Raw genomic sequence first — 117,905 nt, forward strand, 5'->3', positions numbered from 1 at the left:
TCATCAAAGCCTTAAAGAAAAAAGCCCTGCAAAATGTTTTTCTGTTCTAAACTGCTGCTAATCAGCATCTTTGTTTACATAGGCTATCAAAACTCCTAAAGATGCACGGAGATAAGGAGAAAGCAGATCTGCAGATTTTTCTATAGTGTCTTTCAACTGAGCGAAATTTCAAAGTAATATTTATTGTATCAATTTATAATTATTGTATTAGAGAAAACAAGATTGATTTCTAAGACTGTCTGGCGGGGGGGGGGCCTGTTTTTCTGGGCTTGTAAAATCAAGTGACTCATTAAAGTTCTGAGATAAAAAATCAACATTTAAAGAAAGTCTTATTTTACAAGTTGAAAATTAACTGTAATAGAAAAATATACCCAGAATTTCTAGTGGTAGAAAAAAAAAGACAACTGCTTAAGGGCTTGTTAACAAATTCAATCAATAGGCACTCAAAAACATGCAGACCTTCAACTTTCAAGTGTGTTATATTTCAAACATTTATTGATATATTCATTTTTTGGTGCCTGGAATACATTTTCTTGAGGAATCAAAGTTATGACGGTCACAGTCCCAAATCAATTCACAAGAGTAAAGTTAAAATACTGTAGTTTTGCAACAAAATTGTCAGAAGTAGTCTTAGTAATAAGATCATAAAAATGTTGGAATGATTTCATTGGTAAATTATTTTTCAATTTCCTTATTGTGGTACATGAGAGAATACTTATAGCAAGATAAGAAAGCCAGACTTTTTTTTAGCACTTTAGATGTTAACATTTAAGTTTCCTTTAAAACTTGCAACATTTAAAATTTTTTATTTTATGCTATTGGCCATACTTAAAGTTTTACTTTAGTTAACAAATAGACACAAGAGGGAAATTAAGGAGAAAAATTTGGAAGGGAATTTTGATATGGAAACAAAAGAGGGGAGAGGGAACTAAAGAAAACATAGAGGTTGCCTCCACTTTATTCATTCATTTATTCATTCATTCATTTGACTATTAAGTGGCAGGCCCAACTGGTAAATATAAGGACCCAGTAGTTCATTCATTAATTCACCCTCCTCCCCAAATGACCCAGATAGTCAAGTAGACTACATATTTCTTTAAAAAGCATACTTGCATCTCTCAGCTGGTAAAGAATCCGCCTGCAATGTGGGAGACCTGGGTTTGATCCCTGGGTTGGGAAGATCCCCTGGAGAAGGGAAAGGCTACCCACTCCAGTGTCCTGGCCTGGAGAATTCCATGGACTGTATAGGCCATGGGGTCACAAAGATTCCCGACTGAGTGACTTTCACTTTCACTTTACTGTATATGAAGTTGAGTATCTTTTCATATATTTAAGGGTCATTTGTTTATTTTCTTCTATGAACTGTGTCTTCATATTTTTGCCCATTTTCCTCTTGTGTTTTTTAGCCTTTCCATCCCTATGGAATTTAGGACTTCTTTATATATATTTTTGGGATATTAGCCCTTTAGATAAGTATTTCTCCCAGTTTGGTTGTGTTTCTTTTGACCATGTTTTTTTCCCCTATGCAACAGGTTTCTATTTTTTGTAGTTGAAATTATCCATCTTTTTCATTGTATCTGGATTTGGAGTCATACTTAGAAAGACTTTCTCCACATCCAGGCGAAATTCATAAAGGAATTCATCCATGTTTTCTTACAGTACTTACATGGTTTCGTCTCTTACATTTAGATCCATTTAGAGTTTATTCCAGTGTATAATGTAAGGCTTTACTATATGTTAAAATTTCATATATACTTGGGTCTATTTTTGGACTTTTTGCTTCGTTCCAATGATCTGTCTGTATAATAAAATAAAGGTAATGGGTTATAATACATTGATATGCAAAAAAGGGGGAAGGTTGCTTTACAGAAGAATGCTAATAAATATGGAAGGACTGTCAGAACTAGTAAAATATTTTGCAGCCACCATCTTAAAAACTGACCCATGTAGGTATCACTAATGAATGCTGAAACTATTGGGTGAAAGCTGTTGGGGAACAGGACGTGTACATGGTCACATCTACTTTTTAAATACTGATTTAGCATTAATTACAAAGGGGGAAATGTACTTTCACAGTGGACACATCTGGAGAACACTACCTTGACTGAGTGATCAAATTTGGCATCACCAGTGGGACAACTGACATCATGTGCCTCCCGATGTGATGCAGTGAGAATCACCTATGTGGTATTCCTGCCAAAAAGGTTTAACTAATCTAATGTTTAACTGAATCTAATCATGAGGAGACCATCTGACAAATCCAAATTAGAGGACCTTATGCAAGACAACTGGCCCAGACTCTCTGAAATGAATATTTCATAAAAGATGGAAAAAAGTAGGGGAGCTGTTCTATTCTAAAGAAAACTAAAGAAACATGACAACTAAATGAATTTGCATGAACTCTGACCCTGATTTTTGAACCCTTGATTGAAAAAAATTGATTAAATAATATTATTTAATTCACAGTCCATATTCAAACTTCTCAAGTTGTCTCAATAATTTCTTTTTGACCTGCTGAGCCTGGTCCTGAACAGCAGAACCACGCAGCTTACCCATAGACTCATGAGAATAAATGAACTATTTTAAGTCACTAAGGTTTCAGGGGGAAGGAGGGGGAGATTACACAGTAATAGCTCATACAAATACGCTATTATATATGTAAATTTTTGGAAAAAGGAATATATTGATTAATTTGTTTGCATATATGCAAACTTTCCCTATAAGGATGGATACACAAGAAAATAAAAACACAGTTGCTATGGGGAAGAGGAGCTCTGGTGGCTGGGGGATGAAGACAGGAGAGAGACTTCATTGTCTACCCTTTTGTACCTGTAGAATTTTTAAACATATAAATGTATTATCTTTTCAAAAGGAACATAATAAACAAAATGCACATACCCTTTGACTCAATAATTTATCACTTCTAAGACTCTCTCCTGCAGAAATACTTTTAGAAACAAAAATAATATTTTTTGTGTATACTAATAAATTATAAACAACTTAAATGACCATCAATTAAAGGTTAATTAAATAAATTATGGAATGTTCTTACATGGGAATACTACACAATTGCTAAAAATGAACCCATAAATCATCATCCTGGTCAACATAAAAAATTCAAGACATTCTGAAGCACTCTCTAATGTCTGTATCTAGCCGTTCACCCCCTTATAAGTTACTACAAACTGAATAAACCCATATAGCCATCACCTAGATCACACAGAACATTCCAGAACACTTGAAGTGCCCTGAATGCCCACTTCTAGACACTTGCCCTCTATGAATAATCACAAATAAAACCATGTAACCATCACCCAGGTCACACAGAACATGCCAGAACATTCCACAGACCATCCAGTTGTAATAATTCATCAAGCTGAACACTTTTTTCTATGTATGTTATACTCCAATAAAAAGTTATAAAATATGCACATGTATGTTATAAGCATGTTCACATATATATAGAAAGAGGTAATTAGGCATACAAATCAAACTATAAGTGAAAAGGCTGGGGGGAGGCATTTATTTACTTCGCATACTTCTATAAGGTTTAAACTGTTTATAATGGGCTTTTCCTCTCATAATTTATAATTTTTAAATGAATGAAGAAAAACACTTCTTAAAAAAAGAAAATAATGTAAGACACTACTATGAAATGTTAATTTTGTCTTAGAGGAGGAAATATACAACATTAGGATTATAAATCGTAGAATTCTTGACCCACTACTTACAACAGCCACAGTTCCCCCCTCCTCTCAATCCAACCCCATAGGTTCCAGAGGGAGAGAAATGCCTGAAGAATAGATTCAGACAAATGAACACTTTACTAGCTCCGTCTTTCACCTCAAACTTCAGTGTAGTCACCAAAAGGATTACACCAAAACTTCTTTTTGCCCAAAGCAAGTAGACCTCAGTGACCCAGTCTAGAAGCTTCTTTCTCTGAGGGCAACTTTCTGATTTTAGCTTTGGAGCACTCACTCCTACTTCAGTCAGAAGAGATCATTAAGGAAACAAACTGAAGGAAAACCACATCTAGGCCAGGCAAGAAACCATTTAGGGTGACCAATTGGTCCCAGTTTGCCCAGGACTTTCCTTGCCTTAGCACTCAAAGTCCCCAGAAAACCCCTCAGTTCCAAGCAAACCAGGACCTAGGAAATCAGGCCTCAAGCACTCTTTAGGTTTCTTCTCCCAGAACCCCAACTAAGTTCCCCTTAGGGTGCAGAGAGAAATGAGACGGAAATAGGCAAGAAGAGACCAAGGTGAGAGGGAGGTATCTTCTCAGAAGCTACAGAAGTGCCCGACTTCTCTTACCACACTTCATAGAAGAGTGAGCAGAATCAGAATCCCAGAAGAGGCTCCAAAGAGGCACCCCAAAGAGCATCTCCCACAGATTCAATAGAGTTTAACCTCTTCATACCAACAATTCCACACATCACTGTGATCCAATCCATTCCTGGATCTAAGTTCTGATTTATGATTTTACTTTGATGTTTAAGTGAACTCACTTTTTCTTTGTTATATTTATCTTTAAAATACATGTCTTTAAAAATGTTATTTGTTAAGTTTATGTTAACTAAAATCTTCACATTGCTTTCATAAATGGAAAGTTGGTATCACATGCCACAAACAGAAGGTCTATATTAGGTATATATGAATAATTATTACCTAAGCTGAGTACTCCTTGATGAAGATTCCTCATACAAGTTTTCCTCGGGAATGCCTGGAAGACAAGAAACTTGATGCTCCTCCTAGAGGTGAGAGTGTGTGGTTAATTGCCTTAGGAGTTTCTTCTGGCTCTTTCTATAGGTTAACCCTTCCCCTTACCCCCACTCCTATGACTTTCTTTCATCTCCCTCTACAGGTTGAAGTGATTTTCTTACAGCTCCCTCTGTGGGTTAGAGGTGGGGGGGGGGGGTGGTGGTTATCATGCAACAAAATTTTATTGAGTGACTATTATGTTTTAGATACAGCACTGAGTATACAAGGGAGCAAATGGGAACAATTTTATATTGCAATTGAGCACGGATGGGGAAAGAAAGAAGTTAGAAAATTTGGGCACAGACTATACTGTTCATCTCTGTTTTCTAAACCCCCATATACTCAAGTCACTGCAATCCGAGTTTTGTCCCGTTCACCTCATGAAAAGTACACTCATGAAAGTCTCTAGGGGACCTCCTAATTATCAGATCCGATGGGAAGTTTTCCATCCTCATCTTCAGTGACCCTGGAGACGACTCCCTCCTTAGCTTTGCTGAGAGCATTAGCTAGTTTCTCCAGTGTTTCCTCCTACCCCTCTTGCCACCCCAGCTTACCTTCAACCTGCCCCTTAAATGTTGATGCTTGTCAGGATTTTGTCCTTAACCAACCCTCTTCTCCATAAATCTCCCTTCTTATGTCTACACTAGGGCTTTCCTGATGGCTCAGATGGTAAAGAATCTGCCTGCAATGCTGGAGACCCAGATTTGATCCTTGGGTCAGGAAGATCCCCTGGAGAAATGAATGGCTACCCAGTCCAGTACTCTTGCCTGGAGAATTCCATGGACAGAGGAGCTTTGTGGGCTACAGTCCATGGGTTCGCAAAGAGTCAGACACGACTGTGTGACTAACACTTTCGCTTTCGTAGCTTCCCCCTACATAAGCTGAAGACTCCCAAATCCTAAAAGACAAGAGGTGCCCGTGTTTTTCTCTCCACCCGCATTTCTCATGTTAGCAAATGACCCATATGACTGTGAGTGTGCCTTGGTCTCCTCTTGCCTATTTCCCTCTCACTTTTCCCTCCACCTTAAGTTTGTTCTTCGATTCAGCTTCAGTGTTACCTCTCCTGGGAAGCAACCGAAAAGCCCAGACCAGGTTAGGCTCCCAACACACTTTGTACTCCCTTTGTACTCCCCAACACACTTGAATCAGTGTTTTTAGTGGTCACTGTACTTTTTTTGTTGCTGTTAGGTTTTCTTCTTTGTTTTCTTTAAACTTTAACAATGTTGTGATAGTTTCAGGTGAACAGCAAAGGGATTCAGATTCAGCCACACATATACACATATCTGTCCATTCTCCCCCAAACTCCCCTCCCATCCAGACTGTGTACATTAGTGTACTTCTGTTTAATTCCACTAGCCTGGTCATCTTAAATATTGACTTCACCTGCATTTACAGTTCCCACCACAGGGTTCAATAAATACTTATTAAATTGATGAATATAAAAAAAGTCCATGAGCCGTGAACAGGTAAACGCAGAGGAAGGGAAGCTAGGGAACAATGCTTGGCGTGGGTGTGAGAAGGGGATATTTAAAACTTGAGTATTTAGAATTCTCTTCCCTTTCTCCCATAGAGGCAGCCAGGGCTGGCAGGGCTGAGGGGGCATTAGGGTGGCAGGGTCAGAAATTGGTTACATACAAAGAAATGAGCAATTAAATTGAGGATAAGAGGAAACAGGCTTGTCACTATTTGAGAACAGTTACAAATATGGATAGGATGGACACTGGAATGCACCCGGTAGGGCTGAACTGGAATCCAAGATGCCAGTTTGAACTTGTGACCTTTAGTAGATGATCAAATATCCATATGTGTGTGTATATAAATACACATGCATTATTTTCTCTGTATTGCCATGTGTGAGTGCTCAGTGCTATCAGACCCCATGGACTTTAGCCCACTGGGCTCCTCTGTCCATGGGATTCTTGAGGGAAAAATACTGGAGTGGGTTGCTATTTCCTCCTCCAGGGGATCTTCCTGACCCAGGGACTGAACCTGTGTCTCCCGCATCTCCCGCATTGGCAGAAATATTCTTTACCACTAGCACCACCTGGGATTCCCTCTGTATTAAGAGGACCTTTATTTATTTATATTATTTTTTTGGCCATGTTGCACAGCTTGCAGATTTCAGTTCCCCCATTAAGAATTGAACCCAGGCCATGGCAGTGAAAGCATGGAATCCTAACCACTAAGCCACAGGGAACTCCAGAGAGGGTCTTTAAACCATAACATCCAAGAAGTAGTGATTATACCTAGTGCCTATACTTTGGTAATTGTACCAAATACCATCCTCTATTAAAAGGAATCAAGGCTCCTTAGAGAAATGGCTAATCTCAAGGCAGGGACAGGGAAAGTATAAATCTGGGACATCTTATCCTGGAAAGTGAAACACTGCCCCTCAAATGATAGGGATTTGCCAAAAGGACATAGTAGCCAGCTTGGAGGGACTCTCACTGTCCAAATCTGATATGTGAATATCAAAATAATCATGGTTATGAATAAAAACCCACGGACTAAAATGTAAGTCCACAAATCAAATAAATGGTGGAGAAGGTAAAGTTCTCCCTTACACTAGAAATGCCAACTAAGTGTAGAAGGAATAATGGAATTAGAGTCACCATTGGGTAGTGATTGTAACACTAGCACACAAGAAAGATCAATGGATACTGAAACTAGTGGGGGAAAGTGTGATGAGAAAATCGGGTATGTATAGTCTCAAAGTACCTCCACACAAAATATTTTACAAATTTCAAAAGGAAAATGCTAACTGTACAGTGGAGAAATACAGCAGATATCTCCTTCACCAAAGGATTGACAGTCACCAGTAACAGGACAAAGCGGCACCATGGGCCTCCTGCAATGATCTACTGAGAACACGCCACCATTTCTGTGGTTATTTCTGCCCAAAATGCATAAACCTGAATTTAATAATGAGGGAATATCAAATCTAAATTGAAGGACATTTTTCAAAATAACTGGCCAGTACTTCTCAAAACTATGAGGATCACAAAAGACAAGGAAAGCCTGGACGACTTACAGATTGAGGGAGACTAAAGACACATAATGACTAAGTGTAACACAGAACCTTGGTTGAGTCCTAGGCCAGAAGAAAACTTTTTTCCTCGCTAAAAGAGCCTTATTGGGCCCAAAGACAAAATATGAACAGGGTCTATACACTAAGTGGGATAGTTTTGTATCCCACTAAGGTTAATGTCATGATTTTGAAAGTGTAATGTGATTACATAGAATGTCCTCATCTTTAGGAAATTTACACTGAAGCACTTAAGAGTAATGGGGTATCATGTCTATAACATCCTCAAATGGTTCAGAAAAAAATGTGTGACACACATACATACATAAAATAAAGTGTGGGGAATAAAAACTAATGTGGTTAAATATCAACAACCAAGGAATCTGGATGAAAAATATATGGGAGTTCTTTGGGATACTCTTGCAGCTTTTCTCTAAGTGTGAAATAAAATACTTTATATATTAATATTTTTTAAATACTGAAAAGAAAATTGAGTGTTTAAAACCCGAGTCATGCATGAAAGGCTTTTATTTTTTTGCCTGTCTTCCCACCCCCCATCTTGTTCCAAAAACAATGCAGAGTCTTATGAATATGTAAAAAAAATAAGATAAAATAAATCCAAAACAAGTAAGAAATATGTGTGGCCTTGGCAAGAACCTTCTAAATTGTCAAATTCCACAAAATGCTCTTGAAAATTTGACAGATTATGTGGAGAGGTTTCTCTTTGTTTTGGGAAACAGCCCAAATTTCAAAACAGCTATTAGTTCTTTTGTATTCTTGATATCCTTTTATTAAAAATTTCTCTGCAATCACACACAGAGAGCGCAATACTGGGATATGGAGGCAGAGAACAGTAAGAATAAAAGAAATAGGCTAAAAATTTTACAGAATTTTATGCATGTGTACACAATTTATTAATTTTGCATTCTAAGATATACACAAGGTCAGCATTTCACAAAACTTATTACTATTCCAAAAGCAGTTATCATGAAACACAGTGATTATATAAGTCAATCAAGCAAAAAGAGCATCTATTAAATTTTCTTATCATGTCATCTTTTATACTTGTTTTCAAATAGAAGCTTGAAACATGATATAGTATTAGAATAGGAAGAGAGAATTTTACTTTATAACAATGATCACTTTCCAAATATTAGACCATATATAAAAATAAAGTACTGTCACCAAAGCTCATCTGAAGGCTAGCATCTCTATCTTTTATTTATTCCAAAACAACCCCTGCAGAAACTTAACTTTCTAGTCACTTTAAATGATAAAAATGAACCTTGGCTTAAATAGTAAAGTGAATCATCTTGCCTCCTAGTTCTCAAACTAGTGGAACAATTAATTTCATTTTCCTATCCCAATTCTACCCCACCACAGAATTTCAGAAACAAATTTAAATATCATTACATTCTAAAGGTTATGTCTCAAGAGTCCTAAATTAGAGCCCAAAAAATGATGGCTAAAAGTGTCCCTTAAGGCAAAGAAGACAGTAGAGAGAAGGCGGATAAATATCCTATAGGAGAAAACCATCTCTCAGTATTATATAGGCAGAAACTCTTAACATGGTTCTTTCATAAACAGAATAAACCTACTGCATACTATTGAAGTAATTTTTCTTTAAAATAGCATCCTAGAGAAGAATCTTCATAATATATACATTCATGTTAAGTTTGAAGGATTATGGATTTTGCACAGGTGAAAGCCAATATGAGAGATAAAGCCATTAATGGCCATGATGGTGGTTATCACAATTTAAAATAAACAACACAGCTGATGCTGTAACAGAATTACTTCTGCAAGCTAAGTGATGCTTTCTTATAATTCAGAGAGAACAGGCTTCCCTTCGAGCCCTACAGTATTACTAGTCTGTGAGCACCCTCAAAGTACATCATCTTGCTTTAAAATTCAAGGATCTTTGCCTTCAAAAGACTCAAATGCAGTAGTTTTCACTTCTTACATTCATTTAAAAATGGAATATTATGGTCCTAGCAGGCAAATTTGCATGTCAAATACAGACAACCCAACCACGATGTCTGAACACTGTAAGAAATCTACAGACATTTTGCACAGTTTTAAACAATAAATAACACAGCAATAGATTACACTCAGGTTTTTAAAACAGCTCTATCGCGATTTTCCTCTTTTAAATGTTAAATAACTTATGGTACTGCACATTTACTATCATGTACACTGTTGACAGCTCCAACAGCTTCTTAAAAGCAGAATGCACAATGACACTGACTTTGGTAGCTCCTAAAAGCTTCCTTGACCTTTTATTAAACTGGATTCTGATTCTGGTGGCAACACAACAATCAAAATACAGTCAGTAGGACCACTCACCACACAACAAAAACAAACGACACTAATGACAAAAAAGTAGTCAGAAAGAAGCAGCAATAGAAACAATATGTAGCAATCAGACACATAAAGCCCCCTTTCTACCCTACCTTATGATAAATAGCTTATAACAGCACAACAGTGAACCCCAAGGCCCTTCAGGCCTCCTTACACCACCAGAGACAAGCTGTCAAGCTCCATGTATGCTTTTCTACATAGTGGTTTGTGTGTAAATAACATTATTCATTCATTTGTAGGTGCTCCACACATCTGGTCAAGGCAGGAATTTCTTCTCCTTGAAAACACCACCTAGAAACATTAACAATATTTTATATATTCCTTAGGGCAACAGGTTTGAGGAGAACAATATCAACTGGGGTAGATAAGTCATAAGAAGCTGTGGTGACTAAATCCAGCATCCTGTAAGTCTGTTTACATTCTTAGCACTATAATCAATCCTCACATCCTATACTCCAATAGAAAAGAAGCGATATGGATAGTAATGAGAGCAACGACATGTTTTGTCCCCTCTGTGAGAAATGGCAAGGAAGCGGGTCAAACATGAAAGGGAAACAAAATAATGTACTTGAAGCTGATGCAGAAAAATAAAAATGTAATATCATCAAAAGCAATTAATCTAATATTGTGAGGTAAAGAGATTTGAGACTTATGAACAACAACAACAAAAATCTCTCAAGCAAGAGAATTTCTGATCAACTCCAGCTGTCATGTCACTGCTGGGGAAAAGAACCATTATTGAAAATACATATTAGTGCTTTCCTTAAACTATAGACTCTAAAATAGGTGCTCTTTGAAGCACTGAGAAATTTTATATATATATGTATATACTCTAAGCAATCAAAAATGAGTATTTGAGATTTCATTACTAGCTCAAAATGAGATCAGCGTAAAGAAACATAAGTAAGGTTACTACACTTATAAAATCAAACTTTAGAGAAAAGTGGTGCCAAAACATACTGGCATCAAAATGGTTTAGATCAGTAACACTTTAATCCTCATTATGGATCAAAGTTCTCTGCGTTCCTCCCTGAATGTATTATGCAGGAAACAGCAGTTAGAACACTGAATCAGAAATGGGTAAGTCACTTGGGTGAGAGATCTTCCATCAAGATGAACGGAGAACATGAATTGGAGCATGCTACTGGAGCATCTGCAGTTGTGCTGCCTTTAGCCAGCGATTCTGAGGACAAGCCACTGCCGCTATTACTGCCATCCAAAATATCTGAACTGAGGACAAAGCAAAAAGAATTATAAGCAGATGCATCTGTCAGGGTAAGGGCAAACATAACATGCAACGACATGGTTTCAGGAACTCGTGGATCAGTACAGCACTGGCAAATCATAAACAGCATAAAAGCAACAACAAACTACAGAATGTCCTGTGTTCAGACATCTGAGAGAGGACAATGTCACAGCCCAAGTCAGACACTCCAGGCTCTTTATTATTTGGGTGCTCTCGTGGAGGCACTGGAAGGTCCAATGTACCAGTAAGTGTTCTTCTGGATGTGTCATGGTTTTTGTGAGGGAGTTCCCCTACCTTCAGTTCAAGAGATTTCTACCCTTATATTTCTTTTTTAAATTATTTTTATCTTTATCTTAATATTCTTACCTTCCTGTCAGCCTTCAGGTAAGAGGAATGGTTACTCTTGGAGGTACTCTGGACTGTTGGAAGTATTCTAGCAAGTATACTGCTTCACTGTCCCTCCATTCCCAAACCATCTTTCAACTGCTCTGGATTTTGTTACTTCCCCACTCCCAAGAGGTCCTACATTAAAAGACACATTTTTTTTCCTACTCTCCTCCATCATTTGCCTTTTATGTTCTTCTGATTTTATGAATTTCTTAGACTATTTCCTTTCTTCTCGCTTTCAAAACGCAAACGTCTCCCTCCTATTCCTAAAAGGCTCCTTTCTTTAATTCCTTCAGTTACCATCCAGTCAAGCATTTACATGGAATGCTCTGGATCCATGGTCTCAATACCCTCACAGACTATTTGCCCCTTTAATCCTGATAACTGGCTTCTGCTCCTCTCTTTCCACTAAGACTCCTGATCTGGGCATCAAGAGCCTCTAGAACCCAGTCTGGGGATACCTGACCCATCCGGTCCAGGCGACCACGTCTCCCAACAATCAAGCTCACCTGCATCACGAATCCAGCTTCAGACTTTAGCAGTCACAATTCACAGGCCTCAAAATCTGACCCAGGCTGCCCTCCTAGCTGTGACTCCTGTCAATCCAACATGTAATCTCTATGCTCTAGATTTGGCCTGAATTCACTCATCCACTCATTTCACTTCTTCTGATATTTACTGAGTACCTGCCAAGTGCAGAATGTATGCTAGATATCAGAAATACAAAGGGATATAAGACATACACGATCCCTGCCTGCATCTAATTTACAGTATAGTACAGGAGACGCACACTTAAATAACCATACTAATAAATATATAATTCAAATTTGTGATCAAAGCAGGAAAAGATGCAAGGGGTTCTTAGAGTATATAACATGGGTGACCAGATCTAATTTGGAGGAATACGGAGAAATGAGGCTCCCTCAAAGTGATATTTGAGCAGTCATCTGAAAGATGAGTAGGCATTAACTGGGTAAAGTTGGGGAAGAAGCATGGGTATGCCTAGGAGCCAAAAGCAGGATACTGTTGCTACAGCACAAAGAGCAAGAACATGATGAGAGAAAGCTGGCGAGGGAGTCAGGCAGTTTTAGGATCGACACAGACATACTTTTTATTTTTTTTAACTTTTGCCCCTGCCATGAGGCTTGTGGGATCTTAGTTCCCTGACCAGGAATGGAACCCAGGCCCTTGGCAGTGAGAGCACAGTCCTAACTGCTTGACCACGAGGGAATTCCCATACTTTTTTATTTTTGAAAAGGAAACAAAGCAAAGGATTGGAGAAGGAATTGTGAATCAGCAAGTATGGGTTCTAGTTTAAGTTTGATCACTAGCTCCTTTGCAAAAGCCCATCCTGATCTAATTGCTCTGAGACTAAGCATTATGACTTTAATAGCAACGTTTCTATAAATTTCCAAATTAATATATTTCCATTGTTAAATAACCTATGGTTCATTTGGAAGTTTCTGAGCTCTGTACCACCCTTAATAAAATGTAACTTTCCCTAACCCAGTTTCTCTACTCTTCTAATTTCCTTCAAAATGTCCTTTTTTTCTATTGCTTGTGGATTGTTTTCAGGTGGAAACAGAATACAAATAGCCTTTGGAAAAGTAAAAATAAAAATGGAAACAGTATATTCCACAGTCCTCCTACTCTATGCTTACTGCTGTCAAATGCATCATTAATAATACCACTTTTAAGTAAGAAGTTTGGAAAATTTAGCTGGCTCTAGTATTTTTTTCACCCAAATGGCAAAACGGGTCTAAAATATGAAATTATTCAAAGTACTGAAAACAGTTGCACAGATAATCTAAGACATTGGAAAATCAAAAGACCTTTATATTTGCCTTTGGAACATATGTGATTTTTCCTCCTGCAGCATTTTGCCTAGACTAATATTAAAATGAATTTACTTTCCTAAAGCACATATTGGCTGGGAAGCTGAAGGACACGCTCTCTGCTAGTTGGCAGGAAGAAACAGGCTTGGATTAACATTTGGCCACCAAGCAGATAATCTGAATATAAATACTTTCTTATTCTAACCAGACTGATGGTGTGCCCTGGGTTAAAAGATTCCATTTGCAATAAAACCTGCTTGCTTGGTGAATCTGTATTCATTCAAAAACACAGAACATGACTCATGCTGTGAAATCTGGTCTTCTGACACTGTTGATTACCTTAAAGAAATAAGGTAACGGGGACGTTTACAAAAAAAAAAAATGAGTCTGAACATTTCACTTCATGTATTTTTTTAGGAATTTCTTCTCTGGTATTAAGTATAAACATATATAATTTTGTTTCATTGACAAAGAATAGCATACTTGCATTTTGTCTATAGTGCAACTTAGATTCAGAGCCTGGTAAACCTTTAACCAGATATTTTCTCTAAACTAAAATCCAGTTTCTCTTCTAATTAACCTGGCACTACTATACACGGTCCTAGAAGCAGTGACTACAGGTCACAGATTACACATTATTAATATATTCACAAGCAAGGCTTATGTGATTTTGCAATCCGTAGAGAGATCACTGTACACAAGTGATTTTCAGTGTCTGCTGTTAAACCTTCTACTAGGGCTTCAGAAGCAAAATGTATGGTCCAATTTAAGTTTCTCTTTTTATTCCCCAGTTTAAGCTCTGGTGGAGGTGCTAATGAGCCTTAGACTAATGGCCCAAAGCCAAACAACGGCAGGAAAGCAAAGGACCTAAATAATTCAAATTGGACATAAGAATACATGAAACAAAAGTAAACTTATTCATTCCAGCCACTGACTATACAAACTGAGGCACTATTTGAACCATACCACCAAAAATATTTATGACTCTTAAAGTAGTGCTCTCTGTCTAAAAAAGCTAAGGGAGAAAGGGAAAAAGCTAAGGGACTCATTAAAGCATTCAATGATAAAGTAATAACAAAACTGGGTTGTCCAGTGTGACTCATGCTACTATCCATCTGGCTGAACCACTCTGAACCTTGACCAGTCAATAATCTGGGTTCTATGAGACCAATGGCAGGTAGGTAAATGTGTTAGAAATCAGCCATAGCCCAGCAACCCCAGTAGAGATTTTAGCATAAGGTAAGACTACAGGGCATCCCCGGACCCCTTGGTGGGGGTTAACCTGGTCCATAGAGTATGTTCTCTGGTCTCTACTAGCTTACCTTATGAAGACCCAGCATTATCTTGCTATATAACCTCTATATTTTTAAGATCATTTAAATATGATCATTTCCACTGTCACTTTGGGGACAGGAGTTTAAAAGTATCAGCACATAAGGATGTAATGTACAACATGATAAAGATGATTAACACTGCTGTATGTTACAAAGAAAAGTTGTTGTGAGTCAAATCCTAAGAGCTCTCATCAAAAGGAAAAATTTCTTTTTCTATTTCTTTAATTTTGTATCTATAGGAGATGATGGATGTTCACTAAACCTACTGTGGTCATGATTTCATGATGTATTTAAGCCACATCATTATACTGTACACCTTAAACATATACAGTGCTGTATATGAATAATACTCAATAAAACGGGAAGAAAACATTTTTAATTAAAAATACTCTTTAAACACACCAAACAAAAAGTATCAGCACAGAAGTCTAAGCTACTCACATAAACAATCTTCAAGTATAATGTAAACATTTCTATCATCAAATCACAATTAAAACTTATTCTTTGCACGTGTCATATTTTCACGATAAAATTTTCTTGCCATGACACATAGAACATTAAAAATACTGTCAAAAATTACTAAGATAAATCTAATGGAAAATATTTTTTTAAAAAATCATAGAGGTAAGTCAGCAGTCATGTTAACACTAAAGCACTGGGCAAGAAATTTCATGGGAGACTTTTTCCTTTTTGGTAGGAGAAACAGAGTATCATATAATCTTAACTACATGGTTAGCAGCTCTGAAAATGCCTTTATTTTACACAGCATGCCACAGACAATTTTATTCTCAAAAGAATGAGGAGCAGAACAAGAGTCCCCAGCATGCAAAAAGCATCAAAGCACCATGCAAAGGTGTACTTCTGAGGTACGGTCAAACTCTTTGATGTTCATAAGGACTAAATGCAGAATGACATAATCCTTGCCTTGTGGTGGGCAAAGTTCCCCAGATTTGGTCGGCAAAGACTGCAGAATCTTTAGTAAAAAGTACATTTATAAAAAGGATGTATACCATTCCTTTGCACAGCAGTTGGAGCACTGGACACCAACTCCATATGGGTCCATACTCAAACTTCTCATTTAATTTATACTTCAAAAATGCAAAATTTTAAAGATCATTACTAGTATATAAACTTTCGAATTTTAAAACCTATCTTTTCTTTGTGGAATGGGGCAGGGAACAAACTGTAATGACTGAAATGTTGAGATAATACCTGTTAACAATCTGATACCATTTCTTCCCTAAAATGTATAAAAGTGGTTTCCTTTAGTTATCGAGTAGATTGTTATCCTTGGCAGCAGAAACAAGAACACAGTTAGTTCCTGTCTCTGTCCTCATTTCTAAGAATATGTCTGATCAATGAAACTGCTTTTAAGAGACAGGAATAAAAAATTTTCTGCAAAAGCAGAATCTGATTTTTACATTCATGAATAACTCATTTTTAAATTGTCTTAACTATAGACATAAATGTCAGCAATCTCAGTATACAAGGTGTTACAGAAGTCTTAGTGCAATTGTCAGCTTTAATATCCTCAGAAGTCCAGATGCTACAAACTTACTAAAAACACCATTTGAAAAGTTTAATCACCTAAATATCTTTGACACTGAGTGTTGTGAATTTTGAGTATTAAATTTCTTTTAAAAAATTATGTGAGCTGTATGTTGGCTTATCAGCACTCTATGAGTAGCCATGAATAAAGCAAACCTCTCCAATGTGAGGTGACACTTTTTTTTTTTTTTACTGGTTTAGATAATTTGATTACTCCAAATTTATGACAGTCTATTAACCAGAAATTTTCTACTACTATTCCCTGTAGCAAAATTGTATTGGGTCTGTTTTTTAATATTCTTATTAGTCCCAAATATGCCCATTTACTTTGCAGTTAAATTTTTTTACTATCATTATCACTTATTTATGTTTGTGTTATAAAGGTAGGCATTAATAAAATACAGCATTGTGCATTGTTCTTTAAAAATCTTAATTCTATAGGAGTTGGATATTCTAGGAATAGTCAATTCTTGGCTGTTCCACTCCTTGTTCTTTAGTTGTGAATGATCTGCTATGTTATCTCTTTTTTATCTTCTCCCTTCTGCCTATACATTATTCTTTGACATTCTAACAAAGTCAGTTAATAATGGAAAAGAGGCATCCAGAGGCAATACTTTTTGTGTTTACAGAGCAAGAGTGCTGATGTTCCCAAGACTCCCACAGCCAGTCACACGTCCACGGAGGACAGAGGTGTAGCAATAGAAACAAGCCTCACAGGAGTTCCATGGTAGCCTAGTGGTTAGAATTCTGGGCCTTCACTGCTGCAGCCTGGGTTCAATCCCGGGTCAGGGAACTAAGATCATACAAGCCATGTGGTACAGCCAAACAAACACAGAAGCCTCATAACAGTCACCATCATAGACACCTTAGATTGTGCTGCTCAGAGGAATAAACATCTGAACAAAAGGAGAGGACCCTTGGTAAATAACATACATTCTCTTTGCCTTCCTTACTTGTGTGAACCTGTTTCATGGCATCGAGCACAATCACCCTATAACAATATTGAAAAAACAAATCGCCTCACCCTGTATGTTTTTAATTTGGTGAATGCTTTCTTATCTTTTAACATGAACTTGGTTACTTGGTTAGTAACTGGGTAAGCAAATCTATTTATAATGTCATGTGCCTATATTAAAACCTACTTTACCATAAAAGTGATATGCAGTTTCCACTCAGTATAGAATTTCACCTGCTAGTCCTCTCAACAAGCTTTTGAAGTTTTCTCTTTGCAATCATCTACATACCTGGAAAGGCACTCTATACCAAAATTAGCACACTAAGCTACCAAGGACAGACAGGGATGAGAGAAGACAGAGTGTGGGGCTGAAAATAGCTAGAACAATCTAAAAGGCATGTGTTCCAAGGTTAGAACAGTACTGATCAATTAGTCGAATCAGCCAGAACAATCTGTGACTTCTTGGTGAACAAGAAGCAGGGGTTATCTTAGACAAAACAATGAATAAGTGATTGGAAAGCAATAATTGTCAGTCTGTATAACTTATAAGTGGCTTACATACATCTTCCATTTAGAGGACATCATTCTTTTTAAAGTGAATGCCCTCTGGGGCTCTTTTTAAAAAATCCTTGGCCGTAAAACTCAAATCAAAAAGTTCTGAAAGGCTCTACACAATTGCATCTACAACATAGGTACTCAGCAAGTTGATGGAAGGGAGCTTCTCTGGTGGCTCAGACAGTAAAGAATCTGCCTGCAATGCAGGAGACCTGGGTTCGATCCCTGGGTTCGCAAGATCCCCTGGAGGAGTGCACAGCAACCCACTCCAGTATTCTTGCCTGGAGAATTCCATGGACAGAGGAACCTGGCAGGCTACAGTAGTCCATGGGGTCACAAAGAATCAGACATGACTGAGCAACTAACACACATACACATGCGTGTGTGCACACACACAAACATATACACAAGTTGATGGATACTGAAAGATTTCCAAATATCACCTGGCCACTGCTATAATCCCTTCCCCTTCCTCTCAATACATGTTGGAATCCAAGTACTCAACTTTGGGTATAGGAAAAGAAGTTAACTTTGCACAAAAACACTAAAGAGCCTTAAGCTAAACTTCTAAACTCAGATGAGTCAAACTAAAAAAGAAATTATGTGAACAGACCACAGGAATCTGGAAATGTTACTATTTAAATGAAACCTTAGGATTGTGACAGAATACCCCAAAATATTCAAAAAAGATTTTATATCAACAGATAGTGCTATTTAGAAAATGACCTGCTTAAGAAATGCTGGTGTTCTCTGCTAAGGTAAAAGGATAGAATATTGGCTTGGCCAAAGACTTTGTTTCAATTTGTGGGAAAACCCAAATGAACTTTTTGGCCAATCCAATACAAAATGCAGGCAGAGCAGGACACTACCCAGGACAGCCCAGAAACTCCTTTTCATGCCATCCAGCTACCGACACACTCCCATACCAACAGCAACTATTGAGAGGCTGACCTAACAGGAGTTAGGCAGGAAAGTGAAGATGTCAAAAAGGTACACACACTTCCAAAGGTAGTACTGACTTTCAAACAATCTAGATTCTTACAATGCCTACACCTCCACGGAGATTTCACCTCTAGGGAGCATGGATAAAAAGTTGAATATATTTTACATCACTCCAATATACTTTTGCTGCGGTTCTTTTCAAATACATCATCCCTTCATATCTTTGGGGTTTTATTTCATTTTTTACCATGAACTGAGATCAGACAATTGTGCAGCCTCTGGAGACAGCATATTGGTGGTGCCTTGGAAGAGCCTCTTGGGCTGGCTTTCGGTCTCCATTTCACCTAAAACAGAAAGAGGTGATGCTACCATAATGTGATTTTACAGATACAGGCTTGCTGCTAAAATGGGGTGATCTTTGTGTGACCAAAGATCAGAATACTTCAGGCTGTTACTTGAAAGCTATTTTTCTATGTGCTTTAATGTAGAAGAAATACACTGCCACATAACCTCAACTAAAAAGTCAGCAGCCCTAAAAATACCTTCTCATTTATTGTACATAGCATGCTGTCCACACAGTCAATTTCTTTAATAGAAGACTGAAACACTGACTTCATTAGGCAAAATGAATCAAGACTAACCACAACAGAAAAAAAGTATCCCCTAATAGCTGAAGCTCCTAGTGAATAACAATTTATGCTAGATGATTAGTAAAGACTCTTGATTTTATATATTTTAATATCAAAACATTTCCTGAGATGAAGTCAAATGGACTCTAAAGTATGCAGGCTGATAAAGAACATATAAATCAAAGATTGCTTTAGGCTACTTAGTGAAAATGAAGATTAGAAAATATGCAAGTTTAAAAGCACATCTGTAATTAAAAGCAATTATTAATTAGTTCACAAAATTAATGCTGTACTGGCTACTTCAATCCTGTAGATTTTCTCAGAACTGCGGATAGAAACACTTTACATTGGAAGAAATAACACTTAATATTTTGCCGCAGGAGACCAAAGACTAACAACTCTAAATTAGACAGAAAAAGCTCCTTTCCAAATAAGCTATGATTTAAAACACATACACACCTTGGTTTCAAAGCTCTTTATCTGAGCTTTAAAATCAAACATTAAAGACAATTTAATTCATGGGCTTATCTATACTCCATTAGGAAATTAGCAACCATGAACTTAAACCTCTACAAGAGTCTTATGATGGAAAAAGATCAAGGAAGAACAAACACAACATTCATTCCCCCCCCCCCCCATATTATTAATTAATTCATATTATCTTTCCTCTGGAGCTATCCTGAAAATTACTGAAATTCAAGAAAGGTTATATTTTCATTTGCTTTTTTCCATGCTTTAATATGCAGCTTTTTAAAGCTGCTGCCAGGCTTTTAACACTTCATTAGCAAAAGACTTTAGCCCTTTTGAGCAAAGAATCCCTCCATCTGCTGGTATATTTTGGAATAGCTTTGAAATGGAACAACCATATTAAGCTCCACCAACTTCCTATAATATATTTAAAATTAATACTAATAACAATACTAGCTTTAATTTCTAAGCTTTACTTTCATATCACAGCTCCTGAGAAGGTTCTTAGGATTGTAAATAATTCCTTGCAGCATTAAGGAAAAAGACTATTCATAAATTAAAATCTATTCACTAAATACAAATCTTGTCACTGTATCCGCATCTGTTCCCCAGAGCACACCATCTTTAATTTTAAGTTGTCTGAAATATAGCACTTTCGAATCTGTGTATGATACTGATGGAAAGTTTTCACCAAAGCCGCAAGTATCAGTTTACCTAACATTAGAAGAGTTGATTTGTTTACTAGCCCTGGAGGTGATCTGCACACACACACAAAAACTTACTAAATTGCTTTTTCGGAATTATCATTAAAACTCTCATTTAAAATGACATCCAACACTTGCAATCATGTGGTTATATCCCCAGGAATAATGACTAAACCCGTGTTAAATTTCTTTGCCTTTCTTTAAATAGACTCCATTGGGTGCCCTCTATAAGCATCTAAAACTAGCACTGAGTGAGATCATTTTCATTTAGTGCTTTGTGGTTTAAAATAATGTAATTAAAAGAGCACCCCTTGGGAGCTTGGGGTTGGTAGATGCAGACCATTACATATAGAATGGATAAACAACAAGGTCCTACTGTATAGCACAGAGAACTACATTCAATATCCTGGAATAAACCATAATGGAAAAGAATATAAAAAAGAATATATAGATGTGTATAACTGAATCACTTTGCTGTACAGCAGAAATTAACACACTGTAAATCAACTAGACTTCAATTAAAGCATAAATTAAAAGAAGAAAAAAACAAAGTGTATTTCTTATAAACCACACACACACACAGAGCACTCTATTATATCAAAAACCCTACAGAGACTTGAATGGGAGGCTGTTCTGTTTGGCAAGCCATCATTTGGTGGTGGCTTATATTTGAGCATACAGCATGTGTATGGACTTATTTGCTATGACAGTAACACACACTTCTGCAACATATCAACATATCTCTTTTATATTCAGATTGCTGAGAAGCGAAATTTCTCAAACATATATTGATTATATGAATACATGAATAAGACTCAGTTATGAAGTGTAAAAAAAATACAGACGGTATCAAACAACTAATTCCCAGAAGTTAGAGTCAATAAAGCATACACTGGAAAAGAATATTGCACTATTTCTTTAGAAAAAAGGAGTTAAGCTTTGAACTAATTTCAGACAGAAACTGTTAATTTGTAATTCAAGCTGGACTATGTTTAACAGCAGAAGGGCGATGCATACCTTTTCTTTTAAGAGGAGCAAGAACACTGGGCCTAATGCACTTGATTGGACTCTGGCTTCTCCTGCTTTAAAGAATAAACAGGATAACAGTAAGTACTTTTGGCAAATCAATACAATTTATAGCCATATAGGGAGAAATGGACAATATCTGTGTTGTAGGTGGAGTAATTGAAATGCCAATACATGATCTGACCTGGCATATGACAATCTGGAATAACATGGCATTTTAAGCCATTTTTAAAAACTCATTTCCGAAGACAAAATATCCACAACAGTTTTTTTTTTTTTAAAGATAAATCTTATAAATGAGTTATTTGGGATTTTGATTGGGCTAACATTTTTTTCCTTACTTTTATAAAGAATACATTTCCATATGCGTGAAATGTAAACCAAACATAAACGGGCACTATGTCTCAAAAATTAAATATGGTAACATGTTAACAGTTGAATATATAGGTGGTAGTTATATAGATGTTCACTGTGAAATTCTTTCAGCTTTGCTGTTTGAAATTTCCATAATAAAATGCTGAAGGAAAAGTTCACCAGAGAGACAAATTTAATGAACAGCCTTTCATCCACATTGAAAAAGCAGGTTTACTTACGTGGAAAAGCGTCTTGGGCTAGGAACGGGACTTGGTGGTAGCCCGCTGCTGCTCACAAACATCTGCAAGGATGGTGAAAAACATTGCTAGGAAAAAACATATATTAAAATAGTTCTAGTATTCCAGTTTTCAAAAGATTCTTCTCAAAATGACAAGAACATTTTAGAACTACTGACCTGTCTCTCATATATGTTTATTAGAGAACAGATGGATGGATAGATAGAGTGATAGATTTTTCCTCAAATTACTACCATAGACTTCAATTAATTTTCCTTCCAGTCATTGAATTCATCAAAAACTAGGTGATTTGTGTTTGTGTATTGTGCATTACAGAAATTAATCAGCTCAGTGTGTGAAAGAGAGTTAATATCTTATCAGTGAACCTACCTTTCCAAATCCTCTGGTGGGTGATGGTGCAGGAGAAACAGGAGTGAAGTCAATCCTTTTAGGAGAATATAATTTCTCCTGCTTGTCAAAATCACTATCACTCTGTAAAAAGAAAGTGTTATTTCCTCATAATTCACAAGTCAACACATCACTGTTCTTTACTACACAAACACACCTACGCTTTTACAGATATACACTCCTAAAAGTTGTAATTTCATATTCTGGTGAGAAAGCAGAGATCAAATGCTGAGTTCAAATTTGGAAACAGGAGGGCCAAAAGTGAATGAAGCCAATAAATAATACAGTGGGCTCTAGAAAATTAAAAAAACAAGCAGATATGTGAAAACTTTACCAGGCTCAAGCTCTCATCCCATGATTGGCTTATCTGCATTGCAGTTTGCACTTCTCTAAAATAGACAAAAATGAACAGCCATCAGAGCTTGTAAACAAGACATACCTTAGGCCACACCCTGTTCTTGTGAAGCACTAACCTTTCGTGCGCAGTTTCTCTGTTCATTATGTCCATGCCTTCCTCCTACAAAGACAAACATGTGCTGAAAACAGAATATTTATCCACACAGTTCTCTATTTCCAAGGAAACGAAAAGGACCTTTCTACTTCGTTTGACATCATCAGAGTACAGCAGGACTGACATTCTAAGATTGTGGCACATCTGTATTTTATCTGCCCACTCAGAAGAATTTTAACCTGTCTATAACTAACCAGAGTGGCAGCCTGACTCATTTTTAATACCTAATTCTGCAAGATGAAGATAAAATCAAAATGCAAAACGCAGAAAATTACAGATCTGAGCCAGTAAGTAAAATTTACCCTTTTGATTTGATGCAGTCTGCTGCTAGGAATCCGATTAGGTGAGGTTGACAGCAACTGGAAAGAAAAAGTCAACATTTACTATTTTTTGAACCACAAAGCTGTGGTCTGCTGTCAGTGCCAGTGTACAACCTCTTCCTAGATAATTTCTCATATTCTTCTGAGAAATCGAGCTCTTTAAATCACTGAACATTAATGCACTAGAGAGGCAGTACATTCAGTCTTTAGAAAGTACACCAGGTGTCCAACCTCAAAGCACCATCTGTCGCTAGACAGGCACTGACTTTAACATTTTTCCCAAATGAATGCAGAGCTGTGTACATTTATGTAAAAAAAGACTCCAGGTCTTAGAAATAGCCATTACCCCACTTAACTAAAATAAGGAACTCTGTATGAGGGGAAAGCAAAAACCCTGATTCTATTCATTTTTATTATCAATGCACCAATGGAGGAAGACGAGCAAATAAGCCCAATAAAATATTTTGTCTAATTTGAACAAACTCTGAGAGATACTGGAGGACAGAGGAGCCTGCTGTCCATGGGGTTGCAAAGAGTTGGACACAACAACTGAACAACAATATTTTATTTATAGTTAATGTTTACTGAAACACTTTAAAAAACTGCAATAAGGAGATTTTACTTGCATGATCTAAGTCCATTCTAAAATTTGATCATTAATGCTATCACCACAAAGCTTACTAGTTTAGAAAAAAAATCAATGTAGAGGCAAGGTGCATTTTAAAGATAACTGTTGCTTTCCTTTAGATCATTTTCTAATAACACAAAGATGAAATGATTTGGGTACCAAAATATGTTCCTTCAAAAAGCATCATGATCTGATCATGAAATGTAAGGTAAAATTCATACTAACATCTTACAGCAGGGGGATAGTGAAAGGTGAATGAATCTGTAATACTATAAAGCCAAATACGACAATTATCCTGCTATAAGAGGCCCTATCCTATCCAAACTTTAAACAATACTCCTGTGGCAAGTAGTATAAAGCAGTGATAAACTAAAAAACTCAGTTCTAATGAGATGGATGAAACTGGAACCTATTATACAGAGTGAAGTAAGCCAGAAAGAAAAACACCAATACAGTATACTAACGCATATATGTGGAATTTAGAAAGATGATAACAATAACCCTGTGTACGAGACAGCAAAAGAGACACTGATGTATAGATCAGTCTTATGGACTCTGAGAGAGAGGGAGAGGGTGGGGAGATTTGGGAGAATGGCATTGAAACATGTATAATATCATGTATGAAACGAGTCGCCAGTCCAGGTTCGATGCACGATGCTGGATGCTTGGGGCTGGTGCACTGGGACGACCCAGAGGGAGGGTATAGGGAGGGAGGAGGGAGGAGGGTTCAGGATGGGGAACACAGGTATACCTGTGGCGGATTCATTTCGATATTTGGCAAAACTAATACAATATTGTAAAGTTTAAAAATAAAATACAATTAAAAAAAAAAACTAAGTGTTTTAGGCAGAAGCTAATTCAGGTAAAATTTTTTAGTTATCTACTGAAATAAGATTTTACCTCAAAAGAGATCCCTTCATTTCCCACCCCTTTCTTTTATTTCTTCCTCTCCAAGTCTTTGAATAGAGAAAAATTTTACCAGTAAAATTCTTTTCAAAAGTATTTCTTTTCCATTATGAAAGTAATACATGTTTGTTGGTGAACTCTTGATAAGGCCATTTGAAAAAAATGCTAAGCTACTGGGCCAGTAAATAAGGCAGGCAAGACTCTATGAGGACAGCAGGGCAGAGAGCATGAACAGGTCCGTCGGGGAACAAAAGAAACCCCAAAGGCAGCAAAATAATCAGGAAAGCCAAAGGACTGCCAGAAGCTGACTGCAGAGAAAGTCACCAGTTTAGATGGTAGGTCTACATCCTACACAACTCGTCAATTTGAGACAGGACTAGAAAGTCAACCCAGAAGAGGGACAGAGAACAGCAGAGCTGTGTCTGGTACCAGCAATGAGAGCAATGGATGGGCTGAGTTAATGGTGTGAAATAGAGCAAAGAGCTCAAGTGGGACCAGAAAAGAGGTCCCTGACACTGGTGGTCAAGTGGGTGCTGGTGAGTTTTACAGAATGGTTTTTGAATGGAGTTGTGATCGATGTCGTGAGATTATAAACTGGATGAATTGTTGGCAAGGAATTAGAGGCAGTTGAGTGTCTTACTCCTTGGAAGGAAAGTTAAGACCAACCTAGATAGCATATTAAAAAGCAGAGACATTACTTTGCCAACAAAGGTCCGTCTAGTCAAGGCTATGGTTTTTCCAGTGGTCATGTGTGGATGTGAGAGTTGGACTGTGAAGAAGGCTGAGCACAGAAGAATTGATGCTTTTGAACTGTGGTGTTGGAGATGACTCTTGAGAGTCCCTTGGACTGCAAGGAGATCCAACCAGTCCATTCTAAAGGAGATCAGTCCTGGGTATTCATTGGAAGGACTGATGCTAAAGCTGAAACTCCAATACTTTGGCCACCTCATGTGAAGAGTTGACTCATTGGAAAAGACCCTGATGCTGGGAGGGATTGGGGGCAGGAGGAGAAGGGGACGACAGAGGATGAGATGGCTGGATGGCATCACCGACTCGATGGACATGAGTTTAAGTGAACTCTGGGAGTTGGTGATGGACAGGGAGGCCTGGTGTGCTGCAATTCATGGGCCCCCAAAGAGTCGGACATGACTGAGTGACTGAACTGAACTGAGTGTGGATTAAGCTTTGAAAAAACTCGGAGAGCGGACGGGAAAAAGGCAAAGACAGACCTATGAAGGAAGAGGCTTGTTTTCCAGGTATGGGATGTATGAATTGGGAGAAGGCAGGAGGGCAAGAGCCAGCAAGGAAGGGACAGAGGACACAAGATAGAGCAGAGACAACAGATTGAGCAAAGGTCCAGGGGAGTCCAACAACTTCCCAACCATTAGTGGAAAGTTCCCCTTGTGAAGGGAAGGACTTCCAGGAGAAGAAAGTCACTGGTTATCTAAGAGAAGTGTCTGCCATCTCCACAAAGTGAAAAGGCTCAGGTCATCTGCTGAAAGTGCAAGGAGGTGAGACAGGAGGACTGCCATTTTTGAGAAGATTTTGAATACTGCTTTGGAGAGCAACATGGGGCCACTGGTTCCTTGAACCCAACACTCCAGGAAAGAATGTACTGCTTACCCTTCAAATGTCTAATTCCTCTCAAATCCTATCTGGAATAAAGGCAACACTTTTCTCCTGGTCACCAAGAAATAAAATATCAGTCAATCTGAGTACACCTTCCCTCTGCCTTTTTATCTAATCAGCAAATCAGATCCTGCTTCTGCATGTCTCTTTCATCAGCCCCCCAACCACACCTCTTTCCATTTCAGTCTGCAACACCTCATTTTGTACAGGTTAAGATAGGACATGAAAAGTGAAAGTGAAGTCACTCAGTCGTGTCCGACTCTTTGTGACCCCATAGACTGTAGCCTACCAGGCTCCTCTGTCCATGGGATTTTCCAGGCAATAGTACTGGAGTGGATTGCCATTTCCTTCTCCATGGGATCTTCCCAACCCAGGGCTCAAACCCGGGTCTCCCACACTGTAGACAGATGCTTTACCGTCTGAGCCAAGATGGGACATAGGTAAGTATATTAAGATCTGTAGAGCTTGTGGTGACATAATACATATGGTGTAATCAATATTATGAAACAAGTAGCCAAAGGGTGCTGGGGAAGGTGTCCTAAACCAGAAAACCAGAGAGGAGAAGGGGAAAGAGTGAAGAGAGCACAGGGATCAATAAAGAAGAGTGCACCCACACATCCCTTCAGCAAACTCATGCATTTTAGTGCAGCCAGAAGGAAGGCTATTAATGAGATGAGCCCCAAATCATCTAAGAATCTTAGATGCTAAGAATCTTAATATCTTAGAAAACAGCCAAGTGAAGTGCAGAGGGGCAAAATCATTTTCCCTTCTTTGCTATGCTATTGATATCAAGAACACAGCTGTAGAACATGTAGAAAGATTTTTCACATATACAGCAAAAACGAGTAGTTCTATTTTCTAGTATCCTCAGGGAAGAAGGTGCAGGAAACCAAACCTCGAGAGAGCTATCGTTTCCCCCTTGAAGTATCTGTAGCCACTTTGGCTGGAAATCTTAAAAGTGTTCTATCCCCGCCTCCCTTTCTTAAACAGATTTTACCAAACAGAATAGCACTGGAAGATGTCTAGTCTAACCCCAGCTCTGCCACTTACTAAACTGTGATTCAGAGCAAGTCACTTTGATCGGCTGAGTCTTAGCTGCCACATCTTTTAATTGGGAAAAACATCTTTTGCCCTGCCTACTTCATAGGGGTTGCTGAGAATTAAATGTGTGAAAGTACTCTGTAACATGTAAAATACCATATAAGTGTAAGTATTACTACAATTTAAGAAAAGGTTAATGACCCAGATATTGTAGGAACATCAATTATTTTACAGTTCGATGCCAGTGACACCCTCAGGGTCTATTAACAGGCTCTCAGCTCGAATACTAAGCCACAGACTAATTTTGTAAAAACCTCTATCTGCTTTTCAGTCTTCCCCTCTCCTCCCTTGCTAGCGGCAGCTAATATACCTTTAACCCAAATGTACTTCTTCTGATTTGCTGTTTCTCACACACTACTGAGTTCGAAGCTTATTATAACTGTGCATAAATTTTAGATGATTCAGAGGTCAGAGAGCCTCTCCTATAAATAAAATGATGAACCTTTGTGCACAGACTATGGAAATCTGGTTCAGCCATTTAGAGGCCTATTTGCTTACACCTCATACCTTCCGGGGCACTGCAGTTACTGGATAAGTGGACTCCACACGTGAAAGGCTACTATATAAAAACCTCTTCATAATTTATCCCACCATGACCAACTAAAAAGGTGATCCGTGATGGCTCTGGCTATATAGACCAGTCACCATCAGCACCTCTACTGGGAATGCAAATACAAGCATTTTCAAGTAGACTTTACTTTAAATAGATAGCTCTGTCCAACAAAAATAAATACTCTGCTACCATATACATGATTTTTGCATCCTAGGACAAATAAAGACCTGTTCTCAGATATAATTAGAAGTTAATCCTGACTTACCTCTGAGCTTCCCTGGTGGCTCAGATGGTAAAGAATTCACCTGCAATGCGGGGGACCAGGGTTTGATCCCTGGGTTGGGAAGATTGCCTAGAGAAAGAAATGGCAACCCACTCCAGTATTCTTGCCTGGAAAATTCCATGGACAGAGGAGCCTGGTGGGCTACAGTCCATGGGGTCACAAAGAGTCAGACACGACTGAGTGACTAACAGTTTCTTACCTCACAACCATGATGCAAGTAGTGACAAAAAACAATGAATAGTGTTTAAAAATACCAAGTCCCACAGTCAAGAAAAATTTTTAACCAGATTTCCTTTTTGCACCAAAAATTGAAAATGGCCACAGCATAAGCAGTAAACAAGACAGGTAAAATCATTTGTTTCTTTTATAAGCAGTGGTGCCTAGCTGCTGCTGCTGCTAAGTTGCTTCAGTTGTGTCCGACTCTGTGCGACCCCATAGATGGCAGCCCACCAGGCTCCCCCGTCCCTGGGATTCTCCAGGCAAGAACACTGGAGTGGGTTGCCATTTCCTTCTCCAATGCATGAAACTGAAAAGTGAAAGTGAAGTCGCTCAGTCGTGTCCGACCCTCAGCGAACCCATGGACTGCAGTCTTCCAGGCTCCTCCATCCATGGGATTTTCCAGGCAAGAGTACTGGAGTGGGGTGCCATCACCTTCTCCAGTGGTGCCTAGCACATCATCTCAAAAAAGAACAACATTTGAAAGTGTCTCCTCCAATCCCAACCACTAAGGATACTTACTCCTATACTTACCAAGTTGTGACGGCTCATGACAGTTGTACTATTCCTCCGAGCTCTAAACGTGTAAGGTTGAAAAACCTGTGAAAGGTCACTGGAAAGTAAAAAATAAAATGATTTATGTCTTCTCATATAAGATATCCTATGGCGGTATGAATGCCAGTTCTCTGGTTAACACTGAAGTCTTCGATGGCCCCTCAACTCCTCACTGTCCTCTGCAGAACGTGCCCAGTGGTGTGCTGTGGAAGAGGCTGGCTGAGATACTGGTCTCCTCTGGGCTGGGGGACAGCTAGAAGAGGTATGGGGCGGAGCTCCAGACTGGTTGCCTCTAGTTCCTTCTGGTCAGAATTCACGCCCCCAAACCAGTTACCACCAGACACCAGTAGCCTCATCTGTTTACCCCAGAGGACCTACCTGTAAACGTTACTGCCTACGTGTGCTGTCACGTGAATAGGGCTGGGGAGCCCTCATGCCCAGTAGGAACCCTATCAGCACATCTCCCCCTGTTGCCCTAAACACTTGTGCTACTCTGGAACCCTGCTGTTCAACTGTATCAACAGACCTGGAGATTTGCTCACGTTGCCCCTTCTGCCTCAAATGCCCTCCCTCCCACCACTCTCTGTCAAAACCCTTCCTATCCTTCAATAGCCATCTCAGATCCCAGACCCTCCACAAGCCTCTCTTCATTCCACAAACCTAATGCTATCATTCCCTTCTTTGCACCCAAAGAGTACAATGGGAAACCAGACGCTTCTTGAGACATCAACTTCACCTTTTATTAAAGGCAAGTTTTACACCCTTGGGAGAGGTGTTTTGGTCACCCTTGCAGTCCTGAGCAGAGTACCATGCCCAGGACAAGAGGTGAAGAAGGATTTTCAAGGCCAAACTGGATTGGGCTTCCAGGAATGGTGGAGACCACCTAATCCAGCTCTCTGAAATTTTAAATTAGAAAACAGAGACTCAGAAAGGCTAAGTGACTCATTCCTAATCATAGCCAGTTAGGGAGGAAATTGGGACTAGGCCTGGTCACCTCTCTTTCTCCTGTCACATCATGCTACTTTCAAATAATTACTTAAGTCATGAAGCAAAAAAGCAGCAACAGTCTAAATGCAGGTCAACAGGATCACCCCAGTCTCCAACAACTGCTGGTTTATGGTAACGATAACCTTGTATGCGAGACAGCAAAAGAGACACAGATGTATAGAACAGTCTTTTGGACTCTGTGGGAAAGGGGGTGGGGATGATTTGGGAGAATGGCATTGAAACATGTATAATATCATATATGAAATGAATCGCCAGTCCAGGTTCGATGCTTGATACTGGATGCTTGGGGCTGGTGCACTGGGACGGCCCAGAGGGATGGTATGGGTAGGGAGGAGGGAGGGGGGTTCGGGATGGGGAACATGTGTACACCCGTGGCGGATGCATGTTGATGTATGGCAAAAGCTATACAAATGTAAAGCAATTAACCTCCAATTAAAATAAATTTTATATTAAAAAAAGATTGAAAAAAATACCAATTTATTTCTATAGTATCAAAAATAAATGTAGAGCCAAGGACACAATTAAGAAAGCAAAGAGTCACTTCACCATTCCCTCAATGTTGAAATATAATAAAAGACAAAGGGTAAGTCTGCTTTTTCCCCAAAATAAGGATATCATAATCAGTTTGATAGACAAGGATTACCTTTCTGTTTGCCTTCAGTGTGCTTGATTAGTGTTTTGGCTAATTCTACTCCCATCCCCCTTTTTTGGAGTTATTCCATTTCTACAGGGTCTCACAAATTGGCTTTAAAATGAATTGTCTAATTACAAAAGTGAAATGTAATAGGCTCAAGAGGTCTGCCAACCTAACCTTCACTATCACAAGAGTCTGCCTTAAAATAGACCCTCTGGTGACTTACTGGCAGGAAAACACAAGACCCTACCACTAAAATTCAAGGGTCAATTCTTTCTATTGTTTTTGAAAACCTACACTTTCACTTACCTAAGCTACATGCCACCCTTCATTTTTTTATTGACTGGAATTTGTTTCAGGCATTTTTAGGATCTAAAAACATTATGACAAATCTGAATCACTTAATAGGACACGAATGTGGCATTTAATTACAAGTTATTAGATAAACTGTGATTTATCGAAGTAAACCTCTGTTAACGCCAGGGTTCCTAAACTAAGCTTAGAAATAGCAGCTCTTAGAGACAGGTGTCAAGTTGCAATCCTAGTTCCAGGGGCTTCAGTCTGATATTCAGTGGTGTAAATTAGGCAGGGCAAGCAACCTGTTAGAAGAGCCAGAAGCCTGTTGTAGTTCCTTTGAGAGGGGCCAACAGAGCTCCAGGTAGAGAGAGCCCCATTTTCCCCACACTGCCCAGAGTTTAGGGTCAAACTTTCACTCCACCTTGGGACCCAAGTCACTGTCAAGCAGACAAGTCCCCACCCCCTCAGCATGGTGAACTCATATGAGCTCCAACTCTCACTGGAGGAAAGGAAGACTGCTTGCAGCGGGTCGAGGAGCTCCTGAACCCTGCACTCCATCCTCCCCAACCGTCCTCACCTGAGCCCATGGATCAAGGGAGCGCTGTTAGATCTCCTGAGGGTGCCCCCATCAGATGTGTCAGGCTCAAAGTCCAGCTCCATTTTCTCCTGAGCCATGTCGGAGACTTGCATGCAGCACGCGGACAGTGCTCTGCTCCTGGTGCTTAGCTATGGACTCCCAAGACTCTCACTGCAGGACTGAGCTGCTGGGGACTGGCAGCTGGGGGCGGGGGCTAAGGGGCGGAGGCTTGGGGGCGGGGGCAGGGGCGGGGGCGGAGAAAAGCTGGAAAGAAGGAGGAGGGAAAGAGGATGAGGATGATGAAGGGAAGATGATGAAGGGAGGCTGAGAGTGGAGGGGAGGAGGATGGAGAGGTGGTGGTGGTGGGTGACAGAATAAAGGAGAGAGGAGGAAAGAGGGATGGAAGGAAGAGGGAAAAGAGCAAGAGGGAGGGGGAAAGGATAGAGGAAAAGCAGGAAGACAAAGAAGGTAAAGGAGGGGGACAGAAAGGGGAGAGGAAGAAGATAGAGGGAAAGGAGGAGGGCAGGGTGGAGGGAAAAGAGGAGCACAGGAGCGAAGGAGAGAAGGACGGGGTTTGGGAAAGAGGAGACAGGACGGAGGGAGAAGACAAGGGAGGAGTGTGGAAACTAGGCAGCAGCGGAACTCATGCTGCTCTTTCGGCCAACGACCTCAAGCGGGGCCGTGCTACAGATACCCGAGCTGCCCGGGCAGCACTAGCACCGAGGAGCTGACAGTCGGGCAGGGCCCGGCCGGGCGGCCTCGGCGGCTCCAGCTCCCCATGCTTGGGGAGCCGGTCCAGCCCTTCATGGTCCGTGCCCCGGTTCCGGACGCTCCTCAGCCCTGCTATCCGAGCTGCTCCCCCTCCTCGCCACCCCCTCCCTGCCTGGAAGACAGGTCGGGGGTTTGGCCAGCCGCCGCCGCTGTGCCTGTTTTTCCTTTCTTGGGTTCTAATGGCCCGGGGGAACCCCTCGGGGCCAAGACCAATATCTACAACCTGCAGCCTTTCACTCCTCCCACGCTGCCGAAGCGGGAACCTCAGCAAAGCCAGGTCTTCCGCGTCCGGGCACCCATTGGGTCCTGCGCACGCGCCCACAAGCGGCGCCAATGGGCCTGCGGGCATGGAGCATGCGTGGGAGCCCCGCCCCGCAAACTTCCTTCAAAGGGGAGGAGCGTTTCCAGGGAGCAGGGCGCTTTTCTCCTCTGCATTGGTTCCGGGAACCTGGCGCCGGATTTTGAAAAGAACCAATCCTTTGGAGACACTGGAGCATCATCTTTCTGGAGGAGTTTGGGCCAGTATTCAAGAGGAAAAAGAAACATGTGATTTCCACGTTTTTTCGTTCCCAATTTGTATACCCTGACTTCTGTGATCCCCGCTCATTTCTTAAATCCCTCAACTTTGTTGGTATTTGTCTGGGGCAGTCTGTTAGATCATCCATTTGGGTGCACTAGACCAAAGGAAGTGAATGGACAAAAGCAATGGGATAAAAATAAAGAGAACCCAATGAGAGTTCCTATAGTTAATGAGAAGCGCTCGCCTCCATTATGCAAGCACCATTAGTTTCAGTGCTATCAGGGAAAGTCCTGAAGAATCGTAACAGAACCAGAATTTCTTTTTTTCTTTCTAGGCTTTATAGAGACTTAACAGTCATGATTCAGCTTATGTGAGACCTGGAATTAAACTTATTTTATTAAACACCTACATAGCAGTTACTGCATATTAGGCAATATTCTAAGAGCTTTAGAAATATTAACTCATTTAATCCTCACCACTTGAAGGACCCTGGGAGAGAGAGGGCCACTGTGCTGTGTTAATCAAACATACCTAGAAAGTACAGGAAATTTAAAAAGGAAATTAAAAAAAAGGAAAATTATCTTTTGCAGAAATAATTTTACCAACTTCTTCAACTTAGTTGTACCATATTAAACTTGCCAAGCCCAATTGTCATTTTATTCCTCAATGTTTATATGTTCTGTTTATAAAATGGGAGTTTTAAAACCACTTTTAGATAGTTTCCCTTATTTCTAAAATTTTATTATTAGTACAATTGCTTTACAATATGTTAGTTTCTGCTGTACAATAAAGTGAATCAGCTATAGTTATATATATATTTCCTCCCTCTTAGGACTTCCCTGGTGGCACAGTGCATAGGAATCTGCCTGCCAATGCAAGGGACACGGGTTTATTTGGTCCAGGAAGATCCCACATGCCACAGGGCAAGTAAATCCATGCACCACAACTACTGAGCCCATGCTCCACCACAAGAGAAGCCACTGCAGTGAGAATTCCCTGCACCACAACTAGAGAGCAACTCCTGCTCACCACAACTACAGAAAGCCCTCGTGAAGCAACAAAGTCCCAGCACAACCAAAAATAAGTAAATTAATTAAAATAAGTAATAAGAAAAAGATTCCCTCCCTCTTGAGTCTCCCTCTAGGTCATCATAGAGCACCAACATGAGCTCCCTGTGCTATCCAGCAGCTTCCCACTAGCTATTTTACACATAGCAGTGTCCAATATGCTACTGGGGAAGAGTGGAGGAGAGCTACTACTAGCTCCAGAAAGAACGAAGTGGCTGAGCCAAAGAGGAAACGACACTCAGTTGTGGATGTGTCTGGTGATAAAAGTAAAATCCAATGCTGCAAAGAACAGTATTGCATAGGAACCTGGAATGTTAGGTCCATGAATTAAGGTAAATTGGATGTAGTCAAGCAGGAGATGGTAAGAATAAACATCGACTTTTTAGTAGGAATTAGTGAGCTAAAATGGATGGGAATGGGCAAATTTAATTCAGATGACCATTATATCTAGTACTGTGGGGAAGAATCCCATAGAAGAAATGGAGTAGCCCTCATAATCAAAAGAGTCCAAAATGCAGTACTTGGGTGCAACCTCAAAAATGACAGAATGATTTCGATTTGTTTCCAAGGCAAGCCATTCAACATCACAGTAATTCAAGTCTATGCCCCTACCACCAGAAGCTGAAATTAATCAGTTCTATGAAGACCTAGAAGACCGCCTATAACTAACATCAAAACCAAAAACAAACAAACAAAAAAAAGATGTTCTATTCATCATTGGGGATTGTAATGCAAAAGTAGGAAGTCAAGAGATACCTGTAGTAACAGGCAAGTTTGGCCTTGAAGAACAAAATGAATTAAGGCAAAGGCTAACCGAATTCTGCCAAGAGAATGCACTGGTCATAGCAAATATTCTTTTTCAACAACACAAGAGACGACTTTACACATAGACATCACCAAATGGTCAATACCAAAATCAAATTGATTACATTCTTTGTAGCCAAAGATGGAGAAGCTGTATACAGTCAGCAAAAACTGACTGTGGCTCAGATAATCAGCTTTTCATAGCAAAATTCAGGCTTAAACTAAAGCAGGGAAAACCATGAGGCCAGCCAGGTATGACTTAAATCATATCCCCTATGAATATGCAGTGGAGGTAATGAATAGATTCAAGGGATTAAATCTAGTTAACAGTGTGCCTAAAGAACAATGAACGGAGGTCCATAATATTGTACAGGAGACAGTGAACAAAACCATCCCAAAGAGAAAGAAAAGCAAGAGGGCAAAGTAGTCATCTTAGGAGGCTTTACAAATATGTGAAGAAAGAAGAGAAGTGAAATGCAAGGGAGAAAGGGAAAGGTACATCCAACTAAAGGCAGAGTTTCAAAGAACAGCATGGAGAAGGCTTTCTTCCATGAACAGTGCATAAAAGTAGAATAAAACAACAGAAGGGGAAAGACTAGAGATCTCTTCAGGAAAACTGGAAATATCAAGGGAACATCTCACCCAAAGATGGGCACAATAAAGGACAGAAATGGTAGAGACCTAATAGATGCCGAGGAGATCAAGAAGAGATGGAAAGAATACACAGAAGAGCTGTCCAAAAAAGGTTTTAATGTACTGGATTACTACAATGGTGTAGTCAGTTACCCAGAGCCAGACATTCTGGAGTCAAGTGGGCCTTAGGAAATAAAGCTAGTGGATGCTATGGAATTCCTGTAGAGCTATTCAAAACCCTAAAGGATGATGCCTTCAAGGTGTTGCATTCAATATGTCAGCAAATCTGGAAGACCCAGCAGTAGCCACAGGACTGGAAAAGGTCAATCCTCATCCCAGTTCTCAAGAAGGGTAGTACTAAAGAATGTGCTAACCATTGAACAACTGCACTCATCTCCAGTGCTAGAAAGGTCATGCTTAAATCTTGCATGCTGAGCTTCAGCATTATGTGAACCAAGAACTTCCAGATGTCCAAGTTGGGTTTAGGAAAGGCAGAGGAACCAGAGATCAGATTGCCAACATTTGCTGGATCATAGAGAAAGCCAGGTAATTCCAGAAAAACATATACCTTTGTTTCATTGACTACGCTAAAGCCTTTGACTGTGTGGATCATAACAAACTGTGGAAATCTCTTAAAGAGATGGGAATACCAGGCTATCTTAGCTATTTCCTGAGAAACCTGTATGTGGGTATGTTGCTTCTAACTGAAGCAACAGTTAGAACCCTGTATGGAACAACTGATTGGTTCACGATTGAAAAAGGAGGACGACAGGACTGTCTGCTGTCACCCTGTTGGTTTAACCTATATGCTGAGCACATCATGAGAAATGCTGGGGTGGATGAGTTACAAGCTGGAATCAAGATAGGTGGGACAAACATCAACAACCTCAGATATGTGTGTGTGTGTATGTGTGTGTGTGTGTGCACGTGTGTGCGTGCATGCGTTAGTAACTCAGTCATGGCCGATTCTTTGCAACCCGATAGACTGTAGCCTGCCAGGCTCCTCTGTCCATGGGATTCTCCAGGCAAGAATATTGGTTTGGGTTGTCATTCCCTCTCCAGGGGATCTTCTCAATCCAGGAATAGAACCCTGGTTTCCTAACTTGCAGGCAGGTATGCAGATGATACCACTCTAATGGCAGAAAGCAGAGAGGAACTAAAGAGCCTCTTGATGAGGGTGAAGAAGGAGAGTGAAAGAACTGGCTTAAAACTAAGTATTAAAAAAACTAAGATCATGGCACCCACCCCCATTACTTCATGGCAAATAGAAGGGGGAAAGGTGGAAGTAATTACAGATTTCCTCTTCTTGGGCTCCAAAATCACTGCGGATGGTGACTGCAGCCATGAAATCAGAAGACAATTGCTTCATGGCAGGAAAGCTATCACAAACCTAGACAGTGTTTAAAAGCAGAGACATTACTCAGCTGACAAAGGTCAAGGCGAATATTCATTGGAAAGACTGATGCTCAAGCTGAAGCTCCAAAACTTTGGCCACCTGATGCAAAGACCTGACTCATTGGAAAACACCCTGATGCTGGGAAAGATTGAAGGCAGGAGGAGGAGGGGACGACAAAGGATGAGATGGTTGGATGGCATCACTGATGCAATGGACATGAGTTTGAGCAAACTCCAGGAGATGGTGAAGTACAGAGAAGCCTGGCATTCTGTAGTGCATGGGGTCGCAAATAGTTGGACACCACTGAGCAACTGAACAACAGTGGTCTTCCCAGTGGTCATGTACAGTTGTGAGAGCTGGACAGTAAAGAAGACAGAATGCCAAAGAATAGATGCTTTCAAACTTTGGTGCTGGAGAAGACTCCTGAAAGTCCCTTGGACAGCAAGGAGATCAAACCAGTCAATCTTAAGGGAAATCAACCCTGAATACTCGTCAGGACTGATACTGAAGCTGAAGCTCCAGCATTTTGGTTATCTGATGCAAACAGCTAACTCATTTCCCAGACGCTGGGAAAGATTGAGGGCAGAAGGAGAAGAGGGCATCAGAGGATGCGATGGCTGGATGTATCACTGATGCAATGGACATGAACTTGGTCAAACTTTAGGAGATAGTGAGGGACTCGGAGACCTGGTATGCTGCAGTCCATGGGGTCGCAAAGAGTCAGACAGGACTGGGCGACTGAACAACAACAGTGTACATATGTCAATGCTACTCTTCCAGTTCATCCCACCCTCCCCTTCCCCACTCCACCACATCCACATGTCCGGTACATCTGGATCTCTATTACTGCCCTGCAAATAGGTTAATCTGTATTATTTTTCTAGATTCCGTGTGTGTGTTAAATCACTTCAGTCATGTCCGACTCTTTGCGACCCTATGGACTGTAGCCTGCCAGGCTCCTCCATCCATGGGATTTTCCAGGCAAGAATACTAAAGCAGGTTGTCATGCCCTCCTCCAGGGGATCTTCCTGTCCCAGGGATAGAACCGGGTCTCTTATGTCTCCTGCATTGGCAGGTAGCTTCTTTACCATTAGCACCACCTGGAATGCCCCCTAGATTCCATATATATGCATTAATATATGATATTTGTTTTTCTCTTTCTGACTTCACCTGTATGACAGACTCTAGATCCATCCACATCACTACAAATGACCTAATTTCATTCCTTTTTATGGCTGAGTAATATTCCATTGTACATATGTACCACATCTTTATCCATTCATCTGTTGATGGACATTTAGGTTGCTTCAATGTCCTGGCTATTGTAAATAGTGCTGCAGTGAACATTGGGATGCATGTATCTTTTTGAATTATGGTTTTCTCAGGGTATATGCCCAGTAGTGGGATTGTTGGAACATAGGGTAGTTCTATTTTTAGTTTTTTAAGGAGGCTCCACACTGTTCTCCATAGTGGCTGTATCAATTTACATTCCCACCAACAGAGTAGGAGGGTTACCTTTTCTCCACACCCTCTTAAGCATTTATTGTTTGTAGATTGTTTTTTGATGATGGACATTTGACTGTGTGGATCACAATAAACTGGAAAATTCTGAAAGAGATGGGAATACCAGACCACCTGACCTGCCTCTTGAGAAACCTATATGCAGGTCAGGAAGCAACAGTTAGAACTGGACATGGAACAACAGATTGGTTCCAAATAGGAAAAGGAGTACGTCAAGGCTGTATATTGTCACCCTACTTGTTTAACTTCTATGCAGAGTATATCATGAGAAATGCTGGGCTGGAAGAAGCACAAGATGGAATCAAGATTGCTGGGAGAAAGATCAATAACCTCAGCTATGCAGATGACACCGCCCTTATGGCAGAAAGTGAAGAGGAACTCAAAAGCCTCTTGATGAAAGTGAAAGAGGAGAGTGAAAAAGTTGGCTTAAAGCTCAACATTCAGAAAACTAAGATCATAGCATCTGGTCCCATCACTTCATGGGAAATAGATGGGGAAACAGTGGAAGCAGTGTCAGACTTTATTTTTGGGGGCTCCAAAATCACTGCAGATGGTGACTGCAGCCATGAAATTAAGACACTTACTCCTTGGAAGGAAAGTTATAACCAACCTAGATAGCATATTAAAAAGCAGAGACTGCTTTGCCAACAAAAATCTATAAAGTCAAGGCTATGGTTTTTCCAGTGGTCATGTATAGATTTGAGAGTTGGACTGTGAAAAAGCTGAGCACCGAAGAATTGATGCTTTTGAACTGTGGTGTTGGAGAAGACTCTTGAGAGTCCCTTGGACTGCAAGGAGATCCAACCAGTCCATTCTAAAGGAGATCAGTCCTGGGTGTTCATTGGAAGGACTGATGTTGAAGCTGAAACTCCAATACTTTGGCCACCTCATGTGAAGAGTTGACTCATTGGAAAAGACCCTGATGCTGGGAGGGATTGAAGGCAGGAGGAGAAGGGGACGAGAGAGGATGAGATGGCTGGATGGCATCACCGACTCAATGGACATGAGTTTGGGTGAACTCTGGGAGTTGGTGATGGACAGAGAGGCCTGGCGTGCTACGATTCATGGGGTCGCAAAGAGTCGGACATGACTGAGTGACTGAACTGAACTGAACTGAACTGATTCTGAACAGTGTGAGATGAAAAAATATCAGACACTTCACAAAGTTTTGTATGTCATCCTTGCACAGAGGCCATGCTACTCTTCTCTTTGTTATTCCAATTTGCAGTATTTGTGCTGCTAAAATAAGCACAAGATAGTTTCCTTTAAATTGCCTATATTTTCCTGCAAGCTGGATTAGAAAAGCAAGTTCTGTTTTTTTTTAAATCAATTTATGTTTCTCTTTTTATTTCAGTGTTTCAGCCATACCCCCACTCCCCATAAATCTGCTCAAAAAAAATTATAGTACATTCTATTGTTCACAATAGCTACCAAATAGTCATTTGTTGACCAAGTGCACAGTCCCAAACTCTGAAGAGCCAAACAATTTAAAAGAATCCTTAACTTTCTGGGGCTGAACAATTAGGAGACATTCAAGGATATGTGAGAAGACAGATGCTATCTTGACCATCATTTTCAGGGTTTATTCATTATTCATATCTTCTTGCCTACCTAGTTCCTTTTACTCTTTATGTAAATCTTTTGAAAGGTTTGGGGTGTTTGTGGTTTGTGGGCTTGTGGTTTGTGGGCTTGGTATCAACTTGTATTAGTATTGCTCTTGGGATAACTAAAGGCTAACATGTTGCTTTAAAGTTGCCGTGACAACGGACAAAATAAAGAACTGATTATGACATGTTTGTGGGACACCTTTCACAGGAAAGAGGCAAGGGGCAGATGGCTGCAGACTGGGACATAAAGAAGAGCACCGCAAGGGTCAAGGTATACATCTAAGCAAAACAACAAACCAAGATCATGGCGCATGACAACAGAACAGCAAATGTTAAGCAGGGAACAAAGCCAGGTTGGTATAATAATGTGTGGGTAAAAATGGGAAGTAAAAATAATTTCTTTAAATATTGTGTTTGCCACTCTAGTATATAGAAATATTTGTTTTTGTAGTACTTGTTCCTTTTGACTTTCCAACTTGAGTATGTCCTGTTGCTATTTTTACAGGTTTTAGGTTCCTGTCATATAGCTGAACTAAGTTAAAGAGAATCCCTCCTTTTTGGTAGTAGCTGGAAACTTATTGCTATCTCATGTATTTAATCATTTCATATTCTTAACCCCTTTTCTCAAAACTCTTAGTTGCTCTTTCCTTGTTGTTTTATTATACCTATTTTCTTAGTATTATATCTTTGTTGTTGCTTGGTCACTAAGTCATGTCCAACTCTTTTGTGACCATTTTAAAAACCTAGATATCAGTAATGTTTAGACATGATGAGATTTGATTTTTCTATTCATTCACAGTATATCCATTAAACCTTATTGTCTGCCAAGGATATTAACAAACTCTTTGAAAAGTAAAATAAGCAGTAGATTGAAAGTAAGAGCTCTTTGTTCTCTGATGTACTCCATATTTTTATCTTATTCAGATGGTTTCGTTTTGACCCTCTATTCTGTATTTAACCACTGCCTCTGCAGTCACCCTGACTGACTAAAGACTCAGTTTTAGCTGCCATCTTTCATAAATTCTCCAGCTTACCCTGGGAAATTCCACAGTGGCTTTCAGGAATTTTGGTACCAGCCCAGATTCTATTGCTACCTAGTTATGTGCCATTAATCTCTCTGGAATTTTATCAACTGTAAAATAGAAAATATTTACCTAATTTACAAGATAGCTGTGAAGGGCAAGTTACTTAAACCTGTATTTATTTATAAAATAATTTAATAACTATTTATTGAGTGCTTACTTGTTCATAAATAGTGTCCAGAGAAATATCCAGAGGCCCCTGGTCTGTCTTTTCACTTAAATAGAACGGCAGAGGAATCTTGGCTTTGCCGCTTAGTAGTTGTAATTTGAGTAATCCCTCTGAGCTTCAGTTTCCTCCTTTGAAAAATGGGCATTGTGATAGTGCCTACCTCACAGAGTTACTGTAAGCATTAAATATGATCACATATCTCAAGTGCTTAGGACAGTACCTGGCACATAATAAATGGCCCCCAAATGGTAGCTATTGTTAACCTGTCTTATATCAGGAATGGAGACTCCAAATCGTCCTCATGTCAGGGATTTAAGTAACCTAATTCTGTCTAATATAATTACACTTTTCTTATTCTATTCTCAGAATGAAGAATTATTATGATCTTTCATGTTTATGACATAAACTTGTCATGAACTGTTTCAAAATAATCCTATTTAAATTCACCGCTGATTAGCTGAGCAGGGTTAACGATTGAACCAATTGAGATAAATATGTGAAAACATTTTTTTAAACTGTAAAGTGCTATACCGTGTTGTGATTCTTTTAATTAATAACTCCCATTTCAATCGTTTCACTTGCCTTCTCTGCCATTTCTCTATATGGTTCCTAAGATGGGTGGTTTTTCAAAATTATTAGCATGGAGTTAAGGCAATGGCACCCCACTCCAGTACTCTTGCCTGGAAAATCCCATGGATGGAGGAGCCTGGTAGGCTGCAGTCCATGGGGTCGCAAAGAGTCGGACACGACTGAGCGACTTCCCTTTCACTTTTCACTTTCATGCATTGGAGCACGAAATAGCAACCCACTCCAGTGTTCTTGCCTGGAGAATCCCAGGGACGGGGGAGCCTGGTGGGCTGCCGTCTATGGGGTCACACAGAGTCGGATACGACTGAAGTGACTTAGTAGTAGTAGTAGTAGTAGTAAGATTTCAGTACTCAACGTGGCTCATTAACTGGTGGTAAAAAAAAAAAAAAATTCTAAAAGAGCAGTTCTTAAAATGTTTCAATCCATGACAACATTGTTAAATGGCAACACTGATTTGAATGGATACTAAATTCTAAGATTTTTAAAGAAATAAGCCTCCTTGCTTTAACCCTTTTTCTTAGCTAGATTTTATTCAATGTAAAAAATATACACTGCATGATTATGGTAACACACACACACACACACACACACACACACACACACACACACACACGGGATGATTTATTAGCGCAATTGGTTCAATTGTGTTAGGACTTTAACATGACCCTTTGAGAGCGGGTGGTCCTCTCCCCCACCGCCACCCCCAGGATTTAGTGTTTTTTACATTGCAAAGGTGTAGGATGTCTTTTCTAACAGGATGGAAAAATTCTTCATGGGAGGTAACAAGCTTGTCAGCCTCAGTCATGAGACGAGCTAACCCAAACTGAGTATTAGATTTAGGGCAGAAAGGATGGCGCTCTCATACACCTTATTTCCATCCTTTCTTTCCTAAATAATGCTTAAGGAAACCATGCTAGGGTTAACACGGGAAGAGAGGAGGAACAACCAAGGTGAATCCGCACTAGGGACAGAGAAGAGACTGCCTGGCTTGCGAAAAAAGGCTCCTTCACTGCGCGTGCGCCCACATCACGGCGGACACAGGCGCCTGTAATAATGTTCGTTGCTTACGTAGTAGACGTGCGTCAGCGGGCCGGACCCAGGACGCATGCGCAGAAGCGCAGTGCCCAAATGATTCTGCAAGGCAGTGGGTTGTGGTTTTTGTTTTGACCGGAAAGGCTTACCCGGGTTTCCTTGGCTGAGGGAAATAAAGGAGCATTCACGGATTATGATAAATTCCTCATGTTCATTACAGGCTTGGAGGTGGAAGATCTCAGTGTTAGGTGCCCCGAGCTTGGAGTTAGGAGGGTCGGAGCCAGTCCTGTCCCACTTTGTGCCCACTGGTGTTAGGGATGGTAGGGCTGCAAAAGTGAGCACGCACTTGTCTAAGAACTTCCTTCTCTCTTTTATTTTTCCTCTTTTTCCTCTCTCCCTACATCATCTCCTCACTTAGCTGACTTGTTCTTATGTGAACGGGAGCCAGAAAAACCAGAGAGCTCCAAACTAAGCTTCTGCACGGACAGAGCACGGGAGAAAATGGAGCTACATTTGGAGGTGCTGCCGAGTTCAACCACTACAGAAGATAACACTTTGAGGCGATCCAGCAGCGCCCCTTTGATCAGTGGCCTTGGGTGAGCAGGATTGAGATACTGGAGGAGGCCTGCGGGGGCGGGAAAGGGTGGCAAGAGTTGCAAGAAAGTGACTTACAATAGCATTCCCACTTCTTGACTCATCGAGTTTCTGCAGGTATCTCCCTTGCTCCTGGTGACCCGAAGATCCCACTCTCAGCCTGGGGGTGGGGGAAGGGGGACGGGCTGGCTGGAGGGCAAGGGCACAAATGAAACCTGACATCCTCTTCTGACAGTTCATCAAGATCCAGGACCCTAAAGCAGCAACTATTTGGTGTGGAGCACGACTTTCTCTAACTTCACCCCATCTCTTACCCACACCATTGAAGAAATTGTGTACTCCCCACCCTTGCCTCCAGATCTGTAATGACTGTAATTTTTGTCATTCTCTAGTCTGCTTTGTCACCTCTGACCTTCACCTTAGCACACTCAGAGTGGGAATGGTTGTCAAGTAAATAAGCTTGGGCCTTTTTTACACCTAGTTTTTATTTGAACAAAAAGTTTAGCTATCACAGAAAATTGATCTCCTAATTTTGTATTCTCAGTGACCTACATTGGCCCTACTTAGTTCTTGGCAGGTGAAAGTTGTTTTCTCATATGCATAAAACAGATATATGTGTATATGGCCCATAGACAGATATGCAGTATATTTGTGCTATTAAAATTGTGTGGGAATTCTCCAAGAGGAGCTAATAAGGAGGGAGGAAATATCTAAAAAGACTCTAGAGATCTGATGATGAAAAAAGGTTTAAAAGATTAACTGATGGTTAACTGTATTTCCTGCATATATCCAAAGATCTGGCCTGACTCAACCTTATTTCTTAAAATAGAATTTTAAAGTGAGATCTTGGATTTCACATCCCAGTATCGTAAGTTTTTCTCAATGTTGTAAAAATGTCTGAAAAATGCATTCACTGCATACATTTTATTAAGTTTGCACCTCACCTTTTGCTGGCATCATCCTACTTGATAGCTGTAATTCACAACTGTTAGATGAGAACTCAGGAGACCAGATCTACCCTCTTTGTTTAATGTATGGGCTAACAGGCCTGTCGATCTCCAAGATGTCATAGGCAGTAATCTATCAGTACTAGGAAGCTGTGGCTCCAGACTCCTAAGCTAGTGCTTTGTCCACTGGCTCAGAGGGTAAATCATCTGCCTGCAGTGTGGGAGACCCGGGTTCGATCCCTGGGTTGGAAAGATCCCCTGGAGGAGGAAATGGCAACCCACTCCAGTATTCTTGCCTGGAGAATCCCATGGACAGAGCAGCCTGGTAGGCTACAGTCCACAGGGTCGCAAAGAGTCGGACACAACTGAGCGACTTCACTTCACTTAACTTCAATCAATATTTAAGCTGATTAATTAAATAAATGCAGCTTTCTGGTCTTTTGAGTTAAGGGAGAATATGTTCTAACAAAATGAAACGCAAACTAAGAGTGACCTGAAAATAATACATTACCTTTTAAAATAGGCAGATAGAAAAATAAGGGGTGGAGACAGCTCTGCATGTTGTACTGAGAAAAAGAACATGCTATAAATTCAGGATTCTACTCTAAATCCTGTTGTGTGAATAAATGAATTGTTATGGGTGCACTCTGCTAGTAGAAGAAAATACTTGAGAATGTTCATTTTATTGAAAAGCTCTGTGAAATGAAGAAACAAGTCACAAATATGTAGATGATGGAGGATATATATTTGCAGGAACATGTGGATCCTATTTAATATATTAAGTGCTGGGGTGGGGGTTGGGGGGCAGCTGACCAGGTCCCTTTTCCCAATCCTCAAAGTCCTGGAAACAGAGTGATCACAGTTATCCCTTCATAATTTGCTTTGTTCTGCAAAAGATTGGAAATGTTTATTATATTAGAACATGGTTACAGTGTAGAACTCCATAGCTTAAGATCCTGATGCTGGACATGAATTTTTGTACAGAAAGGTGAAGGGCAGTTGCATATTTCTCTAGTAGGAATTAACCCCCAAAAAAGACCAAGTCCAGGGACTCTTGTCTATCAAGAAGAAGTAGCATAGGAATGATAGGTGACATGCCTGAGGTCAAGGAACTTGTCCAAGTGATCTGAGGGCATATTTTGTGCTGTTGTGACAAGCTTAGCATGTAATCAACAAGAAAAATTTAGAGCAGAATTACATGGAGACTTAGTTGCATTCTTTTTCTTGCAGATTCTTTTCAGTGGAGTATGTCCACTGCTCACTGCACTTTCTTTTACTTGGCCTCTCATACTCATTGCCTTCCCTCTTTCACAGCTCACTAAATATTTTTGCACTTCTTTGAAGCAGTTTTCCAATTTTGCTTGATGTTTCCTATGTATAAAGACTCTCAGTCTCCCTTGCACCAGGATTTGCAGAATTTGTTGTGTAAATGTCAACTCTTTAATACAAACATCACTATTTCTTAAGTTCCTGTATAGTTTTGTATTCATCTTATATTAATAAAAATATCAATGTCAAAGTTTTGAACCTCTTGATTCTATCTTTAGCCCCTTGAGGTGGCTGACTTCACTACTGGTATCAGTGATTTTATTTAAAGGTATTTTTTTCTTCTACTTCTCTGGCCCTTATTAGGCCCTTATTAGAGATTAAGTTCTTGGATTTCTGCTAGTGCCTTCCCTCTTTAAATACCGCTAGTCTGACCCTGCATTTAAACTGTTAGTGCCTCAATTCTGTTTGAAAGACAAGCTATTGCCTGGGGGCCAAACTGATTGGTTTTGCAAATAAAGTTTTATTGTAACATAGCCACACCCCCTTGTTCACTTACTATCTCTGGGCCACTTTCGTACTACAGTGGCAGAGTTGACTAATTGCAGCAAAGATTGTATGGGTCACAAAGCCCAAAATATTTACTGTCTGGCCCTTTACAGACTTTATCAACCATCTAGATCCCCTGGAGGAGGGCATGGCAACCCACTCCAGTATTCTTGCCTGGAGAATCCCATGGACAGAGAAGCCGTTGGGTTACAGTCCATGGGGTTGAGAAGAGATGGACATGGCTAAAGCGACTGAGCACAAGCACACTGGTTTAATAAGCTTGTATTAATACAAACCTGGAAGAAGAATAATGGTCATGAAGAGTTATTGCTTTAGGGATGTAACTGGTGTAAATATAGTGCAGTTTAGACAGAGCTGCTTACTGATCATTTAAACATTATCTCAGTATATTGCATACCAGGCCTTCCTGACCCTCACTATCTCCCAGAGTTTGCTCAAGTTAGTGTCCATTGAATTGGTGATGCTATCCAACCATCTCATCCTCTGCTGCCATCTTCTCCTTTTGCCTTCAATCCTTCCCAGCATCACGGTCTTTTCAAATGAGTCATCTCTTTGCATCAGGTAGCCAAAGTATTGGAGCTTCAGCTTCAGCATCAGTCCTTCCAATGAGTATTCAGGGTTGATTTCTCTTAGGATTGACTGGTTTGATCTCCTTACTGTCCAAGGAATTCTCAAGAGTCTTCTCCAACACCACAGTTAGAAAGCATCAATTCTTTGACACTCGGCCTGGTGGGCTGCTGTCTATGGGGTCGCACAGAGTCGGACACGACTGAAGCAACTTAGCAGCAGCAGCAGCTTCTTTATGGTCCAGGTCTCACATCCATACGTGACTATTGGAAAGACCATAGCTTTGACTAGATGGACCTTTGTTGGGAAAGTGATGTCTTTGCTTTTTATTGTACTGTCTAGGTTTGTCATAGCCTTCCTTCCAAGAAGCAAGCATCTTCTAATTTCATGGCTGTAGTCACCATCCACAGTGATTTTGGAGCCCAAGAAGAGAAAATCTGTCAGTGCTTCCACTTTCCCCCTTCTCTTTGCCATGAAGTAATGGGACCAGATGCCACTTGAATGTTGCATCTTATTTTTTTGAATGTTCAGTTTTAAGCCAGCTTTTTCACTTTTCAGTTATAGTCTTATTAAATAAAATTGGCAGACAAAAATTTAGGGGAGAGTGTAATTGTTAGCTTTAAGAATTATCCCAGCAGAGGGAAGGGCTAAGTTGGAAGTTTGGGGTTGACATATACATACTGCTGCTGCTGCTGCTAAGTCGCTTCAGTCATGTCCAACTCTGTGTGACCCCACAGACGGCAGCCCACCAGGCTCCCCCATCCCTGGGATTCTCCAGGCAAGAACACTGGAGTGGGTTGCCATTATATACACACTACTATATATAAAATAGATAACCAATAAGGACTTAATGTATAGCACAGAGAACTCTACTCAATACTCTGTAATGCCTATATGGGAAAAGAATCTAAAATAGAGTATATACATGTATATGCATAAATGATTCACCTTGCTGTACACCTGAAACTAACACATTATAAATCAACTATATTCCAATAAAATTTTTTTAAAAAGAATTACCTCCTACATGCAAAAGACAGTGGAAATATGCCACCCATTAGTGACCCTCCAACTTCCTAGTTACCTTACCTTTACCTTTGCTGAGTTAACACCACTTTCAGCCTGACAGAGAACTAGGGTTTTCCACAAAGGTGGCTGGTAGAGGTATCTGGGTGGTGGAATGGAAGACCCATGCTTTGGAATCCAATGGGCCTGAATTTGAACCCAGATTTTTCCACCTTCTAGAGGCCTTAAATTACTTGGCCTCTCTGAGGCTCCATGATCTGTTCATTATTAAGACTACCAGGTTGTTGAGAAGAGTAGACAAGATCTTCATGTAGAACCTAACCCAGTGAAAGTGAAGTCACTCAGTCGTGTCCGACTCTTTGTGACCCCATGGACTGTAGCCTACCAGGCTTCTCTGTCCATGGATTTTCCAGGCAAGAGTACTGGAGTGGGTTGCCATTGCCTTCTTCCTAGTAGTAACTGCTAAAATATATTCCTATTCTTGTAGGGGAAAATGACTGGGAAAGAAAGTAAAAATACACATATACACATATCCTCTCATAAATATTGTTACTGCCTATTATATGCAAATTACTGCACTGCAAAGATGTATCTCAAGGCTCAATAAGCTTTTAATAGGGAAAATGAATACTGAGAAGACTTAAATGTATGGTCGAATAAGATCTATGTTTAGAAGAGAAAGAAAGTCCTAGGGTAATTAAAAGAAGGGAGTTAGAAATGACAGCAGGATTGGTGAGGAATACAGGGAAGCTTCTTGGATAGATGGCACTGAAGACGGGTCCTAACAAATAGATTGATAGGAAGCAGACTGGAAGAAAGGTGGCCAGGTAACTGAACAGCGTTTCAAGAATAGGCTTGGAAGTAGGAAAGTACAGGTGTATTCCAGAATGCTGGTCAACTCTGCCCAGATCACTGGCTCCCAAATGTTTACCTACTGACTAGTGCTGATCCCAGGTGACATTGTACCTAATCGATGGCTTTAAAAAGTTATATAAAGCATACTTTCCTGGGCATTACTGTATTTTACTCAGTCCTGTACTGTCAGTCCTGCTTTTTTTTTTTTTTTTAAATAACAAAATGCCCTTTTATAAATGAAATGATGGTAGTTGATGAGATTTTTTTTTAATGACCTTACTTGGCAAGAGAAAATGCAACTGCATGTTTATGCCAAGATTTTGTTTTGAAATTTTCCTAGTCTATGAAATCCGAAAGTCTGTGGAGCTAAATTGTGGAGGGCTTTGAAAGTTATAGTGTGTGTGCCTAGTTGCTCAGTCATGTCCGACTCTTTGCGACCTTATAGGCTGTAGCCCGCCAGGCTCCATCTATCAATGGGGATTCTCCAGGCAAGAATACTGGAGTGGGTTGCCATGCCTTCCTCCAGGGGATCTTCCCAACCCGGGGATTGAACCCAGGTCTCCCATATTACAGGCGGATTCTTAACCGTCTGAGCCACCAAGGAAGCTCAAAAGTTATAGTAAAGAATGTAACTGAATTCAGAAGGCAATGAAGAGAATCACTGAAAGTTGTGAGCAGGAGAGCAAGCTGATTGCGGTAGGAAAAGAACAGAGGTGAGCTGACCAATTAGACTATTACAGAGTCGGTGGAAAAGTAAGAATGCTTTGAATTGGTTTTTAGCAAGGAACCTGGAAAGCATGATGGACATGAAAAATCATGGGTGAAACCTAAAAGAACTGGCACTTAATTGGATATAGGGGGTAGAAAAGAACATGTTAAAGATAGTTTATTATCATTAGGGAAGCCTGGATGAAAGGTACACAAGAACACTCTATATTCTTTTTGCAATTTCTTGTGAGTCTCAGTTTCAAAATAAAAAAAGTTATAACAACATACTCTACTATATTTAAACTAGGCAACCAACAAGGACTTACTGTATAGCACAGGGAACTCTCATCAATATTCTGTAATAACCTAAATGAAAAAAGAATTCGAAAAAAGATATATATGTATGTATAACTGAATCACTTTGCTGTATATCTGAAACACATTGTAAACCAACTAGAGTCCAATATAAAATAAAAATATTTCTAAAGTTATAACAAAACGAAAACATAAATAGGGAAAGATTTCTTCAGGGTCCCAAGCTCAAATCAGGTCAAGGCTGGCTGGTGATGCTGCTAAGTCGGCTCAGTCGTGTCCGACTCTGTGTGACCCCACAGACGGCAGCCCACCAGGCTCCCCTGTCCCTGGGATTCTACAGGCAAGAACACTGGAGTGGGTTGCCACTTCTTCTCCAATGCATGAAAGTGAAAAGTGAAAGTGAAGTCGCTCAGTAGCATCTGACTCTTCACGACCCCAGGGACTGCAGCCTACCAGGCTCCTCCGTCCGTGAGAGTTTCCAGGCAAGAGTACTAGAGTGGGTCGCCAGTGCCTTCTCCACAAGGCTGGCTAAGTAGGCACTTTCAAAGCTGAGGAAACTAGGAACATCTTCAGCAGGCAGTGGTTGCTCAGCTCAGTTCATTGTTGCCATGGGGGACTGTGACTCAGTGTGGCAAAATTTCAATAGAAGCCAGAAACCTGGAGTCTGAGTTCTTTATGTGAAATCTCCATAGTTGTTCCAAGTTTGCACAGCTAATTAAAAACATTTTTAACACTGGGTAGGCCAAATGAGACATATCTGAAAAGCTTAGTTCTATTGACCCTGCTAGTGGCTATCCCTCTCATTATGTGAAAGTTTGGGAGTCCAGAGGAAATTGCAGCTAGAACATAATAGCTTCAATCACAAATTTAAATTGGTTACAGGTTTACATAGAAAATGATGTGTCTCTAAGGCCACAATAATTTATACTTATTCTTGGTAGCATGATTAGAGATAAAATGGCATGCTTGAGAATTCCCTACCTTACATGGACACTTGTTTAGGTTCAGTCAACTAAGGATGTGTGTGTGTGTGTGTGTGTGTGTGTGTGCGCGCGCGTGCACATGCATGTTTTATTTTCTACAGCTGCACAGCTGTTTCCATGAAGAAGATGTTTACATCAATGGCAATGTTGTTTAAGGATTTGAAATCTTATTTCTTAAAAAAAAAATTTGTAATGAATTTTACATGACAAATGTTTTCCTTTTCTTCTTAGTGATAATTCACAATTGTTACAATCTGATTCAATAACAACTCGAAGAAACAGTGCAACATGTATGACACAACACAGTCTGGTAAGAAAATGCTTATAGATGTGTGCTATTGTTGTTGACCAGTGGTTCTCAAACTTGAGTGTGAATCTGGAAGGCTTGTTAGAACAGATTCAGATCAGATCAGATCAGATCAGTCGCTCAGTCATGTCCGACTCTTTGCGACCCCATGAATCGCAGCATGCCAGGCCTCCCTGTCCATCACCAACTCCCGGAGTTCACTCAGACTCACGTCCATTGAGTCAGTGATGCCATCCAGCCATCTCATCCTCTGTCGTCCCCTTCTCCTCTTGCCCCCAATCCCTCCCAGCATCAGAGTCTTTTCCAATGAGTCAACTCTTCACATGAGGTGGCCAAAGTACTGGAGTTTCAGCTTCAGCATCATTCCTTCCAAAGAAATCCCAGGGCTGACCTCCTTCAGAATGGACTGGTTGGATCTCCTTGCAGTCCAAGGGACTCTCAAGAGTCTTCTCCAACACCACTTCAAAGGCATCAATTCTTCGGTGCTCAGCCTTCTTCACAGTCCAACTCTCACATCCATACATGACCACTTTACTGGCCCTCAACCCCAGAGTTTATGATTCAGGAGTTTTGGGGTGGGGCCTGAGAATTTGCATTTGTAAACAAGTTTCCACTTTGAGAAACATTGTTCTAAACATTAGTGAAGGAAAAATAATCACACTGACTACAGTTATGATTGGTGCAGCTGCTGCAGCTGCAGGAGAATGAACTTTTAAATCCCACGTGGATTTAACATTGAGGTTTGTTTTTATATATAAAACCATCTGGCTTCCAGTTTTTAAAAGAACAATCTGATTTTGAGGGGGAAATTTGCAAGTTCTCCTAAGGGTAATTTTCAGGCTTATAGCTTGATTTTATCTCATATATACCTTGAACTGAAAATATAGTTTGTTTTTCATGGTGTTATAATGCCATCTCTAAATGATAACTCACCTACTAATTATCCTGTAAACGTAGGAAATATGCTTGTATGTCAGTAAGCCAAAGTGAATAAATGTTTCACTCTAGGAATCATTTTGTTGAGGTGAAATTCATATAGCACATAGTTATTTTAAACAATTCAGGGGCATTTGGTGAATTCACAGTTATTCAACCACCACCTCTCTCTTGTCTCAAAAAGCACACATCCTTGTCTTATTCCTGATCATAAGTGGAAAGCTTTCAGTCTTTCATTATTGAGTATGATATTAGCTGAAGGTTTGGGTAAATGCCCTTTTTCATGTTAGGGAAATTCCTTTCTATTCCTGCTTGCTGAGTCTTTTTTTTTTTTTTTAATCATCAAAGGCTGTTGAATTGTTTCAGAGGCTTTTTCTGCATCTATTCAGATGATTATGTTTTTTTTCCTCTCCATTCTGTTAATATGATTTACTACTTTGGTTTTCTTTTGTTGAACCACCTTTGAATTCCCACTTAGTCTTGCTGTATAATCCTTTTAATGTACTATGGGATTCGGTTTGCTATTATTTTGTTCAGAATTTTTCCACTTATAGTCATAAAGGATATTGGTCCATAGTTTTCTTGTAGTATCTTTGCTGACTTTGGTATTGGGGTAATGCTGATATTATAGAATGTGTTAGGGAATGTTCCTTCTCTTATAGTTTTGGCAGAGTTTTATTAAGATTGGTGTTGATTCTCTAAATGTTTGATAGATTTCACCAGTGAAGCCATCTGGCTGTAGACTTTTTTTTTGTTGGGAGGTTTTGGAAACAGAGCCTCTCTCTTTACTTGTTAACAGGTCTGTTGAGATTTTATATTTCCTCTTGAGTTAGTTTGGTAATTTGTGTGTTTTTAGAAATTTGTCCATTTCGTTTAGATTATCTGCTTTGTTGATATACAATTATTCATATATTTCTCTTATATGATTTAATATGATGAAAGCTATAGAACTTTTTAATGAAATGCTATAGCTTAGATTCTATTTTAAAATATTGCTTTCTAATCTTAAAACTGAGCACTTTCCTCTTTATAAAATGATATTCAACATTATTACCACAAATGCAATAATAGTATGTTGGGGGAAAATTAGAACTGTTCATTAAACAAATCTTTCTTCCTCTATCCATTCTAGCTAGAGTGAAAGTAAAGATGAAATGGTGAGAAATGACATTGGAGATGTAAACTTGTGAAAAATCTTGTTACAGTGAGGTCACTCAGTCGTGTCTGACTTCTTTGCAACCCCATGGACTGTAGCCCACCAGGCTCCTCTGTCCATGGGATTCTCCAGGCAAGAATACTGGAGTGGGTTGCCATTTCCTTCTCCAAAAATCTTGTAGGGCCTTAAAAGTCATTTTTAAAGATTTTGCACTTTGGGAATTGCCTAGCAGTCCAGTGGTTAGGATTTCACTGCCAGGGCCTGAAATCAAACCCTGGTTAGGGAAACTAAGGTCCCACAAGCCATGCAGTACAGCCAAAAAGAGGAAAGACTTTTCCACTTTATCCTATTTTCAATGGAAACTCATTGAAGAATTCTGTCTGTGATTGACCAAATCACAGACAAATCTAAGTTTGTGATCAAATTTGCACTTCTAAAAGATTACCTTGGCTTCAGGGTAGCAAGTAGATTGGAAGAGGACAAAAGTAGATGTAAGAAGATCAGATGGGCAACTGTAGTAACTCTGGCAAACAGCTGATAGTAACTTGGACAAATGTGGTGGCAGTGTGAAGATCCATGAGATATTGGAAAAGTAGGATCAGTTGGTGATAGATTTGATGGAGAGTGGAACACCATGGGGGCAAAGATGATTACCAGCTCTCTGACTTGGGCAACTGATGGGATAGTGGTACCACGGAGAAAGGGAACATTGGCAGAAGGGTAGATTTAAAAGGGAAGATGAGTTTAGTTTTGACCTTGTTAAGTTTGAGGTTCTCTGATATTTTCAAGTGGAGATGTTATATATACAAGTTTGAAACTTGGGATAGAGATCTGGGTTAGAGATACATTTAGGATCATTAATAGATCATTATTTGAAGCTATGGGAATGAATGAAATGACCTATGGAGAGAGTATAAAAGAAGAAGAGGAATAGGAAAAAGCTTTAAAAATCAATCTCAGCAAGTTCAGTTCAGTTCAGTTCAGTTGCTCAGTCTGATTCTTTGTGACCCCATGAATCACAGCACACCAGGCCTCCCTGTTCATCACCAACTCCTGGAGTTCACTCAAACTCATGTCCGTTGAGTCAGTGATACCATCCAACTACCTCTTCTTCTGTCGTCCCCTTCTCCTCCCACCTTCAATCTTTCCCAGCATCAGGGTCTTTTCCAATGAGTCAGTTCTTTGCATCAGACGGCCAAAGTATTGGAGTTTCAGCTTCAGCATCAGTCCTTCCAATGAATATTCAGGACTGATTTCCTTTAGGATGGACTGGTTAGATCTCTTTGCAGTTCAAGGGACTCTCAAGAGTCTTCTCCATCACCACATTTCATAAGCATCAATTTTTCAGCACTCAGCTTTCTTTATAGTCCAACTCTTACATCCATACATGACTACTGGAAAAACCATAGCCTTGACTAGACGGACCTTTGTTGGCAAATGAATGTCTCTGCTTTTTAAAATGCTGTCTAGGTTGGTCATAACTTTCCTTCCAAGGAGTAAGCGTCTTTTAATTTCATGGCTGCAATCACCATCTGCAGTGATTTTGGAGCCCCCAAAAATAAAGTCTGACACTGTTTCCACTGTTTCCCCATCTATCTGCCATGAAGTGATGGGACCAGATGCCATGATCTTAGTTTTCTGAATGTTGAGCTTTAAGCCAACTTTTTCACTCTCCTCTTTCACTTTCACCAAGAGGCTCTTTAGTTCTTCTTTGCTTTCTGCCATAAGGGTGGTGTCATCTGCATATCTGAGGTTATTGATATTTTCTCCCAGCAATCTTGATTCCAGCTTGTGCTTCATCCAGCCCAGCGTTTCTCATGATGTACTCTGCATATAATTTAAATAAGCAGGATGACAATATACAGCCTTCACATACTTCTTTCCTGATTTGGAAGCAGTCTGTTGTTCCATGTCCCATTCTAACTGTTGCTTCCTGACCTGCATACAGGTTTCTCAAGAGGCAGGTCAGGTGGTCTGGTATTCCCATCTCTTCAAGAATTTTCCACAGTTTGTTGTCATCCACACTCAAAGGTTTTGGCATAGTCAATAAAGCAGAAATAGATGTTTTTCTGGAACTCTCTTGCTTTCTTGACAATCTCAGAAAAGGCTCCACCAAATAAGACTATGATGGAATGGTCAGAGAGATGGGAGGAGACTCAGGAGAGAGTAGTACCATGAAAAACCACAGAGAATAAAAGTGGTTAAACATTATAAACACTGAAATGTGTCCTTTGAGTTACCAAAATAGAGCTTATCATGAACTTTAATTTGAAAGAAAGTTCATTGGAAAAAAGGGTAGAAGAAGCCAGAATGGATTGGGTTAAAATATGACTGAGAGGCAAGGACCTATAAATGGCACTATACATATGAACTTGATTATCTGAGGACAGATTATCCCTTCTGCACCTTAATTTCCTCATCTGTAAAATGGGAATGTAATAGCTTATGCCTCATAAGTTTGTTGTGATTATGTCAATCAGTGTAAAACACTTGGCACAGCAATGATACCTACCAAAAGTGAAAGTTGTCCAACTCTTTGCCACACCATGGACTGTAGCTCACCAGGCTCCTCTATCCATGGAATTCTAAAGGCAAGAATACTGCTAAATGCTCATTAAATATGTTTTTTACTAGTAATAGTACCTATGTAGAGAAACTAGGTACCTGGCATTTTTTAAATGCATAATTTTCCTTAAGATTTCTAGGCTCTTAATTCCCATAAGGTTCAGCTTAATATCATGCATATTTAAAATAAACCATCTTATACAATGGATTAGGTTTGGCAGAACTGAAGTCATTTTACCTTATTTGATGATGAGAATTTCAAGGTTTATTGGTTTAGCTTGCTGTAACAGCATTATAGGAGAAGGCAGTGGCAACCCACTCCAGTACTCTTGCCTGGAAAATCCCATGGACGGAGGAGGCTGGTGGGCTGCAATCCATGGGGTCTCGAAGAGTCGGACACGACTGAGCGACTTCACTTTCACTTTTCACTTTCATGCATTGGAGAAGGAAATGGCAACCCACTCCAGTGTTCTTGCCTGGAGAATCCCAGGGATGATGGAGCCTGGTGGGCTGCCGTGTATGGGGTCGCACAGAGTCAGACACGACTGAAGCAACTTAGCAGCAACAGCATTATGCATATGCTTTTATTTTGTTCCAAGTACTACCTCATTATGAAATTTATGGAGATATATATCTGCCTTCACTATAGATAGGCTGAATTATCTAGGAGAATGAAATGATAATTAGAATGTTTTGGGCAAAAGCAACAAAATTCAACTAGAAGTGACTTAAACAATAAGGGACCTTTATTATATCAAATAACAAGAAGTTTGTTAAAGGAGGTTCCAGGGTTAGTTACTTCAGTGGCTCAGTGATGTCATCAGAGGCCCAGGTTTCTTCCATCTTTCCACTCTACCATCCTGAGCAGCCTCACTCACCTTTGTACCTAGTAATTAAACCCAGGGTTCAGAATCACATGTATAACATGATCTATATATTTACAGGTGTCAAGAAGGATATATATCAATCTATTATTAGTAATCTCTGGAGCATGGAATTGTGGGAAAATTTTTACTTCTGCCTTATGTATTTCTATACTATTTGAATGTTTTTCACAGAGCATCAACAATAGAGATGTTTTCATTTCTAGCTAATATATCACATTGCAAAATAGAAAAATCATTCTTGATACAAATATTGTTTTGAAAATATAATTGTCCCTTGGTACCTTGGTATATCCATGGGGGATTGATTCCATGATGCAGATGATACCAAAATCTGAGTATATTCCAGTCCCATAGCCTGCCCTCCATATCCAAGGCTTTGAATCCTCAGATCTAACCAGCCACAGGTTGTGTATTGTTTACAATCTGTGGTTGTTTGAACCCATGAGTGGGAACCCTCAGGGCCAGCTGTATATTTATTGGAAAAAAAAAAACAATCCATGTATAAATCGATGTGTGCAGTTCAAACCCATGTTGTTCAAGGGTCAACTGTATTTAAAAAGTGTTACTGAATGCATGAAACTTAAGTTTAAGGATCATGTCTCATACTAGACTGTCCCTAAATTTGGCGCTGCAGGAATCTAGAGTATTCAAATTCCCAGAGACAGAGATCGGAGTAGTGTTTGCCAGGGGCTTGAGGGCGGTGTTCTTTCATGGGTCTATAGAGTTTCGTGTTTGCTAGATGAAAAGGATTCTAGAGATTGGTTACATAGCAACACAAATGTACTTATTTAATAGTACTAATTGTACTGAACTGTACAATTAAAAAATGGTAAATGTAAGATGGTAAATTTTATGTATCAGTTCAGTTCAGTTCAGTTGCTCAATCGTGTCCAACTCTTTGCCACCCCATGAATCACAGCACATCAGGCCTCCCTGTCCATCACCAACACCCGGAGTTCATTCAAACTCATGTCCATCGAGTCGGTGATGCCATCAAGCCATCGCATCCTCTATCGTCCGCTTCTCCTCCTGCCCCCAATCCCTCCCAGCATCAGAGTCTTTTCCAATGAGTCAACTCTTTGCATGAGATGGCCACAGTATTGCAGTTTCAGCTTCAGCATCAGTCCTTCCAGTGAACACCCAGGACTGATCTCCTTTAGGATGGACTGGTTGGATCTCCTTGCAGTCCAAAGGACTCTCAAGAGTCTTCTCCAACATCACAGTTCAAAAGCATCAATTCTTCGGCGCTCAGCTTTCTTCACAGTCTAACTCTCACATCCATACATGACCACTGGAAAAACCATAGCCTTGACTAGACAGACATATCTCTGCTTTTTAATATGCTATCTAGGTTGGTCATAACTTTCCTTCCAAGGAGTAAGCATCTTTTAATTTCATGGCTGCAATCACCATCTGCAGTGATTTTGGAGCCCAAAAAAATAAAGTCTGACACTGTTTCCACTGTTTCCGCATCTATCGGCCATGAAGTGATGAGACCAGATGCCATGATCTTAGTTTTCTGAATGTTGAGCTTTAAGCCAACTTTTTCACTCTCCTCTTTCACTTTCACCAAGAGGCTCTTTAGTTCTTCTTTGCTTTCTGCCATAAGGGTGGTGTCATCTGCATAGCTGAGGTTATTGATATTTTCTCCCAGCAATCTTGATTCCAGCTTGTGCTTCATCCAGCCCAGCATTTCTCATGATGTACTCTGCATATAAGTTAAATAAGGAGGGTGACAATATACAGCCTTGATGTGCTCCTTTTCTGATTTGGAACCAGTCTGTTGTTCCATGTCCAGTTCTAACTGTTGCTTCCTCACCTGCATATAGGTTTCTCAAGAGGCAGGTCAGGTGTTCTGGTATTCCCATCTCTTGAAGAATTTTCCACAGTTTATTGTGGTCCACACAGTCAAAGGCTTTGGCATAGTCAATAAAGCAGAAATAGATGTTTTTCTAGAACTCTCTTGCTTTTTCGACGATCCAGTGGATGTTGGCAATTTGATCTCTGGTTCCTCTGCCTTTTCTAAAACCGGCTTAAACATCTGGAAGTTCATGGTTCACGTACTGTTGAAGCCTGGCTTGCAGAATTTTGAGCATCACTTTACTAGAGTGTGAGATGAGTGCAATTGTGCGGTAGTTTGAGCATTCTTTGGCATTGCCTTTCTTTGGGATTGGAATGAAAACTGCCCTTTTCCAGTCCTGTGGCCACTGCTGAGTTTTCCAAATTTGCTGGCATATTGAATGCAGCACTTTCACAGCATCATCTTTCAGGATTTGAAATAGCTCAACTGGAATTCCATCACCTCCACTAGCTTTGTTCATAGTGATGCTTCCTAAGGTCCACTTGACTTCACATTCCAGGATGTCTGGCTCTAGGTGAGTGATCATACCATGGTGAATATCTGGGTTGTGAAGCTCTTTTTTGTATAGTTCTTCTGTGTATTCTTACCACCTCTTCTTAATATCTTCTGCTTCTGTTAGGTCCCTACCATTTATTTCCTTTATTGAGACCATCTTTGCATGAAATGTTCCCTTGGTATCGCTAATTTTCTTGAAGAGATCTCTAGTCTTTCCCATTCTGTTGTTTTCCTCTATTTCTTTGCACTGATTGCTGAAGAAGGCTTTCTTATCTCTCCTTGCTATTCTTTGGAACTCTGCATTCAGATGCTTATATCTTTCCTTTTCTCCTTTGCTTTTCGCTCCTCTTTTCACAGCTATTTGTAAGGCCTCCTCAGACAGCCATTTTGCTTTTTTGCGTTTCTTTTCCATGGGGATGGTCTTGATCCCTGTCTCCTGTACAATGTCATGAACCTCTGACCATAGTTCATCAGGCACTCTGTCTATCAGATCTAGTCCCTTAAATCTATTTCTCACTTCCACTTTATAATCATAAGGGATTTGATTTAGGTCATACCTGAATGGTCTAGTGGTTTTCCCCACTTTCTTCAATTTCAGTCTGAATTTGGCAATAAGGAGTTCATGATCTGAGCCACAGTCAGTTTCTGGTCTTGATTTTGCTGGCGGTATAGAGCTTCTCCATCCTCAGCTGCAAAGAATATAATCAATCCGATTTCAGTGTTGACCATCTGGTGATGTCCATGTGTAGAGTCTTCTCTTGTGTTGTTGGAAGAGGGTGTTTGCTATGACCAGTGCATTCTCTTGGCAGAACTCTATTAGCCTTTGCCCTGCTTCATTCTGTATACCAAGGCCAAATTTGCCTGTTACTCCAGGTGTTTCTTGACTTCCTACTTTTGCATTCCAGTCCCCTATAATGAAAAGGATGTGACTGGTGATAGAAGCAAGGTCCGGTGCTGTAAAGAGCAATATTGTATAGGAACCTGGAATGTCACGTCCATGAATCAAGGCAAATTGGAAGTGGTCAAACAGGAGATGGCAAGAGTGAACATTGACATTCTAGGAATCAGCGAACTGAAATGGACTGGAATGGGTGAATTTAACTCAGATGACCATTATATCTACTACTGTGGGCAGGAATCCCTTAGAAGAAATGGAGTAGCCATCATGGTCAACAAAAGAGTCCGAAATGCAGTACTTGGATGCAATCTCAAAAATGACAGAATGATCTCTGTTTGTTTCCAAGGCAAACCATTCAATATCATAGTAATCCAAGCCTATGCCGCAAACAGTAATGCTGAAGAAGCTGAAGTTTAATGGTTCTATGAAGACTTACAAGACCTTTTAGAACTAACACCCAATTTAATGTATATTTTACCACAATTAAAAAAATTTAACTGGCACTGATTTTAATGTATTAAAAGGTAGGCAGAACAGTGTTTTAGAAAAAAATGTGGTGATTGAGGACATTTATAATCATCTCTCTCTCTCTAGTCGCTAAGTCGTGTCTGACTCTTGAGACCCCATGTACTGTAGCCTGCCAGGCTCCCCTGTCCATGGGATTCTCCAGGCAAGAATATTGGATTCGGTTGCTGTTTCCTTCTGCAGGGGATCTTCCCAACCCAGGAATCAAACCCAGGTCTCCTGCATTGCAGGCAGATTCTTTTCTAACTGAGCTATAAGGGAAGCCCTGAGCTATAAAGAATTATGGGTGCCATTTAACACACAAATAGAGATGTATATGTACAAACCTTGTAAAAATATGCTATCTCACAATTATTTTCTGAATTAAGCTCAAATTTTTCTTCACCACTGTCAGGAAATCACTCCACCCCACCCCACTTTTTATTTTCTTGGCCGCACTACACAGCCCGCAGGATCTTAGTTCCCTGATCAGGGATCAGACCTTTGCCCCCTGCGATGGGAGCATGGAGTCTTAAACACTGGACCACCAGGGAAGCCCCACTTCTGATGAGCAGTAATGGAGGTCCTCTTCTGCTTATGGAGACTATGTCTTCCCCCGAGTTACCCCTTTGCTGTATCCCCTGAAACCTCTGAGGTTGGCATGCCTGTTTCCAACTCCTCCACTAGGAATTCTCTTCCTGGAAACTCTGTTAAACTTGGTGCAGCTCTGTCTTCTCCATCTCCACCTCCCTCTACTCCAGCAAAAGCAGGAAAAGTTTTTCATCTTCCTGTCGGGAACAGTTGGACTTTACTTGAGCAATTTGTTTTAATTTTATGGCTACCTTATGGCTACCAGTGTTTGTTTACCTGATTTGGTTTTGCTTTACACATTGGCAACTACGAACTCTAAATCTAATTTATGGCCCACGTGATAGTGAGTGTGTAATACATTCCTTATCCTGCTTTATGCTCTGTCCTTCTAGCCTACATTTAGTTCATGTTCAGTGTCTGCATAACCCATTTTAAATTGTTTGGGGAACTAGGCAGAGGCATTCATAAACAGCATATAACCCTTGTTCAGAATTTTCTAAGTGCTTTATCTCTAGTAACTGTAGTAAGAAATAGGTTAAAATTAGCAAACCTAGGAAAGTTAAGCATTTTTAAAATTTAATGTCTTTACAATATTAGTTTTCTGTGGTTTCTCTTAAATGGAACTAAGCATGATGTTTCCTCCTATCTTAATTCCTTCACTAGAGAGAACACTTGGGAATCAGCTTCACCTAGCACCCTCCCAGGCCCCTGCTCCCACTCCTACCCTCCCTGCCCTGTGACACCATTCCTGGTGCTGGTACTCTTGCTTCCTCCCAAGGACTTTTTTCCCCTAAAGTGTGAGAGAATGACACAATGGGAAATTTATTAATACACGAAAGATACCAGTGACGTTTATTGACATCTCAGGAAACTATTTCTATTTTAAAACTTAGTTTCATATAGAAAAATTACCTGAAACAACTCCCTTGCATATACCACCTATAGTACTTAACCTTTGGGAGAATTCTCTTCTAAATGCCTTTTCTGCAATTAATTTTCCAAGTTATTACTAAAAGACCAACCAAGTCCAATATTTGATCCATATTTTGTTCAATTTAAAAGTTTTATTGTGGCTTATAATTATCTAGCTCAGCTCAGTTTCAAACCCTACCTTCCACAGACATTTCACACTGTATCCTTATTGATGTCATCAATTTCAGTCAGGCAATCTTCTCAGGATTTCCCGGATAAAGTTTTTCCCATTAGGAAATTCTGAGCCTTTGTCTGAAGCTAAACCGATTCCTTCCTGTCTTTTCAGTTCAGTTCAGTCACTCAGTTGTGTCTGACTCTTTGCAACCCCATGGACTGCAGCACACCAGGCTTCCCTGTCCATCACCAACCCCTGGAGCTTGCTCAAACTCATGTCCATCGAGTTGGTGATGCCATCCAACCATCTCATCCTCTGTCGTCCCCTTCTCCTCCTGCCTTCAATCTTTCCCAGCATCAGGGTCTTTTCAAATGAGTCAGTTCTTCACATCAGGTGGCCAAAGTATTGGAGCTTCAGCTTCAGCATCAGTCCTTCCAATGCATATTCAGGACTGATTTCCTTTAGGACTGACTGGTTTGATCTCCTTGCAGTCCAAGGGACTCTCAAGAGTCTTCTCCAACACCACAGTTCAAAAGCATCAATTCTTCAGCAGTCAGCTTTCTTCATGGTCCAACTCTCACATCCATACATGACTACTGGAAAAACCATAGCTTTAACTAGATGGACCTTTGTCAGCAAAGTAATGTCTCTGCTTTTTAATATTCTGTCTAGGTTTGTCATGAGCTTCCCCGATAGCTCAGTTGGTAAAGAATTCACCTGCAATGTGGGAAACCCGGGTTCAATCCCTGGATTGGGAAGATCCCCTGGAGAAGGGAAAGGCTACCCACTTCAGTATTTTGCCTAGAGAATTCCATGGACTGTATAGCTCATGGGGTCACAAAGAGTTGGACACAACTGAGCGACTTTCACTTCACAGGTTTGTCATAACTTTTCTTCCAAGGAGCAAGCATCTTTTAATTTCATGGCTGCAGTCACCATCTGCAGTGATTCTGGAGCCCAAGAAAGTAGTCTGTCACTGTTTCCTTTGCTTCCTCATCTATTTGCCATGAAGTGATGGGACCAGGTGCCATGATCTTAGTTTTCTGAATGTTGAGTTTTAAGCCAGCTTTTTCACTCTCATCTTTCACTTTCATCAGGAGGCTCTTTAGTTCCTCTTTGCTTTCTGCCATAAGGGTGGTGTCATCTGCATATCTGAGGTTATTGATATTTCTCCCGGCAATCTTGATTCTAGCTTGTGTTTCATCCAGCCTAGCATTTCACACGATGTACCCTGCATATAAGTTAAATAAGTAGGGTGACAATATATAGCCTTGATGTGTACTCCTTTAGACATCAGTTAAAAATAATCACTTCCAGGAAGTCTTTCATAATTAGAAGTTTGCCACACCGTGCAATTCTCTTCTTTTGTTTTGTATTCAATAGCAATCATTTATCATTTAGATAAAGCACCACCTTGTACATAGAATGTATTATATATTTAAGTTCAAGTAATCATGTCTTTTCAATTAGATTGTAAATCTTATAAACCTAGTGTTGCACCTTCTATATTGTGAACTTTCTGGGCATTTTGAATGATGATGATATGAGCATCAGTAGCATGAATTAAACTTGTTAAAATTCTGCTTGTTTAAAGATATGTATGTGTGTGGAAATAAATATGAGAACTTTTTAAAGGTAAAACTAATTTTTTTTTAAGATTTGGTGCGTGTTACTGCACAACTTCTCAATGATTAATGCTAATATTGGGGTACATTGGGAGAGAATATCCAAAACTCTTTATTGGATAAATCTCAGTGTTTTCTACTTGCTTTGGAAAATAGATTACTTTTATAATATCCCTTAAGAGTTGGCATACAGTTTAAAAAAAAAAAAAACATTTATTTGGTTGCATCAGGTTGTGACACATGATCTCTCATCACAGTCCGTGGAAAAATGCACAGACTCTCTAATTGTGGCATGCAGGCTCCCAAGTGGCATGTGGGATCTTAGTTTTCCAACCAGGGATTGAACCCATGTCCCCCTGCATTACAAGGAAGATTCTCAACCACTGGACCACCAAGGAAATCCGGGCATACAATTTTTTAAAAATTAGCAGTAATATCCAATGTTGGAGAAGTACAAGGAAATCAAGATTTTCATAACACTGCTGGAAAGTGAATTTGTATGAGCTTTCTGGAGGGTAGTTCAGCAATGGGTATCAACAGCCTTGTGATCCAGAAATTCCAACTCTATGAATTTATCCTAAAGAATTCATTAAGAATATATGTAAAGATTAGCTTAAAGGTTGTTATCATAGCATTATTTATATGTGGCAACCGTATGAATGTCCTGCAACAGGGAACAGATTAAATAAATGACCTTCCTTATCTGTGTTTGAGTCCCAGTTCGAGCAATTATTAGCTGTATTACTAGGCAAGTTGCTTAATTTCTCTGACCTTCAGTTTTCTAAATTTAAAATGGTGACAATAGGGAATTCCCTGACAGTCCAGTGGATAGAACTCTGTGCTTCCTCTGCAGGAGGCATAGGTTCAATCCCTGGTCAGGGAACTAAGATCCTACAAGCCCCAGAGTACAGCCAATAAAAAAAAATGGGGACAGTGGAACAATAATGATATCTATATCATGGAGTTGTGAGAATTGAGTGGTCTAAGATACGTCTGGCACATAAATAGGTGCTTCTTATTATGGTACTTCTATAATAATGGTGTTGCAGGTGAATTTTAACATGGACAGCCTTTAAAAATGATGTTTCAGATAAATTTTAACATGGAAAGGTACTTGGAATATATTTGGGTTTTGTTTTGCTTCTGTTTACCATGCAGTGCAAAAGAGGCAAGCAAAGTGTTTTATATCATAGATTTTACTTCTGACTGTTTTGAAAGTTCATTTCTTTGACTAAAAGGAGAGACTTGCTTGGAAAACTAGGAGTGCTTAGGCAGGGTGGGGGAAAAGGCAATGCTAATGTCATCCTCATGGGGATGGGCACAAGGGGATCGTTAATAGCAAACTGATTTTGTAGAACTGTCAGCTGGAAGCACAGATGGCCCACTTCTGGACACCTGTTACATGTCAGGCATCACCCCTACAACTCAGGCAAAGCAACACTTCCCGGTAGTCACTCTTGCTGTCCTCCTGAATGTTGTAGTACAGGGCCCCAGCGCACTTTCCCTTAAATTTAGACCCAGTTTTTAATGTGTCCCCTTCCTTCACTGCACGATGCTGCTGCTGCTGCTGCTAAGTCACTTCAGTCGTGTCCGACTCTGTGCGACCCCATAGACGACAGCCCACCAGGCTCCCCCGTCCCTGGGATTCTCCAGGCAAGAGCACTGGAGTGGGTTGCCATTTCCTTCTCCAATGCATGAAAGTGAAAAGTGACACCATGTTTCTAATTAGGACTTTATCATGAATTCCTTTGCCCTTCATGGAGTTGTATGGTCAGTCAGCAAAATACAGAGGCTTCTTGTTTAAATACATGGGACCAGATTCAGGAAAGCATTTTCCTTTGACCTCCTTCTTGATCATAAGGGCTATTGCTCTTGGACCTTTCAAATACTTTCTGGAGGTGACACTTGATGCTGATCTACTTGGGGACATCAGTTCCTTTCTTCCTCATTCCAGCATTATCGAGATCTCAGTTATCTTGGGCCAGTCAGTTCATAGTCAATGACAGAGCCATCCTCTGCTCTTCTACCCTTTTCAAGGGCAACAGTCAGCTTGCAGAAGTTGCCAAATGTATCAGAAATAATGTCATTCTCTGGATCAGTGTTACACATTTCCTTGTAGACTGTTTATTTGCTGCAGCTCTTGTACATTTCCTTGTAGACTTTTTATTTGCTCCAGCTCCTGGTTGGTCCTTGAGGAGGTGATTTCATTGAGAATTTTCATCAGTCACCAGCCCCTTCACAGAGGAGCCATTGAGCTTGGAATCCTTGTACTGAGCAGGTGTTTTCAGAAGGCCCCAAATCACCTTCTCCAGGTGGCTGGACAAGTCTGACTTCACTGCTGATGCAAGTCCCTTTTCGGTCCTTCTCTGACAGGCAAAAGTAATATTATGCCTCTGTTCTTTGCTGTAGATGGTCAAATTGTTGATGATGTTGACTTCAACCACATCTTTAGTCCTGATGGCTGTTTCAGTGTTCAAAACATCCCATTCAGCATCAAAGTTGGTATATGCTTTGACTAACATGTATGCATTTGAGGTTGTATAGTGGTCACCTTCTAAACTGCACTTGCACAGAATTTAATGAACAGTAGACATTTTGATAGAACGCGGACCAGGAGCTAAGAGCTCAGGTGCTCCAGATGCAGAGCTGGCATGTGTTATTAGAAAAAATAAAAAACTCAAACTGGAAAATAGTATCTGGAAAAATAAACACTGAAATATTTTACTATGACCATTTCTGGATAGTGGGTGATGTTTTTTTCCTCATTAATTATGTTTTATACTGAGCATGTATTGATTGTTTCATAATGAGAAAAAAGTGAGTTAATTTCTGTTGAAAAAAATTAAAAATCAGGATTAATAGGTTGTGAATTTGCTTAGTATGATGTTGTAATGATGGATTTGTGTTACTATACACTTATCTGAACTCATGATGTATAACACCAAGAGTGAACTCTACTATAAGCTATGAACTTTGGTTAATGATGTGTCAATGTCATTGAAACTTGGCTGTTTCCTCCACCTTCCAGAAAATAATAAGAAAAAAACTGATTTCAGAACTATCTTAAGCAAAATATAATTGGTGAGGTAAGGCAGGAGGAGAAGAGGGTGACAGAAGATGAGATGGGTGGATGGCATCCTCGAGTCAATGGATATGAGTTTGCACAAGCTCTGGGAGTTGGCGATGGACAGGGAAGCCTGGCATGCTGCAGTCCATGGGGTCGCAAAGAGTCAGACACAACTGAGCGACTGAACAATATCTCCTTTAAAGTCATATGATAAATTGTAAAACCTAATAACAATTCAGACTATCTGCTTCATAAGAACACTTGTTTATCCAACACACATTTTCTGAGCACTCATGTTTTTCCCCCACTCCACCAGCAACCTGCTCCTCTTACTGCCTTTCTTGCCCACTATCTACCTATAGTTTCAGCTGGAACCCTCAGGCCAGTCTTTAGTTCCTTTTACTTTCTTATCATTTCTCCAATCTGCCTCCTTACCTTCATCCCTCCCATCCTTTGTTATCTTTTGCCCGGTCCATGACCCTGCTTCTAGTCCCTCTTTCCTCCACCGTCAATTTGTTCTGCATTCACTGCTAGGGTTGCCTTTCTAAAACAGATATGATCTTCTTATCTAAAATACCCTTGAGGTTAAAGAACTCAGAGACCTATTCTTTAGGTTTCCTATTGGGCTCAAAGGCTAAAGTCCAAAAACAACAACCTGGTTTCAACCAAATTTCTCCCTCAAGTTTGCTTTCTGTCATGCTCTACCATATGCCAAGTTTCAGCCACCCTGAGCCTCTCTGTTTCCCAAACATGCTTCTCTACCTGAGTATCTCTTTCCACTCCCAGAAATATATGGCAAAACCAATACAATATTGTAAAGTTAAATAAAATAAAATTTAAAAAAAAAGAATCTGCCTTCTAATACAAGGGACACTGGTCTGATCCCTGGTCAGGGAACTAAGGTTCCACGTGTCACAGGGCAGCTAAGCCTGAGCACAACTCGTGAGCCCTATGGGCTCTAGAGCCTCTGTGTTGTAACTAAGACCTGGTGCAGTCAAATAAACAGATAAATATGTATTTTTAAAAAGACTTAAAAAAAAAGTTGACAGGTTAAAAGTGTAATATTTCTGTATGGCAGAAACCAACACAATCTTGTAAAGCAATTATCTTTCAGTTAAAAATAAATACTTTTTTTTAAAAAAAACAATAAATGGAAAAAATATAATTGCTTATTAAAAAAAAAAAGAAATAGCCTCCTTTCTTTTCTCTAATGAATTCCTGCACTCTTCTGTGAAGCGAGCTCCAACACCCTAGGCAGAATTATTTTCCTTGTCCTTTGAACTCCTATGAATCCTAACTTGTCCTGGCACTTACCTGTGGCCTAGTTCTCCCAACCTGGACTTTGAATTTCTAAAAGACAGGAAAATGTCTTATTTATCTTTGGATCCTCAGGGCCTAGCACAGGGCTTTCACGTATGGTAGGTGCTCATTAAACATGTTTACATGCACAATTCAATGTGATCTTAAGATATAATGTGAATGTAAGATATGTTTTATTCATTATCTAGCATATCTAGCATTTCAAGAGCCAATCAGGCTACAGATGGAATGGATAAATGAATTCTAAACATAATTCTCAAGCCTTATTTTCACACAGCTTTACATCTCTCTGTTCTTTCATCTCCCTCTTGTATGGTTCTTCATAAGCTTTGAGAAAAGACCAAAAAGGAGAAAATAGTCCTTCAAAAGACAAAGGGCCAAGACCAGCCATCTCCAAACTTTTTGGCACCAAGGACAAATTTCGTGGAAGACAGTTTTTCCATGGACATGGGTGGGGGTGATGGAGTGGGGTGTGAACGGTTCAGGCTGTAATGCAAGAGATGTGGCGTAGAATATGAAGCTTCACTCACATACCTCCTGCTGTGCAGCCCACTTCCTAAAAGGCTACAGACCACTATAGGTTGGGGACCCCTGGCCTAGACAAGTATCCGACCAAGCAAGAGTAAAATGTGCTGAATTCCTTGAACGTGATTGCCCTTCAGTTCAGTTCATTTCAGTTAAGTCGTTCAGTCATGTCTGACTCTTTGGGACCCCATGAATCACAGCACGCCAGGCCTCCCTGTCCATCACCAACTCCCAGAGTTCACTCAAACTCATGTCCATCGAGTCGGTGATACCATCCAGCCATCTCATCCACTGTGGTCCCCTTCTCGTCCTGCCCCCAATCCCTCCCAGCATCAGGGTCTTTTCCAATGAGTCAACTCTTCGCATGAGGTGGCCAAAGTATTGGAGTTTCAGCTTTAACATCGGTCCTTCCAATGAACACCCAGGACTGATCTCCTTTAGGATGGACTGGTTGGATCTTCTTGCAGTCCAAGGGACTCTCAAGAGTCTTCTCCAACACCACAGTTCAAAAGCATCAATTCTTCGGTGCTCAGCTTTCTTCACAGTCCAAATCTCACATCCATACGTGACTACTGGAAAAACAATAGCCTTGACTAGACGGACCTTTGTTGGCAAAGTAATATCTCTGCTTTTCAATATGCTATCTAGGTTGGTCATAACTTTCCTTCCAAGGAGTAAGCATCTTTTAATTTCATGGCTGCAATCACCATCTGCAGTGATTTTGGAGCCCCCAAAAATACAGTATGACACTGTTTCCACTGTTTCCGCATCTATCTGCCATGAAGTGATGGGACCAGATGCCATGATCTTAGTTTTCTGAATGTTGAGCTTTAAGCCAACTTTTTCACTCTCCTCTTTCACTTTCATCAAGAGGCTTTTTAGTTCCTCTTCACTTTCTGCCATAAGGGTGGTGTCATCTGCATATCTGAGGTTATTGATCTTTCTCCCGGCAATCTTGATTCCAGCTTGTGCTTCTTCCAGCCCAGTGTTTCTCATGATGTACTCTGCATATAAGTTAAATAAGCAGGGTGACAATATGCAGCCTTGATGTATTCCTTTTCCTATTTGGAATCAGTCTGTTTTTCCATGTCCAGTTCTAACTGTTGCTTCCTGACCTGCATATAGGTTTCTCAAGAGGCAGGTCAGGTGGTCTGGTATTCCCATATCTTTCAGAATTTTCCATAGTTTATTGTGATCCACACATTCAAAGGCTTTAGCATAGTCAATAAAACAGAAATAGATGTTTTTCTAGAACTCTCTTGCTTTTGAGATGATCCAGCGGATGTTGGCAATTTGATCTCTGGTTCTTCTGCCTTTTCTAAAACCAGCTTGAACATCTGGAAGTTCATGGTTCACGTACTGTTGAAGCCTGGCTTGCAGAATTTTGAGCATCACTTTACTAGCGTGTGAGATGAGTGCAATTGTGCGGTAGTTTGAGCATTCTTTGGCATTGCCTTTCTTTGGGATTGGAATGAAAACTGCCCTTTTCCAGTCCTGTGGCCACTGCTGAGTTTTCCAAATTTGCTGGCATATTGAGTGCAGCACTTTCACAGCATCATCTTTCAGGATTTGAAATAGCTCAACTGGAATTCCATCATGTCCACTAGCTTTGTTCGTAGTGATGCTTTCTAAGGCCCACTTGACTTCCCATTCCAGGATGTCTGGCTCTAGGTGAGTGATTGCCCTTAGTCATTCTTTATTATGAAAGTTCAGTTTCCCCAGCTAAATTTCAAGATGTTTGGAGTTATTTTGTTTGTTTCTTTAGTATGCTTATTAAATTGTTGTTGTTGTTGTTTAGTTGCTAAGTCATGTCTGACTCTTGGGCTTCCCTGGTGGCTCAGCAGGTAAAGAATCGCCTGCAAAGCAGGAGACACAGCAGATGTGGGTTCAATCCCTGGGTTGGGAAGATCCCCTGGAGGAGGGCATGGAAACTCATTCCAGTATTCTTGCCTGGAGAATCTCATGGACAGAGGAGCCTGGCAGGCTTTAAGAATACTGGAGTGGATTGCCATTTACTTCTCCAGGGGATCTTCCCAACTCAGGGATCAAACCCGTGTCTCCTGCATTGCAGGCAGATTCTTCACCACTGAGCCACTAGGGAAGCTCATGCTTATTACATTAGCTACTGATTTAATGACCATTTCAGTTTTTTTTGGGTAATGCCTATCACTGCTGCTGTTGCTGCTGCTAAGTCGCTTCAGTTGTGTCTGACTCTGTGCGACCCCATACACGGCAGCCCACCAGGCTCCCCCGTCCCTGGGATTCTCCAGGCAAGAACACTGGAGTGGGTTGCCATTTCCTTCTTCAATGCATGAAACTGAAAAGTGAAAGTGAAGTCGCTCAGTCGTGTCCGACTCTTAGTGACCCCATGGACTGCAGCCTACCAGAGTCTTCCATCCATGGGATTTTCCAGGCAAGAGTACTGGAGTGGGGTGCCATTGCCTTCTCTGATGCCTATCACTAAGTTTTGATAATAAGCTAAAACTGGCAAGGAAAAATGAAGTGATTTTAAGATCTTTGAGCCTTGAGAAGGGAAAGCTAGAGATAAACTGTTCTATTGATGTTCTTCTGCCCTGTATTTATGTTAATGGTTATTTTGTTCTGTTATGATATATAGAGATTTTCAATTAGTATAATTTTCAGACAAGATTCAATTGTCTGAATCTTTAAATTTAATTAGTGCTATTGATAGCATGCATCAGGCACTCAAGAAATACTTTAGGCCATTCAACATTGACTTAATGTTTAGAAATAATCAGAAACATTAAAGAAAACTTGACTTTTATCTTCTAAATTCGTTTGTGCCATCTTCTCCCAGTCATGCTTCTGTCAGTCACCTCCATCAAATCAAACAGGTAGGAAGTTTTGAAAAACGGACAGCTGTTCATTAAAAAAAAGTAAATTTTGTTTTTCTTTTCAAAATACCTATGGTCAAATAAATCTAAGTGAGGTCACAAGTGATTAAATTTTTAATTCCACGAATGGTTTCTTTATTTTTTTTTCCCCACAAATGGTTTCTTTAAAAAAAAAAAAAAAACAAAATCCAAAACAACTAAGGAGACCTCTATTTATTTGGGTTACTAACTATTTTAATAAATTTATAGTTTCCTGAAATACTGCATACTCTTTTACCTTGAATCTAGCTTCTTCAAGGGATCTCAAAGATGATGAATGCTATATATGGAAATTAATTTTCAAGTTCATAATAGTCATAGTTTATCATAGTTTTCTTAATCCCAGATGCAGAAATTTTTTGACACATTTAATGATCTTTATGCTATCATTTTGTGTTCACTTCTCAGTGATCTGAGTTCAGGGACACATTCTATCTGTCTTATGTTGTATGTGTGTGTGTTTAATAGTAAAAGTATAATACAGAATGAAATCTTTGATTTTTCCAAGGCTTAGCCACAGAATTCAAAAGATTAAATCACCAGGATTTTTTTTTTCACCCAACTACAAGCAAACTTTTGTTCAAGTGGGGGAGCTTAACTGTTATTAAGCACTTATTATTCACTTAGCTCTATAATAGGTCCCATCTGTGGGCTCATTTCATCCTACAAGAAATTTACAAGGTCAGAAACCAAAGATGTTCAGCATTAACAAATATCAAGCCAAGACTTAGCCCAAAATTACTGAATTCTTTTACAGCTACTCTCACCAAGTTCCAGTGGCACAAAACCCAGACTGTCCTGTAACCCTAGGTTTTATTTCTCCAGCTCCTGCTTCCTCTCCCTCTCTCTCCCGCACCATGGCTTCCCTAGGCCCCACTTATCATCCACTTGCAAGAAAGTATGGTTTAAAGGATTCTTTTACTTTTTAATCGGAGAAGGCAATGGCACCCCACTCCAGTAGTCTTGCCTAGAAAATCCCATGGACGGAGGAGCCTGGAAGACTGCAGTCCATGGGGTTGCTGAGGGTCGGACATGACTGAGCGACTTCACTTTCACTTTTCACTTTCATGCATTGGAGAAGGAAATGGCAACCCACTCCAGTGTTCTTGCCTGGAGAATCCCAGGGACGGGGGGGCCTGGTGGGCTGCCGTGTATGGGGTCGCACAGAGTCGGACACGACTGAAGTGACTTAGCAGTTACTTTTTAATGAATAAGATATTCTTTTGCTGTTTGTCTTTGTGAGTATGTAGCCATTTAAGACATTCTTAATGAAAGAACCTAAAGCTAGTAGTTAAAGTGACCTCTGGTTTATTTGTGCAGTTTTCTTTTCTTCCCCTAAATTAGACCAGATATTTAAAAATTGATTATATATTTCTATCTGATTATGAAGTTTGAAAATCAGGACTAATTCAACTGGTTATTAATATAAACTGTAAAGCAACTTACTTCTATAGTGGCAGATTATATATTATAAACATTTAAAATGAAACACAAGTGGTGATCATTTTTGTAATATATGGAAATATTGAATTGCTGTGTTGTACACCTGGAACTAACATAGCATTGTAGGTCAATTATACTTCAGTAAAAAATAAATTAAAACTTTTAAAATTTAAATAAAATTGTAACACAAAAATTAAAACTAAAATAAAATGAAGCACAAGTAGATAATGAATGAAATGGGAAAACAGAAACAACATTAACTTTCAATCTGGGTGCTGACTGACTGGAAAATTAAGGGTTATTTTCAGCAGTTTAATGGTCTGATAAATATCTTAAGTTACATATTTCTTTACATGTCTTCTTTAACCATGACTTCTTTTTAGCTATTAAACTTAACCTTTTAGGTACAAAACAGAAATGTGTGTTTCTTGCCTCATTACATTTTGAACTTTCACTATGACATTAACAAAGGCAATTATTTAATTTCATTTCGTTTTTTAGTAAAATGGGGGAACTAATAGTAGCTACGTTATAGGATTATTGTGAGGATGAAAAGATTTAATATATGTGTGGTGCCTGGCACACTACATTAAAAGTTGTTTAATGGAAATTTTAAAACACACAAAAAAGAACCTCCATGTATTCAGTATCCAGCTTTAACTATTGATTACATTTTGTACATCATTTTTCAACTATCCCCTTTTATTTTGGGGGTAGGAGGGTGCTTTAAAGTATATCTCTGATATCTTTTTAACCTTAAATACTCTGTATGAATCTGAGGATGTTTTATTTCACATAAACACAATGCCATCGTCACATCTAATGGAGTTATTCTTTAATTTTATTGAATAACAAGTCCATGTTAAATTTTCCTGATTCTGCAAAAAATGCCCTTTTCAGTGATTCAAACATGTTCCAGCCATGATCTTTTAGGTTACTTTTATTTAAAACAGCCTTCCTCTCCTGATTTTGTTCCATGCCACTTACTTACTGAAGAAACAGGCCATTTGTCTTATGAAAAGCCCCACATTTTGATTCTGCTTCCAGGTGCCAGTGTTTGATATACTCTTTTATTCCTTGTATTTCCTACAAACTGATTGGACTATACTTGCATTAATTTTAAAATAAGCACACAGTCCCAAGTTAATATTAGGTTCTGGGTCAACATTTAAGTAAGGGTATGGTTTAAGTTACCCTTTTTCTACTAGGCAGTTAATGGGCAATTTCTCCTTGACTCTAGTTGTTAGTTGTTTTCTAGGCATTAGAGAGCTTGAGAACATCAAGTGAGAAGTTAATTTTCTTTTTTTTTTCAGCTCTGAGATATAATTAACATATAACATTGTGTAAGCATAAGGTCTATAATAATTTGATATATATATATATATATATATATATTGCGAACCTGTCAGTCCTAAAGGAAACCAACCCTGAATATTCATTGGAAGGACAATGCTGAAGCTGAAGCTCTGGTACTTTGGCCACCTGATGTGAAGAGCTGACTCATTGCAAAAGACCCTGATGCTGAGAAAGATGGAAGGCAAAAGGAGAAGGGGATGGCAGAGGGATGAGATGGTTAGATAGCATCACTGACTCAATGGACATGAATTTAAGCAAATTCCAGGAGATAATAGAGGACAGACAAGCCTGGTATGCTGTAGCCCATGGGGTCACAGAGGTGGACGTGACTTAGAGACTGAATAACAACAAAGCAATGACATTAGATTTCTGTGATTTGGTTTTGAGTTTTCCTTGGAACCTGCAAAGTACCTACTGTCTCTTACTTCTCTAAGGGAATAGCTTAACTTGTTTTAAAGAAACTTAATTTGATCTTAGTTTGCAAATTGTTTTATTCTTTCAACAAGAATTCATTGAGGAATGTGCCACTGGGCAACTAAAATCTCTCAGGCATACTGTCCTTCAGAGAGCAAAAGTGGGTGACTTACTATTTTCTTTTTAGATACTAAGGGACTGAAAACCAACTTCAGTGCTCAAGTGCAGCAAATCTCCTTAACCTAGGTTTCTACCATACAGTACTCTTTGCCCTTGACAGTTACATAGCTTTTGACCTTTTATCCTTATTTTAACAATCTTATTTTATTATAAACTATCTCATATCCATTTGAGAAATTGGCAAGATATAAATAATAGAAGTGTCCACCCACTTTTACTAACGATCCTAAAATAGTTGATGTTGGGGAATGCTCCAACTTTCAATGGGAAAAACAATATGCAAAATTCTGTCCTACTTCTGGGAAAACTTACTCTTTACTTGTGAATTGAGTGAATTACAAAATACTTTGAGCTTCTCACTATACAAAAGCATCTAAATAAATGTTAAATGGAAGAACTATACTAACAATTACATTTTGTTGAAATGTGATTCCATTATTTTAAAAGACTGATTAACTTCTTAAACTTCCTTTCCCAATTTCCCTCATTTTCCATAATGGCATCAAATAGTCTCCCAGTTTTAAGACTCAGAGCTATAGGTTCATCTTCAGTTTTCCTTATTTTTCGACTGTATCCTATTAAGCATCTAATCCTATTAATTCTTCCTTGACAATATCTTCTCTGTTCCCATTACTACTTTCTTCTGTCCCTTGGGTCTAGATTACAGTAATAATATTCTAATTATATTCTAATAGATTTCCTACCTCTGCTAGTTTAGTCTGACTTCCACAATCAACACCAAAGTAGCTTTTTAAAAAATCAACATTATTTCACCTTTTTCTCTCCTGTGTAAAAAGTTAGAATGCTTCCCATTACCTTTTGAGTACTAATAAGAAGAGATAGGCTGTATTGAGCACTTACTATGTGCCAGACCTTTTAACAGGAACTGTATAACCACCTCATTATCCTTATTATTCGCATTATCATCTTCATAGGATCAAGAAACTGAGGCTCAGGTTAAGCTGTTTGCCTAAGGTCACACAGGTAGTAAGTTATAGAGCTGGGATTTGGCTCAATTCTGTTTGGCTCCAGAATCTGAGGTCCTAACAACTATGCTATTCTGCCCAAACTCATTAAATTCAAAATCTTCAATTATTTAAGATTCTATAAATCTGATGCTCTCTTACCACTCCAGGTTTCTTTCTTGTTTATAGTGCAAATTCTTATCCAGCCAAGCTAGTCTCACTATTCTCCAATCTGCATATTCTTTCTCTCCTCTAAACCTTTGTTCATATGATTCCTTCTGCTTTTTGGTATCATATCCAAAAAATCATTGCCAAATGGCACAAAGATTTTGCCCTATTTTTTCTCATTTGTTATCTATGCTTTTGGTGTCGTATCCAAAAAATCATTGCCAATGACTAAGTCCAATGACACTAAGTCCAATGACACTAAGCTTTTGCCCTATGTTTTCTTCAAAGAGTTTTATAGTTTTATGTTTAGGTCTTTGGTCCATTTTGAGTTAATTTTTGTGTATAGTGTAAGAAAGAGTTCAACTTCATTCTTTTGTATATGGATGTTCAGTTTTCCAAGCACTATTTACTGAAAAGATCATTCTTTCCCCCTTTGAATGGTGTTGACATCCTTTTGAAAATCAATTGACCATATATCCAAGGGATTTTTTTTAGGCTCTCTCTATTCTATTTCATTGGTCTGTATGCCTCTCCTCATGCCAGAACCACACTGTTTTAATTACTGTAGCTTTGTGTAGTGACTTTTGAAATCAGGTAATGTGAGTCCTCCAAAGTTTATTCTTCTTTCTCAAGATCGTTTTTATATTTCTTCAAAAAATGTCATTGAGGTTTTGATAGGCATTACCTTGCATCTGTAGATCACTTTGGGTAGCATTGCCTTTTTAACAGTATTGTCTTTTAATCCACAAACACAGGATGTCTTTCCATATGTGGGTTATTTTTAAAGTAACTATTTATGTGAAAAACACACACTATAAAAAGGTCAAACAATATGGTAAAGTACAGAGAAAGACATTAAAAGACACTTGCTTCTTGGAAGAAAAGCTATGACCAACGTAGACAGTGTATTAAAAAATAGAGACATTACTTTACCGACAAAGGCCCATATAGTCAAAGCTATGGTTTTTCTGGTAGTCATGTATGGATGTGAGAGTTGAACCATAAAAAAGACTGAATGCCAAAGAATTGATGCTTTTGAGCTGTGGTGTTGGAGAAGATTCTTGAAAGTCCCTTGGACTGCAAGGAGATCAAACCAGTCAATCCTAAAGGAAATCAGTCCTGAATATTCATTAAAAGGACTGATGCTGAAGCTGAAGCTCCAGTACTTTGGCCACCTGATGCAAAGAGCTGAGTCACTAGAAAAGACCCTGATGCTGGGGAAGATTGAAGGCAAGAGGAGAAGGGGACAATAGAGGATGAGATGGTTGGATGGCATCACTGATTCAATGGACATGGGTTTGAGCAAGCTCCGGGATTTGGTGAAGGTCAGGGAAGCCTGGCGTGCTTCAGTCCATGGGGTCGCAAAGAGTCAGACATGACTGAGTGACTGAACAACAACAACAACAGAGACAAAACAAATTGCTACGAACCTCACTACACATTGATAAGGGCTGCTAACTTTTGGAAGAAGGCAATGGCAACCCACTCCAGTACTCTTGTCTGGAAAATTCCATGGACAAAAGAGCCTGGTGGGCTCCATAGGGTCACAGAGACACGATTGAAGCAACTTATCACAGCATAGCACCTGAAGAATGAATAGATAACCTCTGGAGGCTGTCATTTTTCATGTTTTGTTACTAAAACAATTTTTAGAGGCTGTTAGAGTCCTTTAACTAACTCAGTTCTAATTACTTTAAGTGTTGGTATGAGTGAGTGAGTAAATCTCCAAGTGTGTTAGGAGGAAGAAAGAAACATGTAATATAACTTTACTTGTGTCTTGGAAAAGAAAAGGGCATATTTTAAAGTCCTGAATTGTGCAGTCCTGATTTTGTCCATGTAAAAAAAATCTATAAACATTTTTATAGCTGTTTATTTTTGCTGTCCCATTTGTATCTTAGTTTTAACCAAATCTTCTTTGATCCTTTCCTGGACAAGTACTGTAGTTTTTGATAATAAAGCACGGGTCAAATCCAAAGAGAAAGATTGAAATTTAGGATTTGTGTATATATTAAGTATTGCTCAATGTTGAGTACCCACATTCTAGGTCTTTTTGGAAGTGTGAGGGAAACCCCTCACCAGGTATGTAGCTCTCTTTCCCCAAAGGCAAGAGTTTCCTTTGCTTATTGAAGTGAATCTTGGGTTTCCTGCTTGCTTTAAGATGATGAGAGCTCCACGGTACAACCACTAATGCAGTAAGGATTCCCTTCCCCATGCCATATCTGTCACCCTCAGTATTTGATAAGTAAGCAATAGGTGCTACAGTTGTTCACTGCTTTCTGCTTATACAGAAGAACAACGAGGTACAGAAACCATCCTCTGCAAACTGCACTGATTTAATTCCAGCATCTGCAGCAGTTTCCCTCACCGAGGTGACTGGCAAGGTAAGAAAGGAGTGTCTAAAAGTCTGTGTGCCTTGAAATATTTGTAAGACTTAAATGTTTCACTTTTGAGGGATATATTTTGCTATAGTATGTCTGATTCTAAATGATAGTTCTCCCTTCCTTTTCGTTTCTTAAACTATTATCTACTTATTACAAAAGTCACCAACTTTTAGGTACATGATTTGATTAATTTTGGTAATTGTGTACAATCTTGTAACTGTAACCATAATCAAGATATAGAACAATTTTCACACTCTAAACAGTTTCCTCATGATCTTTTGCACTTGATCTCCTTCCCCACTACCTCCACCCACTCTGGGAAACCACTGATCTGCTTTCTGAGAAAAGTGGTGGTTTTAAAACCTCTGTTCCAATTCGGTGTTAGCAATGTTTTTCTCCATCACTACAAACTTGTGTGAGATGCACTGGCTTGCCTCCAAGTCCTATTCCTAGTCCTATGCAATGATTTACAATGTAAGTTTCTATTGTATGCAAATACTAAATTGCTTATAAAACAAGAATTTGGGAAAACTTAAAAGAAATTACACCGAGTTCAATCCCTGGCTGGGAAACTAAGATCCTGAAAGCCACAAGGTACAGGACCCCCCCAAAAAATATATATAGATCCAGTTTCCATGACAACCGAAAAAGTAATGTCAATGCCATTGTTTTGTTTTATCATTTTGTGTTATTGAAATGAATCAAGTGACTAAGAACATGTGAGAACATGTGAACATATGAAGAATCAGTAATTCATTAAGACTGTCTGACATAGTTTTCCTCTGACTCAGCTTGTTCATAAGGATCAGAGTTAACTCTTAAATGAACTTTTAACAACCATACCCTCTTATTCATCCATGATTTTCACCTGGACTCAAGGCAGGTCAGAGCCAGGACTGTGTGTCCTTCTAGCTTTTCCCCCCACAACTTGGGAAAATCCTGAATCCTTATAAATTACAAGTCAGTTTGCTGTCCTGAGGCTTTCCTGTTTTTACCTACATTTAGAGACAAACAATGAAATCATGTATTGTGGGATACTATATAAAGTTCTCTTTTAGTGTATATCTTTAGATCTGTTATAATGAAATAGTCACAGCTGATCTTATTCAAATGTTTTCTTATAATGATTATGATAATTTTATTTTAGAAGAAGTCAAAGTGCCGCCAGTACTATTAGATCAAGTGTCCTTGGCCCATTAAAAGGAAAAGGTACTTTTATCTACCAACAGAAATAACTTATTATTTTTACAAGATATCATATAAAATCAAGTATTATACATAAATTCATTTAAAAGGATTTAGTTATTTAAAATATATTTGATTAATTACTAGAGGCCATTTGTCTTACTTAAATGAAACTATATGTAAAGACATTTTGAGAGCTATCAAGTGCCATATAAATGTGAATTGAAAACCTCAGTTCCAGTTTAGTCAACTAGTTGCCTTAAATACCTTCTGAAACAAGAAGGGGAATGAATAAACAGACTGAGTCAGTTATCAAGTATTCTGCTGAATCTCAACCCCTGCGCTGCCCTGCCACCACACATACACATTAATATCGTATGAATAAGTTGACACAAATTAGATCCACTTACAACACTAAAAAATATATACTAATGTGTATGTCATTTGATGATTAACTTGTTTATGTGGGCTATTTTTGGTTAAATATATGGAAAATGACCCACCTACTCAGTAATAAAAGGATAGGGAAAGAACAGCAGTTTTGTGTTTTTTTTTTAAACTCCTGCAGTCCTGGATCCCATTTCTCATCCCTGACTCACTAAGCTATTTATTTCCTTTTTTTTTCTTGATATAACTACTGAATTATAGGCTTAGTACAAAGTTTAACTATAATAGGGAGGGGAAATGGATAAATGGGAAAGAGAGTAAACTTAAAAATGTATATTTGTGAAAAATCTATTAACATGGGAAAGAAGAAGGAGAAAGAAGAGGAAATGGAAGGGGAGAGGTAAAGGAAGAAGGAGGAACGTAAAACTAGAGAAAAGGAAACTTAAATGGATTTCAGTGTTCCATGCATTTGGCATAAATTAGTGGCAGTCTTCCTAACAACATAACAAACTCAGTGTGTTCTCATTATGTTCTAAGACTTAGAAGAGAATGGCTTCCCTAGTGGCTCAGCAGTAAAGAATCCACTGGCCAATACAGGAGACATGTGTTCGATCTCTGGGTCAGGAATTTCCCCTGGAGAAGGACGTGGCAACCCACTCCAATATTCTTGCCTGGGAAATCCCATGGACAGAGGAGCCTGGCGGGCTACAGTCCATGCGGTCACAAAAAGGTCAGACACAACTTAGTGACTAAACACACACAATAAGTTATAAACTTGATCATCAGTTTTACTCACATTCAGACCTGGTTATCATGTTAATGTGTAACACTTTCTTCAAAGTCAAGGTTTTGACAATGCAGTTTTCTGTGATTAAATGCTTTCCATAGTATTGAAAAAATATATTTGTTCATTGTATGCTACAAAAAAATCCATCTACTTAGTTCATTGTGTATGTTTAGCAAAATAAGGATAGCAATAACTTGAAGTTTTAAAATAAGGAATGAGGTTAAATTATGATATGTCCTTAATACATAGCTTTATAAACACATGTAGAATTTAGTTAATAATGAGAAAAATTATAATCATAAAAAAGTAGATTACATATCACATTATTTAAAGTGCAAATCCAATTTTGTTTAAAAAAAGCAATCACGTATACACACATATTCAGGAACTACTGAAAACAGTGATCTCTGGATAATTGCAATGTAAAAATTTTTCCTTTTGTTTTTCTTTTATAAATTAATTGCAATGAAAAGTTTTACTTTTGCAGTTGAAAGCATAATAAACACATTAGATAAAATATATCTACCTTGATGTGCATTCTTTGTCATAGGTGAAATGACATCTCAACACCATCCAGAGAGAATTTTCCAAGACACAACCAACATGCTTTCTTCTGATACTAATCCCAGTGTTTGATAGGAATGTTTGGTAAGTATTAACATGAGACTTTGAGCATTCATTGGCCACTTTTGGTTTTTCAGTCTACTTTGGCTATTGTACATATTCAAAAGTGTGGTATATTATGAAATATTTTTAGTAAGTTTTATAAAATGACTATCCCAAATGGATACTGTTAACTTTAGTTCTTCTACCCAACACTTAGTATATGGTAGACACATTTTTAGAAGTGGGCTTTTGGCGTTAGATTAAGAGGTATTAGAGAAATATTAACACATAAAAATGCAAGCTTGGGAAAGAGTCATCTGCCCATCTTTTCTACCTTGGATTTTTGTGTACTTTTTTAGGCTGAGCATATGATTTAAAAGTGTGCCAAGAAAGCAACTTTTAATAATCAAAATGGAAAATACAGAGAAGGGATTTTTATTATCATTACTGTTGGTTTTGTTTCACTCCTCTTATGAAACTGCTCCTGTAACCAGTGCCAATCCCTTGTTCATTTTGCATTCATTTGTACACAAAGCGCAGAGATCTCTTGAATTCTGTTATCAATGAGTGGCATTTTCTTTTCCTAATCTATCCTCAGATGTTCTTGATAGAAACAACAGTAGTGCAGGATCATCTCAATTCACCAGCGAAAATCAGCACTGTCACAAACTCTCCTGTGTTGCCTTCTGATTCTAGTTCTCCATTGTAATTGATGAACTTTCAACTAAATGATTCACTCATCCCAAGACTTTCTCCCCAATGGAGAAACACACATGCACTCACTTGCTTGATCTCTCTCTCACACTCATACACATGTTGGATCAGTAACAGAATTGTCTGTGATATAACTGACTATTTCTTATTTATCTTTTTTTCTCAATTTCCTAAAATTCTGTTTACAGAACTTGCATGTCTAATTCCTGTGTATGCTCTTAAAAGCAACGTAGTGATTCATGTTGATGTATGGCAAAACCAATACAATATTGTAAAGTAATTAGCCTCTGATTAAAATAAATTTAATTAAAAAAAAGGCAACATAGTAATACTTTCAAAGATATTTTCCAAACAAGATGTATCTTGAAGATACAATCATACATCTTCAGGTTGCTAATATATAGAAACATCCTGCGCCTTGACTTTAAAAAAAAAAAAAAATTGAGAGCTCTATTTATGTGAATAAAAAATAAATAAAATTTACATTCTAATGAAATATAATTGTTCCATTAATCAACAGGTAAAATGATTTTGAAAATTATGTGCTGAATATTTATGCTAGTTTTTTTTAATATTTTCAGTAATTGCTAGTTTCCATTCTGTAAAGAAAAATCATCTATCAAAAGCAGTTTTAAAAACTAAGCTAGTTATACTGTACTGATCCAAGGATTGCCAATTTTTCACATGAATCCTTGGATGTTTAATTTGTTGCGAAGAAATATGTAGGGGAGGCAAGATGAATGGAAGCTAATTGACTAGCAAGAAAATTATATGTAATTGGGGCCTCACTCAATTTGTACTTAACCTGATTATCCCTGATCAATTTTGTATTCTAATTAAGTGTGAAAAAAGACAATGTGGATAAATTGTGGTCTTTTGCATTCTATGAATTACCTTGTATTCATCATCATGACTACTGATTTGATTAAATTGAGTAAATTGTCTAACGGGCTTAATATGTTAGGGCTTTTCTGCAAGAATCATGTGCTTCCAGTTATTCCCAAAGGGTTATAAAGATTTGTTTAAAACCCAATTTTCTCTTCAAAAGTCTTAAGGATCTTTTAAATAAGAAAAATCATCTGTTAAAAATTTTAAATCTAAAGTAAGTGCTCTAAGTAATTGGGGCTAGTATTAGCATTTTGAAAAATAGAAATGTGTTATATCTTCATGAAATGAAGTTGAGAATTGGTTTAAATTTCCTCAGCTAATGAAGGTAGAAATGGCTATCTAAAATATTTATTAAATGTTTTTCTTTGTCATTAGAAATAATCAGAATGATTGAAATCTGATGTACGCGTATCCCACGTGGGAAAAAGATAGGCATCAAGAACCTTTTGTCAATGGCCCTGATGGAATTGATTAGAATGGATATATATTGTGTCTGTGTTGGGGGAAGGGCAGATTCTATTCACCTATGGATAAATGAAACTGAATATTTCTGAGATGACTGGGATCATCCTGAAGCTGGGATAGGATTCTACAAATCGACTAAGGACACGTGAACTATGAATATTGCCTTTGTTATTTACCTTCTTGCCAGACATTAGTTGATGAGTTGTGAACATATAAGGGGGCTCTCACAGAATGAGGTATGATTCCAGTGATGTTACTTGCTGAAATTATATATTGACCAAAAAAAGGTCCCCATGCATTATTTGACACTTCAGCCAAAAAAAAAAAAAAAAAAAAGAGTTTTTCAGAATGATCAAAGACTAAGGATAGAGAAAGTAAGCAATGGGGGTGAGACTGTAACACACTGTGTGAGGAACTTTCACCCAGAAATCTTGGTGATCTTGACTATCTCATCCTAATACACTTTTTTTCAACTCAGACAATTTCTTTCACTCTATTTTCTTAGTTTTTATTGTTTTAGTTGAATCCTAGGGTGCCACAACTCACTATAATATGCTCAGAATTGAGGACCTTGTGGTTGGTTTTCCATTCTATTACCTTTGAACTTGTATATTGGGAGGCTCCATTTCTTAAATGATTTTCCATTTATTAATTTTCAGATCAAAGCAATTCTAAGTTTTACATGAGATATTTTGTAGTTAAGTTTTAAAAATTATAATAAGACTATGTTTTGTAATTCTAAACATGCCGAGGAACTGCCATACCAATTTTCCACAGAGAAGGACATGTACTGGTTTCTTAGGGCTATAATAACACAGTACCACAAACTGGGTAGCCCAAAATAATAGAAATGGATTATATCTGTAGGGACCCTATTTTCAAATAAGGTCACATTAAGAGGCGCAGGGAGTTAGGGAGTTAGAACTTCACCATTATCTTTCTGTGGACATGATTCAACCCACAACAGGATGGTTTTGGAATTTTTTATTGTTCCAATTTTTTAAATTAGTTTTTTAAATCACCTATCTTATAACTCATCTTTAAAAGTGTAAGAACAAGAGGTGATCATATTGTACATGTGTTTGTATGTCTTCCTATACATTTTTATATATATATATAATTATAAATATATATTTATATATAAATATATAATTATAAATATATATTTATATAAATATAAATTTATAAATTGTAATTGTAATTGTAATATTTAATATAATTTATAAATAATATTTTAAATTTAACATTTAAATAATATATAAATTATAAATAAATATTAATGTATAAATATAATATATATAATATATTTAAATATATTATAAATATATATTATAAATATAAATATGCTAGTTTTCACATTGTCAGTAAGAGGATAAATAAAAGTAGAAATATGTTTTTCAAATATTTTAAAAGCATCATTTTTAATCCTTAAATGTGTTCATGTTCAATCACATATTCCTATTTTACTTATAATCTTCTAAAAGAGCAGCACTCAAGTTTATCCTAACATGAAAGCTCATTGCAATAATAAGTTAGATTCTCAGATCAGGAAAAAGATATGGTTCTTCAAATTTTTAATGACTAAATAAACTAATCGAGTTTGCAATATCAAGTATATTCAATAAGTATTGAATATTTTCTGTGTACACAAACTATACTTAAAACTGTATATGAAAATGAGTGAGATACCTTTCCTATTGTCAAGCAGGATAAGTGTGAAAATAATGATACAAGGTAGTCTAAGATAGTATGACCATAAATACACATATGAAAAGATCTCTGTACTATAAAAGTAGGAGAGAAAGACAATAGTGAAATCACAGAATCTTAGAACTTAAAGCAGTTTCAGTTCAGTCACTCAGTCATGTCCAACTCTTTGTGACCCCATGAACCGCAGCATGCAAGGCTTTCTTGTCCATCACCAACTCCCAGAGCTTGCTCAAACTCATGTCTATCGAGTCGGTAATGCCATTCAACCATCTCATCCTCTGTCATCCTCTTCTCCTCCCGCCTTCCATCCTTCCCAGCATCAGGGTCTTTTCCAATGAGTCAGCACTTCGCATCAGGTGGCCAAAGTATTAGAGTCTCAGCTTCAGCATCACTCCTTCCAATGAACATTCAGGACTGATTTCCTTTAGGATGGACTGGTTGGATCTCCTTGCAGTCCAAGGGACTCTCAAGAGTCTTCTCCAACACCACAATTCAAAAGCATCAATTCTTTGGCACTCAGATTTCTTTATAGTCCAACTTTCACATCCATGCATGACTATAGGAAAAACCATAGCTTTAACTAGACGGACCTTTGTCTGCAAAGTAATGTCTCTGCTTTTTAATATGCTACCTAGGTTGGTCATAGCTTTTCTTCCAAGGAGCAAGCATCTTTAAATTTCATGGTTGCAGTCACTATCTGCAGTGATTTTGGAGCCCAAGAAAATAACATCTGTCACTGTTTCCATTGTTTCCCCATCTATTTGCCATGAAATGATGGGACCAGATGCCAGGATCTTCATTTTTTGAATGTTGAATTTTAAGCCAACTTTTTCACTCTCCTCTTTCACCTTCATCAAGAGGCTCTTTCTTTAGTTCATCTTTGCTTTCTACCATAAGTGTGGTGTAATCTACATATCTGAGATGATTGATATTTCTCCCGGCAATCTTGATTCCAGCTTGTGCTTCATCCAGCCTGGCATTTCGCATGATGTTCTCTGCATATACATTAAATAAGCAGGGTGACAATATACAGCCTTGCTGTACTCCTTTCCCAATTTGGAACCAGTCTGTTGTTCCATGTCTGGTTCTAACTATTGCTTCTTGACCTGCATACACGTTTCTCAGGAGGCAGGTAAGGTGGTCTGGTATTCCTATCTCTTGAAGTATTTTCCATAGTTTGTTGTGATCCACACAGTCAAAAGCTTAAGCATAGTCAATAAAGCAGAAGTAGATGTTTTTCTGGAATTCTTTTGTTTTTCTCTATTATCCAACGGATGTTGGCAATTCGAATCTCTGGTTCCTCTGCCTTTTCTAAATCCAGCTTGAACATCTGGAATTTCTTGGTTCACATACTGTTGAAGCTTAGCTTGGAAAATTTTGAGCATTACTTTGCTAGTGTGTGAGATGAGTGCAACTGTGCAGTAGTTTGAATGTTCTTTGGCATTGCCTTTCTTTGGGATTGGAATGAAAACGGACCTTTTCCAGTCCTGTGGCCACTGCTGAGTTTTCCAAATTTGCTGGCATATTGAGTGCAGCACTTTCACAAAATCTTCTTTTAGGATTTGAAATAGCTCAACTGGAATCACATCACATCCACTAACTTTGTCCATAGTGGTGCTTCCTAAGGACTACTTGACCTTGCACTCCAGGATGTCTGCCTCTAGATGAGTGATCACACCCTCCTGGTTGTCTGGGTCACTAAGATCTTTTTTGTATAGTTCTTCTGTGTATTCTTGCCACCTCTTCTTAACATCTGCCTCTGTTAGGTCCGTACTGTTTCTGTCCTTTATTGAGCCCATCTTTGCATGAAATGTTCCCTTGGTATCTCTAATTTTCTTGAGATCTCTAGTCTTTCCCATGCTATTCTTTTCCTCTATTTCTTTGCCTTGATCACTGAGGAAGGCTTTCTTATCTCTCCTTGCTAGTCTTTGGAAATCTACATTCAAATGGATATATCTTTCCTTTTCTCCTTTGCCGTTTGCTTCTGTTCTTTTCACAGCTATTTTGTAAGGCCTCCTCAGACAACCATTTTGCCTTTTTGTATTTCTTTTTCTTGGGGATGGTTTTGATCACAGCCTCCTGTACAATATTATGAACCTCTGTCCATAGTTCCTCAGGCACTCTGCCTATCAGAACTAATCCCTTGAATCTATTTGTCACTTGCACTGTATAATCGTAAGGGATTTGATTTAGGTCATACCTGAATGGTCTAGTGGTTTAAAGGAGTTTAGAAGTCTTTTAATCTACCTCTCAATGCAGGAATCCTTTTAAGAATTCCAGACAGGTTGTCTTTTAGCTTTAGTTTAAAATCTTGTGATTTCAAAGTGATTGACTGAATCCCTCACAGGCCAGCCAGTTCATTCTATTGATGGACAGTTCTCAGTATTAGAAAGTTCTTACATTAAAAAGGGGTGTGGGGTTTGTATCTCTGTGGCCTGTTTCACTGGCTCTTTAGAATTGAGGCAAATCAAATGAGCTATTAAAAGCACATGAGTTAAGATTCTAATTCTGCATTAATCTTTGTTCCTGCTCTCTGAATTATTAGTACTCCCACTACAGCATATTTAATCTCATCTTCTAAATGAATTTTTGAAATTCACCTGGAAGCAACTGTATATAAATATCCATGATGAAAATGCATGTATGGTACTTTGGATATCTATGGAGAAAACTAATTACAATTTGCCTGAAGTGCTTTTAAATATTTTAAATCTTAGAAAGTTGAGCTTGAAAATCTATCATATACATAGACTTTACTCTCAGATAGTTGAAATTCTACATTTAAAAAAGGCAAGGGAATAATAAGTTATTCCGGTGAAAAGGTAGCTTTCTTTCCCTTAAGTTCCATGATATCTCACAGATTTCTTAAAATGTGCTTCTTAACCTGAGAGTAAATAAGATTAATTTTTACAAATGTCCATAAGGTATAGGTGAAAAGACTCACACATCATATAGAATGTTAGAAACTTGCTCAACTTTCTTAATAGTGGGAGACATAGTCTTTCAGAAGAAATGTGTTAAGTTGATACAGTTATTAACGGAATCCTATGAATTGACCAATAAGCTATAGTATGAAATTGGAGATCTCTGTGGCATCACTGACAAAAGTAAATTGATAACACTGGTTCCCATCGACCTTTTAGTTGACTGACCAGTCTCCATTATTAGTGAGCACAGGAGTCAGAAAGCCTGACTTGCAGCTCCAGCTCTATCACTGGCACTGTATGCCTTCGGGGAGGTCACGTCACCTGTCTGTGTTTCATATTTCCAATATGTAAAACAGAGTTGGATTAGATATTTCTCAGATCCCTTCTGCCTCTTAAAATTTTACTGATTCTGTAAAAACATCTGCCTTCATCTTTGCTAGCATGACAGCAAAAGTCATGATGACATTAAACTCCAAAAGGCTTTAAAAAAATATTTAGGAAATTAGACAGCTTTTTACCTAATATTTTGATTCTTTCTGGCAATAAGAAATTCATTCTGTTTAGCCTCATCAATAGTTTCTTCTCATCTATGAATTATGCATGCTTTATGATGAAATGTGGAAAGCTAATTCCCCCCTGATTTCTTGTTTTGTGTGGAAAAATGATCCTCTCAAGAGTTCCATATTAATAACAAGTTCCACTGACAAAACACTCACCATAAAGTTTTCTTTCTACTATAACTACAGCTTGAGACAAAAAAAAAAAAGAGATACAGTTTGTATATTTTTTTCAGAGTAGCAAAGGAGACAGGGCCAAAAGCAATATCAACTATAAAAATTCTATCCCAATACACATTTGGAAGTGCTCAACAAGTACTAAAAAGCAGATAACCAGCAAAATAGCCTTTTCTTTTTCCTTGATAATTATTGTATGGCTATAAGAAAAATTTCTCCCTCTATTGTAGTTTAGTTGATTTCTTAGCATGATTCATGTTTGGTAACTCTCCAATGAACACAAATGAAAAAGGACATATTTGAAAGTCGCAAACAGCTGGTTCGTGACTTTGTGCTGAGGAAAGAAATATTTTGAAATCACATTATCCAGGAGAGGAACCTCACTGTACTTTTCATTTCTAGTCCCACTTTTCTGGGAGGAAAGGTTTAGTTTGCTTTCTTTATTTTTTTTAATTTAGTGAAGGAAAATTGATTTACCCTAGGTGTCCATCAATAGTTTGCTTTCTTAACTAGACATATGAAACTCTGCAGTGGTTTACATTGTCATATTCTTCTATAGTATTTTTATAAGTGTGAGTGAGGTCTTTGGAGAGAAAACTGCTAAGGCTAGCATGTTAGGGCTGTCAAGGGACATTCAGCTAAAATTCCCTTAAACTTGATTTAGAATACATCCTCATGCCACACTGATTATCCAAGGTTTTAAAAACTTGTGTAATAAACAAAGCTGTTGAGAGCATGGGGAAAGTGGTATATGAATTCACTGGGGTGGATTCCTAATGTCCTTTCTAGAGGAAGTTTAGTATGTATCAAAAACCTTCAAAATGTGTACATCTTTAAAATTTTTTTATTCATTTGGCTGTGCTGGGTCTTTGTTGCTGCACAGGCTTTTCTCTAGTTGTGGCGAGGGGTGGCTTTTCTCCAGTTGAAGTGCACAGGCTTCTCATTGTGGTGACTTCTGTTGCTGAGCACAGGCTCTAGGGCATTCAGGTTTCAGTAGCTGCAGCTCCTGAGCTCTATAGCACAGGCTCAGTAGTTGTGGTGCACAGATTAGTTGTCCTGTGGCATGTGGGATATTCCAGGACCAGGGATCGAACCTGTATCTCTTGCGTTGGCAAGCAGATTCTTTACCACTGAGCCACCAGGGAAGCCCCAAAATGTGTACATCTTTTGATATAGCAACTCTTCTAGGAATTTTTCTTAGGAGAATATATAGGACAAGTTGAAATAGATGTTGACTGTAACATTATTTGTCACTTTGGAAAACCTAACATTTTTAACACATTGGGCTGGGACAACTGAATATTCATGTGCAAAACACTGAAATTTGACTCCTACCTTATACCGTATACAAAAATTAACTCAAAATGGATCAATGACCTAAATATTAAGATCTAAAGATCTTTTCAAGAAAATTGGAGATACCAAGGGAACATTTCATGCAAAGATGGGCACAATAAAGGACAGAAATGGTATGGACCTAACAGAAGCAGAAGATGTTAAGAAGAGGTGGCAAGAATACACAGAAGAGCTGTACAAAAAAGGTCTTCATGACTCAGATAACCACGATGATGTGGTCACTGACCTAGAGCCAGACATCCTGGAGTGTGAAATCTGGTGGGCTTTAGGAAGCAATACTATGAACAAAGCTAGTGGAGGTGATGGAACTCCAGCTGAGAAATTTCAAATCCTAAAAGATGATACTGTTAAAGTGTTACACTCAATATGCCAGCAAATTTGGAAAACTCACCAGTGGCCACAGGACTGGAAAAGGTCCATTTTCATTCCAATCCCAAATAAGGGCAATGTCAAAGAATGTTTAAACTACTGTACAATTTCACATGCTAGCAAGGTAATGTTCAAAATCCTTCAAGTTAGGCTTCAACAGTACATAAACTGAGAACTTCCAAATGTAGAAGCTGGATTTAGAAAAGGCAGAGGAACCAGAGATCAAATTGCCAACATCTGTTGTATCATGGAGAAATCAAGGAAATTCCAGAAAAACATCTGTTTCTGCTTTATTGACTATGCTAAAGCCTTTGACTGTGGATGACAACAAACTGCAAAAGTATTAAAGAGATGGGAATACCACACCACCTTACCTGTCTCCTGAGAAACCTGTATGCAGGAATAGAAGCAACAGTGAGAAACAGACACAGAACAATGAACTGGTTACAAAATTGGGAAAGGCGTACAGCAAGGCTGTATATTGTCACCCTGCTTATTTAACTTACATGCAGAGTACACCATTTGAAATGCCAGGCTGGATGAAACATAAGCTGGAATCAAGATTGCCAGGAGAAATATCAACAACTTCAGATATGCATATGATACCACTCTAATGGCAGAAAGTAAAGAGAAACTCAGAGCCTCTTAATGAGGGTGAAAGAGGAGAGTGAAAAAGCTGGCTTAAAACTCAACATTCAAAAAATGAAGACCATAGCATCTGGTCCCATCACTCACTTCATGGCAAATAGAAGGGGAAAAAATTGAAACAGTGGCAAATTTTATTTTCTTGGGCTCCAAAGTCACTGTGGATGGCAACTGCAAGCCATGAAATTAAAAGATGCTTGTTCCTTGGAAGAAAATCTATGACAAACCTAGACAACATGTTAGAAAGCAGAGACATCACTTTAGTGACAAAGATCCATACAGTCAAAGCTATGGTTTTTCTAGTAGTCAGGTACATATGTGAGAGTTGGACCATAAAGAAGGCTGAGCACTGAAGAACTGCTGCTTTTGAATTGTGGTGTTGGAGAAGACTCTTGAAAGTCCCTTGGACAGCAAGGAGATCAAACCAGTTGATCCTAAAGGAAATCAACCCTGAGTATTCATTGGAAGGACTGATGCTGAAGCTGAAGCTTCAACACTTTGGCCACCTGATGCAAAGAGCAGACTCATTGGAAAAGACCTTGGTTCTGGGAAAGATTGAGGGCAGGAGGAGAAGAGGGCAACAGAGAATGAAATGGTTGGATGGCATCATTGACTCAATGGACACGAACAGAGAATGAAATGGTTGGATGGCATCATTGACTCAATGGACACGAGTTTGAGCTAACTCCTGGAGATGATGAAAGACAGGGAAGCCTGGCGTGCTGCAGTCCATGGGATCATAAAGAGTCGAACACAACTTAGTGACTGAACAACAACAAAACCATTTAATTCTTAGAAAAAGAAGAGGGTAAATATTTATGACCCTGGATTTAGCAATGGATTCTTAGATATAGCACCAAAAGAAAAATAAATTGAACTTTATAAAAATTAAGAACTTTTGTGAATCAAAGAACATTATCAAGGCAGTGAAAAGGCAATCTGTAGTGTAAAAAAATTTTGTAAATCATATCTGATAAGGGTTTAATCCTGAATATGTAAGCAATTCTGATAGCTCAACAACAAAAAGCCCAATTAAAATATGGGCAAAGGACTTTATGAATAGACATTTCTCCAAAGAAGATATACAGATGGTCAATAAGCACATGAAAAGATGTTCAACATTATTAGTTATTAGGGAAATGCAAATCAAAACCACAAAGAGATGCCATTTTATACATGCTATTGCTACTGCTGCTAAGTCACGTCAGTCGTGTCTGACTCTGTGCGACCCCATAGACGGCAGCCCACCAGGCTCCCCCGTCCCTGGGATTCTCCAGGCAAGAACACTGGAGCGGGTTGCCATTTCCTTCTCCAATGCACGAAAGTGAAAAGTGAAAGTGAAGTCGCTCAGTCATGTCCGACTCCTAGTGACCCCACGGACTGCAGCCTACCAGGCTCCTCCGTCCATGGGAGTTTCCAGGCAAGAGTACTGGAGTGGGTCGCCAGTGCCTTCTCCGTTTCATACATGAGGATGGCTCTAATAAAAAAAGACAGGAAGTAGCAAGTACTGATCAAGATGCAAAGAAATGGAACCCTTGCACCTTTCTCACTGGAATGTAAAATGACACGGCAACTGTGGAAAACTTTATCAGTTCTTCAAAATATTAAACTCATAGTTATCATATGATCCAATTAATTCCACTTCTTGAAAACAAAGCCTTGAACAGGTACTTGTATGCCAGTGTTCCTTGCAGCATTATTCATTCATGATAGCCAAAAGGTTGAAACAACTTGAGTCCATCACCAGATGAATGGATAAAATGTGGTATATCCATACCACGAACTATTATTCAGCCACAAAAAGGAATGAAGTTTTGACACTTGCTACAACATGGGTGAACCTTGGAAACATTATAAGTGAAATAAGCCAGACACAAAAGGATAAATATTGCATGTCACCACTTACTTACACAAATTTGTAGAAACAGAAAATAGTTTACAGGTTACCACGGGCTGGTGGGAGGGGGAATGAGGATTCTTAATGGGTACAGAATGTCTGTTTGAGATGATGAAAAACCTTTGGAAATATAGAGTGGGAATGTAATTGCGAATATAAGCTTCCCAGGTAGCACTGTTGGTAAAGAATCTGCCTGCCAGTGCAGGAAACACAAGAGATATGGGTTCGATCCCTGGGCTGGGAACATCCCCTGGAGTAGGAAATGGTAACCCACTTCAGTATTCCTGCTGAAAAATTCCATGGACAGAGGAGCCTGGTAGGCTACAGTCCATGGGGTCACAAAGAGTGGGACACGACTGAGTGCACGTGCACGCATATGCTGAATTGTATACTTCAATATGGTTAAAATGGAAAGTTTTATGTAAAAAACTAGAAACCTAAAGTCTAACACTAAAGTATCAGTTAATCTATACCTTATCAGAGTGTTTTATAAAATATAAGTAAGTGTCCTGAAGAATTAAAGAAGGGGGAGGCCATGGACAATCTCTGGTCAAGTAAGTTTGGGGAACTCAGTTAATTCATTTCTTTAACATGTGAAAGCCCAAGAAAGGGAATATGGTATGGGGCATTTTAAACTATTTAACCTAAGTCCTATTTTTTTGAGGGTCATCTTATAGAACTAATGTTATATAGAATGTCCTCTGGGAAACTTTGGGTAAACAAATTACATACAGTATAGTCATTCCATGGAAATCTCTGTACCTGTTAAGAATGATGTACCTGTTAAGAATGTTTATACTGTATTGTAAAGTAAAAAAGTAGTTTTATTAATGGTATCTCATTTATGTTTTTTAAAAGTATATGTATATATTTTATAGGGATCTATAACAGAAAAAATTCTGTAAGGCTATATGCCAAAATGTTTACATTTCTAGGAGGTGGAAGATGCATGATTTTGTTTTCATTTGTGTTTCTCTTTGCTTGTCTGTATTTTCATTTTCTTTCACATAGCAAACCTGTTACTTGTATAATCAAGAAATAATAGAAGATAAATATGTTTTAGAAATTCATATGCAGTTCTGACAAATGTGAGGGAAAGGATAAGAGCATCAGTGCTCCCTTATCACTATTGGATTCTTCACTTGAGTGTGTGCGTGTTAAGTCACTTCAGTCATGTCCAGTCAAGTCTGCGACCCTATGGACTGTAACCTGCCAGGCTCCTCTGTCCATGGGATTCTCCAGGCAAGAATACTGAAGTGGGTTGCTGTGCCCTCCTCCAGGGGATCCTCCAGGGGATCTTCCCAACCCTGGGATCGAACACACATCTCTTACATCTCTGGCATGGGCAGGTGTAAGAGGTATAAGGTGCTACCACCTGGGAAGCCCCCATACATTGGCAGGAGGGTTCTTTACCACTAGCACTCCCTGGGACTCTTCACTTCTATTTTAATTTTCACTGAAGGAGAGTCAAAGAGCCTTTCACCTGTTTGAATGTTCTGCTCATTAAAAAATTCCCCCAGATATTGAACTAAATCTATCTTCCATTCTTTGGTCTTAATTTGTCATAGGGAATGCCACAAAAATAGGCAAAGTCTATCTATCACCTCTACCCTAGTGGCTCAGATGGTAAAGAATCAGCCTGCAATGCAGGAGACTCGGGTTTAATCCCTGGATCGGGAAGCTCCCCTGGAGAAGGGCATGGCAACCCACTCCAGTATTCTTGCCTGGAGAATCCCATGGACAGAAGAGCCTGGTGGGCTACAGTTCCATAGGATCACACAGAGTCAGACATGACTGAGCGACTGAGCAGCAGCATCACCTCTCCCATAGGTGTAGACTTTCAGATATTTGGCAACAGCTACCATGTCCAGACAGATCTTTTCTATTCTAGGTTTCCATTCTAGTCTTTTTTCTCTGAGATGGTTTCCAGGCCTTGTTACCATCCTGGCCATTAACCTCCAATTTGTCAATATCCTTCAAGTGTGGCACCCAGAAATGACTACAACAGTCCACTCTTGTTTTTCACATTTCCTTATCAGTTCCTAAAAACTTGTGATATTATTAGATCCCTCTGATTAAAAAAATAATTTCAGATTATTTCCCAGTGCAATAGGACTGTATTCTGAATCCTATCCTAAGACTGTATATGAGAGATACTCAATTATCTATTTTTCCCATCTTCTAATTTCTAAAGCTATATAGATGAATAAAATATTCTAGGTCAGTTCCTCATCAGATCTCTTGCATTTATTGTAACCTTAATAGAATGTTTGCCAAACACCAAAAGGATAATGAGCTTCCACACTGATGGTGAGGGAAGAGGTGCCCTGTAGTCTGGCCAAGGAATCTGAAGACCCTCTTGTCCTATACCATTTTCTACTCTTTGTCTTAGTCATTTGATATCAGTTTTTAGATTAGTCAAGCTTCATCCAGATTAACTGGCCTCTCTATTGAGATGCATTTCATAAGATGATAGTGACAAGCCAGGGTTCACAGTGATGTAGAACGTCATATCTTGTCCTTAATCTGATCCCAGATCTCCCAACCACAGCAACCCACTCCAGTATTCTTGCCTTGAGAATCCAATGGACAGAGGAGCCTAGTGGCTACAGTCTATAGGGTCACAAAGAGTCCGACATGACTGAGGGACTGAGCACTGAGTGCATGAGCACTCCCAACCAACCTAGTGTATATTGGTCTCATTTCCAGCCTAGTGAATCCTTTGGCTTTTATTCCTTTGGCCATTCTCCCACTATTTAAAAGAACCTGTTAAACCATATATACCAGCTCTAAATAGCATTGGCTCAATGCCTTCTACCATGCACATGTTCCTGGGTGCTTAGTTTTTTCAAGCGAGTGGTTTCCTAATTGTAGAGACTGCATCTTGGTCCACAGTTTACACAGGATACTTATTACTTACACTTGCTAAGCAGATATATCTTTAAATTTTCAACTTTTGAAGAGTTTTTATTTAAACTAGTATATGGTACAGTAAACTCTAGTCAATATTCTGTAATAACCTAAATGGGAAAAGAATTTGAAAAAGAAAAAAATCAACTCAGTTGAGATGTAATTTACATACTTACTATAAATTTCATCTATTTTAAGCTTTCAGTCAAGATATAGACCACTTCCATAGAAATGTCCACTGACCTTTCATCATTAATCTTCTACTCCTACCACCGGCTCCAGATGACCACTGATCTCCTTTTTATCATCACTACAGGTTAGAGTTCACTTTTATAGAATTTCATAGATATGTATAAAATCATACAGTATATATTCTTTTGTGTCTAGTTGCTTTTGTTTAGAATGTCCTTGAAATCCATTCATGTTGTTTCCTGGATCAGCACTTCATCTCTTTTATTGCTAAGTTGTGTTTCGTTGTATGTATATGGCACAATTTGCTTATCCATTAACATTTTGATGGACATCTAGGTTGTTTCCAGTTATGGGTTATTACAAATAAAGCTGCTATGAATATTTGTGTTTAAGCTTTTGTGTAGATGTGTATTTTAATTTCTCTTGAGTAAATGCCTAGTAGGATTGCTATGTTATGTGAGTGTATGTTTAACTTTGAAAGAAATTGCTGATCTGTTTTCCAAAGTAATTTTACCATTTTATATTCCCATCAGCAATGCATGTTCATTTATGTGGCCCATGTATGTAGTTTGTTTAAATGATAGTTTGATTTTGAAATCCTAATTTTCAAAAGGATTTGTTGTGTTAAATGTTGCTTGAGATAGGAAAGCCATCAGTGAGAGTGAGGAAATATGTTTAACTATGTTTATTTTATCAAAAATGCTCATCAGATTATATTTGCTTTCAAAGAATTTACCTTGTTTAGCTTGAGTTTGGGTATTTAGCCAAATACAATTATTCATTACTGTTTAAGATGATCAGCTGAAGGGAATACTTCCTTCAAAAGATAATCCTATTTGACTTAGAAAATAAACTGACTTAACTTTCTCCAGAGGCTTCTAAGTTTCTTTAGGAATAGCTTCATATGACTTCTCGCTTTTAGTTAACTTCAAGATAAATTCATAGATAAATCATAGTCAGTTAAAGAGAAGCTATGGCTTGCTAAAGTCCCAGTGACATACTAACGTGTATGTAGCCTCCCAAACTCACTCACTTACTGACAGGAGAAGAGTGACTTTCATAGGTATTTGCCAGTGTCCTGTTGTTCAGGGGGCTGTGGGTACCAGGAAAGCTATGAAGCATGGTATCAGCCTTTGGATCTTGGTGAAAGAAAGAAAGAAAAAAGCAAACCAAATAGATGTACTTGGTCTATTTCATCATACCTAAGATCCAAGGGTTTAATAGAGCACATGTTACCAAGCAACACACTTTGCTAATTTCACTTTACCAAATAGGAACTCCAGCAGAAGTGCCAGGATTGTCTGAGTCTTGTCTGGGACTCCTCAAATGTTGAGCAGGAGAAGGAAACTATTTGTGTACTAGAAATGTAGTACCACATTTGGCCATCAACTAAAGGGTTTTGTTCTCTCTTTTACTACATTGTGAAAGCAGAGGTAGTGTACTTACTTACCTTTAGGGATGTCTATCCCATTGTAGATATAGTGTTCTGCAGCAAGCAGATCCAACATTGTTTTCCTTTGTGACCCAGGACTCACACAATACCACATTTGAGGGCTAATATCACATTTGGGGGTCATTAGGCAATGCTTGCTCGATGTCAGAGCTAAAACCATCCTGCTCCTAGCTTTTTTGTTTGTTTGTTTCCATGACAAGCTTTTCTTCAGTCTCTAATTTTCTCTAAACTATTTTAAAATATTGTTCACTCCATTCAAAGGCTTACTTTCCCTTTATAAATCAATACTGAAAGACTACATTACTACATTATCTTGAACTTTTCTTGCTTGTAAGCCTTTCAGAGAACCTGGGTTCATCTGTGTGATTTTATGGGATCTCACTATTAAAAGATAACTGAAACTAGGGAAAGAGCTCTGGGGTTCAGATTCTTAGGCTGAGTGGTTCAAAGTCCCATATTATTTTTCATGAATGAAAATGGCCTTTTTTTTTCAGTGGCACTGGGTCTTAGCTGTAGCATATGGGATTTATTTCCCTGATCAGGGATCAAACCCCAGGCCCCCGCATTGGGAGTGTGGAGCCTTAGCCACTGGACCACCAGAGAAGTCCCGAAAATGGCCTTTTTTAAGAAACAAAGCTCATTTCTCAGGAAGTTGAATGGCAGAGACTAATCATGGTAACGGAAACTAGGCACCGTCTCTCTGCTGATGTATTATTTATCGTATTTATATTCTGTTTCTTCCCCCAAAGGACTTGAATTAGAGACAACTGAAGTTGAGAGTTTGTCTTTAGTTTTAGCTTGCTTTCTGTTGCCTCTTTCCCTCCAGCAGCCCAAGTGCCAGCCTTCCCTGCCGGTGCTCCCAGAGGTTTATTTTCTTACCATCTTCTAATCAAAACTCCGATCCTAGCAAGTCTATATTAGAAATTCTGATTAAAGTTCTTCGCAGGAAAATTAAAGTGACCAATAAATTTAACTTTGAGGGAAGGTGTTTGTATTTTAAAGCAGTAATTTACTTCTAACCTCAGTCATTAGATTTTGAGGGTTAGTGGTCAGGGGATGATGTAGCTGGGAGCTTCTATTCCCTTCTATTCCTGTCCCCTCTCCCCATCTCTCCCAAGCATGACATGGAGTAAGCACAAGCCATGGGCCCTTCTGTCCTACATTGCCTTTTTTTATTTTTAAAAATTTCCTTTTAATGGTAAATACTCATAGAAAACTTGGGAAATCCAAAGAACTACAAGATTAAAAATTTACTAATAGTCTTAACTCTCAAAGATGATCAATAATATTTTGATGTACTTCCAGCCTTTTCCCCTATTTATATTTTTGAAATATTTTTGTGATCATGCAATATATAAAATTTCATATTTTTTGTTTGACTTATTTATTTAAAAATTTAACAGTTTTTTATATCAATATAAATTCTGACCAGAGGCTATAAGTACATAGTCCATGTGTATGTTTGCTTACTATCTTACCCTGACTACAATTTCTTCAATTAGATCCTTATTTGGGGACATTTAGGTTATTTTCTCTTTAAAAAAATGGAGTATTATTGACCTAGAACACTATGTTAGTTCCCTGTGACTCATTTATTTGTAACTGGAAGTCTGTATCTCTTAGTCTCCTTTACCTATTTACTCATCCTCCCAACCCACCTTCCCCTCTGGCAACCACATGCTTGTGCTCTGTATCTATGACTCTTTCCTGTTTTGTTATGATTGTTCATTTGTTTTTGAGATTCCACATCTAAGTGAAATCGTACAATAGTCCTTATCTGACTTATTTCACTTAGTACAATACCCTCTAGGTCCATCCATGTTTTCGTAAATGGCAAGATTTCATTATTTTTTTATAGCTGAGTAATATTCCATTGTGTATATGTATCACATCTTCTTTATCAACTCATCTATCGATGAACACTCAGGTTGCCTCCATGTCTTGGCTGTGTGAATAACGTTGCACTAAACATGGAGGTGCACATATTTGTGAATTAGTGTTTTTGTTTTCTTTGGGGAAAATACCCAGAAGTGGAATTGCTGAATTGTAGGGTAGTTCTATTTGTAATTTTTTGAGGAGCCTCCATACTGTTTCCCACAGTGGCTGCACCAATTTAGAGTCCCGCAAGAGTGCATGCGGGTTCCATTTTCTCCACATTCTCACCAATGCTTATGATTTGTTGTCTCTTTTGATAATAGCCATTCTGACAGGTGTGAGGTGGTTTTGATTTGCATTTCCCTGGTAATTAGTGCTGCTGAGCAAATTTTCATGTACTTGTTGGCCTTCCGTATGTCTTCTTTGGAAAAATGCCTAATCAGATCCTCTGCTCATTTTAAAATTAGGTTGTTTGTTTTTTTGATGTTGAATTGTATGAGTTCTGTGTATATATCCTCATTATTGTCTCCATTTATTTACGAGGAAGCTGAGGCTTGGGAGAGTTAATCACTTGCCCAAATTTCCTCCTAAAGAAATAGGTACCATAATCGTACCTGTGGCATAGAATTACTGTGAAGATTAAATTTACTATCTGCAGCATGTAAAAATACCAAGTTACCTGTCAAATAATAAGCACGCAGTTTTAAAAGTGCTGGTTGTTATTGTTCTTATATACTAACTAGTCTCTGTAATGAACTAGTTACAGAGGCCAGCCAGAGATATCATCCAGTATCCCCTTCTAGACTTTGGTGGCATGTAATACTGAGTTTCCGTTTATGTTGGTGTTATAGAGCTTCATTTAAAATAAATTTAGGTAGGGAAAGGTAAGTCAATTTAAAGAAACCATTAGGTATCAGGTAGTATGTGGATATGGCACAGATGATGATAAATATATATGAATGCCTACCTCAGTGGTTCCTCATTCCTAGAATAAATTTAAACTCTGTAGTGCAGCAGTCACTCTATTTAATATTGCACTGTGCAATGTTAATATTAATTATTGATATTTAAGAACAACATGTTATATTACTCTAATATCATAATTTCACTCCCAGCACCTCATCCCCTTTAGCCTACTCTATCTTTCCTTTTTTCTTATTACATTCTAACAGTCTCTGTTTATTTATTTTAGAGTTTGTTTATTACTTTTATTGTTTGTATCTCTTCACTAGAATGTAAACTCCCCCAGGGCAGGAATCTTTTTCTGTTTTTGTTCACTAAGTGAATAAACTGCCTAAAACAGTGCATGGCCTGTAACAGATAGTCACTAAATATTTAGTGACTGATTAGATGAATAAATGTGAAATTCACAGTCTTTTACAATCTGGTCCCAATCTATTTACAGGCCCACGTCTTGTCCTTCTACCCTCTGGGTATCACTGTTTCCAGCGCACACCGTTTGCTCCCACATCTCTATGCATTTACTTATACTCTCTCCTTTGGCCTGAATAAATAATCATGAATTCAAGCAGATATTTAGTTATAAGAATGTTCTTCACCATCTATCAATGAAAAATTTGAAAACAGCCTCAATATTCATCAATAAGGGATAACTTAGAGAAATCACGATAACTCCCACTTGAGGAAGGGCAATTTGGCAATATCTGTCCAAATTACAAATGTGCAGAGCCTCCGAAGCAGCAGTTGTGCTTTAGGCAGTTTATCCCACAGACATACTTGCTTGTATGTCAAATGAATATGTGCTGGTGAGTCACCGCAGTGCTTTAGTCACTCCTGTTAGACATAGCAGTGACAGAACTCATTACATTATTATGTAGAGCTATATTTATTGATGTGGGAAGATTATAATAGCTAACATTAATTCAACTTGCTATGTGTCAGGCACTGTGATAAGTGTTTTTATATATTTTTGTCTCACTGAATCCTCACAACAGCCCTATGAGGTAGTTACTATAATAGTCTTCACTTTACACAGGAGGAAATGGACTCAGAGACGTTAATTTACTTAACCAGGACCAGACAACTAAGTCTGTGCATGTGTTCTCAGTCGTGTGCGACTCTGAGACCCCATGGACTGTATCCAGCCAGGCTCCTCTGCCCATGGGGTTTCTCAGGCAAGAATACTGGAGTGGGTTGCCATTCCCTTCTCTAGGGGATCTGCCCAACCCAGGGACTGAACCTGTGTCTCTTGTGTCTCCTGCATTGGCAGGCAGATTCTTTACCACTAGCACCATCTGGGAAGCCCATGATGTCTGAAATACAGTATGACAGTATTTTGTGTACGATGATCCACTTTTGTAAGAAGAAATACATATAGATATCTAAGCTTATATATGTGTATATAAAATGGTTGGAAAGAAACACACCGGAATATTAATAGTTACATGGTGAATTATGGGTGGTTTTAATTTTCTTCTTTTTGCTTATCATTATTTTCTGAGTTTTCTGTTAAATTTTGGGGCTGACTTGGAAGAAGTGAAGCCAGGAGGCATGAATTAGTTGTGTAATTTTAAAGATGGCTAAATTTTTAAAGTTTGTTGGTAGTGTGGAATAGTGACACTGATATGAAGGAAGTGTTTTTAGGCTGAGAGAGAAAAACTAGCCAGGAGGGAAGAGCTTGCCCAAAGGGAAAGAGGATGGCCAAGTGTAGGAGAAGGCAAGAGAACCTAGTGTCAAGGACACAGGTGGAAGAGGAAACCTTGAGGAGGGAGTCCCTTGTTCTCTGGAGGCTGAGGAGTTGGGATGAGCAGGCAGATGTGAAAAAGCAGTGACTCAAGGACACGCAAGGTCAAGTACCAAGAGAATCGAGAGAATCAAGGGAGTTCCTGCTTGATGACCTATATCCTGTCATTGAAACTCAAAGCTTGGCCCTCAACTGAGGGGTTGGGGTTGGGGTGAGGGTGGGGTAAGGAATCTGAGGAGAGGGAGAGGATTGGAAAAAATCACGAAGAGAAATTTGATACAAATATTTAAAAGGACTACCTTGTAGCCCTTGGGGCCCTGCTGAGGCTGGCTGGCCTGGCTTTGTAACAGAGCCAATCTCATGACCTTCTCCAGCAATAGTTAGCAGGCTGGGAGTGGGAGGTGGAGAGAATGGATGGTGGGGTTTTCACAGGGCTGAGGATTGGCAGAGCAGGTGCTACAGAAGGTCACAGGGAGAGTGAGTCCAGAGATCAGCACTAGCATGGCTAAGATGGCTGATCACAGCACCAGCTTGGAAGGAGGAAAGGAAGCCAGCAAGCTACTGATGCCTCTGGGCAAGGAGTGGGAAGGAAGGACAGGCTGGTGGTCCTGGCAGCAGAGTGGTAGAGGGAGACCCATGCGAGGCTGAGGTCAGAGGGGGTGTTTCTGAGTTTGATACTGCATGTTGAAATGGTCCCCTATAGTGCCACTTGGAGTAAGTGGAAAGGAGCAGAAGGTAAACTGCACAGAATACAAGGGTGAAGACAGCATTAAAATAACTACAAGCTGATGAAGGGCAATTTGGCAATATCTATCAAAATTATGTGTGCCTTCCTTTTCATCCAGAAATTCAGCTTTGAGGCATTTATCTTACAGATAGATACACTTACTTTGGTGCAAGATGAATGCATAAGGTTGAGTCATTCCAACACTGTATGTAACCTCAACGGATTGGAAACAGCCTAAAAGTCCACCAAGAGTGATTTGATTCCTTAAATAAACTGTAGTTCTTCAATGGAATGCTAGATAGCTGGGAAAGGGAGGAAGCTCTTTGTGAGCTGATATAGAATGATCTCAAATATTTTGTTAGCTGAAAGAAGCAAGGTACAAATCAGTGGGAATAGTTCTCAATCTCTTTGCTGCTGCTAAGTTGTGTCAGTCGTGTCCAACTCTGTGTGACCCCACAGACGGCAGCCCACCAGGCTCCCCCGTCCCTGGGATTCTCCAGGCAAGAACACTGGAGTGGGTTGCCATTTCCTTCTGCAATGCGTGAAAGTGAAGCCGCTCAGTCGTATCCGACTCTTTGCGACCCCATGGACTGCATCCTACCAGGCTCCTTTGTCCATGGGATTTTCCAGGCAAGAGTACTGGAGTGGGGTGCCATTGTCTTCTCCGCAATCTCTTTGTTAACATGAGTAAAACATCCCAGGGAGGATACATAAAAAACCGTTAATGTTGGTTGCCTCTGAGGAGGGGGAGCTGTTGGCTAGGTAACAAGGTTTGGAAGGCGACTTTTCACTTGTCCTTTTGTTTTGTATCCTTTTTTTTTTTTTTTCACTTTATGGAAGTGTAATTACAAAATAAAAATTGTGTATATTAAAATTATACGACAGTATGTACCTTTTGAATTTTGAACCACAAGGATACATTACTGGGAAAATGAACTAAAACATTATATATATATATATATATATATATATAAAATTTGAATCTCTTTTATAGATACTTAATCACTTTTTTTTTAAGCACAAAAAAATCCCACTAGAGATTTGCTTCACATTAGTCACTTTGCCAGGGTCATGGGTGGGAATTTGAATGAAATTAAATTATGTGTTGATAATCGCTAAAGCTGGGTGTTGGGTATATGGGGGTTCATTTTCTTTTGAAACATGAACTTGTCATTTTTGTAGGTCAAAAATTGTCACATTTTGACAGTTTTATGTGCTGTTAAAGCCATTAAATGTCCTCATTATTAAGCTAATGCTGTTCTCATTATTTTTATAAATTTTCCATAAAATAAATGTTTTCAGTGAAAGGAAAAATAAAAGAGCTCCCACCAGGCCCTTGGTAGGAACATTCAGGTACGTTCTCATCCTGGCTCCTGTATCTAATTATTTAGTGGAAATTCCCATTGCCCCATTGACATCTGAAACAGCAGTACTGCCTTGTTGATTTCCCTTAATTATGGAACCTGGTACTGTTCTCGGGATTTTTCCTATTAACAACAATCTCTCCCCATCCTGTTGTGTGTTAATTGGGTACTACCTTATCCTTATTGCTGGTAAAGTTCATCCTGTTCTTCAAAAATCACTTCTTTAGTTTCTTATGATCGCCTAACATCCTCTTCCTGCCTCACAGTCTATTATTAGCAATCCTAACTAATTTGGAGCCATGCCTGTATGTATCCTGGCTACTTACATTAATCAATCTAGGGGCTGATGTGTCTAGGACATTCAGTATACCACACCATAAAGTTCATCCTAAGCCATCAGTAAGCCCGCTTGTGTTCAGCCTTTTGGCTTCTAGTGTTTTTGCTTATGCCTGCGCTTCTTACCGGAGAAAGCAATGGCACCCCACTCCAGTACTCTTGCCTGGAAAATCCCATGGATGTAGGAGCCTGGAGGGCTGCAGTCCATGGGGTCGCTAAGAGTCGGACACGACTGAGCGACTTCACTTTCACTTCTCACTTTCATGCATTGGAGAAGGAAATGGCAACCCACTCCAGTGTTCTTGCCTGGAGAATCCCAGGGACGGGGGAGCCTGGTGGGCTACCGTCTATGGGGTCGCACAGAGTCGGACACGACTGAAGCGACTTAGCAGCAGCAGCAGCAGCACTTCTTATGTTACCTCAGAGGCTATGGTGATTTGGGCCTGGCCCCTGACACCTGCTAATCCAGGCCTTTTTGTCTGTCCTTAGAAGGCAGGTGTCTTTCTCTTGCTGTCTACAGGCACCTCTTCTCTATAACTCACAGTCTGTTGGTCAACTCTGCTTCCATGTCCCATTGCCATCCCCAAACCTAATTAGTTCCCCCAACATTAAGCTTCTCCTTTACCTCCTCTGTAAAGAGCCTCCTCCGACCACCTCATCCTAGGAAGTCTGGTTTTAGCACACCTCCTCTGTGCCACCCTTCACCACACTGAATTGTCCTGGCCCTTTTTTTTGGTCCTGCCAGCCCCAGACTGTGAATTTCTGGGTTAAAGATGGAGACCATGTCTTGTTCTCCCTTGAATATCATACCTATCACAGCATCAGACACAATGGTTAAATGGTCGAAATAATATTTTTTTAATTTTAATGTGAAATATTTTCAACTTAAGGAAAATTGTCTGCAAAGAGAGTAAAAAGAAATTTCACATACTCTTGATGAAGATTTATCTATTGTTAGCATCTTGTTACATTTATCATTCTCTCTCGCTCTTTCTACACACACACACACACTTTTTTCTGAAACACTTCAAAGTTGCAGACAACATGTCCCATCACCCCCTAATACTTCAATGTATTTCCTAAGAACATTCTCTTATATAAACACAGTTAAGTTAGCAAATTCAAGAAATATAACATTGATACAGTATACTATTACAGATAATTGTCCCAAGAATGCTCTTTTTGCTATATTTGATAACCTTTTGAATTCTGTGGTAATAAGCCTGTAAGTCTGCAATTGATATTTTTCATGCTTCACACCTGATAAACTGATCAAAAAGCCACTTTGTCAAGATACTTAGTCACTGACTTTAATTTTACTTGAGCTACATAATATTTGTCTACAATTGTATTTGCACTAAATGTGGGCCTGTTTTACTAGAATGATGTATCAGGGAAGTAAAGAATCCAGCATGTTACTTTCATATTGAAATGGAATGTTGATACACCTGGAAGCTATAAAAATGTAAATCAACTATACCTCAATTAAAAATATTTTTTAAGTGAAAAAAAAAAAAAAAGGCAAAAACAACAAAGCAGCAGTGGAATGTTGATGTGCCCTTGTGCCCATTTCTGGGTCTCCATCAGTAGTATCACTGAGGCAGCCAGGAAGGCACCGTTTTACTCATTAACAGTGTGCTCAACCCTATGCTGGATACAGGGGAGAGAGAACATAAAGGAGCTCTCCCAAGGACCTTACAGTCTAGGAAGTAATGTGGCAGCCATACAGGGAACAATGAGCAGAGCAAAGAGAAGGCTAGCATTTGCTAGGCATCTATTAGGTGCCAGACACTTCAGAAACCCTGTAATGCAGGTATTATCCCCATTGGCCCAAGATCACAAAACTAGTAAACAGTAGAGTTAGGATATGAACCCAGGCCCCTATGACTCAAAATAAGAGCATATGAGGCAGCTTATAGTCATGTGCTCTGGGCCAGATGAGATGAATTAAATAAGTCTCAGTGAGATGCATAGAACCTACAAAGGCCACTCTGGGGACTCTCTGGGAGATAGAGTGTGTTGGGATGCTGACAACCAGCAGCAGGTGCTCCCACCCAAACCCCTTTAAAACCTGCCTGTTATAACTACCTGTTCTCACTGAAGGGCTCAGGCTCTGTCCACCTCCGCTTCTGGTGGACTTGGGGAGATGGGGAGGGGAAGCTGATTCACATTTCTACATTCAACTGCATTGGCCCCCTCTCCAACGCTAGTTGAATTGTTTATCTTCCAAGTGCCTTGACCTCCTGGGGGCAATTTCTCTACACTTCTCAACATCAGAAGCACAGCTCCCTCTGAGCTGAGAGGAGCCTCTTGCTTTACTACAGAACCCCACACCCTCCTGACCTGTCCTCTCCCACCCACCTACCCTTATGCTTCTTTTTGCATGGAAGGCACGACAGGAATTTAACATGTTTGTGTTTTTTTTTTTTTCCATGACAGGGAGAAGAGCTGGCTTAGACAGATGTAGAACCGCCCAGTCTACTTAAGGCATACCAACTGAATAGCTTAGTCCAAAACATCAGTTCTATAGATTAAAAACTTGAAAAAGGCCACATGCATTCTGACATTTTTTTCCCCAATGAAGAAACTAAGATGGAAAAGGAAAAGTTTGTTCCTAAGTCTGTAGTTCTAATCCTCAACAACCAAGGAGTTATGGTGTGTGGGGTTGGGGTTCTCTTAAAATAAAAATTAAATAAACGAAGGGTTTTGTAGGGTACTTAAAAGAAATGCAGGATTCTGCTTGATGTTTGTTAACTTTTTTATTTTGAAATAATTATACTCATAGGAAGTTGTCCTTCACGCAGTCTCCCCCAATGATTACTTCGCACATAATTATAGTTTCATATAAAGGCCAGAAAATTGACATAGGTACAATGTCTGTGTATAATTCTATGCTCTTTTATTACATGTATAGGTTCATAGAAACACCACCACAATCAAGACACAAAACTATTCTGTCATGACAAAGATCTCCCTGGTGTACCCCTTTATAGTCACACCAACCCTGTCACCCTCCACCATCTCTAATGTCTGCTGCTGCTGCTGCTGCTGCTGCTGCTGCTAAGTCGCTTCAGTTGTGTCCGACTCTGTGCGACCCCATAGATGGCAGCCCACTAGGCTCCCCCGTCCCTGGGATTCTCCAGGCAAGAACACTGGAGTGGGTTCCCTAATGTCTGGTAACCATTAAAATTTGTTCTCCATCTCTATAATTGTGTACTTCTAAAAGTACAGTTTCCTTTAGGAAATAGATTTGCACTCTAGTTTTCACAGAATCTCAGGTTTGAAGGAATAACTTCTCCAGGCCAGTCTCCCTTCCCATGCCCAGATTTTACCTACTACCTCTCTTCTAAGTGTCCAGCCAGCCCCTGTGACATGCAAACCAGACCCTTCTCCAGGATTTTAGAATGTTGAGGTATTTCATATAAATAGTTAGAGCAAAGATATTGTTTCTTTCCATAAATTTGTTCAGTAGTTAGCAAAACTCTTATCTTTAGGTTAAATATTACAAAATGCCCTCTCACCTGCTGATTTTCCCATCAGACACTGAGAGGAATGAAACATTGGAAGCCTGAAAGGCTCACAGAAAATTCCAGAAATCCTTTAACTATAGGTTAGCCTGGCTCCCAGCAATTGGGGCCTTTCAAATGTATGTGGTTCATGTGTGGAATTTATTTCTTGGGCTGATTGTGTGTTATCTACATGGTATCTACAAGTGTCATTCTGTAAGATAATCTTACTGTACCCAACTCCCCAGAACTCCCTTGTGGGGAATAGAGTTTTACAGGGCACCATGAAGGCAATGGCACCCCACTCCAGTACTCTTGCCTGGAAAATCCCATGGACAGAGGAGCCTGGTGGGCTGCAGTCCATGGGGTCGCTAAGAGTCGGACACGACTGAACGACTTCACTTTCACTTTTCACTTTCATGCATTGGAGAGGGAAATGGCAACCCACTCCAGTGTTCTTGCCTGGAGAATCCCAGGGATGGAGGAGCCTGGTGGGCTGCCGTCTATGGGATCGCACAGAGTCGGACATGACTGAAGCAACTTTGCAGCAGCATATAGCCTGTTTTACGAACATTAGAAAATAATGACTCAAAGTAATGGTAAAACCGGAAGGGGCTGGCAGAAGTGAAGCCACGGGGGTTCCACAATTAGGATTAATTTGGATCCCCCACCTCCTCTCCCCTGGACAGTTTTGAAATCTTTTCACAAGTTTAACTTATTTCTTATAGAGAGCACTGTGCTCTCCTTAACTGGACAGCAGCATGTGTATAGGTCTAGATTCAGCCCCATTAGGATGTGCCCTTTGGAATAAATGACTTCAAACTAATAGTTCCCTCCATAGCCGCCCCAGAGGCAGGGGTAGGAGAGCATCTGACTTTGGCCCAGGAGACACCACAGTCTAGTGAATGCCCTCTTCTTGAAGTTGGAACGACAGTGGCCCGTTCCCTACTTTCTTAATAAGGGCCCCTGCCTCCCACAACATTCCTGACTTCCCCTTGGGTGGGGAGAGTACAAACTGAGAAAGGAAAGGAGAGAATGCAGCTAGCTATGTGCTCTACCTCAAGTGCCATTCCTCTGGGTCCACATCATAACTTACAACCCAAAGACCTTCAGTACTCATGTCTTGGTATTTTCCCCTCATCAAATAACCCATGGGGGTTACTTGTATTTTCCGAAGTGAAAAGATATTTCCAACTAACTTAATAATCCTGGCATGTTCTCTGCTGCCTTAGTTTCTTTGGTGGGTAATTTTGTGGCTACTCTTCTGCTATCTTTTTCTTCAACCTGTGTTAAGAGAAGAGAAGACAAGGCTAGGTCATGGTCAGGATGCTGACTTTGGCAGTGCCCCTTCCTCCCTGGTGGCTCAGATGGTAAAGTGTCTGCCTACAATGCAGGAGACCTGGGTTCAATCCCTGGGTCAGGAAGATTCCCTGGAGAAGGAAATGGCAACCCACTCCATTATTCTTGCCTGGATAATTCCATGGACAGAGGAACCTGGTAGGCTACAGTCCATCTGGTCACAAAGAGTCAGACACGACTGAGGGACTTCACTTCCTCCCTGGGAGGCCTTCTTGTGGAAGGCAATTATCTTCAACTGCCAGAGCCTCAGTTTCCTCATCCACAAAAGTGGGATAAATAACTGCCCCCCTAACCTTACAAAGGTGGTCATTTAGATAAACAGATATTAGAAACATCTTTGTAAAATTTTCAAAAGGGAAAATATAGTGATCAAGATCTTCAAATACAGGGCTTCCCTGGTGGTCCAGTGGTTAAGAATCTGCCTTGCAATGCAAGGGACACCAGTTCAACCCCTGATCTGGGAAGATCCCACATGCACAGGGCAATTGATCCCCTGAGTCATAACTACTAAGCCCACTGTAACTATTGAAGCCCAGGCACCCTAGAGCCCATGCTCCACATCAAGAGAAGCCACCACAATGAGAAGCCCACACACTGCAATGAAGAGTAGCCCCTGCTTGCCACAAGTAGAGAGAGCCCATGTGCAGCAACAACAACATATCAGAGCCAGAAAAGAAAAGAAAAAATAGATCTTTTAAAAGCAGCTCAATTCCAGAAAAATAAACGACCCAATCAAAAAATGGGCCAAAGAACTAAATAGACATTTCTCCAAAGAAGACGCACAGATGGCTAACAAACACATGAAAAGATGCTCAACATCACTCATTCTCAGAGAAATGCAAATCAAAACCACGATGAGGTACCATTTCACGCCAGTCAGAATGGCTGCGATCCAAAAGTCTACAAGCAATAAATGCTGGAGAGGATGTGGAGAAAAGGGAACCCTCTTACACTGTTGGTGGGAATGCAAACTAGTACAGCCACTATGGAGAACAGTGTGGAGATTCCTTAAAAAACTGGAAATAGAACTGCCATATGACCCAGCAATCCCACTGCTGGGCATACTCACCGAGGAAACCAGAATTGAAAGAGACACCTGTACCCCAGTGTTCATCACAGCACTGTTTATAATAGCCAGGACATGGAAGCAACCTAGATGTCCGTCAGCAGATGAATGGATAAGAAAGCTGTGGCACATATACATAATGGAGTGTTACTCAGCCATTAAAAAGAATACATTTGAATCAGTTCTAATGAGGTGGATGAAACTGGAGCCGATTATACAGAGTGAAGTAAGCCAGAAAGAAAAACACCAATACAGTATACTATGCATATATATGGAATTTAGAAAGATGGTAACAATAACCCTATATGCGAGGCAGCAAAAGAGACGCAGATGTATAGAACAGTCTTTTGGACTCTGTGGGAGAGGGAGAGGGTGGGATGATTTGGGAGAATGGCATTGAAACATGTATAATATCATATAAGAAACGAATCGCCAGTCCAGGTTTGATGCAGGATACAGGATGCTTGGGGCTGGTGCACTGGGATGACCCAGAGGGATGGTACAGGGAGGGAGGTGGGAGGGGGGTTCAGGATTGGGAACACATGTACACCCATGGCGGATTCATGTTGATATATGGCAAAACCAATACAATATTATAAAGTAGCCTCCAATTAAAATAAATAAATTTAAATTAAAAAAAGGAAATATACATTGTGATTTTAAATGGCTGATAATAAACTATTAAATAAATATGTGCTTTTAAAAATTTTTATTCAAAAAGTTGTAAGACTGTTAGATAATCAGCTCATATATATTAGGCATACAGATCCTACTAAAGTAGATTTTGTGAGCTGAGTGTGAGTTTCAAGAGCCTTGAAACATGCTAAACAGACAAGCAATGAGACTAGGTGTGTTTATGTGATTTACTTCCTTATATCAGCAATAACATTTTAATCTATTTTAATGATGTTGTTTAAAATGGAAGTCATTCTAAAACTAAGAGCAACAGAACTTTTATATGATATCCAAGTATAATAACTGATACAGTTAATTTTGGTAACTCATATTCAATAAACCATTTAAAACAGAAAAAAAATTAAAACTCTTCAAATACAGTATAAAAATATGATTTACAATCTTCTTTAAGAATGTTTAGAAAAACATTCTTAAAATAACTTTTATAAGTCATCTATTTTACTTTACATGGCTTTGGGGGGCCTATTTTGACTCAATTCTTAGTATTGTTCAATATATTTTTTAGCATGAGGGCAAGGTTGGTCATAAAATGTGATGAAATCTATTGGAACGTGGGATTTTTAAAAAAAAGAATGTGGGATAAAGTGATTCAAATAGGTGTTTATAAGACAGAGAAGACACATTAGGAATTTGATTTCATGCACGTAGACAATGAGCTTTGTTGAGCCAGTAGATTTTCTATTTTTCAGTAGAAACACTGTTTCACAACAGCAGGATGCATCCTGGTCAGTTGGGTGTAAAGTAGAATGTCAATCAAAACCCCTGTGGCCCCCCTCTCACCAGGCCAGTTTGCATGCCTCTTCACCTAGTCTTACTTTGTGAGGACAGATTGCCCTGAACTAGATCCCTGGGGCTTTGAACTGAGACTTTCATCAGGTTTCTGCTGCTGCTGCTGCTGCTGCTAAGTCGCTTCAGTCATCTCCAACTCTGTGCAACCCCATAGACGGCAGCCCACCAGGCTCCCCCATCCCTGGGATTCTCCAGGCAAGAACACTGGAGTGGGGTGCCATTTCCTTCTCCAGTGCATGAAAGTGAAAAGTGAAAGTGAAGTCTCTCAGTCGTGTCCGACTCCTAGTGACCCCATGGACTGCAGCCTACCAGGCTCCTCTATCCATGGGATTTTCCAGGCAAGAGTACTGGAGTGGGGTGCCATTGCCTTCTCTGCAGGTTTCTGCTAAAGGCTAATTAATCATCAGATCAACTCATTGCAAAAGCAAGTGGTCATGCTGATCCCTTGAGTCATTAGGGCAACAGAAAGAGAAGGAAATGGCCTTACCCTCCTTCCAGGATTAGAAGAGAGAAGTTCCTGAGATCTAATGAATTTCTGCTAAATTTGGGGTGTGCTCCCCAATTGTGCTTTTTCTCTTTTTTCCTGTAATATTCCTTTCAAAAAGCTACCCAGAAAACAAAGGGGCCTATTGCATTGCCCAGAGGTTTTCAGTCATTTAAGGCTCCCTTCTCAGTGTAAGCAGAGCTATAGGCTAAAACTGCTCATTTGGTTGGAAAGTGAAACCTGCCTTTCCTGCCTATGTGATGTCAAACTGGCCTGATGGATTTTTTAAATGCATGTACCAGTTATATGAGTCTATAGCATATCTTCTATCTGTTCTGGGAGAGTTTTTGGTTTGCGGTTTGGTTCATATTTCAGCCAACAGGTACTGTCAAGGGGGACTAACTTTGAAAAGTGGTCCAAATATTTTTTCTGACCTCTGAACACCCTGAAATATTTACCTGTCTATGCTGCTGCTGCTGCTAAGTCGCTTCAGTCGTGTCCAACTCTGTGCAACCCCATAGACAGCAGCCCACCAGGCTCCCCCATCCTTGGGATTCTCCAGGCAAGAACACTGGAGTGGGTTGCCATTTCCTTCTCCAACGCATGAAAGTGAAACGTGAAAGTGAAGCCGCTCAGTCGTGTCCGACTCTTAGCGACCCCATGGACTGCAGCCCACCAGGCTCCTCTGTCCATGGGATTTTCCAGGCAAGAGTACTGGAGTGGGACACCATTGCCTTCTCCATTACCTGTCTATACGATACCATAATACATGGTCTAAAAGTGAACAAGTCTTTCAGGGGAGCAAGTGATTGTTTGTATGATAGCAAACACTTTGGTTTTCTGTTGTTGTTGTCACTGTCATCTGCCAAGATGAATGGTTGTTCCTGTTGTGTAAACACATACTATCACCTCCTTTTCCTTTTTCACTGAGTTGACCCCAAAGTGAGCCCCCTAGCTGGGAGACAGCATGCTCTGAGCAGTAAAATTATAAACTCTGAAGCCAAACAGATCTAAGTTTAGCTGTGGAGGTCTTTAAAAGTCTGAATAATATCTCTGAGCTTTAGTTATCTCGTCTGTAAATTGGGCATGATATCATCTGCCTTGAGGAGTTGTTGCAGGATTCTTAGGATGCTATTGTAAATGTCTACCCTGGACCAAGGAGTCAGTGTGTCTTAACTTTTTGGTTACCTACAGATCACCTGGGGGATCTTACTAAACTCCTGACCCTGATTCAGAAGGTCTGAGGTGGGGCCAGAGAATCTTCATTGCCAATAAGCCTCAGGAGATGCCCACGAGGCTGGTTCATGGACCACACTTGGAGTAGCAAGGGTCTAGATAACATTTGCAAAGTACCTTAGCACAGTTAATGCTTAATACATGGTTACTCCAAAATAATTCAATCACTTGCTTAAAAATCACTGAGAAGAAACTATTTTCCCCCAAAGATAATACCAGTCTGCCTTTAGCTCCATTCTCATAGCCTTTGCAAAAGTACCTCATTGGGATTGGCCATGGTTGGTAATTTCTGAAAGCAGATAATGGGTAAATGGGAGAGGTTCATTATACTATTATCTCTGCTTCTGAACATGTTTAATATTTTCAATAATAAGACTTTTTAAATTAAAAGAGATTTTTAGGGTAGTGACATCATTCTATATGATACTAAATATATATGATATTATAATGGTGGGTACATGGCATGAATTTGTCCAAGCCCATAGAACGGACAACAAGAGTGAATCCTATTGTAAACTATGGACTTTGTTGGATAATGATTTATCAGTGCAGATTGATCCATTATAACAAATGCACCTTTGTGGGATGTGGATGGTGGGGGAGGCTATGCATGTGTTGGGGGTTAGGACAGGGATATACAAGAAGTCTGTACTTTCTATTCCATTTTGCTGTGAACCCAAAATTGCTCTAAATAGTAAAGTCTATTAAGAAAACTCCACAAACAAGAACACCTGTTTTCTAACAGCCTGTGAACAGTAGAAGATACAGGTGTAGAAGTACAGTCATTAGCTAAAAAATCACCTTCACTAGGGGAGAGAGTGGAGAAGGCAATGGCAAGCCACTCCAGTACTCTTGCCTAGAAAATCCCATGGATGGAGGAGCCTGGTAGGCTGCAGTCCATGGGGTCGCTAAGAGTCGGACACGACTGAGCGACTTCACTTTAACTTTTCACTTTCACACAATGGAGAAGGCAATGGCAACCCACTCCAGTGTTCTTGCCTGGAGAATCCCAGGGACGGTGGAGCCTGGTGGGCTGCCGTCTATGGGGTCACACAGAGTCGGACACGACTGAAGCGACTTAGCAGCAGCAGGGGAAAGAGGGAGCTTTTGTTTCAATTCCCCCAAATAAACCCATTCCTAACCTGGCCTGCTATGACTTAGGATTTTGCAAAAGTAATTTGCCCATCCATCTCAGGGTTTAACACGTTTTTTTCCCCTTAATATTATCACAGTTTACACTTTGTCAAGATGGGTTTTGAATTGTTTTTCTCTACCTTGGACTAAAATCTGTCTATGCATGCATGGCATCACCGACTCAATGAACATGAGTTCGTGTAAACTCTGGTAGTTGGTGATGGACAGGGAGGCCTGGCATGCTGCAGCCCATGGGGTTGCAAAGAGTCAGACATGACTGAGAGACTGAACTGAACTGAACTGACTGATGTATGCATGGTCAGTCGCTAAGTTGTGTCCTACTCTTTGCAACCCTATGGATTGTAGCCCACCAGGCCGTCTGTCCATGGGATTTTCCAGGCAAGAGTACTGGAGTGGGTTGCCATTTCCTCCTCCAGGGGATCTTCCCAACCCAGGGATCAAACCCATGTCTCCTGAGCCTCCTGCGTTTCCTGCATTGACAGGCAGGTTCTTCACCACTAAATCACCTAGGAAGCCCCCAAATCTGACTATATCCTCAGGAAATAATTTTATTTACTCTTTTCACTTTATTGAATCAGGGCTTTTCCCCACCTGCCCAGCTTGTGTGTTCATTAAGTCGGTGATTCACGAAGTAACCTCCCAGCTAATTGTAAGATGCATTTAGTGAGCTGGACATTCCCCATCATCATCTTCCTTGACCTGGGCCCAATTTTTATTAGGTACTGAGCTGACTTAGCTTAGGGCAGGTACCACTTTAGATTTTTAGACGTTTTGATAACCAGGTGACAGGGGCAAATTAGGAACTAAATGAACAAAATAAAGGAACCAGCCAGCTTGAGTTTAGTCTATTTGCATTTCTTTGTCCTCTTGGTCACATGAAGCCTCTCCAAACCAGCGTCCTAACTGAATCTTCTTTTTTCTGCCTATGGCTTACCTAAAGAGTCTTTGATGTGGTAACTGGACAAGGTGTCATCCCAATGGCCTGAAGCTGGGTCAGCTCTTTGTTATTTTGTTTGGTATTTAATCCTGGAGACTAATGTTCTGCTCTGGTATGTTGTTTATCACTTCAAGATTATAGGTGTAGCAAATATTTTCCTAATGAAATAATCACTAACTTGACATTCTGGTGCTGGGACAATACGGTGAGTTTCCCTCCATTTGAATCTTCTGCATGCATGCAAGTATAGCTACGAGTTCCCAGGTGGCGCTAGTAGTAAAGAACCCACCTGCCAATGCAGGAGACATAAGTGACGCTGATTCTATCCCTGGGTCATGAAGATCCCCTGGAGAAGGAAATGGCAACCCACTCCAGTATTCTTGCCTGGAGAATTCATGTGCATGGTCTCAAGCCTACCCTCAACTCCAATTTCCTTTACTGCTGCTGCTGCTGCTGCTAAGTCGCTTCAGTCGTGTCGGACTCTGTGTGACCCCATAGATGGCAGCCCACCAGGCTCCCCCGTCCCTGGGATTCTCCAGGCAAGAACACTGGAGTGGGTTGCCGTATTTTAGGCCTGTTCTGTCAAATGTTGGGGTTTTAGGTGCTACTTGAAATTTTCTATATCCCTCATAATAGCAAAACTTTGAAACCTCAGAGTTGTTTCCATGTTTTTGTCAAAACCCTGTACGTGTCTCCTTGGTAGCTGTTATGTAGTCTTTTTAACATAATTGTTCCTTGAATGAAAATATCAAGGAGATGCTCGTTTCCAGAATCCCTTCTTGAAACCTGAAGCTTTTCATGCTGACTTTGTGTAACTCCTTCTGAAGTGAATTCAGGTGGCAGAATTGTGAAGGCCTAACCATTTCAAGGTGGCAAAACACCTACGGTGACAGATAATTACAACTATCACCATGCTTCTTGCTGTGCATTTCCTGTTTGCTAACTGCCTTCACGATGAATCATACTCATTTTTACGATGACAACTTCTTTACTTTGTTCCTAATAAAAACTTGTAATGCCAGTGGCCCCTTGGCAAGCTTGGGTCTTTCCTCTCTAGTCTGTGATCAGCCTCTTTAATCACAGCAGAGAAAAAAGTTTTCTTCATAATAGACAGGAAGCAATCACACACACGTCACAGTCTCAAATATCTCCACGGAAATTGTTTCAAAACAACTCCCCCCACCTCCTGGCACACTCATCCTTACCTTTGCTTGTGAACCCAAGCCCTCTTCGTGTATCAAGCAAGCCCATCATTTAAGGTCAGTTCAGGCCTCTTCAGCTCCGGCAGCATTTGTCGGGTACGCCATGCATTTCAGCACCAATTGGATCAAAGGGTATTTGAGGCACATTTTCTTTTCTACCCTTCCTCCCATGCCACCACACACTCAAATATGGACTGTAAATCCAGACAGTGCAGACACACAATGTATGATCACTTGCCAGTCACCCAGTTTTTGTTAATTACAGCCTGTCAAAATGCAGCAGACTTGAATTAAAAGGGAGAACTTAAGTGAGTTCAATCAAGTCATCTCTAAAAGGGAAAAATCCAAGTATTTTTATGATTCTGGGGATCTAACATTGAAAACTAGTTGAGGGGGGGGATGTTTGTACAAAACTGGGAAATTACACACTGAAGATGGGAGGATAAATAACTACTGTCAAGGGGTGACACAGATTACCAATTTAGTCTTTGAGATGAAATATTGTTACTGAATCATCAAGAATTAACCCATTCTGAGTCTGGGGGAGAATGGATATATGTATATGTATGAGTCCCTCTGCTGTCCACCTAAAACTATCGCATTATTAAT

General features: G+C 39.4%; 2 protein-coding genes, 3 non-coding genes and 1 pseudogene across 13 annotated transcripts; 1 reads left to right on the forward strand and 5 right to left on the reverse strand.

The window, feature by feature from the left end:
- Positions 1–8,673: 8,673 nt before the first annotated feature.
- PABIR2 (PABIR family member 2) lies at positions 8,674–33,078 on the reverse strand. 8 transcript variants are annotated; one of them, XM_070784828.1, is made up of 10 exons: positions 31,990–33,078; positions 29,453–29,531; positions 23,585–23,641; positions 23,245–23,288; positions 23,106–23,160; positions 22,754–22,855; positions 22,367–22,428; positions 21,765–21,826; positions 19,194–19,290; positions 8,674–10,435 (listed from the first exon to the last, which is right to left on the reverse strand). In XM_070784828.1, the coding sequence occupies exons 1-10, from the start codon at positions 32,100–32,102 to the stop codon at positions 10,366–10,368; spliced, it is 741 nt and encodes a 246-aa protein (XP_070640929.1). In that variant the 5' UTR covers positions 32,103–33,078; the 3' UTR covers positions 8,674–10,365. The 8 variants fall into 8 exon arrangements, with proteins under 8 accessions (XP_070640929.1, XP_070640924.1, XP_070640927.1 ...); XM_070784823.1 differs by having other exon boundaries at positions 8,674–11,374; XM_070784826.1 differs by having other exon boundaries at positions 21,765–21,829; positions 31,990–33,077.
- Positions 15,636–15,775, reverse strand: LOC139181825 (small nucleolar RNA U109). The gene has a single exon (XR_011565563.1). It is a non-coding gene; the product is annotated as a small nucleolar RNA U109 (small nucleolar RNA).
- LOC139181824 (small nucleolar RNA U109) lies at positions 19,427–19,516 on the reverse strand. Its single transcript, XR_011565562.1, has one exon. It is a non-coding gene; the product is annotated as a small nucleolar RNA U109 (small nucleolar RNA).
- A 6,765-nt stretch (positions 33,079–39,843) lies between the features above and the next one.
- Positions 39,844–39,953, reverse strand: LOC139181772 (U6 spliceosomal RNA). Its single transcript, XR_011565514.1, has one exon. It is a non-coding gene; the product is annotated as a U6 spliceosomal RNA (small nuclear RNA).
- Positions 39,954–40,522: 569 nt separating this feature from the next.
- On the forward strand, positions 40,523–107,574 carry LOC109554993 (P2R1A-PPP2R2A-interacting phosphatase regulator 1-like). Of its 2 annotated transcripts, XM_070783764.1 has the most exons (8): positions 40,523–40,661; positions 43,598–43,775; positions 51,242–51,320; positions 78,543–78,635; positions 79,783–79,844; positions 81,545–81,642; positions 96,414–96,531; positions 107,306–107,574. In XM_070783764.1, exons 1-5 carry the CDS (start codon positions 40,613–40,615, stop codon positions 79,810–79,812), a joined length of 429 nt encoding a protein of 142 aa, XP_070639865.1. In that variant the 5' UTR covers positions 40,523–40,612; the 3' UTR covers positions 79,813–79,844; positions 81,545–81,642; positions 96,414–96,531; positions 107,306–107,574. The 2 variants fall into 2 exon arrangements, with proteins under 2 accessions (XP_070639865.1, XP_019811111.2); XM_019955552.2 differs by lacking the exon at positions 79,783–79,844.
- LOC139181178 (annexin A2 pseudogene) lies at positions 65,328–66,516 on the reverse strand (annotated as a pseudogene).
- Positions 107,575–117,905: the final 10,331 nt, after the last annotated feature.

The sequence above is a fragment of the Bos indicus genome, chromosome X, assembly GCF_029378745.1.
Source record: "Bos indicus isolate NIAB-ARS_2022 breed Sahiwal x Tharparkar chromosome X, NIAB-ARS_B.indTharparkar_mat_pri_1.0, whole genome shotgun sequence".
NCBI classification, from domain to species: Eukaryota; Metazoa; Chordata; class Mammalia; order Artiodactyla; family Bovidae; genus Bos; species Bos indicus.

Excerpts from the sequence above, each read along its gene's own strand:
- PABIR2 (XM_070784820.1), bottom strand. The coding sequence starts at position 32,102 with ATGCAAGTCTCCGACATGGCTCAGGAGAAAATGGAGCTGGACTTTGAG. Across the intron at positions 29,532-31,989 it reads CCCTTGATCCATGGGCTCAG|TGACCTTTCACAGGTTTTTC; the intron begins GTGAGGACGGTT and ends TTTACTTTCCAG. Across the intron at positions 23,161-23,244 it reads AGAGAAACTGCGCACGAAAG|AGAAGTGCAAACTGCAATGC; the intron begins GTTAGTGCTTCA and ends TGTCTATTTTAG.
- LOC109554993 (XM_070783764.1), top strand. The coding sequence starts at position 40,613 with ATGGCGCATGACAACAGAACAGCAAATGTTAAGCAGGGAACAAAGCCA. Across the intron at positions 40,662-43,597 it reads TAAGCAGGGAACAAAGCCAG|CTGACTTGTTCTTATGTGAA; the intron begins GTTGGTATAATA and ends CTCCTCACTTAG. Across the intron at positions 43,776-51,241 it reads CCTTTGATCAGTGGCCTTGG|TGATAATTCACAATTGTTAC; the intron begins GTGAGCAGGATT and ends TTTTCTTCTTAG.